Consider the following 144,179-nt stretch of genomic DNA (forward strand, 5'->3'; position numbering starts at 1 on the left):
GGGAAGACTCACTATTATGATGGCGAAATTTCTCAAATTAACCCTACAGAGTCAGTGCAATCCTTGCTGAAATTCTAATTGCCTTTCTTTGCATTAACAAACTGATCCTAAAATTCATATGGAAATGCAAGGGATCTAGAACAGCCAAGACAATCTTGAAAAAGGACAAAGTTAAAGAATTCATAATTCCTGATTTCAAAATCTATCACAAAGCTACATGATGGTATTGTATGAGAACAATACATGAGAACAGACATAAGCATCCCAGGACTAGAACTGAAAAGTCCATAAATAACTGAAAAGTCCACAAATCTGTACATTTATGGTCAACTGGTTTTCAACAGAGTGAGTGACATGACCATTTAATGGAAAAATCAGTTTCAACAATGGTGTTGGAACAACTGAATATTTACACGTAAAAAAATGAATCTGGACTCCTACCTCATAAATTACACAAAAAACAATTAAAAATGGATCAGAGACATAAATGTAAAAGACAAATCTACAAAATTCTTAGACTATGGGTGTAAATTGATGTGAGCCTGGATTAGGCAATATTTTTTTAGATATGACACAAAGAGTACAAGCTGAAAAATAAAAATACATAAATTGGGCTTCATCAGATTTTAAGTTTGTGCATTAAAGGATACTATCAACAAAGGGAAAACACAATTCACAGAACTGGAGAAAGTACTTGTGAATCATGTATTTGATAAAGGTCTAGTTTCCAAAATATATAGAGAACTTCTACAACTCAACAATAAGATGACAAATAATTCATTAAAAAATAGGTAAAGGATTTGAGTAGACATCTCTCCAAAGAAGATAAACACATAGCCAATAAGCACATGAAAAGATGTCCAACATTACTAGTCACTAGGAAAATTCAAATCAAATCCACAATGAGATACCATGCCATACCTATAGGATGGCTATAAGTTAAAAGTAAAAAATAAGTGCTGGTGAGGAAGTGGTGAAATAAGAACCCTCAAATGTTGGTTTGAGGGAAGCAACCAAGGCAGTTTCCTTGGGGGGAGCAGTAGGGAATTATTGTTTAATGGGTATAGAATTTCTGTTTGGGGTGATGAAAATATTCTGGGATTTGACAGTGGTTATAGCTGCAAGCTTCATGAATATATGAAAAACCACTGAATTGAACACTTAAAAAATGATGCTATTGTATGTGAATGACTTCTCAATAAAAAAAAAGACCACATAGTCTAACAAGAAATTCTCTGACAAAGTACATATTATTGCAAAGAAACATTTGAGATATAACACATCTAGTTATGATTTCAAAATGTTGCTTAGTTTAAAAGACAATTATAAATGCACAGTGTGAAAAGCCCTTCTGAAGCTTATATTTACTATCCTTTTATATTTATTATATTTCATAGGTTCTGCTTCACTCTGCTTGGAATTTATTCTGCTTGGAATAAAATCTAAGCAAAGAATGTAACTTTCACTAGCAATGGAACACACTTAAGTCTTAAGTTTCTAACTTCAGAAACTACAGAAAACTACAGTATGGCAGTTTGCTAAATCAACTTACCAAACTTACAGTTACAGAAGGCATCATAATGTAGTTACTTTAAGTCTGAAGTCAAATGGTAACAGTAGATGTCCTAGCTCTATCGCTTAGCTCTTTTCCACTTCTTCATCTGTGACTGAGATAGGTGGAATTGAAGTTCCTTCTAGCTTTAAAATTTTAAACTTACTCCATCTAATTGTGGCTTTACAGTCAAAAGAATTTTGGAATTGTTTTCCTTGCTTGGACTATATTAAAGCGTTCACATTTTAAAATTTAACATATAATTATTGTACCATAACATTTGAAAGGGATTAAATCAATCAGACCAACTTATCTCATTCTGCTGAGAACTGGCCTGAGGCAATACCTCCATCTGGTGGTTTCTCTTCAAACATAACATTCTAGAAGACGGTTTGGCCTCTCATCAAATTAGGACAGGTAGTTTAGGTATGCCTATTTTAGGAAACAAATTTAATAATGTTGCATATGTTTAAGTTAACTAATGCTTATGTAATTGGTCTTAAAAACTTGTAATTCAACACATTTAACAAATATTTGTTTAGTGCCCAAGTATAAGAACAAAAGAGCAAACAAAATAAAAATACGTGTATTCATAGATGTAACAGTCTAGTGAGAGAAAGTAGACAGATAAGCATAATAAGCAAGTAAATTATGTTAACTGGTAAGTTCTATTAAAAATCAGGATAAGGGGGATGTAGGGTAGGTTGCAGTTTTAAATAAAATCTGAGCAAATACTTGAAAGAGGTGACGTCAATTCTACACGCTTGTCTCAAGAGTAAAATTTCACTGACTTACAATCTAAGTATCTAGCTTTAATTCTAGCGTGCTGCTATACTTCTGCTTCCTCAAATGTGCCTTTTTAGTAAGCAGGGACTGCAATACCAGGTCAATATTAACAAGAAGGATATTAACATATTAACAGGATAATAAAATATTAACAAGAAGGACTGCATTTTGAAAAATGACGCTGCCCTAAAGATACACACCTTTCCTAGAGTAATGACTTTAGTATCAGGAAAGGTACAGGTGGAAGAAAGGAGGGGCTCTAACGCTGACCCTACAGACCACGGCGACGCCTAAAATCTCGATAGCGGCTTCAACTGTAAGGCTGCTCCGCAATGGTGGCGCAGGGCTCTTCCTATCATTACTATGTAGTTCTATTTCCTGATCCGAGAAAGGAACGGGGGAAAATCAGATAAACTCCGCAGGGTGCTTCTGGACCAGGAATGTCTGGTACGCCGCAACCTGCGCCCGCACCCAATCAGACAGCCGCATCCAGGCGTGACGCGCATTCCTGGTTGGCGGATTCGTCACTTCTTGGTGTCAGAAGTTAAAATGAAAATTCGAATCTCTATACCTCGGAATCCCTTCTTGTCCAAGAAAACAGAAGCAAGAGCAACCGGAGTCCTTGAATCTTTTTTTCCTCTCGTGACTTCCACAATATCTACACCCTGTTTGCCGGGGACTTGCGTCGAAAGCGACGACGCGGACGCTCAGGCCTCGGTTTCCAGCGCGCAGTCGCGGCGGCCCCTCAATCCCGCCCCTGCCGGGAGGTCCGACGTGGAAGTTGCTGGCTGACCAAGCTTCCAAAGAAACTGTCTGGGAGCCAAGAGTCCGAGCGGGAGCCGGAGCGCAGGCCTAGGCGAGGGGAGGTGGCGGCGCCGAGACTCGAATAGGAGTCGCTGCCGAGGTCGGGGCCAGTCTCTGACAGTGGACGAGGGCGGACAGGCGGTTCATCATGGGTGAGAGATCTGAGAAGGGAGCCTGGGCGCACCGAGAGGCCGAGGCCGAGGGGACTGATTGGGGAGAGGAGGAACAGAGGGGCAGGCCTGGGGAGCCCAGCCAGCGTCTCAGGGAGCTGGTTGCTGAGGACTTCAGTCATCTTGGCTCTTCACTAGTGTGCGTGGACTCTGCCTCGAACCTTCGCTTCCTGTCTCCCCGCGGCGTCAGGGGTGGGTCACCGTGGGTCGGTGAACTTTTCCCTTACCTCCTCGGACCCAGCGCCGCTTGCTGGGCGGAGCTGGTATGCGAAGCTTGGCAACATGTCAGTCGCAAGTTCGCTAAGGTTTCTTGGGTGAAAGATGAGCTCTGACCTTGTAGTGGCAGCTTGATACTCTCCCTGGTCGCTGAGACAGCGTCAGTTTAAAATCCAAAAGGTGTTGCTCGTAATGTTTTATTGCCAACACGGCATTTATCTGCTTGCCTGTAACTTTTTCTGTAAGAGAGGAATAGGGAGGGGGAAGTGGGCAGGGAAGATATTACTGGTCAGTGATGACGTTTTAAACTCAATTTTTGGAGTGCTAATTGAGAGAGCTACATTGTCGTCAAGCATCAGGTAGAGCTTCGCTCCCCACTGGAGCCCAAATGAAGGTGCAGATTTTTTAACTTGGTCACAACTCTCCAAGTGATGCAAATTCTTTGGGTTATTTAAAAACCTCAGCTATTTTCTGGGGAGTTTCCATCTTGCTCTGAAACATCAGAAGCGCCTTCTTGTCTTTTTGCATAACCCTTTCAGTTTTTTCCTACTGCCTCTTTTTAACCTGTAAAAAAGGATTTTGTCAAGTCACACTCCTTATGTTACAAACTTTCAAAGTTCTCTAGCCCATGGTGGATTCATTTTTCCAGACTTGTAGTTTTTAATTTTTTCATTTCTTTGTAAAGTAACCAGGTGGTGTTTGTGAGCATCGTTTCTGTTGTCAACTTTTTTATATTGTTAGTGTAACTTTTTTCTAATCTTTTCAAATGTCTTTTGGTAAGAAAGGGCCAGAGTGCTTTTATTGGGTGGGGAAGGGTAATCATTAAAAAAGAACTTATTTTAAAAGAGCTTCTTGTTTGATTGTAGAAATAATAAAGATTCTGAATTTCCACCTCCGTCACTCTTAGGGGTTATTTTATTTAAACACACATCAACAATTTAATCTGTTACTGGGAGGCCCTGCTGACACAGAGGATAATTTTAAATTTTAACATTTTTTCAGCTGTATTGAGGTATGAATGACAAAAATTGTATATATTTAAAGTGTACAGCATGATATTTTGATATATGTATACACTGTGAAATGATTACCACATTCAAGCAGATTAACACGTTCATCACCTTACAGTTACCCTTTTTGTGTGTGTGATGAGAACACTTTGAGATCTGCTGTCTTAGCAAATTTCAAGTGTACAATATGTTATTAATTAAATATAGTTACCATGATGTTCATTGGATCTCCAGAACGTATCTTCTAATGAAAGTGTATACCCTTTGACTAACACTGTCTCATTTTCCCCACTCTCCCAGCATCTGGTAACCACCATTCTATTCTCTGTTCACAAGTGCTTTTGTATTACACAATACCTTGTGTATAGGAAGCTTTCTGGGAATAGTTCATGATATGTTGAATGTTGCTTTATTAGTATTTTTTAAAATGTTTTCATCAGAAATAATTTTTGTTATTTTTGGCTTCTGTCTCAATTTCTTTGCAAGTTACATTCCTTACGGAGAATTCTCAGTGATTGAAGGTACTTATGGTACTGCTGTTGGACAACAATAATAATTGCTTTTAATGTTCAAGGACTTCATTGTCCCACTATCATTCTAATTTGCCCTCTAATTTCTAGGGGTAATGAGGATATCACGTTAAGCTATCCATATTCTCTTGTTTAGAAAGTGAGCTCCATGAGGGGAGTCATATTTCTCTTATTTTTGAGTATATCTTCTGAGCCTGCCTAACATAGTATCCAGGACATGGTAACAATCAGTAATTACTAGTTTGATGTTGAATGATGTGTTTCATTGGAAGCAATGTTCCTATGAATGGAGGAAAATACTACAATGTTATTGAATTTAGTATAGCTTTTAAAGATCAAGATTAAATGTTTTGTGGATCTAGTTCTTGAAGTGATATTGAAATACATTTTTGTTATTTTCTAAGGTGGCTTTTTCTCAAGCATTTTTTCCAGTCTGTTTGGAACTCGGGAAATGAGGATTTTAATTTTGGGATTAGATGGAGCAGGAAAAACTACAATTTTGTACAGATTACAGGTTGGAGAAGTCGTGACTACTATTCCTAGTAAGTGTTGGTATGATAAACTAATCATAGGATAGGAGCTTTTGTTTTCCATTGGAAAAACAACTTTATTTCTGAATACATATGTAATGTAATTAATAAGATTTGTAGACTTCTATGAGCATAATATTGATAACATCTTTTTCATAAATTTACAGACAGTTTGGTGTAATTTATGAACCCCTGTCCATGGCTGGGTTCTGCTGTTCAGAGTTGTTTTAAAAGTTGGGTAGAGTTAAGCCACAGAATATCATTGAGAGCCAGTATCTTTATTGATAAAATGAAGATAATAAATATTCATCCGCTTTGAAAATAAAGCCAATGAATAAGGAAAATGAATCAAGTATATAAAATACTTTGTAAATCTGAGTAAAGAATTATCAGTATGTCGATACTAAGTTATATATATATATATATACAGACACACACATACATGTACAGTGTTTTTTTTCCTGTACTTGTTATTATTTGATTAAGATTAGTTTTTTTTTTTTTTTTTTTTTTTAGTAATCCTATTGATTATTTTTAAAGATCTGAGTTGAAGAGACTGAGTGTTGAATTAATCTGGAACTTAAAAATATCAAGAAAAGTAACACCTTTAAATCAATTGATACCTTAGAAAAATATTCTTCAATAGTACTAATTTACTACATAAGAAGACTGTTTTGTTACTTATACTATTTTCATTTTTTTGCTCTGAAGATTAGTATACTTAAACTAAGTTTAATAGTTTGTAGAGTTTGCTCAAGAATGTCTTTAAGTTACTCCGTCACTCAAGGTATTTCTATTTAGTACTATTTAAACTTGCAGATTAAAAAAGAAAAGTCTAGCTTTTACAAAAGAACTTTTTGAACCATGTCATCTGTTACTTCTTGCTACCACCTTCAAGCAATTTCAGTTTCTTTGGTTTTTGGTTCTCAAATCTCCCATCTGTGCTGCAGTTGAGTCATGGTGGCCGCTGTGGTGCCCATAGCTCAGTGGATTGCGTTTTAGCAAATGTGGTTTATACCACGTTCTTCTCTGCAAATAAACAACATTTGTAATTGAGGTTGAAGATGATGATTACACTGCTACCTAATTCTGAGGGAGACATCATGAACTTGCTTTTTACTTTTTCACTCAGATTTGCTATAGTAATTTTTTTATACTTGCCATATATACTCTTAAGCATCGTTTACCAGTATAAACTTAAATCTAAAAAATTAATTGTCCAATTGTAGCTGTAAGTTACATTTTACTTTGATTTTTTTTAAGTTTGTAAAATCTTAGCAATTTTTATATGTATAGCTCCTAAGTTTTTTCAGCATCCTCTCCAGCTGCTCTGGATTCCTTTCATTGAAAGTAATAGTATCTTGCCTTAGGCATGTAATGCCAAGCTCCACCTAAGAAGGATGGCAGGGAAAGGGGTTGAGACTCTTCCGCTTTGACCATCTAGCTGTGACCTTATTGTGGATGAGCTCTTGAGGAAGTCTTCAGAGGGTCTGTGAGAGTCCCTGTGTTAGTGAACTCAGCCTCCATAAAGAGGTATACAGCCATTGCTGTCCCTTACTGAAGTTTAGAATCTAGGCTTTTATCCTATTTGCTACCTACCAAAATTCCATTTTTTGTAATACGTTTACAACTGTCCTTTCTAAGTATAACTTTCTGAACGCTTTTGTATGCCAGCGTTTAACATAATAGGATTTCCACTGAGCTAAGAATTATCTAATTGCAGAGGTGGCTGGGGCTTCTTATATACCCTGATTGGGGTATACCCTGTGGGGTTGATCTTGCTTATTGTGGGGGGGTGTGTGTGTATATGTATAGCACAGCATACTATCATAAATGGAATAATATTTGAACTAATAATGTGATTCAACAATTACCACTAATTGCTGAAACTCAGACTGGACACTTTGAAGACAGAATGTATTAGTCTTCATATACTCTTAATTTGCTTTCTCTTCCAGCCATTGGATTTAATGTTGAGACAGTAACATACAAGAACCTTAAATTCCAAGTCTGGGATTTGGGAGGACAGACAAGCATCAGGTATGGTACAAAGGCCAGACCATTTTGTAGTATTGGGATCTTTATTGTTCTTTTAGGGTTAACAGCAGTAAATCAAAATATGTCTTCTTTTGTAATGTAATGGGAGCCACCTAGTTTAAAATGAGGTAAAACCACCTTATTCTCGCAATTAAAATCTGAGAATTAAAGATTTTTAACTGAAAATAATTAAAATCTACGGAAGTCAGTTTTTCCAATATCACTTAGATGAAAATTTTTTCCATGAAAGTCTCAAGACCTGATTACTTCAGTAGTATTTAAATAAAAAGAATCCTCTAGTTAATTCTTGTCAGTCCCTTCCTCTGTGAGACAGACTGTTTTGGATTTCATGAAAATACCTTTTCGGCCCACCATTTAGGACTAGATGCATTCCCCAAGCATTTTGCTGCCTTTTAACTCATTTTATTTCTTGAACCACTTTGGAGTCATTTGTTAATTTTAGCCATTTCTACTTCTTGTCTTCAGTGATCAATTTAAATCTGTTACTAAAATTATTTTTAAAGAACCCATTTCTCTTAAGGAGTTTCTAGTTAAAGATTTATAGGATACAGTGATCAGGTCTGTATGAAACATTTTTTCATCAGTACATTTAGTGATTTTATAGATTCTTCTCTCAGCCTGTAGTCTAAACTCATTCTTAAGCTCCTTGATCCTATGTTTTATCAATATTCTTTCTACCCATTCCCATCTGAAGGATATGATATATGTCCATCAGAAACAATCATTATGGCATTGATACTGATACGGGTGCGAAAGGATTGGCAAGTAACACACTTCACCCCACCATAGCCAAGTCGTAGCATATAAATTAACTTATCAGTTTCATCTTTCAAATAATAATGTATTCTCCCTTTCTGAATTTTCTTTAGGCCATACTGGAGATGTTATTATTCAAACACAGATGCAGTCATTTATGTAGTAGATAGTTGTGACCGAGACCGAATTGGCATTTCCAAATCAGAATTAGTTGCCATGTTAGAGGTAAGAAAACTTTATTAAAATGTGGGTAAATCATTTATATTTGCTTGCTCTTTTTATTATTTATTGTCACATGCAGAAATAATTAAAAGGGAAACAGGGGTCTCCCCCATACCCATGTCTTTAGTATCATTTTCTTTTATGCAGATTACTTTCTATTCCAAAAATACTGTTGGGGAGTGTTGAAGACAAAAAAAAAAAAAAAAAAAATTCCAGTCCTGTAACTTCCTTTAAATTAAATTCCTTAATTTCCAGAAAATTCAGAGCTAAACCCTTTCTAAACTGAAGTGACTATTCTAAGTCACTTCTGTGAAGTGATTGTTTTTTTAATGTCTTTATTTCTGGTTGTATAATTTAGCATATGGGAGCAGATTTATTGTATAAGTATATAAATAATAAAGTATATTTGTTTTAGGAACATTGAAGTTCAGAATGGATTTCTGGCACAATTCTGGCCCCTGTTTACCTCACCCAGCTTTATCATTTTTTTACTCTTCCCTGTGTTTACAGTACCTCAACCATACCGGTATTTCTTTTCTTTGCTCACTGAATTTGTGTACCTGACACCTGGTTTAGGGTTTGTACTTGCTTCTCTTGCTTGGAATTTTCTTTCCCCAAATCTTTATGTGGCTGTCTTCTTGACATGTTTTATCTCACATGTTTCTTCCTCATAGAGGAGGTCTCAGTTATCTTCTAACCCTTTATCTTACTTTATTTTTTGTAACTACTTACCATTTCTTTCCATTATTTTAAACATATTTGTTTACTTATGTATGCTTCCCACCCTAAAGTGTAAAGTTCTTTCGTTTACCTTGTACCCCTGATGTGTGGAACAGTGTATAATAGCTCTTAACTAAGAACCCAATACATTATATTCACTGAGGTTTGAAAGATACTGATAAGCTAACTGAATTTAGAGGGTGCATTAAGTAGTCATCTAAAAGATTTTAAAATTGTTAAATAAGCTTCTGAAATGTACTAATGATTAACTTAATAATGAAATTGCCTTTGCTTGAGAAAATTAGATGTATAGGTTTCCTTTTCCCACTAAAACTATGATTCTGAATTATCCAATTATTGAATGTTTAAGTTCCAGGCAACTTGATTGCTAGTTAGAAGCAAAACTTAGACTATTTCGGACTTCTGAGTTCTTGGATGATTAACTTCCTAGTAGCTTCCAATTTATAAATTTCAACCTAAAGTTTTAAAGTTTTGCCTAAATTTTTTTTTAAACAACATAGCGTCACATTTATCATAAGAGCTTCTTAGACCAAATTCAAAGCATAAGGAATTTTAAGGGACTGGTTAATTGCCTCGGCTATAACATATTTTTAAAATATAAGCTTTCAGTTCAGTTCAGTTCAGTCGCTCAGTAATATCTGACTCTTTGCGACCCCATGAACTGCAGCATGCCAGGCCTCCCTGTCCATCACCAATTCCCAGAGTTCTCTCAAACTCAGTCCATCGAGTCAGTGATGCCATCCAGCCATCTCATCCTCTGTCGTCCCCTTCTCCTCCTGCCCCCAATCCCTCCCAGCATCAGAGTCTTTTCCAGTGAGTCAGCTCTTCGCATGAGGTGGCCAAAGTACTGGAGTTTCAGCTTTAGCATCATTCCCTCCAAAGAAATCCCAGGGCTGATCTCCTTCAGAATGGACTGGTTGGATCTCCTTGGAGTCCAAGGGACTCTCAAGAGTCTTCTCCAACACCACAGTTCAAAAGCATCAATTCTTCGGCGCTCAGCCTTCTTCCCAGTCCAACTCTCACATCCATACATGACCGCAGGAAAAACCATAGCCTTGACTAGACGGACCTTTGTTGGCAAAGTAATGTCTCTGCTTTTCAATATGCTATCTAGGTTGGTCATAACTTTCCTTTCAAGGAGTAAGCGTCTTTTAATTTCATGGCTGCAGTCACCATCTGCAGTGATCCTGGAGCCCCCCAAAAAATAAAGTCTGACACTGTTTCCCCATCTATTTCCCATGAAGTGATGGGACCACATGCCATGATCTTCATTTTCTGAATGTTGAGCTTTAAGCCAACTTTTTCACTCTCCACTTTCACTTTCATCAAGAGGCTTTTGAGTTCCTCTTGACTTTCTGCCATAAGGGTGGTGTCATCTGCATATCTGAGGTTATTGATATTTCTCCCAGCAATCTTGATTCCAGCTTGTGTTTCTTCCAGCCCAGCATTTCTCATGATGTACTCTGCATATAAGTTAAATAAGCTGGGTGACAATATACAGCTTTATTTAGCTGTAATTCACATGGTATAATAAATTTTTATTGTATAAAGTATGGCATAAAAGAAATGGATTATTAACTTCAGTTCCCAATTCTCAAATTGTATTGGATTGTTGTTAGGTTTTTTCTAGTATTTGGATTTGACTTGTGTAATCTTTCTCCATAGAAAACTAAAAATTGTATTCATTCTTTAGGAATTAACTTTTAATTCAATCAATATTTATTTATTAGTGACATAAAGTACATGTGGAGGTTGAATCAGGACTATTATATTAAAACTTACAGACACAAAACCAATTTGTTTTACCTTTGTACACAAAACTTCTCAATGGAGTAAAGAAATATAAAAAGGAGTTAGGAAATATGCTTTTAAAATAATAGATTTTTTTTTTTGGCATTTCTTCCTAAACTCAGGAGCAAATTGATTAGAGAGTATTTTTTTTTTATTTTATTTAGGAAGAAGAGCTGAGAAAAGCCATTTTAGTGGTGTTTGCAAATAAGCAGGACATGGAACAGGCAATGACTCCCTCAGAAATGGCAAATTCACTTGGGTTACCTGCCTTGAAGGACCGAAAATGGCAAATATTCAAAACTTCAGCAACCAAAGGCACTGGCCTTGATGAGGCAATGGAATGGTAAGTATCATGTTTCCAGAAGCCATTTGAGGATTTGTGTGTATATGCATTTGTAATTTCCCTTTGGTCTTAAGGATGAAATCAGATTACTTTGCATTTTATCATATTAAGTTCCTCTACCCTTTTCTTCCACTGGTTTTCATGTATATCTGCTTTTGTTTTAGCCACACGTACTAATTATAGTTAGGTAAACCACCTCTCGGCTATATTTCTAGCTTTTTCCCTTATTCAGCTCACCCTCCAGTTCCTTATCCTTCAGGACTTAGGTTGAGGCTCTCTGCTTCTCAAGAGCCTTCCTACCTCCAGGCCCACTGCCTTACCACACACACAGATGTCCTTGTCCAAGATCAGTGATATAATAGTAATTGTTACACTGTATTGTAGTTGGTTTGTGCATCTGCTCATTAAATTATCATCTCCTTGAGAACTGAGGCTAGTTTTCATCTCTGAATTATCTACATCTGGCCTGGCTATAGTAGCAGCCTGGAAAGTGGCTATTTGGTTGTTTTTGATTTTTCATTCAAAGCATAGACAGAGTGAGAGCTAAAATACACCCTTGTGGAAATTGAGTCCATAACCTTATTCTTCTAATATAACCATCTTAACCTTCATCATTTAAAGTGCTTTGGAATTCATCTTCAGTATGAAATTTATATTATAAACGGTCATTCTCTATACCTGAAAATTTGAAGTTAATTTTATGAAACTGTTCATTTTCTCTTCACAGGTTAGTTGAAACATTAAAGAGCAGACAGTAATTCAGTCACTTTTGCTCCTCTGAAACGAAGACCACATCACATATCCCTTTGGAAACAGTTAAGTGTGCTCCACACTACTAAATGTTAAAGCTGTCTGTTGGCAAATACAGAACTGACTGGAACATTTGTAATACATATTAAAACTAAGTATTTGGTTGGAAGGGTAACTCATTGTGATTGAACCAACTGAATGTCTGCCCTATATAATGTAAAATATTCCTTCCTTGTTATCTTGTGTTAAGGTATATATTCTATTTGTATGCAGTTCTTATTCAGATACAGTCCTATTAAAGAATGTACTCTTAATGAGGAAAAAAACCCTCCGATTTTTAAATTAGTGGTTGCATCTTGTTTGTATTAACACTAATGAATATCTTAACTCAGATTTTTCCCTCTAAAATGAATTAGGTTTTTCCAAAGATTAGGCTCAATAGAGTAGGCCAAGAACCTAGCGTGGGTAATTGTAGTCTTCATTTGCTTAATGACCACTTTATCTAAGCTGTTTCATTTAAAAGCTTTTGGTTATAGGCATGAAATAATTAATTTGGTGGCTAACTTCACTGACTTATCTGTAATTATTATTTTATACTATTTATAGTTGTTTGGAAATTTTTTTCAGATTTGGACCTACTCAGTCAATTGGTACAGGAATCTTGCCATGTAGCTAGGACATTATTTTTACATCTTCATTTTTATGGACATGGACTCAAAATGCTGATAGACTGGCTTGACTAAAGTCACCTACAAGGGAATCTTACAGTGAGATTTCAGGGTCAGACAGAAGCTTGTCCCATGAACTATAAGTTCCTGGAAGTGCTAACATTGACAACACAACTTAATTCCTTATGTAAAATTAAGCTAATAGAAGTAGACATAGTACATTCAAAATAATGTCTGTAAATTTTTCCATACTAGTAGAGGTAGTAGAAATAGTCCTAAATGGTTATATTTGATTGAATTCACAACACATTAAACAAAATTTCATATTAAAGGAAATTTTTTGAAAACAAGACTTATTTTAAGAAGCATTGTAAAGGATGTTTTTTACTGCCTTTGGTTCTTTCTATCTGCCTGTAATTGAACATGTGACTTTGGTGAAAAGTCAAAATCTTACTGATTCTAGAGGGAGAAAGTATTCCTGATTTTAAAAATTAGACTTAACTGCTGCTAGACTATCAAAAACAATTATTTCCTAATGGACTTTTAAAAGGAACTTTACAAACAACCCAGTCTACAGTGAGACAGAAATAGAGACCTTGTAATTACTAAAATTGGGAGCAATTTTTTTCAGGCCTTCTTCCAGGAGCATGTGTTCCCAGTGTACCCCAAAGTACTAACAGTATATAACTGACATTGTGTCATAGTTGCAAGGCACTCCTGATGGGCAAACTGTCTTTTTCATATTCATATCCCTAATGTCCAGTATAGTGCCTGGCACATTATGGCACCTCAGAATATGTTCATGGTTAAAAATGGTAGGCTGTATATTTGTCAGCTAGAAAAATAGTAAACCAGCACTTTATACTTGGGTCCCTTTCTGGTCAGTGGCACATATCTCGTGTTAGACTTGTACCTAAATGGATAAGCACTCCCCAGTGGTTCACGAACACTGTGAAGATAGAAGTATGGGGAGGTGCAACCCTGGCAGGCAAATGCTGCCTGACAAATAGCCTTGGTAGCAAAGGCCTGCACTTGGATGATCCTGATCCCTCTGGTTTGCCACAAAGAATAGGATGGGATAAATAGAGCATACATTGACATTAACCTGGTATAAATGAGAAGGTCCTTGTCTAGCAGGAAACAGCTGTACAAGTATGTTACAGGAGGTTGAATGTTTATATTTATAAAAATCTACTGAGTCTTGTTTCATGAGAAGCCTGAAAAGGACCAAACTTGAAATCAGAGCATATGAGTTCTAGGTGCAAAGGGCCACTCCATCAGTTTCTGTTTGGTTTTTCTTTTTGTACAGATAATATCAAAGGTTTCTTTTAGCGCTAACATTCTATTTTATAATTCTGTTTGGTAGTTGTGCTGTGTCATGTGATCAAATTTAAAAAGAGAAATTGAGAGTGGAATTCTATTATCAGAATACCTGAGATGCACTTTAAATTGTGGAAATGTAAGCTCCTTGAGGGCAGGGACCATACCTTATTTACTGTCAGAATCCCTTGCATCTAGTGTGGTGCACCTGGCTGGTACATACTTGGTACTGGGCTCTCAATAAATATTTACTGGAATAAATATTGATTACATACTGATTAAAATGATTAAATATTAAAACAAAGCCGTGCTCAATATACTTGAGATATTTATTTTTCCTGACTTTGCTTTTAGTATTAATAACTTTTGATTTATAAATTTTTTATAAAAGCAAATACCTGCACTTTAAATCACTTAGAATTGGGTCTGCTTTCCAGGATGCCCTATGTTTATCCTTTTGGGATATTACAAACACCTTGCAAGTGTGAGAACTCCTGTTTGAGATACAGACTACATCACAACACAATTGTGAAGCTCATGAATGTTTGAACATTTGATTCCTATGCCATATGCTGTAATATTCTAACCCTGTCACCATAAAGAGCATGGGCTTTCAAGTCCCAGGTTTAATCTTGACTCTGCCACATTCAACCTGTGTCACCTTTAGCTAGATTATTTAACCTGAGATGAGATTCCTTATCTGTAAAATAATGAGTTTTAGGAAGCTGTCAGAAAGACTTAAATGAGTTAAATGAAATGTAAAGTGTAGGATGATTTTTCCTCCCCCTACCCTTCCAAATGTATTGGATACTAAAGAATATTGCTTCTGTTTAGTACATCAAGTGTAGAGAGGCAAAAGATACCACATGGTTGAACAACATGCCAGACTGTTTTCCATAGTATTTTATAAAAAAAAGTTCCCTTTCTTCCACCACGCTTGCCAACATTTGGTATTGTCAGCCTTGTTAATCTGAAGGGTTCAAAATGGAGTTTCATTCACATGTTAATCTGCATTTCCCCAATTATTAACAAGGTTAATACAGGAGTGACTCAAAAAAAGGACATAGCTGATACTAAAACCCTACTAGCACAGGTTTTAGTCCTTTAATTTCTGGCGTGGGGAGACAATGGTGTCTAGGGACTCCTACAGCCAAAGTGGCGGTTTTGAAGTTCATGAGTGCCACCACAAGGTGGTCTCAAGATAATGACTTACTAACCAATACACAACTACTTTAATATTCAAGACCTGTTATAGCCTGTTATTTGGTAAGGGCCTGTTATTTGGTAACTGGGTTAAGGGCCACTTATATTTCCTTTGCAATGCCTGTTTCTATCTTTCGCCACTTTTTCAACTGTATCATCTTCATTGGTTTTTGGTATTTGTTATATAGCCTGGGTGCTATTAATCATCTATCAGTATAAGGTACATACCACGTCCCGGGTATGTCACCTTATAAGTAGAAGTTCTTAATCTTTATCACATCATCCCTCTCTAGATAGCACTTTTTGTCTTATTTTTCAGTATCTGACAGGGCAAGCCCCTTACGCTCTTCTAAGAGTATCATAGCTATTTTCGACTTAACTATCTTCCATATAAATTTTAGAATCAGCTTGTTGGGATAATATGAAGAACTCCTTTGGGATTTTGCTCAGATTTGTATTTAACCACAGGTTTCCAACTGGAGACAAACTAGCAACTTATGATACTAAATCTTCCTACCCATGAATGTAAAACTCCAAATTCTTTGGCACTCAGCTTTTATAGTCCAACTCTCACATCCATACCTGACTACTAGAAAAACCATAGCTTTGACAAGACGGACCTCTGTTGGCAAAGTAATGTCTCTGCTTTTTAATATGCTGTCTAGGTTGGTCATAGCTTTTCTTCCAAGGGGCAAGTAAATATCTTTTAATTTCATGGCTGCAGTCACCAACTGCAGTGATTTTCAGATCAGATCAGATCAGTTGCTCAGTCGTGTCCGACTCTTTTCGACCCCATGAATCGCAGCACACCAGGCCTCCCTGTCCATCACCAACTCCCGGACTTCACTCAGACTCAGGTACATCGAGTCAGTGATGCCATCCAGCCATCTCATCCTCTGTTGTCCCCTTCTCTTCCTGCCCCCAATCCCTCCCAGCATCAGAGTCTTTTCCAATGAGTCAACTCTTCGCATGAGGTGGCCAAAGTACTGGAGTTTCAGCTTTAGCATCATTCCTTCCAAAGAAATCCCAGGGCTGATCTCCTTCAGAATGGACTGCTTGGATCTCCTTGCAGTCCAAGGGACTCTCAAGAATATTCTCCACCACCACAGTTCAAAAGCATCAATTCTTCGGCGCTCAGCCTTCTTCACAGTTCAACTCTCACATCCATACATGACCACGGGAAAAACCATAGCCTTGACTAGACGGACCTTTGCTGGCAAAGTAATGTCTCTGCTTTTGAATATGCTATCTAGGTTGGTCAGTGATTTTGGAGCCCCCCAAAATAGTCTGTCACTGTTTCTGTTCTTTCACCATCTATTTGTCATGAAGTGATGGGACAAGATGCCATGATCTTGATTTTTTTTAATGTTGACTTTTAAGCCAGCTTTTTCACTCTCCCTTTCACTTTGATTAAGAGGCTCTTCAGTTCCTCTTTGCTTTCTGCCATAAGAGTCGTGTCATCTACATATCTGAGGTTATTGATATTCCTCCCGGCAGTCTTGATTCCAGCTTGTGCTTCATCCAGCCCAGCATTTCGCATGATGTACTCTGTATATCAATTAAATAAGCAGGGTGACAATACACAGCCTTGACATACTCCTTGCCCAATTTTGAACCAGTCTGTTGTTCCATGTCTGGTCCTAACTGTTGCTTCTCTACCTGCATACACATTTCTCAAGGGGCAGTTCAGGTGGTCTGGTATTCCCATCTCTTGAAGAATTTTCCAGTTTGTTGTGATCTACAAAGTCAAAGGCTTTGGATTAATCAATAAAGCAGATGTTTACCTCTTGCTTTTTCTATGATCCAATGGATGTTGGCTATTTTATCTCTGGTTCCTCTGCTTTTTCTAAATCCAACTTGAACATCTGGAAGTTCATGGTTCACATACTGTTGAAGCCTGGCTTGGAGGATTTTCAACATTACTTTGCTAGCATGCGAGATGAGTGCAATTGTGCGGTAGTTTGAGCATTCTTTGGCATTGCTCTTCTTTGGGATTGGAATGAAAACTGACCTTTTCCAGTCCTGTGGCCACTGCTGAGTTTTCCAAATTTGCTGGCGTGTTGAGTGCAGGACTTTCACTAGCATCAACTTTTAGGATTCGAACTAGCTCAGCTGGAATTCCATCACCTCCACTAGCTTTGTTCCTAGTGATGCTTCCTAAGGCCCACTTGACTTTGCATTCCAGGAAGTCTGGCTCTAGGTGAGTGATCACACCATCATGGTTATCTGGGTCATGAAGATCTTTTTTGTATAGTTCTTCTGTGTATTCTTGCCAGCTCTTCTTAATAGCTTCTGCTTCTGTTAGGTCCATACCATTTCTGCCCTTTATTGTGCCTATCTTTGCATGAAATGTTCCCTTGGTATCTCGAATTTTCTTGAAGAGAGCTCTAGTCTTGTCTCCTTGCTATTCTTTGGAACTCTGCATTCAAATGGGTACATGGAGCTTTATAAATATCTATATAAAATTTTGTAATTTTGCAAATCATCTGCTTGATTTACTCCTAACTTCTTCTGTTGTCTTGCTATTTTAATGTGTTTTTTTAAAAAGAAAAGTACATTTTAAACTCTTTATCATTAGTGTCAAATGCTTTTTAGACAGTGAAGATACAGTAGTATTATGAAATATTTTAATTAAAAACAAACATGAATTATATTAAACTGTATAATATTATACAATCTATGCCAAAGTTTAAATTAAATAATAAAACCTGCTATGATTTTGGACCAGCAGGTACACCAGAAAGTTCATGTTTCAGGGTAAGTTCGGACACTGCACAGGGAGCACTTTATTCCACCATTGCTAAATCTTTCAGGCTGTGGCTCTTTTGTCTCTTGGCCTTATAGCCTGGACGCAGGAACTCAATCTTTCTCTTCTTTGCTTCACTTTTATTTTTGTGTTTCTTCAGCTTTTTCTTGGCGGCAATATCAGGATTAGTTACAAACTTGAAAAAAGAAGAGAAATTTTGTATTACTTTTAAAGTAAATGTTAAACCAATAAAAATCAAATGCAGAAATGGACCATTTTTGAACATCACAAAATCTGGAGCCCCAGCTATAAAGTCCCACCTCTCAAACACAGCCAATTCCTCTTTCCTCCCTGGGTAAGTATGATACACACACGCACACATGCCTGGTTAAAAATAGTTAAGCCCAATGAACAGGTCAATTTCAAGCAGCAAGCCTACCTCCAAAGCCTTTCTCTTTTTCCGGAGTGCCCTTTTCTCAGTAGCCTGTTTCTGTACAGAGGCAAAGGCTAATGAGAAGCTCTCGAGCCCGACCAGCTTTTTCAGTAATTCTATGATTTCCTGGGATAGATTCTTCAGTGAAGGATCTAATGACACACAGAGTAACAATCAGGAATGCACAGGAAAAAACATATTTGAGTATGTACAAAATTAACATGCAAAATTTAAATTCCCAAGGCATGATCACTTTTATTACTTCAACATTAAACACTGATCTAAAAACTAGTCGCTTTGTTTCTGAGTTCCTGAGGTAAGAGAATAAGCAGAAGTGTTGGACACAGCATTCCATGGCACCTCCTCATCAAGGATGCTGCCAGAAATCAGAGACCGTGAAGCACTTTCCCACAGGGATCCTGGCTCAGAAGACATTAAAGTAATTTGAGAACTGGACAAATGTTTTGTGTTACCTTTATTAACCTGCTCAGGTCTGTGCAGATGGGGGCAAAGAAAGGTAAGCATGTATCTCTAGGTCCTCTAATTCATGGGTCACAGAGGCTTGGCTCTGGCTGTAACCTCTTTTTTTTGGGGGGGGGGGTGGTGGGAGGGGCAGATCAAAGACTTTTAACCACCAGTGCCTGGCAAATATTCAGTGCTCAATAAATGTTGGTTGACAGCCAAAGCCAACCTGAGCTACTCTAAGGAAACTCAAGGTTGTAGGAATAGATAGCTCCTGTTTTGACATTTACTTCATTTATTAATATTTTAAAACTCTTTTAACATTCACTTTTTTTTTTTTAACATTATTCCCTGGCTTTCCAATCCCTAATTTCCACTAGTCCTGTTACCAAAAGAGAGAACATAAGGATCACTGAGGGAAAGGTACCAAATGAACCAGGCAAGAAAATATACTGGGAAAAATGAGAACATCTGAAGTAAAAACTATTTGATAGTTTTGCCTTATAATTCTTAACTGACTTATAGTGACATTTGTTCTTTATTGTTCACAGCACTGTGAGGTTTAGAACCACTCCAAATTAGTTTTCTTTTAATATTTAATCTACACTTAGGAGTTAAAAAACATCATCCTTTAGGAAAGAAACCTTCACTCTTAGACACAAGAAAGCATACAGAAGATAGTAAAAAATAACACAAATATGCCTTATTTGTTTGCTGTTGCCTTGATACCTAGCAAGTTTTCTTTCTTAAACTCTGGCAGAAAGGGAGGACAGAAAAGAAGAAGGAAGCATTCAGGAGAGAAGATAGGTATTTTAACATGTAGAAGAGGATGCAGAATTACCCTGCTCTGAATAGGTGCTGTTCAGTTCCCGGAACAAAGGCGCTATGATCACTGGGAGGTACGGCTTCACCTTGTCTATTCCAAGGTCCATTGCTATGGCTCCGAGAAATTTAAAGATGCATGTTCTCTGAAAGTACAGATCATTTTTCATTTGTACTTGTAGCTACAGAGTTAACTTAGAAAACAAGGTCTATTTAGGGGCAGATATTATGCTACAGTTGTGGGTTCAAAAGGTTCTAGGGACTTGGGAGGATAGCTAGTATCATTAAAAAAAAAAAAAAAAAAAAAGACTACTTTTCAGCCATTTTGCATATGCACCACACCTTTAAGGGGTTTCTAGGTGAATACGCAGCTTCCACTTTTGCGATCCGGGACAATTTCTGGATCAGCCAGAGCAGTGTGGCTGGCCTGCTGTGCTCTTCTTTCTCATCTGCACACGCCTTGTGTTCTTCCACACCCTCTCCGGCCATGCCATCACCTAAAACTTCCTGTTCTTCCGTGTCTTCTTTTATGTCCCCTTGCTTGTCCCCAGAATCAGGTTCCAGTAAATATAAGACTTTGGCTACAAACAACAAGTTCTTAACAACCTTAAAAAAAAGGGATGTGGGGAACGGGGGAGGGGGAAAGGTAAGAATTAGATTCTGATTTTGCAATAAATATGGCTTGGTAAAGCAGAAGCTAAAACAGGTATCCTATAATTAGACAATAAAAAACTGGTATTCCAATATTCATGAGCAGTCCCTTTTTGTAAAAATTCAGTTTACCCAACAGTGTGTCCAAATCTATTTCCATGTAACTTTTATCCATTTGGCCTACTTCTGTTCTTTAAGGTCCCACTGAGTAATTTCATTCTTGACCATCCATTTATATTTTTCAAGAGAGCTTTCATCCTCATTGCATTAAATTCCTTCATCTAGTCCTCACAGAAATAACAATTTTCATTTTTTGAGCACTGACTAGTTGCTTTGTATACATTCCAATTCACCTTTAAAATATCCCTATCAGGTACTACTGGGCTTCCTGGGTGGCATTAGAATCCGCCTGCCAACATGGAGATGCAAGAGACATGGGTTTTATCCCTGGGTCAGGAAGATCCCCTGGAGCAGGAAATACAACCCACTCTAGTATTCTTGCCTGGAGAATCTATGGGCAGAGGAACTTTGCAGGCTACAGTCCATGGGGTTGTGAAAAGTCAGACACAACTGAGCACATGAAGTACTATTATCAGCAGAAAAAACCAAGGCAGGCTCAGAATTGTTGAATCTCACCCAAAGACAAAGTGGTCAACCAGAAGTCAAGGTCTTTAGAATTCAAGCCCAAGTTCTTATATACTGAGCCTCTTCTTTCCCACATATCCCATTAAATTAAACTGCCCAGGGGTGGTTTTTTCAGTCTTGTAATAATGGACCCATTTATCGAATCCTAATCTTGGGACATCTATGAAATCTCTGCTGTGGGTATTTCACACCTATTGTGTGAAGGAGGAAATCAAGTTGGTTTTGCACTCCTTCATCATCCTGGCTACTCCAAGGCTACTGTGTGCCTAAGGTTCCTCCAAATGTGGTACTCAGAGTACTACACGCTGTCCAAGGCCAGCCTGGCCATCAAGAGTTAATGCCAAGAGGATCACTTCCTTCTGGAAGCTGGGCCTTTGTGAGGACAGTACCAGATTTGGAGGCCTTTCCCCCCTTAACAGCCACTTCACATTGTTAACTCCAAGATTAAGGTGAACTAAAATCCATAGTTTCATTCATCCTGGGTCAGTATAGTCAATCTCTTCCTACCTGTGCTGAGTATGTATGGTTTATCAGCCTCTACTAAAATATATTGTGTGAGACCCCACCCACTGTCCACCCTGGCATGACTGCTTTGGCCTCACTTTGCCATCCATTCCCCCTGCACTGGGAGCATAGTCTTAACCACTTACCACCAGCAAAGCCCCCAAATGTACCATTTTTATTGGTAATTTTAAACAGAGCCAGGAGTAATCCCAGTACGGACTCCAGAGTCGATTAGATACGTGTGCCTAATTGATCATGTATATAAATGTTTGTTTATATTTCATTTAATTCCCCAAGACTTAACTAGGAAAAACAAAAACCAAATGTGAGCTTGCTCCTATACTGTTGGTAGCATAGGTCCCTTATATTTAACTGGAAGGATTATAATACCTGTTCTCCTAGAGACTGGTCCAAGAATTTGGAGTGCAACTGATGGCAAGAGGCTAGGGAGATACTTTTCATCTGTGAAAAGAAAATGGACATTGGCAGACACAACACAGGGTATTCCTGATTGTTTTCAAAAACTTCAAGTAACTATAATAATGCAACTAAGGTAGTAGATTTTTCTCTGAATGAGCACCTGCATAGATCTGGAGAAGGAAGGTTCATGAGCAGAAATTAAATGTTCCCCTCTATCTGTCATAAGCGTTTTAACTAAAGGACATGGGGAGATATAAATCATAATCTTTAGATTACTGGTAGACAACTTTACAACCTTCAAATACTTTCCCTCCCTCTTTTCTTTTCTTCCATCCTCCACTCTATCTCCCCAGAGAAAAATCCACTACCTTAGTTGCACTATTATAGTTACCTGAAATGTACCAAGGGAACATTTCATGCAAAGATGGGCACAATAAAGGACAGAAACGGTATGGACCTAACAGAAGCAGAAGATATTAAGAAGAAGTGGCAAGAATACACAAAAGAACTGTACAAAAAATACCTTCACAACCCACATAATCATGATGGTGTGATCACTCACCTAAAGCCAGACATCCTGGAATGCAAAGTCAAGTGGGCTTTAGAAAGCATCACTATGAACAAAGCTAGTGGAGGTGATGGAATTCCAGTTGAGCTATTTCAAATCCTAAAAGATGATGCTGTTAAAGTGCTGCGCTCAACATGCCAGCAAATTTGGAAAACTCAGCAGTTGCCACGGGACTGGAAAAGGTCAGTTTTCATTCCAATCCCAAAGAAAGGCAATGCCAAAGAATGCTCAAACTACCGCACAATTGTACTCATCTCACATGCTAGCAAAGTAATGCTCAAAATTCTCCAAGCCAGACTTCAACAATACGTGAACCATGAACTTGCAGATGTTCAAGCTGGATTTAGAAAAGGCAGAGGAACCAGAGATCAAATAGCCAACATCCATTGGATCATAGAAAAAGCAACAGAATTCCAGAACACCTATTTCTGCTTTATTGACTATGCCAAAGCCTTTGACTGTGTGGATCACAACACTGTGGAAAATTCAAGAGATGGGAATACCAGACCACCTGACCTCTTGAGAAATCTGTATACAGGTCAAGAAGCAACAGTTAGAACTAGACATGGAACAACAGACTGGTTCCAAATTGGGAAAGGAGCACGTCAAGGCTGTATATTGTCACCCTGCTTATTTAATTGATATAGAGAGTACATTATGCGAAATGCTGGGCTGGATGAAGCACAAGCTGCAATCAACATTGCTGGGAGAAATCTCAGTAACTTCAGATATGCAGATGACACCACCTTTATGGCAGAAAGCGAAGAACTAAAGAGCCTCTTGATGAAAGTGAAAAAGGAGAGTGAAAAGCTGGCTTAAAACTCAACATTCAGAAAACTAAGATCATGGCATCCAGTCCCATCACTTCATGGCAAATAGATGGGGAAACAGTGGCAGACTTTTATTTTTGGGGGCTCCAAAATCACTGCAGATGCTGACTGCAGCCATGAAATTAAAAGGCACTTGCTCCTTGGAAGAAAAACTATGACCAACCTAGACAGCATATTAAAAAGCACAGACATTACTTTGCCAAAAAAGGTCCATCTAGTCAAAGCTATGGTTTTTCCAGTAGTCATGTATGGATGTGAGACTTGGACTATAAAGAAAGCTGAGTGCCGAAGAATTGATGCTTTTGAACTGTGGTGTTGGAAGACTCTTGAGAGTCCCTTGGACTGTAAGGAGATCCAACCAGTCCATCCTAAAGAAAATTGGTTGGTCCTGAATATTCAATGGAAGGACTTATGTTGAAGCTGAAACTCCAGTACTTAGGCCACCTGATGCAAAGAACTGACTCATTTGAAAAGACCCCGATGCTGGGAAAGATTGAAGGTGGGAGGAGAAGGGGATGACAGAGGATGAGATGACTGGATGGCATCACCGACTCAATGGACATGAGTTTGAATAAACTCTGGGAGTTGGTGATAGATAGGGAGGCCTGGTGTGCTGCAGTCCATGGGGTCACGAAGAGTTGGACACGACCGAGCGACTGAACTGAACTGATCCTCCACTCATTCAATATTTATGGTGTTCCCACTATAAGCCAGGTGTGCTAGGCCCTAAGACATGGGAGACAGATATAACATGGTCCCTGCCTAACACTTTCATGTACATGATGATCTCACTGAGGCATCAACAAGGTTATGAAGGAGGCACGACAGACAGTATCTTCCTTTCCAGCATTGATAAAGAACTTAAATATGTAATGGAGGATACATGTGCTAAACAAGCAAATAAAAAATCTGATTAGGGTCTAAAATTTTTCTTCGAAAAACCTTGGCCTTGAGGGTGACCCCTCTCTAGTTACTAATACTCGTGTGGATCCACATGTGCATCAAGTTGTTGACTGGAAGAGTTCCTCCCAAGGGCCAACCCCAAGATAGTAACATGAACCAGAATGAATACCTCATGAAGATGAGGGAAGGAAAAGGTGTTAGAAAAATCTTACCTTTTGCTCAAGGTCATTTGTTAGGAAGCGGATTGCGACAGGTTCCGAGACTTTCATTTTAGTTTTTTTGACATGCTGTTTTCTAATAAGTTCCTCAGGTTGGCAAGAGGCAAAGAGCAATCCAAAAATCTGGGCTGCTGTGAGCCACACCCAGCTGTGCGGATATCTCAAGTGGGAGTGCACGTGACCTGAGGGAGCCAAAACACATTTTCAGACATCTCAAGGCTTTCCTGACTCTATGGTGGTGAGCATGACTAATTAGGCATTTCTTGAATATCTATTATGTGCTTGAATTTAGGAACCAAAGATGAACAAAACAGTCCCTGCTTCTCAGAGGTGAGGTAGAGACTGAAATAACTAGAGAACCAACTCCTACCATGAGAAATGACATGAGATCTGAGTAAGCCTAAAAACAGGCCAGTTTCATAAGAACGTAGCTTCAGATTCAAGGAGGTAAGGTAGCATTAACAACTGCAATTTCAAATTAAAATTAATGTAAATATATATATGAGTACACTCGTTTCTCCTAACTGTTGAAATCAGTGGCACCAGGTAGCTGACTGGAAAGGTATCATTTAATAAGGCATTCTGTGTGCCAGCCATAGGCTAAGTGTATTACACATATTAGCTCATTTAGACCTCACAACAGTTCTGTGAGGTTGGAATTGTCATTCCCAGTTTATAGTTCCAAAGGGGGCTAAGTAATGTGCCAAGCTGTAACAGGCAGAACCAAGCCTGGACCCAAGCTCAACCTGGCCCCAAAGCTCATATCCTTAAATATGACCTCTTAAAGGATCTTCATTATGCGCCCTCAAAGCTCATACTCTTATGCTACTCTCAGAGCCACTCCATATACCACACTTGGGAAGTGCAATAGAAAAGCCTTGTGTTGGGGAACAGGACTAAAATTTTGAACAATCCGTGTCATATCTTAGTTTTAGTCTATGCTATATTTCACGAAGATGGTTTTACTTTTTTTTTTATATGAACCTTTGTAATATCTCAATGGAGCCATACCAGAGTAGGCTATACAGTAACTTAGTAACTGGATGATTTTTCTCATAAAATCATGAGTTCTCTTGAAACAAATAGTTATTTAAAGAATTCATTGCAGTGTCTATTTCCTAGTATTTAGTTTTGATTAATCAAAGCTAAAATGGTAAATTAATAATTCTAGGATCTTATTTTTTATTTAAAGACTGTTACATAACTTAAATATTTCCATAGCAATGAAATGATTTAGTAAATTATGGCACATTTACACACAATGGATTATTTATAGCCAATTAGAAGGATATCTACTAAATATGTTATATATAATATGCTTGCTGCTGCTAAGTCACTTCAGTCATTTCCGACTCTGTGCGACCCCACAGACGGCAGCCCACCAGGCCCCGCCGTCCCTGGGATTCTCCAGGCAAGAACACTGGAGTGGGTTGCCATTTCCTCCTCCAATAATATGCTTGCTGCTGCTGCTGCTAAGTCGCTTCAGTCGTGTCCAACTCTGTGCGACCCCATAGACGGCAGCCCACCAGGCTCCTCTGTCCCTGGGATTCTCCAGGCAAGAACACTGGAGTGGGTTGCCATTTCCTTCTCCAATGCATGAAAGTGAAAAGTGAAAGTGAAGTCGCTCAGTCGTGTCCGACTCCTAGCGACCCCATGGACTGCAGCCCACCAGGCTCCTCCGTCCACGGGATTTTCCAGGCAAGAGTACTGGAGTGGGGTGCCATTGCCTTCTCTGAATAATAATATGCTTACTTAAATATAAACAGGATATAAAAGTTTATATGGAATTAGGCAACCTCAAAAAAACCCTATGGCTATTTGACAAAAGTAAGACTGGATGGAAATGTGTAACAAATAAGTAGCAAGGAGGACTTCGGGAAACTTCTTCCTTTCTTTTACTCCTCCATAATTAACATAATTGGGTTTCCTTGGTGGCCCAGTGGTAAGGAATCCACTTGTGATGCAGGAGACACAGGTTTGATCCCTGGGTCGGGAAGATCCCCTGGAGAAGGAAATGGCAACCCACTCCAGTGTTCTTGCTTGGGAAATCTCATAGACAGAGTAGCAGCTTGGAGGGCTACAGTCCATGGGGTCACAAGAGTCAGACAATACTTAGCAACTAAACAATAATTAACATAATTAATTTTTTATTTATAAATGAAATATATTATTTATGATTATATAATTTGCTTTTCCTCCCAGAAAAACATACTTTCACTGTAATCAATCTGAAAGGCCTATTAAATCTTTTTCTTATGAACCTTCCCCCTGATACTATATATTCCATTTATTTTTAAAGAAAAAGGAAATACTCACTCCAGATTTTACTCAGAGTTTCAGAGGGCTTGGTAAACTGAATGATATTACATTCCTTGATGAGTTTACTTATCAGTGTAAGAAAACTGAACAGAAGGCGATCTGCAGCTTTTTCTTCAGTCTCTTCCATGATCTAAAAGTAGGAAGAATGTTAAATTAATTAAGAAAATAATTTCAAAGTATTCTACGGACATTTTTACTCCAGGATGTACATCTGTAGCAGGGTTTCTCAACCACAATACTGCTGACATTTTGGTCAGGTAATTCTTTGCTTTGGGGGACTGTGCTGTGCATTAGAGGATGTTTAGCAATACTCCTGGCATCTACCCATTAGACAACAGTCACACTCTTCTAACCTCCAGTTGTGACAACCAAAACTGTCTCTAAAAATTGCTAAATGTCCCCTAGGGGCTTATGAAATTTTGATCATATACTATGGAAGATAACTTACTTTAATCTTCATTTCAAAAAAGAATAACTGCACTGCGTTCTTACTTTTATTAATAAAAAAATTTTTTTTGACACAAATATGTAACCTGTTAGCTACACTATCTCAAGTAAAACTACAAAAATAAGCCAATACTTTTACTCCCTAACATATAACTTACATCTGTAAAGTTTTCAGGATCAATCTCCTTTTCAATCACAGGAAGAACAATTCCAAGTCTTCTCTCAAAATTGACTCCTTCACTCTCCGCAAAAAAGCCACAGATCAGGGCAGCTAGTTGTCGATTTAAGCGCTACAGAAAATAAAACCATTACAAGACAATAAACTTGGGAGGCTGTCTCCAAAACTGAAATGAAGGTGCTTATGACTGCCCTTAGTAGTTCTTTATGATACCAGAAGTCAACAGAATGTGGATTTTTGGTAGCTAATATGAAAAATACAAAGAAATCTTCATTTCCCTAGAACAAAAATTTTAAAAAGTGGTATTCATGATTATCCACTGAATAACTCTTTTCTCATTTTTTTATTAAAAAAAAAAAAAAAAAAAAAAAAAAGCATTCCAGGCCCCCTGCCCAAAATCCTATTCTGATTTTAAAGCCAGTGTTACGTTATGATGTGTTGTTTGTATTCTACAAAGATGGGCCAGTGATGATGGGGCTAGATTTAGCAAGTTGATACAATTATTGGCAAAATACATTCTATAAATTGTATAAGCAGATATTCATCAATGAGGATGAATTGGAAACAAAGATATCAATGGAGATTGGTTAAGTAAATTATAATACATTCATGTAGTGGAGTAACTGGGCAACACTGACCTTGTTGTGGGAATACAGGTGATTTTTATGTTATTCTCTATTTGTTGTTACTCTCTATAACTTCTTATATTTTCTAAAATTTTCCTATAAGCATATATTATTACCATAATCAAATAAAAACAATAAAGCTACTTGGGAAAAACTAATTCAACAACGTATAATATGTATTCTTAAAAGTATAAACACCAAAAGCTCAGTATTTTCTTTGCAGTATGACTATAAGCAACCCTGACCTTCTTTGCCCCAAACCAGGTGGTAACCATATCGAAGAGCCAATCTTTTTTCTCAAGGCTGATTTTACTGAGTAAGGATTTGATTGCCATGGATGCCATCTTTTTACACATGGCAGAGTCATCGTTCACCATCATTAGACAAAGAGGAATAAAGAACATTCCACAGTTCTCATGGAGCAGTCCCTAAAAGAAAACAGATACTTATGAGCACACCGAGACCAGAATTCTCACATATGTCCTACCAAAGGAGAACCAGGGGCTCCCAGGAGCCACAGCTAACAGAAAGTCTGTCTCTGTGATTCATAGTACCTGAGGGAATGTGTCAAAGAGATAAGCAATCATTTCCAAGGCGGACTCTCTCCCGGTCTCATGTTCATAACTAGGGTAAGAACATCAGAAGGACTTGTTAGTAACTTTAAAATTGACCAGTAATTATTTTTAAGAATTTAAAATATTGCCTCAAGGTGCCAGTCTATTTCTTAAAAAGTGGGAAAAAACTCCATTTTCCTAACTTTAATACAGGTACTTATCAGGCTACTTTGCAGTTTAAAATATAACTGTTAGATTTTTACTGTTCTCCTAAGCAGACTTTAGGGACAACTGATGATCAGACTGAACTGAAAAGCAGCTTACAGAACTGCTCTATGAAGCCAGGTACAGTGGTTGGCAGTCAAGCCAGTGGTTCATAGGATAGCACCCTGGGAAAATGTGCCTTTATGTTTTGACTTTGCTCTTTTCAAGACAGCCCACACACTGAAAGGAGAAGGAACCTACCCGCCCCCACCCCTGCCTTGTATGGTTTATGACTTCAACTTACGTCAGTTGAGCAAGCATGAATTCCAAGTTTGGTCGCAATTTGTCACCCAGAGGATAGTCAAGAATGTATTTCAGAAAAACCTAGAAATAGAAATCACACAAGAGATTATTGGAGCCTGTCTCTCCAGGATTCCTTTTTCCTGACCTGCTTTCTGGGACACAATGGTAGGCTACAAATAGTAGGGTGATCAGTTAGGTGAAGTCCACCTCCTGAGTCAATAACTGTGCCTCTCCCCTCTCCTCCCACTTCACTTCCTCAGGTCCTGCCTGGTGAAGAGTCAAGTCCTGGCCCACCATGAGCCTGGATGTTTAGAGCTCCAAACCTCAGCTCACACCCTGGCAGCTCATCACTCTGAAAAGAGGCTTTGGTGAACTGAGTATGGACTGTGGTTCAACCCCATATTTCTCCTGAAGTAAGAATAATAGTAGTGATAGTAATAATAACCACTGCATTTACTGAATATCTTCTGTGTGTCAAGCACGGGATGAAGTGTTGCTCAGTTGGTTTTCATACTCCCTTACAAAGTAGACATGACCCCTTTTACAGATGAAGAGAACAGGCACAGAAGCTAAGTAACTTGCTCAGGTGATAGTAGCAGAATTCCATGCCTAGTGTATCTACATCCAAAGGCTCTCCTTTCAGAGCCTTTAAACTGCTGTATTATTCAGCTTCCCTTATTAATAAGCTGTGAGATCTAAGCACATCATTAACCTTTCCAAAGCCTGTTTTTCCGTCAACCATAAAACGGTGGTACTGTTTCCTTTGAAGGGAAGTTACAAATAGAAGCCGTGTATGTAAAGTGCTGAGCGTGCAGCTAGTGCTTAATAAACAGCACCTGGCCCTCCTGCTTCCTAAAAAAGTTAACTTTCTGTGAAGACAGCCTCAGCAGCCCAGCCCTCCTTTAACTCCTGAGTTCATATTTGCAATTCAGAACCTTCTATTTCCTGGGTTGATATGTGGTCATATTATCAGGACAGATTTATGAAAATAAACCTGCTAATGTCATTCCTCTGCCTACTGATTTCAATGACTTTTTGTTATTCTTAGAACAAAGCCCTAAATCTTTAACAAGACTACAAGGTCTTGCCATATCTGGCAGCTTCGACAAGCTAAGCTCTTACCCACCTCAAGGCTCATCTTCCAGCCTGCAAGGCTAAGCCTTATTCTTTCTTCAAATTCTGCTTACATGCCAATCCTCAGGAAACCTTTCCCTCACTGTCCCACTAGGGTGGTCTTCCACTGTGTCATATGTTCTTCCATATTTTGTAGATTTTAAGAAGTACAGTTTTCTACATTTTAACATATGGACTGAAATTGAGATATCTTACAATGAATGGCATCATACCACTATGTCAAAGTTTTTTTCTTTCTCTGAGGTATATAAGTAATGCTGTGTCTTTAAGTGATGAAATAGAAATATGACAGTATTATTTTCCTCATGGCACTTAGGATAATTATAATTAAATAATCATTCATGGGATTTCTTTTTTTTTTTTATTCGTGGGATTTCTGCTTTGTGTGTGTCTGCTATAGGACAGATAGGGACTCTGACTGGACCACCATATGGAAATCTTTCTTGCAGGTTACCATGCTGCAGAGGAAAATGTATTTCTTCATCCACCTGAAATATGCCACATAAGGGCTATACTCAAAATGCTCCTTATACTGAAAAATGGCCCTGTACTTGGTATGTGAATGGGCTCCTGAGTCTCAGAATCAAGCAACAGCATGACACAGTTTTCAGAATTCAAGCAGTGTTGACATCTCTCTACCTAAAAACCAAACAGAGAAGGCAGGGCCCAACCATGGGAAAAAACTTCTCTTCACAAACCTGTCTGCACTGGACTCTGGCAGGTTCGCTTTGTGCAGAGATTGCCAGCTTGGATACTTTCCTCATGACATCATCAATTTCTGGGACCAACAACTTTCTTGATAAAATGGCCTAAATCACAAACGAGAAGACATACTCATTTCATGTTTTACTGCAAATGGCCTCTTGTTTACTAAGCTGACCTGATGTTCAAATAGCCTCAGGCAGTTTTCAAACATAATGAAAGTTATCTCCAAAAGAAAAAAAATATAAACTTAAAAAAAATGGTCAATTTTATGAAATGTATAAGTAAAGTACCTGCCTTAGTACAGAATTCTCTGAAGTTTAATATAGAGCTCACATTCAAACATTTTGGTAAGTAGATATGTTAGCTTATAATTAATCAACCAAAAAATAATAATCTTTTTAAGAACTATCTACAGCTAGTCAGAGCACTATGTTCCATGTAATTCTAAATATCTGACATGAGGCTCGTACACTGCACAACCCAACAATCTGGTGATGCCATACCTTCAGAAGACCAAATGCAGTGGCTTGTCTTGTAGTATCATAGATGTCCTCCTCAGCATACGCTAGTAGAACCTGAAGCTGCTTTTGAGTTATCTGGTATGACTTCACTTTCTTCACAAGTATGGTCACACACTGCAGGTCAACAACAGTGGGTTAACAGAGCATCTCAGAGACCAGGATCCAGGGGAATGATAAGGACTCAATACAACAGCAATGTTTTTTCACACAGTGTACTAACACTCTGGCCTTACCAAATTAATCTGGAAGAAATTTTGACCAAGACCATAAAGGATGATGAGGAAAATTCACTATGTTGCTAGTCCTGGTCCTGGCTTTTTCTAAGTGCAAGTGAAAACACCTCACCTTGAAACAGTTTACCACCAGGTGGAAGTTCTGGCCCCTGGCGGCCCCGAGTTTTGCATAGTCCTTCAGCAAAAGAAAAAGGTGTTTTGTCAGCTGCTCTGCTTTTGTTTCTATAGATGGCAGGGGGAACCTCAAGATCCAGATCAGGCATTGCAAAGCACCTGTGATCACCTGAAAAACAAAAAACAGAAAAAGCCAATCAACTGATGAAGTGACCAAACTCAAGAATCCAGCACCCGAGGCTGTGTAGACTCTGGGCAATCAAGTTGAAGGAATGAAATGCTCTGCCATTCTACTCAGGAAGCACTATGCCCGAAGTGTAAGAATAAGAAAAGGAAGTTTCCTCTTTCCTGTTGGAGCTGCTTCTCCACACGATGGAAGGTACAGCCCAAGCAAGTGAGAAAAGGTGCTCACTTACCACATTCTTAACCTACTATGTGTAAATGATTAGATGGGCTGGCTAATTTTAGCATTTCTTCTTTTTTTTTCCTGAAAATCACATTATAAATGCCTTTCCAATTTTCTAGAATGGTTCTTTCATGTAATCCATTCTTATTGAGCTTATATTATGTCACAAGACACTCTACAGAATGTTAGAAATACGACAATAAAAAGGATGCCATTCTGCCATTTAAAGAGTAGATAGCTGACTCAGAAATTAAGCATGAGAACTATGACCTATAATTTGATATAGTTACGTGGAGTGCCAAAGATACGAGAAATGTGCTGGGATCAAGTGACTACAAAAGGATCCCTGAGCCTTCGAGATTATCTAGATCAGCTGGTTCACTTGGCTCAGCACTAGCCAATAGATGCCTACACTCTGATTGCTAGAATGGCCTTATTGGTCTGGATCAAGATGAAGACAGAGGAAAGAGCTTGCTGCTGCTGCTGCTAAGTCGCTTAGTCGTGTCTGACTCTGTGCGACGCCAGAGACGGCAGCCCACCAGGCTCCCCCGTCCCTGGGATTCTCCAGGCATGAACACTGGAGTGGGTTGCCATTTCCCTCTCCAATGCATGAAAGTGAAAAGTGAAAGTGAAGTTGCTCAGTCGTGTCTGACTCCTAGCGACCCCATGGACTGCAACCTACCAGGCTCCTCCGTCCATGGGATTTTCCAGGCAAGAGGACTGGAGTGGGGTGCCATTGCCTTCTCCGAGGAAAGAGCTTAGGAGTCAGAAAAACCAGGGCTTCAATCCCAGTTCTTCAGCTTATTACCTGTTTGACTGCAGAGACGTTCCTTTACCTCTTGGCACCTTTACTGTAAAACAGGCCATCTGACAAGGTTGGCAAGGTGTGGGCTTTGGAGTCTGACAGACTGAGGCTCATATCCTAGATCTGTCATAGGTGACAAGTCACTTAGCTAAAGGCCTGGATTTCTCATCTTTGAAGTAGAAGCATAAATAATATATGCTTCATGGGCTGTTATGAGGAATCATGGCAGTGAGCAGTAGTGACAAGGAGGAGATGATCACTGCCATGGGGACAGCACCACTTACCCTCACGAAGTTGTGAGGATCAAATGAAACAACTAATGTACCTAGAAGGGCTTTTTTTTTTGGCCTCACTGAGTGGCATGCAGACCTTCCCAACCAGGGATTGAACCTGTGACCCTTGCATTGGAAGCACAGGGTCTTAACTACTGAACCACCACGGAAGTGCTTTAGAAGGGCTTTTATAATTATTAAGGGCTCTCCATTATTATTAAATTGCTGTTAAGGGAGCAATTTAATGCAGGGAACAGAGGTGGTTCATGTTGTTATAAATGTCTTTAAAAACTCAATCACCCTATGAAGCACAAGCCTAGAAATAAGTTTTAGGTATTCTGCACGACACAGGTCCTGTGAAGCAACAGATGCTCACCTTCACGTCCATGGAACCCAGGCAGTCTATGAGGAGAGACACAAAAGGATCCAACATTTCCAGGACATGTTCACTTGAAGACTTGACCTTGGAGGTCTTCAGACTAAGGTGCAATAGCTAGAAGTTTTAAAAAGATACATCATAAGAATGAGGTTAGGCATAAGAATAAGATTAGAATAAGGGCATAAGAATGAGGTTAAGGTGAAATGATTTTAAAAGACTAATGTGAAAAGTTAAGATGCTTCTATTTGAAATCATAAAAAGTGCAAAGAAAAGGGAACCACCTGGGAGAGTCTCAGTAAATGGAGAAGGCAGGAGCTCACCATGCAGCTGAGATTCGAAGTTCATTTACCAAGTGGTTATTGCCCAGCATCTACTTTGATTCTATGCACTGGCCCAGCATGAAGGATGTGGCAATAAACCAAGATGGGCAGGGTCCTTGCCCTGATGGATCTTGGCCAGGAAGACAGACTCTAGGGAATAATTCACTATAAAAGGAGGGTGCTTTGAGAGTTCTGTGGGGACCTGGGCAGAGGGAGGAATAGATGGTGAGGTACTGGGGTGGGAAAAGTGTAGTGACTCTAGAGAACTGAAGGGAAGCCCTGCATCCAGCATGAGGCTGTGGCCCAAATGAAAGACAGGGCTCTCTCCTGGGAAAATGGGAGCTAATGAAGGATGAAAAAATATATACAATAAAATGATCAAACTTGTGTTTTCAAAACCTCACCATCTTTTAAAAAAATTTAAGAGTAGTTCAGAGGTACAAACTCATAGGCAAAGCAACAGTGAAAGCACTGTAAATATTAGGTCAGAATCACTAATTCTGAGAAAGTTCTACCATCAAAATAAGTAATAAATAGTAAATGGACCAATGCACCTTAAAACGAATTCCGTAATTTATGGTAAAAAACATTTCCAGTGGAAATGAGCAGTACTGGAAACTCAGCAGAGGATTAAAAGGCACAGAATCACTGTGGGCCGCAAGTCTTAACGGTTAATTCTTACCCGAAGCCCAGACTCAATAAATATGTGCATGTTGGTTTTCTTGCTCACGACAGCTTTCTGTCCGCCTCGAACTGGAGTTGGGGGGAGCAGAAGACAGCTCTGGGGTGGCAGGCGTGGATCTGGTGCGGGGGTTGCTGGATTTCTGTCAGTCAAATGGAATGAAAACCAGTGGAAACAAACACATTGAGATGCTGCATCCCCAGAAGCCACTGTGTCTCTTTCTGGTGAGGAGCATCCAGCACCAAATAATTGCTCTTGGCTGTGGGGTTTTTCTCCCTTAACCATGAGACACAGAAGGGATGATCAGGTTGCTAATCAAAGTTTCTAGAGCCCCAGAAGCAGAGGTCAGAGGGGTGAACGCACATCTAAGTTAAAATGAACAGCAAGAGGACGCTCCCTTTGATTTCTGAAAACAAATGCCAAGGAGTCTTTCTTAGAACACCCCAGAAGCAAAATCCAAAAGAAGTTCACAAATAGGTATTTAAAAATCTTTGGAGGTCTAAGACTCTGGTCAGAACAAGAAGTATATATTTAAAATCTACCCTAACTTGGATTGAATAAATATCTAAAAAGTGGTGTCAGAGAAATGTTAAAATAATTGGTAACCTTCACAGCTACTTCATTCAGCAGAAAAATAATCTTGTGTTGACATGTATCACTTGGAAGGACCTCAGTCCAAACACAAAGTAGTACCATCTCACACCTCAGATAAATATACCCTTTTTTTTTTTCTTTTACTAAAGCCAGTTATTAAATGAACCCACTTAAGATGCTGAGAACTGAATGGCTTATTTGAAGCAAGTACCTAAAGGAAAGTTGTTTTTTGCAAACTTACTTTTCTTTCTGTGTTAACAGGGGGAGATTTTCGCTGACCAAACCATAACTAAGCAACAGAATGGATTCTGCTGTCATTTCCTGGTTTACAAGTAACCCTGCTATGATTCGGCGTAAGGTTTCGTGAACTTTCCGGGCCAGTTTTAAACTTGTGGTATTTTGCAAGATCTAAAGGCAAACACAAAAGCATGCTGAGGTGACAGAACTGCATTTTGATTTGTTATATATTTGTTTGATTTGTTTTATATATTATTTTTAAAATATGTTTTTTCCTAATTAAAAAACAAACATTCTTAATAAAATTTCAAATGCAAGTATAACATAAAATCAAATTTACCCATGACCTCAACCCCAGAAATAATCACTACCATTAGTGTATGCCTCTGGAGTTTTTGAGCCTCCTCTGTACTCTGTTGTTGAGGTCCGGGCACAGGGTTGGAGATAGGATGTGACACTTGGAAGATGCCAGCCTTCCAAGTGCATTAAATGGGGTGATTTACAGACAAGCACATACACATCAATACAACGCAGTCACTCCTCACAGGAAACCATGCTAATGAAGACGTATGATGGCTAAGCCTCAGGGCTGGATATTAGGTATTGGGCCAAATCAGAGGAACTTAATGGGAGCTTAGCACCATCACCCCAGGAAAGCCCTGTGTGTCACAGCTAGTCCTCTGCACAGGACATGGTATTAGTAACTTTTATTACCTTGGAGGGACTTGATAATTTACATGGAAAACATGTGTGCTTTGTTGATTCTTTCATCTTAAAAACATATCTAACATTCTTAGATCGGGCTCAGATAAGCCAAATGTATTTTAGGAACAATTAGGGAGTGAATCTAGCATCAAAGCACGTAGAATTAGTTAATTTACGTCATTAGATAGGGTTTTTTTGCTCTAGGTTTAGTATGTAAAACTGTAATCAAGTGAATTAATAATGCTTGTTGAATGTTCACCCCTGCAACAGGCACAGCGAGCACTCTGCAGGCAGGTAAATTACAGTCCCTGCCCAATAGGAAGCAGAATGAAAATGGAAAGAATGTGAGCTTTGAAATTCCAGCTTCAGAAAGATCTGGCATGAAATCCTGGCTTTTCTACTTATTCATGTTTCTTTCTACCTTTTTGAGCCTGAATTTTCTCATGTGTCAGATGGAAGTACTGTCAATCTCAGGGATGGCTGTGCAGATTAGAAGACATAATGAAGCACAGTGCTAAGAACACTGACATGTTCAATAAATGCAGTTCTCGTCCTCTTGGCAATCTGGGAGCAGCAGTCTCACTCCAAAGGCTATTCGCAGTTACTGATGGGACTCAGCTGTGTAATTCACCTATAATTCAATTTCTGTTGCCTTTCCTTCTGCATCTCATGGTTTACATCTGACTCCTGGATCAGAATGCCCATCTCAGGGCTGCCAGACACGTGGTACTGGTGTTCTTAGTACTAAAGTGAATCATGACACTCAAGGCTCTTTTCAAGAACTCAAGATACTGAAAGGTGGTGATTCCCTATATTACATTCAAGTCCTTACCTCTTTTAGTGGAAGGATAAGTTTTGTAACCTGATCTTTTCCTACAAACTTGCCCAAGATTTCATAAGAATCGTAACTCTTGCTTCTTCGTGCCTCCATGACCTTGGAGAGGATCTGCTTTACTTCCTTCTCTTCAGCAACAGCACCAAACAACTCATGGTTAAAAATCTTTAAAAGAAAAAAGCTAAATGGTAATTATGTACACTCAAGCAAGATATGCCAACATAAGCAGTCTCTGCTTATGGTTAATTTCTATTAGATTTCACTTGTTTCAATGTAGCTAAGAGACCAATTACAGAAACACTTCAAGGTTTATACCGATGGAAAACAAAAGAATACTACATAGATTTACATATATAACTATATAATACACAAACAGGGATTTTTTTTGATTATTACCAAAAAGTAGCTTCATTTCCCTTTAAGAAAGTCTCATGATATTTGAAATTTAATTATCAAAATTAATGCATTTAAAAATGTAGTATCTAAACTTTTAATGTATAAACAAAAGATTGTGTGCCAAACTTAGAGTCTTTCTAACCCACCCTTCAAATTACTGTATTATCCAATTTTAAAAGTTGAGTGTTATTAATTTTTCACTATTATACATACAGTTCTGGTGAATATACATTTGTACAAACCCCAGATCACACCTGATTATACCAACTCAGGACCTACAGCAGGGCACCCATCTCATGTCACTTGAATCTTAGCTTTTTAAACCTCTGCCATCCTAAGAGGTGAGACAGTACATTATTTTCATGTTTATGTTTTATATTAATATATGTTTGTTTGTAGGCTATTATTGTGTCTTATTTTATGATATAATTTGTGTTCTTTGAACTCTTAAAAAAAAAATCAGAATTCCTTTCTCTAAATCTTACCTCAATCATTATATCCAAACAAGAGTCCAAACTCCCGACTTGTAGCTTGTTGGTAAGGCCTTGCAGCAACATATAGACAGTGAAAGTCAGCACATGGACCTGAAGTGAGATGTATGAGAAGCGCACAGATGGTCAGGAACACCACAGTAGGAAGAACAAGATCAAGGAGGACTGCAAAGGGTACACTCTGATTATATATCTGTCAGCATTGCAGGAAGCTTTGCTAAACAACACATACTTATATCAGGGTCTCAAGTCCTTTAGCCAAATGGTCACTTTGTAGAAAAGATGCTCAGCAACACATCACATGCACAGGGTCTATCACTGTGACTAAATCAGGCCAATCATTTTTAAAGAACAGCATGCATGCTAATTTGCTTCAGTCATGTCTGACTCTTTGTGACCCTATGGAGCCCACTGGGCTCCTCTGTCCATGGGATTCTCCAGGCAAGAATACTGGAGTGGGTTGCCAGGCCCTCCTCCAGGGGATCTTCCCGACCCAGGGACTGAACCCCAGTCTCTAATGTCTCCTGCATTGGCAGGAGGGTTCTTTACTATTAGCGCCACCTGGGAAGTCCATAAAGAACGCACAAATCTTGAACTTTTAAAAACCAACCTCTTAATTAAGGAGCCTACATGAAGAAAACAAGTTTCTGCCCTAAACAGTGATCACACCTAGCATTCCTTAGAGCTTACTATGGGCTAGACACTGTATTACTTCTCACATGTACTATATCTTTTATTCCTCACTCAATCTATGGTGTAGGAGAAATAGCACCAGCGCTTTCACTTGAGGAAGCTGAGACGCAAAAAGGTCAAGCAACTTGCCCAAGGTTACAGGAACAGGAAGTGGTGAAGTCAGGATCTGAAATCAGATGGTGCCAGAGTATACAACAGAGTATGTTCTCTACACTGCTTCCACTGCTGTAAGTTATCAAGGTAAACAGGTAATGACCATGTGCTAAGAAAATACACTTGGCTGTCAATATACAGATTGGATTTTAAAGGAATAATTTCATATATATGCCTTTAAAGGTACTTATGATCTTTAAGTACCTTTATATATTTAAAGTGTTTGCTGAAGACACTGGATGCATGGAACCACTACTGGGGAAGAACACCAGAGTGCAAATACCACCAAACTTCCAGTGAGTTTACCCCTGTTTTCTATATGGCTATCCCCCAGCCAACATGGAAATCATGCTAGGATTCAGAGAAGTCTATGAGAAGTCCTGTGGCTTTAGGAATAGGAGAGAAAACTCAAGAATGTTCCAGGAGAATAAGGAAATCTATTTTGTTTTTCTTTTCTCCATTTCCTACACCCCAAGGATCCTGTGGTGGTGGTGGCAGTGGCCTAGACACAGGGGCTGCTGCAGCCACAACTCTGCAGGGAGACCTTCCTTTCCTTCAGTGGGACTGCAGTTTGGAAAGGGTGGGCCCACAAGCTGCTTTTCTCCTCTCTAACTTGCCACTGCCTAGCCTCTGTGTGGTTACAAGTTGTGGGAAGTGTGTGGCAAAGTAGGAGAAACAGTGCCAGCTTTGTAGCTGGAGATGTGAAACATGGAAAAATAAAGTGTTAACAAAGAATCAAAAGATATAAGGAACTAAGGAAACTTGAGAAGTGAAAAGAAAAATAACTGACATAAGAAAATTTACTGGATGGGTCCAACAGCAGGATGGAGATTAAAGAGGAAGGAGTCGGTGAACTTGAATATGAATCAACAGAAATTATGTAATCTAAACAGAAAGGAAGAAGACTGAAAAATAAATGTGAATCACGAATCAGGGATGGATGCTGCTGCTGCTTAGTCGCTTCAGTTGTGTCCAACTCTGTGTGACCCCACGGAATGTAGCCTGCCAGGCTCCTCTGTTCATGGAAATTCTCAGGCAAGAGTACTAGAGTGGATTGCCATGCCTTCCTCCAGGGGTTCTTCCTGACCCAGGGATAGAATCTGGGTCTCCTGCATTGCAGGCAGTCTTAATCACTGAGCCACCAGTGAAGCCCCCAGGGATGGATGGGACCCTTCAAAAAAGTCTAATATACAGTTCACTGAAGTCCCAGAAGACGAGAAAGAGTGCAGTGCAGAAAAGTATTCGAAGAAATAACAGGTGAAAACTTTCCAAAGTGACCAAGAAGCTCAACAAACCTCAAACAGGGTAAAACCAAAGAAATCTGTGCTCATAATCCAACTGCTGAAAAAGAAAAAGTCTTTAAAGCTGCCAGAGAAAAATAACGTGTTACTCAGAGGGGAAGAACTATTTATCAGAAAGGCCAGAAGAAGTGGCATAACATTTTTACAGTGCTGAAAGGAAAAGAAATAACTGTCAATGCAGAAGTGTGTCCTTCAGGAAGAAGGTGAAACAAAGACAGTAACAAGGGAAAGAAAACAAAGAGGGTCTGCGGCCACTACACATGCTCTACATGCTTGCCCAGACCGAAGGGAAATGATACCAGGAAGAAATCTGGAAATTCAGAAATGAAGAAAAAGCAGTAGAAACGATAAGTGTCTGAGGATTAAAAGCAAAACTCTGCGCTGCACTCGTCATCTGCAGTGGCCCACACTCTAGTCTGCGGAGCATGCCTCTCTCTGAATCTGAGTAAGTCTACTTCTTACCTATCAAAACAAAACAAAGCAAAACAGCTCTAACACTGCCCAATAAGTTTTCAACATATGGTGAAGTAATACATAAACAACTATTAAACAAAGGAAGGGTGAAGGGATCTGTATTTTTACATTCCACTTGAAGTAGGAAAATATTGATTCTAAACAGATTATTAAAAATTAAGTATGGTTATGGTAACATAGAGCAACCACTCTACCAGGAGTCTTGGCTGGTTACTTCAGAAAAACAAGCTGTAGTGTTTCTCAAACTTTCAATCACTTGGGATCTTTAAAAATGCAGATTGTGTAGGTCCAGGGCTAAGGTCCTGATTGTTCTCCTAATAAGTTCCCAGGTGCTGCTGATGCCATGTGTCCAAGGCCCACATTTGGGAGCAGCAAAACAGCCAGGTAACTTCTCAAAGAGCTCTGCATTCCACCTGGTGCTCTTACTAACTTTACGACATATATGTTTCAACTCAAAACAAATTTTTATTGTTCACATTTGTGGCGATACAGTCATCAAGAATTTTATTAAGAACTCACAGAATACAAAACCTGATATCAAGTAATTTGACAGAAAATCACAGATTCTTCCGAAAAATAAAAAGGCTTTTTAAAAACTAGATTTTTAAAAAATATGGATTAGAAATTTTTAAATATTCTTGCCTGCACTCTTAGTAGATTAACTTTGCAAAAGATAGACCCAAAGTACCATGACTTAAGTGTTTAAAGTGCAACTATGTGAACTCCAACCCAATTTTAATATAAAATGTATGATGCAATTTACCTGATAGCCACGCACAAGCGTAGTCTGTAATTCTTTTAAAATATATTGTAGATAATGCACACCCAGATCCTCTATTATTTTTGCGAGGGTACTGCGTGCAATGTCTCTGATTTCCTGTGCTCTGTTCTTGAGGAGGGCACACACTTTCAGCAAAATACTAGAACATGAGTTGAAAAATCTAATTAGCAGAAACAAATAAAAATACAAATATTCTTTTGTTTCTTAATTACTCATAATCCAAATTATTCCAGTTAGGATTCTGAATTATAGCAAACTGTGACAGTGCTTCTAACAAAAAAGAAGAACCAATTTCTGATTTGTCACATAACATACCTTGGCAGATTAGTTTCCATAACTTCTCTTGGAAGGGACTGCATTAGTTTAACCATGGCAAAAGCTAAAGGAACTCGAACCACTTCCTCATCATTCACAACCTTCGATTTTATGAGTTTGTGTTCTTCGTCTCTTTTAGTCTGTAAGAAAATAAATAAATAAACTGAAACAAAAATAAATGCATTAGGGACCTACCAACACTACAACCTTGCAGCTGAAAAATTATCTACTGGTATCAAAATGATCATGAAGAAGGATCATTACTTCCTTAGCTGCAGGAGAGGAATCTGAAGATGAGGAGATAAGAGAAGGAAAGTGAAACGTGAAATGTAGAAAAAAAGAAAATCCAAAAGCTGATGTCAACCCATGCAGTTAGGAGCCTCAGTCTGATAAGGCCCCACAGACACCTGAGTTCAAAAAGACCTGCTGGGTCCCAGACAGAATGATTACCGTAGATGCCAGGCATTTATGGAGCCTGGGCAGGATGTCCCCAGTTATGGTTCCTTGGATATTTTTAATTGTTCTCTCCAATTCTTCCTTATTCCGAGGAAGGAAGGAGATGGACTTTGTGATACACTCAGATTCCTTAGCCGCCGTCCCTTCATAATCAGCTGGGTCAGGGTTTTCTGGCTCTTCATTCTTGTCCGACAAAGTCTTATTACATTCATCCTCCTTCTCGTCCTCATCCATATGCTCTAATTCCATGGCTTCGTGCTCTGGCAACTCAATCACTTCTGTGGTATCTATGTTTAGTAAACAACAAAAGTCAACTTAAATAAAGAAACAACACAGTTGTGTTAAGTAGTCTTTTCTACCAACATCTAATAAAAAAAAAATCACCAACTACAAGGGCACGATAAAGACTGAGGAAACAGAAGTAAATGAGACTGTTATGGCTCTTCACTTTCTTACAGTTTAGTCTAATGAGGAATAGAGACAAGTAAACTGATAATTATAAAAAAGAGTGGAATAGCAAGTACAGGGTACTTGAGGAACACATGGGGAGGCTGGGAAAAAGGAGGTGTCTAAAGCTTCCAAAGTACTGTGGTTCAGTTCAGTTCAGTGGCTCAGTTGTATCCAACTCTTTGCCACCCCATGGACTGTAGCACACCAGGCTTCCCTGTCCAGCACCAACTTCCAGAGCTTACTCAAACTCATGTCCATTGAATCGGTGATGCCATCCAACCATCTCATCCTCCGTTGTCCCCTTCTCCTCCCATCTTCCATCTTTCCCAGCATCAGGGTCTTTTCAAATGAGTCACTTCTTCATACCATGTGCCCAAAGGATTGGAGTTTCAGCTTCAGCATCAGTCCTTCCAATGAATATTCAGGACTGATTTCCTTTAGGATGGACTGGTTGGATGTCCTTGCAGTCCAAGGGACTCTCAAGAGTCTTCTCCAACACCACAGTTCAAAAGCATCCATTCTTCGGTGCTCAGCTTTCTTTATAGTCCAACTCTCACATCCATACATGACTACTGGAAAAACCATAGCTTTGACTAGGCGGACCTTTGTTGGTAAAGTAATGTCTTTGCTTTTTAATATGCTGTCTAGGTTGATCATAGCTTTTCTTCCAAGGAGAAAGCATCTTTTAATTTCATGGCTGCAGTCACCATCTGCTGTGATTTTGGAGCCCCCCAAAATAAAGTCTGTCAGTATTTCCCCATCTACTTGCCATGAAGTGATGGGACCAGATGCCATGATCTTAGTTTTCTGAATGTTGAGTTTTAAGCCAACTTTTTCACTCTCCTTTTTCACTTTCATCAAAAGGCTCTTTAGTTCCTCTTTGCTTCTGCCCTAAGGACGGTGTAATCTGCATATCTGAAGTTATTGATATTTTTCCTGGCAATCTTGATTCCAGCTTGTGCTTGCTTCATCCAGCCCAGCATTTCGCATCATGTACTCTGCATGTAAGTTAAATAAACAGGGTGACAATATATAGCTTTGACACATTCCTTTTCTGATTTGGAACTAGTCTGTTGTTCCATGTCCAGTTCTAACTGTTGCTTCTTGACCTGCATACAGATTTCTCAGGAGGCTGGTCAGGTGGTCTGGTATTCCCATCTCTTGAAGAATTTCCCACAGTTTGTTGTGATCTACACAGTCCAAGGCTTTGGTGTAATCAATAAAGCAGATGTTTTTCTGGAACTCTCTTACTTACTTTTTCGATGATCCAACAGATGTTGGCAAAAACCTACATTCTTGAGCATGAAAATCATAATGGCAGCCAACAGAGCTCATGCAGAAACGTCCCTTATTACAGGATTCAAACTGGGCAGTGTGGTGGGGCAAATCCAGACCTGTCTCTGCTAACAAGCCATGACTACAGTTCATTAATTTAACTCTCGTGTGCTCTGGATTCTTCACCAGTAAACTGGAGATGGATTACTTGCAAGGCTATTATAAGTATTAAATGTGATAAAGTCTCATTTCTGACACTTCACTGACCTTAATAAATGACAGCTATCCATTAGTCTTTGTTTTGTTTATGTGCTGTGCAGCTTTAGGAAAGTTACTTTACATCTGAAATCTCAATTTCTCCTATAAAAAATATGGAGTAACTAACACCTAAGGTTCTAGTAAAATTCTTATGAAGACAAATGAGTATTTCTGTGTAAATAACCCATAGCTCAGATTTTTGCCCCATACATTTTAGACTGGACTTCTCTATTGTTCAACAAGTTTTCAGAATAATACTCAAACCATTCATTTTAACTTCCTCCTGACTCATTCACTGGTCACTGCTACAAGAGCAGAAAAAGGGAGTTAAGCTGAATTTTGCCATCTTTAATTCATAATAATAAATAACAGAAGAATAGGAAGGAAATTTGGTTTAAGAAAGTTTAAAAAACTTACCCTCTTCATTCTGAAGTTTTCTCATTTGTTCTTCAAGAGTTTTGTGGTCAAAGTGGAATGCTTCTAACACTATCACTAGCAAACTGTTAAAAAAATTTCATAGAAACATATATTTGATTAATTAATATATTTGACTCTTAAAAGAAAAGTTAGACTTATAAATATTAAGATTACTTTTTCCTATGTTAGGTAATTTTTTACTTTAACAAATCTTAGTATCACCTCATTGATACAAATTAAAAGTAAACTGGGATTATAGAAAGGTTATTTCAGAAAAGAATCCAAATTTTACATTTTGAAAACAAAAATAACAAGTTTGGCCATACCTGACACCCAACTTTTGATTGATCTGTCCCGCCTGTAAGACATGAATGAAATGTTTCAAGTAGTACACGTATGCTGACCAAGAGAGATGTTTGCAAACAGCTCCAATAACTTCTGTGGCAGCAATGGTTATATTTTCATGCTGTAAAACAAATCAAGAGCATAAGTAAGAATAAATATTTGCAAATAAAATACACATACACAGCTAACTTGGTACAATAAAAATCTTAGATAGCAGGTGATCAGAAATTATAGAAAGGAAAGAATGCCCAAACTATGTTAAATAGTTTTACTCTAGTTCTGGAAAAGCTTCTGTCAATTTCAAATGATATCCTCCTCTCATTAAAGAATTTAACACATTTTAGACTCTATTTCACTCAGACCTCCTTTATAGGTTCAAGCCTACAACTGTGAAGTAAATTCAAGGTATAAACGTTGATAAATGTCAACGTTAACTATAGATTGCACTGTTGAGCACTCAAAAGAACAATGCTTTGGAGACAACCCTTTCAGATCTCATGAAGAAGAGAGGCTGGATTTACTCTCATACCTTAACTAGGAAAGTAGAGAAAAATATCAAACAGTTTTCAGACTTTGGACATCAGTGTAGGATAGTGACCCCTGAGAGAAAGGAAACAAATGAAAAGAGCCTTATAACTACCCTCAGTTGATTGTGTGGGGATAACTGCCAGGCCATAGCACAGGAGAAGAAACCCCAAAAGAGACCTGTATCTCCTTGAGTTAAGGGGTCAGAGTTGATGCTGTGGAGCTCGAGTCCATAGGGCAGAGTACCAGAGAGAAGAGTTCAGAGAGAAAAGCTGCCCAGAGAAAGAGCCCCTTAAGCTTCAGCTGAGTATTGACCAGTACACTCTGAATAAGGAAGAGATGAGGAGAGAACTACCAAAAAGGAAAAGGTGCAACAATCATCAAAGACGATACAGGAATGAGAATAGTTCCTGTTCCTTTCAGCCAGAGTGAAAAACCTCACGATACATGGAGTACTGGGTATTCAGGTACTCAGAAGGTTAGTACCTCAGTGGTAAGTTCAAATGAGCATCACACTAAGAGCTACTCGTGCCTAACAGAGCTTAAAAGTGAGCCTCAAAAGGACCAGACTACTCACAAGTAGCCTAACTGCATCTGAAAACAATTCTCAGAAATACTTAAAGAAATACAAAAATACCCAGCACCTAGCAAAGTCAAATTTATGATGTCTGGCATCTGATAAATAATTACCAGGCATACAAAGAAGCTGAAAAATAAATCTAATAAGAAGAAAAATCAAACAACAGAAGCACAGAAATGACACAGATGACACAGCCCTGAAAACAACTGATATAACTGTATTGCATACGATCAAGAAGGGAGAGGAAAGCACGAGCATGTTATGGAGACACATGTGAGGCATAAAAAAGGCCCAAACTGAACTACGGAGATGGAAAAGACAATTCTGAGGGAAGATATACTAGATGGGATTAACAGTAGATTACACATGACAGAAGGAAACACTAGTGAATGTGAAGACACAGTAGTAGAAAAATGAAACCAAATGAAACCCAGAAGGAAAATAAAAAGCCTCAGTGAGTTATGGGATATGGGACAATTTGGAATAGCCTAATATATGATGTAATCTCCAAAGACAAGCTGCTACTGCTGCTGCTAAGTCATTTCAGTCGTGTCCAACTCTGTGTGACCCCATAGACGGCAGCCCACCAGGCTCCCTCGTCCCTGGATTCTCCAGGCAAGAACACTGGAGTGAGTTGCCAGTTCCCTCTCCAATGCATAAAAGTGAAAGGTGAAAGTGAAGTCGCTCAGTCGTGTCCGACTCTTAGCAACCCCATGGACTGCAGCCCACCAGGCTCCTCTGTCCATGGGATTTTCCAGGCAAGAGTACTGGAGTGGGGTGCCATTGCCTTCTCCGAAAGGCAAGAAGGGGAACCAAAAATATCTTTGAAAAAGTAATGGCAAAAAATTCAAAGTCTGACAAAGACTACAAATCTATAGATCCAAGAAGCTCAACAAACTTCAGTCACAAAACAGTAAGGCTAACTAAGGCACCTGATAATCAAATGGCTTAAAACTAGTGATAAAGAGAAAAATGGGTGGGGGGTGAGAGGGGGAAAGAGATGCTCCACTCAGAACAAAGGATAACTTCTTTTGGAAACAGTATAAACGAGAAGTCAGTTCAAAGTATTCTTAAAGTATTAGGGAAAAAAATCCAAAACCTGTCAAACTAGAACTCCATACCTAGAAACATTATCTTTCAAAAACAAAGATGAGAAAAGACAAACAAGAGCTGAAAGAATTCATTACCAGTAGACCTGCACTACAAAAAATTTAAAAGAAAGTCTTCCTGTCAGTAGTAAAATGATACAGGGTGATTATCTGGACCCACACAAAGGAATGAAGAACACTTGGAATTATAAACATGGAAACAAATACAAAAGATCTTTTCTTTAGTTTTAAAGATCTCTTCGAAAGATAACTGATGGTTTGAAGCAAAAACAACAGTGTATTATGTGGTTTAAAGCTAACATACAGGTAAAACTTATGAAACAAAAACAGTACAAAGATAACTAACAGGCCAACAGAAGTAAAATAAAATCACTAAAAAAAATCCAGTTAACCCAACAGAAGAAGAAAAGGAGGAAAGAGAGAAAAAAATGAGACAAATAGAAAATAAATAACAAGATCATAGATTTAAACCCAACCATATTAATAATCATTAAATGCAAATGGTCTAAAACTAATCAAAACGCAGAGACTCTGAGTAAAAAAGCAAGATACAGCTATATATGCTACCTATAAGAAACCAACTTTAAAAGTAAAAGTAAAAATCACAAATAGGTTAAAAACAACAGAAAGGTATACCAAACCAATACCAACCAAAGCTAAAACAGTTTATTTTTTCCACCTACACTTCCTTCCTGTTTTACTGCCCTCTATCTCTGAGATGCTTACTGGCTCCTTAAACTGGAATTTAGGGACTCATTCTTTTACCTACTTAGGAAATTTTAAAAAATTCTTTAAACATCCTGAAAATACAGAAGAAACCTATCCTTGAACAAAATCATAAAATCAAGTCACAAATCCTGCTATTAGGTCAACTAGACTTAAATATTCATCAAGTCTTTACCATGTGCAGGCACTGTTCTTAGGCACTGTGTCAGCTGCTCAGTTGTGTCCGACTCTTTGCGATCCCATGGACTGTAGCCTGCCCGGCTCCTCTGTCCATGGAATTCTCCAGGCAAGAATATTGGAGTAGGTTGCCATCTCCTTCTCCAGGGGATCTTCCTGACCTGGTTCTCCTGCATTGCAGGCGGATGCTTTACTGTCTGAGCTACTAGGGAAACTCATTCTTAGGCATACGTAGTATAAACCTGAAGACATTCTGAGTTCAAATATAGGTTCTGACTGTATGTCTCTGAGAAAGTTATATAACCTCACTTATTCTCAGTTTATTCTCCTATAAAATAGTGGTAACAGTCCCTACCCCATAGGGTTGAGTTGCTGTGAGGATTAAATCAGAATTGTGCCTGTATCTGGTATAGTGCTAAAGAAAGGTAGCTATTGTTTTATTTCATTTCTTATGAGCCATTTGGGAAAATAATGAGAATTAAGGCCTATGATACAAAAATAAAAGTATGACATCTTGGTGATGTGATCATTTCTGTGAAGGGAAATATTCTGTGGTTAGCCTTTGTGAGCTAATAATAGTGAACATAAAATAATAGCCACCATTTTTAGAGCATGTGCCTGGCACAATTTTAAGGGCTTTTATAAGATCTATTTTTTGAAGAACTATTTTAAGTCTCTAATTATGGTGAACAACATCAGTATGGATGCCACCAACCCCACCTACACTTTGCAGCTCTGTCACGGTACAGGGAAAAATTTACTGGCTTCTACAGCTAAAGCCCTACCTTGAGCATTTTCTCATCAAAAACTGGTGCCATAGCATAAGGCATGATGTAATTCTGAAGAGATTTAGAAGACAGCACGACTTTGCCTTCCATCAGTTGTTTTGCCAGTTTCTTCAAGGCTCTTGCTCTTCTGTGGATCTATGAGTTAAATAAAATATAAATTAGTTACTGAATGAGCTCACCAACAATCAGCTCCATTTCCGTATTATATTCCTCTTCGAAAAAAAGATTAAGAGTGAAATACAATCCATGTGTTACATGAGCAAACACCTGTGCCTTGATTTGTTTACAGAGACATAATGCATATAGCATTTCTTTACCAATAAATCCTAGAGCATTTAAACTTCTTAGCAAATGGCAGGGAAAGGTGACACTATTATTATGGCTTGTGATACCACCAAGCAAACAAGCATGTCCTATGCAAATCTGATGACCACAAAGACCAAGAAATGAGAAGCTCAAAACTTTTTGGAAAATTAAAATATATCTTTTAAAATGAGAACCGCTGAAATGTTTGTTTCAAAGACAAGGGGGAAAAAAAAACAGAATTGTCTTCTACCTGAATGTGCTTCATATTCTCAAAGAAGTCCATTTCTGGATCATGGCAATCTGTAAGCTGAACCAAGTCTTTAAATTCTGGTTGATTTGGAAAGGTTTGAATTAAACAGGAAAGCAGTGTGGTATAATCCTGTTGAATAGTCTGCAAATATCAAGTTAAGAAAAAAAAATTTTTTTAAAGAATTTGATTAAATAATACAAAGAAACACCAAAGAGTCATTAAATTTTTTAAAAAAGTTAAAACACTCCCAATGTAAAAACAAACTACATAAAATCAGAAATGATTGCTCTCTTCTCCGTTCCCACTCCTCTGTTAAGTCTGGTGAGTATTTATACAATCAGGTATTTTAATTAAGTATACTAAGGTTGACTGCTTTTCCACAAATTATAGCAGAAGTGCAGGAAAACAAACAAACAAAAAACCCACAGATAACAAGTACTTAATTGCAAACCTCAATACCTCTGTCTGGCTCTTCAATCCTTTCCTCAGTTTCTCCAGGAGAGAACGATGAATGATTTCTCTATATTCTTTCTCTGTGACATTCAAAGCAGCAAGCTTTTTGATGATACTCATCAAGCACATGCTTGCATTATCACTTAAAGACATGTCTCCTAACTGGACACAGGAAAAAGCCCAAATTATACTGTGCAATACCTGTGATATGGACTATTATTTCCCAATGAAAGAGCTTGTAACATTTAGCCACTCTTCTGTATAAAACTCTCTACTAAGAAATGTCCCACAGGCCACTTCACACTTAAGGAAGAACAAATACAGGGGTGTGAGGAACACAGTAAGTGACTTGGAAAAATCATGCTTACTGAGAAGGGCTGGTTGTTTGAGAAAATACTATGGTATGTACTTTTGTAAAATTACTGATTTTGTCTTTTGAAATTTGGTATTTTATACATCATGGGTTGTTTTTCTTTCTCCCCCCAATTTTAATTGAAATATGAGATACAGTTTTTAATTAGCTTTATTTCTCGAAGCAAAGAGAATAAAAGGTTCCCTAAAGCCAGTTTCAATATTCAAAATCAGCCGTTTACTTAGAATGACAGAGTAGGCTGGTATAATTCTGGTTAGCTGCTCCAGAGCTCCTCGTTTATAAAGAAGGTAGGTTGTAAGTGTAGAAAAATATTCTCAACTACGCTAACCAGGCAGTGATTCAGAATCCCTTATGTTGAACTTTGATATATGAAGAATGAGCCCCAAATGGTGAGACTTTTTCCTCTATTACTTAATCCTTAATATTTGACAAATAACTATAAAATACCACAAAAGATTACTGATACCACTACATAGTTAACTATTAAGCAAGGGTTTCATTTTCCCTATTTTTGAAATTTAATTCATTTTAGCAACATGGCACTTAATATATAGCTCCAAACCTTTTTATTTCTACTGTATCAATAAAACAGGGAAACTGTCAAATAATATTGCTATTTAACTTAAAAAAATTGATATTTAACTGACACACCATGAAATTTACCCTTTTAAGTTGTATAATTCATGGTTTTCAGTATATTCCAAAGGTTTTATAACCATGACCACTAGCTAATTATAGAAAATTTTTACCATCCCCAAAGGAAATCTTGCACCCATTATAATATAATCACTCATTCCTCATTTCTTTCTCCCCTCACAGCTCCTGATAACCACTAATTTATTTTCTGTCTTTGTGAATTTTCCCATTCTAATATACAGCTTTTGACTTTTCAAAGTGCTTCCACATACATTATTTTTTTCAAAATATCTGCCTTTCATATCATGAGAATAACAGTATGGTCTTTGCTAAACTAAATATTGTGCAACTAAAAGAAATTTTATACTAAAAATCCCATCCCCCTCAAAAACCAAATTAAGAAATTAGTATATATGGTTGTACTGTCAAAACAATAAAAAATAATCCATAAATTTTTACTATAAAAAACCTACCTCCATGTTATAGAAACAATTATGCATAACTGGGATTAGGTAGTTAATGTCTACAGTTTGCATCTCTTTAATGTAAGAGGTAATGGTCTGGAACGCCGAGAAGCGAACATCAAAGTTGATATCATCAAGATGTCTTTGATCAAAGGAGTTAAGCTACAAGAAATGCCAGTGAAACCATATAAATGAAGGTATATAAATCTTAAATAAGGAAAACAATAATAGTTTTGAAGCAAAAGAGACTTAAGATTTTCTTTCTTACCTTGACAACATCAGTAATATATGTTAATCCACTCTCAAAATCAGAAAGGGTCTAAAAGGAATGAAAGCAGTGTATTATTAGTGAATACAACCTTAACTTTTTGATTCCCTGCCTGCACTCAAAAATACATGGAAACATCATATTGGCACTAAGAAAGCTGCTAATATACATTCCATGTCATAGTGATCTTTTGAAAAAGGAGTGATTTAGGATAAAAATGAGTATTACAGACCTGGAAAACTGTACAAAGTAACTGTCTTGACAACTTGTTCTTAATAACTGAGAAGAGTTTTGCTAGAGGCTTGAGGAAGCTTGTAGGCTCCAGACAATGTTCCAACAGGTTTTGTATTGTCACCAGAATGTCAATTTCTGTATCCTTAAGAAATAATAACATTGAGAGAAATCATATTTCAGTAATTCAGAAAACTGGTCATGTTGTTTTTAATATATTACAGCACAGAAAACAAATAAATATGTGTAACAAGTAAAAGTAGTAGTAATTAGAAAAGTTATTTTATGGTCTTTTAAAGTTCTTAACATTTTAACTTGATCAAAACACCATAATAGTGCCCATCAACAGTTTCTTCCTTTAGTTCTAATAGAAAATATACATGGTTTTAAATCATAATTTCTTCTATTTTCTAGTCAAAAAAGAAACAAAGAAAATGAACTTGCTGACAAAAAACACACACTTTCGGTTGTGCGGAAATGCGTGGTCTTCTAAAACTCAATTACTACATGCTAAGAGTCATTTAGCACAACTACTAAGGCTTTATAAATGAGTGTTAGAAATGGGGAAACTCTTTTAAAAAATAAAGTCTAAACTAGGGTTTGAAAATCATACCAGAGACTCTCAGCAATGTGTGAATATATGTGAATATAAAACCAGTTTGACTTTTCATTCAGTTTGCCATTCATATTTAAGATCACTATCATTCACATTTAAGATCAATGCACACCTCAGGTTCCAGATTTGTTACTGATCAAAGCCAGAGAGGGGGGGAAAAAACTCTGAAACGAATAAGAAGCTAAACAAAGGAAAACAAAGAGGTGAGACTTTTACTGTAATAGTAGATGATGAAGTCTTCACTTTCTTACCTGCCCTCATTTCTTTCTGTCCCAATTTTTCTCCCCTGTTTTCAGTTTTATATTTCTTTATGAAGTCTTCTCACAAATACTCTGAGACAAATATCTCACAGACTCTAGCCAATAAAATTATTTTTCACAAATAAACCTAATAATAAACTGTCACTTCAAAGATAAATAACTGCTGTGAATTCATACCTGAGCAACACTGCCACGGTAGAGGAATGGTAGGAGCAGTGTAATGAGCAGAGAACTTTGTTCTTTTTCTTTCACAAACTTGCTGATCCTGGAGAAGGAAAAACAAATGGGATAGGTAAGGAAGATACGTAAGATAAGAATATTTCCCAAGAAGTTAAAGTTTTTGTAGAAAAACATCAGCGAGGAAAGACCCAGATTAGCTTGTAACTATGTGAACACGTGTAAAAAGTTTAATTCAGTTTTTGAACAGTGCCCACTCTCCTTCCATCTTCAGGTTGGTGGCTACCGTTCCATTGTTCTTGTTACATCTGATTGTGCGTTGCTGCTGCTGCTGCTAAGTTGCTTCAGTCGTGTCTGACTCTGTGTGACCCCATAGACCGCCTCCCACCAGGCTCCCCCGTCCCTGGGACTCTCCAGGCAAGAACACTGGAGTGGGTTGCCATTGCTTTCTCCAATGCATGAAAGTGAAAAGTGAAAGTGAAGTCGCTCAGTCGTGTCAACTCTTAGCGACCCCATGGACTGCAGCCCACCAGGCTCCTCTGTCCATGGGATTTTCCAGGCAAGAGTACTGGAGTGGGGTGCCATTGCCTTCTCCGGATTATGCATTGGTAATTGCTTATTTTGCAAGAAAATAACATTTTTAAGTGTCGAGATTCGTTTTAGGCTTTATATACATTTCAATTTAACTTCCACAAAAGCCATATAATATAGGAATTATTAATCCCACTTTGCCCATAGAAAACTGAGGCTCAGAGAGACTGATGTCACACAGAAAGGAAGTGGCAGAGCAGGGTTTGAAAGACCCTGGTCTTTCTGGTGCTAATCATCATCATCATCTCACTACCACATAGCCTATGATAAAATGTAATAAATATATTTGGTATGGTTTCCCATTCTGCGTAAGTTAGAAATACACTAGTATAAACAAAACATTTAAAAGAAGTTCCTGGAAGATTTAACACATCATTTTCTGTTGTTGCTGAAAGTAACAGAAAAAATAAACTTTCAACAACTAAATCCTGTAACAATTTAGGGTTTAAGATATAACCATTCTGGGGGAATTGCCTGGCGGTCTAATGGTTATGACTCCGTGCCTCCACTGCCGGGGGCAAAGGTTTGCTCCCTGGTCAGGGAACTACAATCCACATGGCATGGTCCATCCCCCCACAAAAAAGACACAATCATTCTGTGCATTCAGATTTACCAACCAGACACTTTATAGAAATCACAGTTACCTACTACCAGGTCTAGCAGTATATAGAGAATTTTTAAGAAAATCTTTAAAAATCCTTATAAGATCTTGACTCTTAAAAAAAACAAACATAGCAACCTGCTCTTTTAAGTTAGTTATTTTTATCAATCCCCCTAAAAAACTACAACTTTATGATCTCACAAAATGCAAAATCCTAATTGAACAAAATATGCAAAGGCTAATAAAGAAAATCTATTAGTCTACCTTAGAATTTTGAAAACTCTGTTATCTTTTATAATAAAGACAGATGCCATAAAAAGTCTATTCCAGCAAAGAAAAAGAATTCTACATAAACTGAAAACTGGAGGACATTTAAAATACTGAAACCTTTTTAGGTTTAACCTAAAACCTTTAACCTAAACCTTTAACCTTTACCTTACCAAAGCAAATGAAAAACCAAATATAATTAAAAAAAAATTAAAATCACAAGTTGTAACATTACCTTTTAAGAACCAATAGACCACTTACTTTGAAAGAATGCCAAGTTCCTTACTGACTTGTGCTCTATTCTTCTTCTTTTTTAGCTTTTCTGCACTTATTGTGGTTTTGCTGAGATACTGGAGAATAGCAGGTACATGAGGTAGAATTAATCGTCCTCCTATTGTGATAGACTCTGAAATATAGATAAATGAACTGATTTTAATTAACTACACTCTTAAAAGATAACTATACAATATCTTCTCAATGCCAGAAAAGGCAGGCACTCAATTATCATGAAAATTTCATACATTTCAACCTCCAAGATTAACTAAATTTCTTCTTAGTTAAAACATCTATACTGTTGTTTAGTCACTAACTCATGTCTGACCCTTTGCAACCCTATGGACTGTGGCATGCCAGGCTTCCTTTATCATTATCTAAATTGAAAATCCGTATGAGACCCTTGAAGTTTTATTCAAACCACTTTCAGTAGCACTAAAAGACTGTTAGGATAATATGGTAAGAAGAATTCAGAGACATGACAGTGGAAATCATTCGATAATGTCCTAGAGGACAGTTGAGCTTTCTGGAGAGTAAATAATCTGAATTTCTAACTACTGCAAAGAAAATTCAGTTTATATAAACTGAATTATTAAGTATTTAATTAATCTAGGTATTAATTCCTATAGAAGAGAAACTCTCTTAATAGCTTAGATTATCTGAAGAATCAGATTCTATTGACTTTTTCACTCTGAGGGTACAAATGATACCTCAAAAGTAGAAGAACCCTTTGCTCTGTACAGCTTACGTACCATCTGCACTTTCTGTGTATACACAGCCTGTCACCGGCAAGCTCAAAACTGCTTCTGAGGGTTCAAAATCTGGAAGGCTAAGAAGGTCGTCGGCTATTTCCATCACAAGACTAGCTGTGGCTTCAGAGAGGTTTTTTGCTGAGAGAATCGCAAAAACATTGGTCAGGATATCACATTCTGGGTGCCCAGGTTTCTGTTTAGCCAGGAAACAGAAATATCTGCAAGAGGAAACATTGAAACAGTCACCTTCTTTCTCAATATGTTTATTTCTAAAAACATGTTCCTTATGGATTTTCAGTTTAATGAAGATATATGTGTATGTGTGCAGATGAATGCTAGCTAATAAGCTCAGAAGGGAAATTACTTTAAAATTTGATGGATTATAATTCTAGGCACCATACATTGTATTATCTCGACACTTTATGTATATTTCTCATATTATCTTGGCACTTTATGTATATTTCTCTTTTTATGTATATGTTAATCTTCGTAACATCTCTGTTATGGTGGTATGCTTATCTCTACATTATAGATGCAAAAACAGAATTGTCCAAAGCCACTAAGCTAATAAGGGGTAAAACTGAGCTCTGAACTGCTAGTTCTAAGAGAAATGTACTAAAGACAGGCTATTTTTCAACTATAAGCCTTCTAGAATGTGAATGTTTATGCTGCTCCTGCTAAGTTGCTTCAGTCGTGTTCGACTCTGTGCGACCCCATAGACGGCAGCCCACCAGGCTCCCCCGTCCCTGGGATTCTCCAGGCAAGAACACTGGAGTGGGTTGCCATTTCCCTCTCCAATGCATAAAAGTGAAAAGTAAAAGTGAAGTCACTCAGTCGTGTCCAACTCCTAGCGACCCCATGGACTGCAGCCCACCAGGCTCCTCCGTCCGTGGGATTTTCCAGGCAAGAGTACTGGAGTGGGGTGCCATTGCCTTCTCCGGTGAATGTTTATACACTCACATAAAAACCAATGTACTACAACATGAAAATTAGGAATACAGACCACAGGTCAAATAAACACTTGCTGATCTAGGATATGCAACATTGAGACTAGGATCATTTGTGAAAGGAAAGGTGATAAACCCATCCCCAATAATGAAAGCCTCAAACAATGTTCCAAAGAGCAGAGAACACAAAAGCTTTCTAGCTACACATAAACCAGCAACTGTTTTACAGCAAGAGATGCTATCCTAACAATCAGTAGGAAGGTCAAACTGAAAAAATTCAAATAGTTTGGCTTTACCAGTTCATCATCAATGGAAAAAGAGCTCAAGCACTTGAACATGTTTAGTCCTGACAAACTCAAAGAAAAGTCCTAAGAGGTTATGTTCATACAAGTTTGTCCAGTAGATACTGGGGACAGTGTGGGCAGGCACCAAACAAGACAGTTTACATATTATCATCTCTATTGCCAACGAGAGGGAAACTGTAGAAGAGAATGAAATGGTATCCAGTGATGTGGCTCTATCCTTGATGAGGACCTAATTCACATAAAAACGGAATCACTATTGTAAAGTCTTTTTCGGTGAAAGTTCTTCATACCTTATTTGTGTAACAATGATACAACTACAAAACGTTTCTCAAGTATGCCTATGAAGTGCGGCTTATAAACGTCCAATAAAAAAACAAGATATGAAATTGCTTTATCCAACTGGGAATTAAAAGAGCCCTTCTGACAGTAAAGACAAAATAGGCTTTCCCGAGGAAGACAATGTCAAGGTATTCAGTTTGTTTTTGAAGACTATTTAATGACATGGGGAAATGTTCATGACAAAATATACATGAAAAAACAAAATCAAAAGATAGCTATATGGTATGATCCCAATTTTGTAAACTGATGCCAAGATTTTAACTTTTCCTTTATTCTATCTTTTATTCTTCAAACTGGATAGGACAAACTTAAGTCTGCTTCCATCATTCTTCAGTAAATACGCATTTAATTTTTGTAACATAGCATCTCTGAACCATCAGTCGATGAAGGTTCTGTTAATGGCTCATAATGTCCATAAAGGGATACTGATTTGTGACCATGAGTGCTGCATGCAAATTTAGATGGCGTTTTATAAAGAATAGAAGAAAATGACCTAGAAAATCCAGGAAACCTATGAAATTTTTTAAGTGGGAACTGAGAAAAAGACTAGAATGCCAATTACAAATCAGCTTTTACTGATTTTCTATTTCATTTTATATTTATACATAGATACATATGTAAAAGCATTTATCCTGGATCACACTACACCTATGATTTGGCCAATTGCACTTTTCTTTAAACTATGGATTTTGAGATTCAATGACTTTATTCTCTTTAACTGCACTAAACATAGTTCACTATGTGTAAAGAGCATAAATGACACTATTAGTTCCCTTTATTAGTTTTGACTAGATTAGTCTAAAACACTGACGTTTTTAAAGGTACAAAAAAAAAAAATTTTACCTTGCATTTCTGCACCAGATACTAATTAGTTTCAGTAGAGGAGTAGGAGAATACTGACTTTCAGATCCAAGCCTGCTGATCTAGATACAAAATAAAAACAATACAAGATAAGAACATAATACAGACTTGAAGGAAAAAATCAAACAACTGAAAAGCAGAACAAGAACAGAAGCCACACGAGGATATAAGAGCCAAGAGATAGAGATTAATATTTAAAGGATAAACTGAACAGTGAGCAACTGTGCCTAAGATCAAGTCTCTGCTACAGTCTTAGCTATAACTACACCAGTTATCATCACCAAGTGGGGACAACCAGAGAAATCAAACAAGGAAACATGCAACAACAATCCCAGTGTATTTTTTCTCACGCTTGTCAAAATCCAGAGGCATACCATGTGAGGTGCTACAAAAGTTACATGGCATTTGCTTAAGAGACACAGTCATATTCAAATTAGCCTTAAGTATAAATGCTACTATACCACAGAAACTAGCTCTTGAGCTTTTGGTGGTAGTGGAAGCAAAGAAAAGTGTTCTAAAACTTCCAGAAACAAAAAAAGGCTTGACATGACAGAAAAGACCAGGATAAGCATTTGTGCCTGGGTGTAGACTGTGCAGGTAAAGTAGTAATAAAGGAAAAAGCAGACAATATCTGGGCAGAATGTGGGAATCAAGTTTACCTGGGGCCAAACTACACCATGAAATACTGCATCAATTTCTTCTGTTCTGAATTGATAGGACTCCCAATCCAAAAAGATATCAGTTACCATTTTGATTCCAAGACGTCTTAAATTTTTCAGTGGGTTAATAAACCTCAGCTGTATCTGTAAAATAAAGATCTTCTATTATAAGAAAATACTGTCTTTAGCTTTGATTCCTCAGGGAGGCACTTCTGCTCAGACAGCTAAGAATCAAGCTGGAAATCCTGCTAAGTCTGTTGACTCTGGTTCTGATTCACATGGAAACATCAGTAAGTCATATCGCTTTTCTCACTGAACAAGAAGGGAATACAGACTTCAAAAAAAAAAAAATCAAGTGGTGAGATGTGTTCTATTATCAATGTCCAGCAAAATCACACTAAGTGTCCTCAAGGCAAAACAAAATCTCAGTGGGAACATCTGTTTTGTGTTCCACAGTGTTTTACTTTTTTATTTAAGCAATTGTCTCAAGTAAAATTCTGATTTCTTTTCACAAATATAACACTCTGCCATTATAATGCTTCAGATTAGGAAAAATAAAATCTAAATGTTCATTTCAAATGAAAGCCACTTTTCTATTTTTTATATTTGTATTATTATTTTTACTTTTTTTTTTTTTAAAGACTATGAGTTTTTGGTTATTGTTAAAATTAGTCCACAGGACTGAAGAATTTATAGTTTCTTCAAACAGTGAAATACCTTGTGCAGTAAAGGAGAATGAAGTGACTGAATTAAGGCCTGCAAAGATCTCAAAATATACAGCTCAAAGGAAAATACAATTTGGAGAAAAATAAGATTTGTCTGTCTAGAGGCATAGAAGCTAGAGTCAGTAGATGTTTAAATTAACAGCAAATTTCTTTTATTAACAGGTGTTGCTACTTCCACTGGCATCTCCTTTCCTACAAGTTATAAAATATAAATAATGCAGCCAATTTTTTTAGGCTCAGAGTAGAAAAATATACTCAACCTATACTAAGGAGTCCAATGGTATGCTAGCCATAGTCCTGACCTCAACTTATAATCTTCCTGAACATTTATTAAACTACAAGAGAGATGAAAAATACCAAAGATATTTGACTTAGGACAAGAATTACTATAAATTAGAGAAAGGTTAAATTTCAGGGAGAATTTCCACTGCATCTTAAAAGATGAAGAGATTTAGGTCAGGCAGAGAGAAAAAAAGGCCTCAGAGAGATTTCTCCCAAGTACAGAATGTTGTAAAACCAAACAAATGGGAGAAGATTCAAAACCTAATTGTTTTTCCACTTGATTAACATATTGTGAGCTCTGGATATATAAGTGGCAACTTATTTTCTACACTTGACTTTAATTAGTGACATTTAAAGCACACTAAAATGTATGAAGACAGCACAAGTGCTCTAACATAATGAACATCAGGTCTTGTGGCCACGATAACATGGAGAAAACTCTCAAGTTACTTGTCATAAGAATCTGATAATATGATGAATGGAGGTATCTGAATATGAAACTGAACATTTTAAATTCAAGAGAGTATGAAGATGCCATTAATTTGCTATGTAAATCTAAGGAATCATGATGGCTGACATAACCCATCAAGTTTCTGCCATTCACTTTTAATTAACTATTATACAAGTTACAAAGAGAGGAAATGACAGACAAGCACAAGACAGTGACACTGTTACAAGTCGTTCTGTTTTGCCTCAGTTCCACTGACAGTATTTCCATTATTCTCTGGATCACATCTGGCGAAAGATAAAAACTATTACTGATATTTGAAGAAGCATGGTATCACGATCCCCTGGAGCAGTAAGAAACTAACCTTGGCAAACATGACACCAAATCAGAGGCCCCACTTTCCCCACCTCCATCAGCCCCGCAAGGCCCCCATCAAGTAGAATCTGCATGTTCTATTCTCTTTTGTTACTACAGGGCCAACTGCCCAGTCCTCTCAGTAATTGTTGAGAAATTAAACTGGAGAAAAATCCTAAGAAAGAGCAACTGCAGACTTTAATTCCTAGAGGAATACTCCATATGACGGAGTTTATGGACATTTACAAGTTACTTCCTTGCTTAAATATACCAAAACAAAAAAACACAAAAAACTAAAACCAAATCAAAACAACCTTCAAGACACCATTTCAGTGTCAGTCAATGCCCTGAAGGATCTGAAAGCTACAAAAAAGTCAACGTTTGACTTCACTCAAATACACAAGGGCAGAATTTTAACTCACTTGAGCATATTACTGTGTGATAATTCATTACAGAAACTCAAGGAATTCCCTGGATTTGTCCAAGAATTAACAAGAAAGAAGAAAAGTAGGCTCTTATGTGTCAGGAAGGCTAGCACCTCACTGTCTAATGAACTGTGAAACTGTATAAATGAGCCTTTGAATTACTGATTGTTGACTCAGGAGTAAGGCTGCATTACTGAGTAACATCTTCTAAGTTAACCAGAAAGTCAGAGGACTTTCATGATTTAACATGTCCACATATAGGCAGTCACTGTCACTCACTATAAGACAAAAACTAAAATTCTGTTTCTTCTTGGGATATGTCAATACTGTTCCGCCCCAGGACTTTGTGCTACTAGTCATTTTCTCTGCCTGAAATGTTCTTCCAGCGGCTGGGTAGGTATAAGCTCAAATATCAGCTCTTGAGAGGTGACCCTGAACACCCTACTAAAAGCAGCACACATCTACCTCTAGTTATTTTAAATTCTTTACATCTTCATGTCTTTCCCTAACACGCTCATGCCTTCCTTTCCTTTTGTGAATGTATGGCACGTATTTCTTAATGTCCTTGTCTAATTCTATCACCTGTATCATTTCTGGGTCTGATTCTATCCATTGTTCCAAAAGGTTCTGAGCTTTATTCTGGGATGCGGTTGATTTACTCAGAAAAGTTCGGTCTTTTTAGGCTGTGTTAGATGGAGCCACAGTAGCTGTTATGCCTGGGCTACTCTGGCTCCACTAGAGACAATCCCCTTCCTAGGACACTCCTTGATGCCACATCTCATGAGGTTTCTGCTCTGGCTGTCGGGAACATGAGCTGCTTCCAGCCCTGTGTTAGCTGCAGGGCTGCTCTGCCTGCTCTCTTCAGGTGGTTGTACTGTTTCTAGACATGATAAAATAACAGGGACCAGATTTATCCTCCCGTCTCAAGGCACTGAAGAATATATGAAACAATGATTTTTTGGACACTGGACAGCAGGCAACAGAGGACAGTCATCCCCGAGAGAGGAGAAACAGTCAAGATGAGTCCTACACATTCCCTCGCTTCCTGCCTGCAGACTTTGACCTTGGTATGGGAAGGAAAATGAGGGGACAATGGTGCAGCTCAGGGAGGCCAAGGTGGCTAGAAGTCACGAACAGAGGACTGGAGAGAAAACAGGGACACAGAGAATGACTTACGGATGTCTGCAGAGGCACCTCCTGAGTTTATTTTTCCTCTTAGAACTTATCAACTGATGTTCTTCTATCATTTGGCTATTTATCTATAACCTCCCCAAGATACTGAGTCCTTACTATTTCATTTTCCATCTACAACAATGTCTGGCAGATAGCAGGTGTGAAGTAAGTATTTACTGAATAATTAAACGGACAGGAACTTTTGTTTGATCCTTCACCCCAGTGCTTAGTACAGTGTCTGACACACAGTAGGGGCTCGATGAATAAGGCAGCATAAAATTCTGGCTGTATCTAAGAGGCAGTTCACCAGGCACATCAATAAAACAAATGAGTTTTAGCCAAATTAAAACTGCCTATTTGTCATTAACAACAACAGCAGAATCTGAGTTAAGAATCAACAGCAGAAACCTGAATGTGGATTTTCACTTCAGGTCCTATCTCCAAGAAGTCTTTAGTCCATAAAAACATTTTAAGTTCCCCTAAACTCCACAGAGTAAACTTATGTTCACACACCTGTTTCAACAGAACATAAATATATCATCTTCAAAATCATTCAGAAAACATTTCCTAAGCACCGTCTCATGAAGCCTCCTGGCAGTTAGCTAGTTGGCTTGTCATGCCCAATCTTGCTACTTACCTTCACTTAAAACATTGCATTTAGAGTAGGTAAGCATTTATTTTTACAAGAGCTCTGGGCAACTCTACTTCAACAAGGACAATGCCAACAGTGTTGTTGTCTTCATTCTCCAAATACTCTGAATAAATGAGAGTTAGAAGACGTGTTTCATACTTTCAGGCTTCTGAAATTAAAAATCTAAGAAACATCAGTTCAACTATACCAGACTTTGGTCTCTGAGACATAGACAGAACTAAATGCCTCCCTACCGTTTCACCTCCTTTTTAAATAGACACTTGATACAATCTGCATTTTCTAGCTATTCATAAGTATTTATAACAGTGAAGATTCCCAATAATAGGAAAGGTCATTTTAAAGAGACACCTTACATAAGAAAGATTTAACCTAGAACGATGTTAGCTATGGGTGCCAACCAATTTTCCAAGTAAAACACCGACCAGTATTAGCCCAAGAAGAAAGTGATAAAAGTCGCTCAGTCATGTTTGACTCTTTGTGTCCCCGTGGACTGTAGCCTGCCAGGCTCCTCTGTCCGTGGAATTCTCCAGGCAAGAATACTGGAGTGGGTAGCCGTTCCCTTCTCCAGGAGCTCTTCCCGACCCAGGAATCGAGCCAGGATCTTCTGGATTGCAGACAGATTCTTTACCAGCTGACCTACCAGGGAAGTCCTATTTGCCCAAGAAGAAAGCTAAAGTTTAAAGTGAATCTCGCTCACCTTTTCTCGTTGGTCAAGGACGTGTGATATAGTTGCAGTCATGCAGAGCAGTAGCTGCAGAATCTTTGGTAAATATGCACTGATCAGGTGACTAATGTTCTTCAAAACTATCTCAAGGCTATTTAATATGCCATGCTGACGACCCAAAGGAAGAACTTTAGACAAATCTAAATCTTCTACTGCTTGAATGACAGCGGTATGGCATTCTCCTGGTGAAACACAGAGGAGCAGAGATAGCATGTGAAGTGAAATATTAGCTCATTCCTATTTACAATTATAGCTTCCTTTCAATTTCTCCCAATACAGCATTTTCTATTGTTATAATTTACAGATGATAATATATTTTACTTATTTTTCTCCTTTTGATTCTTACCAAACATTAAATGAGCTAGATATAGTAGGTTTTACTATTACCACTTTAAAGATGAGGAAACTGAGGAATAAGAGAGAGTAAGAAACCTGTGAAAGAACTAAGTCTATAAGCCCAATTCTTCCCCTATTTACACAATCCCTCAAAACCTGAGGAATTCCATTTTATTAATATTCTGTCTATCAACTTTCCACATTTTTCCCTCTGAGCTTTGATGGACTATGCTAATTTCAGCAGTTTCAAAGAAAATACCTTGCTATGTGATAAACTCTTTTAAGGCTGAGAATCAAATGTTTTATTTCTCTTGCAGTCGCTTGTAAATAAATAAAACAATAGTCCTTTATAAATGGGTGCCAAACTGATTTCATAATTTACTTAAAAGACCTGAATTGTTATTGTTTGAGCTTTACTTCAGACCAACTGGTATGAGATCATGAGCTTGCTGATTCATACACCTAAGTGGTTTATCCATGAGGGTATCATTTATAGCTACCCTCTTACAACAGAGGCCACTGCACTGAACAAAAACTTTTGTATTCCTTAACAGCCAACTTTCTTCACAGGGCAATATCATACTGAATGAAAACTTTTTAAAAAGCTATAACAATAACCCTGTGTACGAGACAGCAAAAGAGACACTGATGTATAGAACAGTCTTATGGACTCTGTGAGAGAGGGAGAGGGTGGAAAGATTTGGGAGAATGGAATTGAAACATGTAAAATATCATGTATGAAACGAGTTGCCAGTCCAGGTTCGATGCACGATACTGGATGCTTGGGGCTGGTGCACTGGGACGACCCAGAGGGATGGAATGGGGAGGGAGAAGGGAGGAGGGTTCAGGATGGGGAACACATGTATACCTGTGGTGGATTCATTTTGATATTTGGCAAAACTAATACAATTATGTAAAGTTTAAAAATAAAATAAAATTAAAAAAAATAAATAAATTTAAAAAAAAAGAAAAAAAAAAAAAAAAAGCTATACCTATCATTAAAAAAAAACAAAAAGCAACACATGACCCTACAAATAAATCTATGTTTGCCTAAAGCAAAGCAATTATAAAACTGAAACACAGGTATTGTAGTCAAGAAGATCTGGGTTTGAATCCCAGCTTCATCTGGGTTCAAATTCCAGGGCAAAGTACTTACCTCTCTAAGCCTGTTTCCTACTTGTAAAATGGCAACAAATAAATACTGAACCCTACTGTGGCTGTTTTAAGGGTCAACTGAGTTGTAGGTAAAGGAGCCTGTCATTAATTCTGGCAGGAAGCAGATGAACCTCACATACTGGAGAACATATGACAGAACATCACATTGTATACAGTTACTAATCCATTTTGTTTAGACTGTGAGGTTAAGAGCAGAGGTTATAAATGCTCAGTTTTCTATTTTCAACAGTGTCCAGGGCACAGGAGGTATTTGACAAATCATTATTTAGTAGGTGAATGACTCAGTGAAAGAATACATGCCAGGACAATTAAGATTTATTTTGCAGCATGCTTTAAGTTTCTAAGGAAAAACCTATTCATCGTATATGGAGAAGCACCACTTTTCAAGGGCTTCCCTGGTGGCTCGGGTTGGTAAAGAATATGCTTGCAATGTGGCAGACCTGGGTTCGATCCCTGGGTTGGGAAGATCCTCTGGAGAAGGAAATGGCAACCCACTCCAGTATCTGTGCTTGGAGAATTCCCAGGGAGAGAGGAGCCTGGCAGGCTACAGTCAGTGGGGTCACAAAGAGTCGGATACGATTGAGCGACTAAGCGCTTGGCACATGCTCTACAACTTGGCACCACTTTTCAAATGGCCAAAATGTACAAGAGAAGCAGAAAACACATTTTCTAATCAGGGGCTTATTAGCACAAGGCTGATGATAATCCCAAGATCATCTGTGAGGTCTACCTAATTCAATCAAAATTTAAATGAATTACATGTTAGCAAAAAGACCACCACTGAGACTGGGAGGAGCAACCAACCCCCTGAGAAAGACGCCCAAGAGCGTGGGGGAACAGCCTGAGACAGCAAAGGTCTGAGCAGAGAATATGCATTCACAGCGCGGCAGGCAGTTGATACCTACCGTTCCTGAAGTGCTTCACAGGCTCAAATAGAAGGTCTAAGAATATCTCGATCTCTTCTGGCTGGGTCCCAGCCAGGAACCTCAGGACGATGGACATGCGGGTACCAGAAGCAGATTTCCCCTGAGTTTTACTTCCAGTCTTATTCTTCATTCGACCATACAAAATTCTAAAATGTCCAAAGAAGGTTATTTGTTTGCACATTAACCCTAAAACAGTATTTTCTTGCACATTAATCCTAAAACACAGTTGTTTTGTTTTCCTAGAAGGCTGGAATAGCAGCTCAACAGATTTAAATGAATGCATTCTAAAACAGGGAAGAATGAAATAAAAATCAAATTTTTAACATGGAGATTTTAAAACAACAACAACAAACAAGGCAAAGGGAAGCAGGAAGAAGAAAATATAAAGACAATGACTGGAAGCTGGTTCTTTGGAGGAGGGAAAAAAAGAAATAAAACAGGCAGGCCAGAGATAAGTCTCAACAAGGAAAAATGAAAACAGGAATATATAGATTAAAACGAAATAAAATAAGAGAGTACAACTATAAGTAAAACAAGGAAACTGGAAAGATTTCAATTAAATGGGTAATCTTCTGGAAAAGACCGACATCTATAAATAGTCAAAAGGAACCTAACAAAACCTGAAGAGATCAGTAATCATGAGTAAATTTGGAGTCAACACAGTTTTACAGATGAATTGTTGAAACTTTCAAGGAGAAACAATCCCCATGATATAGTTCCACAGCAGGGAGAAAGAAGGAAATAGTCCTTTTTCAGGGATGGATCTAGAGATTATTATACTAAAGTGAAGTTAAGTCAAAGACAAATATGATATCAATTATATATGGAATCTAAAAAATAATACAAATGAATCTATATACAAAAACTGACTCACAGGCATAGAAAACCAACTATGATTACCAAAGGGGAAAGAGATGGGGAAAGGGATAAATTAGAACTATGGGATTAACAGATACAAACTACTATGCATAAAATAGATAAGCAATAAGGATCTACTGTATAGCACAGGGAACAACGATATTCGATATCTCATAATAACCTAAAATGTAAAATAATATGAAAAATATATACAAATAATAATCACTTTGCTGTACACTTGAAAGTAACACAATATTGTAAATACTTCAATAATAATAAATACATAATGAGGAGGGTGGGGGAAGTCCACAACATTTCTGAAAACAGTACCCAGTGCTGCATTAAAACAGTATTAAAGCTGAATAAGGATTATTCCAAGAATGCAAGAAAGAATCACCAGTAAAATCTATTAATACAGATCCATGGCTTGTAGAAAAAAGTTAATACGATCATTTAAATACATGTCAATAGGCAGTCTAATAAAATTCAACATCCATTTAGTAAAAAAACTAAATAACATAGCAATAAAAGCTACCTTCTTAGCATGACAGAACTACTGACTTAACATTCAAAATTTAAGGACAATGGTTTTCAAACTTTTTGATATTAGGATCCCTTTTTACTCCTAAAAATTACTTTAGAGCTTTTGTATATGTGACTTTTATCTATTAGTATTTGTCATAGTACAAGCTAAAACAAGTTAGCATAACTAACATTTTTAATAAAAATTGTATTTTCCAAACCTGGCCCTCTCCAAATTAGAGAGACCAGAGGCATTGTTGTACATTTTTTTCCTCTCCAAATTTCTTTATTGCCTGGCTTATTAGAAGATAAATGAATCCTCGTATCAGCTTCTACATTCAATCTGTTGCAATATACTGTGGTTGAAAATCCAGCCTTACACAGATATGCAACTGGAGAAGGGGAATATGTTTTGTAAACTTTCAGATAATTCTTCTCAGATAATTGTGAATATTCCACTTTGATTCTGCACCAAAGCTCAAGAAGAGGCAGTTTCTTAAAGGCTAGTTGCAAGGTGGAATCTAAAAGCATTATCAGTGAATTTTGTAAACTCTGTTACATTAAAATCCATCTGTCTACTTTGCACTTTGAACAGATCTTTACCCATGAATGATTCTGTAATATGCATCAGTTACTTGGAAAATTTGAAAAAAAATTCCATGGAAACTAGTGAGCTGAAGAAGTATTTTATGCATACCTCTTAATTCATACAGAATAATAAAAAGACAAGTACTCAAGGCTCAAGACTCAATAAGGGCAGTGAGTGAAACCAGCTTTTAATTTTTTTTTTAAACTCTAGGTCTGTGGCAATGAAGAATGACCAACACAGTTTGGAGCCACTGTCCTGATTCATGCTAAGCACCTGGAGTTTTATACGTCACTGCTTTTGCCTGGTCAGCACAAATAGGAGCACAGTGAGGAAAGGGAATGTCTTTATGAAGAAAGTTTTAACCTCGTGGATGTCCTAAAAGCATCTCTGGGAAAGCCCCCACCAAGAAGGAGCAGACCACACTTTAAGACAAGCACAACTGTTCTAGAAACATTACTGTTAAATACAGTAGCAAGACAAGGGTAACTACAACTACCACCACGCCAAGTAATTCATGTAGGCTCTGTGGGGAATACACAGATCAAACGACACAACAGTGAAGGGGGTATTTATATCAGAAAAGAGAAGACAAACTTCATCTGACCACTACTGACTAAGAGGCATGGAGTCTGTCTTCTGGTAGAGAAAATGGATAATAAGAGGCCATGTTGGATGATTAAGTACTGTAAAGAAAGACTGTGGTGTGGGCTCTGAGAGGGGTGGTAAATGAAAGAGATGCTAGAGAAGCAGGTCTAGGCTAGGTCATACCATGCCCTTAAAGGAGTAGTAAGGACTCCATTTGTTGTTCTCAGTAAAATGGGACCTCAAAAGGTTTTTAAACAGGGACTAACAAGCTGACTGATGATTATTATTTACAATTATTTTTGACCCAGAAAAATCCAATGAAAACTATAAAAACTATAATAAAGTTTTATACATGGTTAGTTTTTATCTCTCATAATTAGTTACCTATCAAACAAATACATTATTTTTACTATTTCTCAATGGTTTAAACCTTAGAGAAATACTGGATTTAATTTTAATAACAATTAAAAAAACATAATGTCAAGATCTTTCCTCCTATTAGGGACAAAATATTTAAAATAAGTCTCTATAACAATTTGACTTTCCCCAAAGAATCAATTATAAAAATAAATAAAATTCAAGATGAAATATTCCATTATAATTGCTGAAAGAATCATAATACTATATTCACAACTGTTTTTGTGATCAATACTTAAAATATCAGTTTTGAAAGAGTATAAATTACCTCATCAGAATAGGAAACAGTTCTGCTCGGTGGGCTGCTTTCACCACTGTATTATCTTCAGAAATGCTAAAATGCACTATCTCTTCCTTAAAGTTTCTGTCTTCAAGCAATCTTTGTAGGTTTTCCCTTTAAAAATAGAATTTAGCATAAATCATCACTTAATCAAAAATACTTTTTAAAAATATAATAGAGTAATAAATATATACATAAAAGAAACAGGCATTAAGAATATTTTACATTGTGGCTGACATCCATAAAAGAAAGTCTTCACACAAATACCTTCCAAAATGGCAAGTTTCAAATTTTAAAACGTAAGAGGGATCATAGTGAAAGTAAAAGTGGCTCAGTGGCCTGGAATTCTCCAGGCCAGAATACTGGAGAGGGTAGCCTTTCCCTTCTCCAGGGGATCTTCCCACCCAGGGATCAAACCCAGGTCTCCCGCATTGCACGCGGGTTCTTTACCAGCCGAGCTACAAAGGAAGCCCAAGAGGGATCATAAGGGGTTAGTCAATAATACAGCTGTTTAAAAAAGCATAATATGAAAGCTTTCTTCAGTTCTTGGAGCATAATTAAGATGATTCCTTAAGTAATCACCAAGATTTTAATGCCATTATATAAGCAAGAAGAAATGACATAACCTCAACACATATTTTTCAATTAATATTCTCTCTCCTACCTTATTATCTATGAAGAAGCACTCTTAACAAACAAATACACTTCTAGTTTTCATTGCTTACCTGAAAATAGCATTATGATTACCTTAGAAAAGAGAGCAATTTCCTGGGGCCTTTAAAAAATTATAAGAGGCTCTCTGGTAAAAAGAGTAAAAATAGCCCCCTAAACAGCATTTCTTTAGCTTCAAATAACTTACCTGTAAGGGAGAATATGTGGATGTTTATATGTCAGTATGCAATCCAGTGTTATTTTTTGTACCATCTGATCCTGATGTAGCAACAACTAGGAATGATATTTTATAAAATAAATGAATGAAGTCAGATATACACATGCCATCAGATAGTAATTTACTTTTACTAATTTGCTAAATTAAAATTCTTAGAATCTAAATTTTTAGATGTGGGTTAAAGATGATTCATGACAATAGCTTTACATTGTCCTGGAGGTAACAGAAAATAAAGAGAATGTATGTAGAGAACAAAACAAAAACACAACTCTGACACCTGCATCCCACATGGCAGACTCTCAGGTCTGTCTTTTGGCCAAGGCCAATTCCCTACATGACTTTAGGTTTACACCAACTGGATTGGTCCTGTAGTCAGGGAAAGCTCTTATACCATGAAGGTAACCACAGTCAGTAAGATGCCAGGAAAGACCCAGCTCTGAGGCCTCTCTGATCAGTCCAGATTTTTGCTTCCTGTCGACAACTGAGAGTTTTGACTTCTGATTTTATAAACAAGTTATATCTGAATTATACACAAAATAAGGATAAATTCTGCCAAAATAATGTTTCATTTAAAAAACCTCCAAGTGAAAAGAGAAAATCTTATTTCCTCAGATAGCTTAGAATGACATCCCATGCTTTACTCTGCTTCTGACACCATTTTTTTTTTCTTCTGCAACCTTTTCTGGAATTCAAGGTCATATACTATAACTGCAACGGACTACTACTCCACCTACTTTCATTCAGTCTACCGGATCCTGAAACGCTAGGGCTCCATAAGGCTAACTCGCCTAGCAGTGAAAAGTAGCAGCTCTCTTGGTACAAACCCCTACTCCCTTCTAAAACCTAAATCTTATGAGACAACTAACACTTTGCTAAACCCACTGTTAACACAGCCAATCAATGTTTCAGTTCAGTTCAGTCGTTCAGTTGTGTTTGACTCTTTGCGACCCCATGAATCACAGCATGCCAGGCCTCCCTGTCCATCACCAACTCCTGGAGTTTACTCAAACTCACGTTCATCGAGTCAGTGATACCATCCAGCCATCTCATCCTCTGTCGTCCCCTTCTCCTCCTGCCCCCAATCCCTCCCAGCATCAGTCTTTTCCAATGAGTCAACTCTTCACATGAGGTGGCCAAAGTACTGGAGTTTCAGCTTTAGCAGCATTCCTTCCAAAGAAATCCCAGGGCTGATCTCCTTCAGAATGGACTGGTTGGATCTCCTTGCATGCCAAGGGACTCTCAAGAGTCTTCTCCAACACCACAGTTCAAAAGCATCAATTCTTCGGCGCTCAGCCTTCTTCACACTCCAACTCTCACATCCATACATGACCACAGGAAAAACCATAGCCTTGACTAGACGGACCTTTGTTGGCAAAGTAATGTCTCTGCTTTTCAATATGCTATCTAGGTTGGTCATAACTTTCCTTTCAAGGAGTAAGCGTCTTTTAATTTCATGGCTGCAATCACCATCTGCAGTGATTTTGGAGCCCAGAAAAATAAAGTCTGACACTGTTTCCACTGTTTCCCCACCTATTTCCCATGAAGTCATGGGATCGGATGCCATGATGTTCATTTTCTGAATGTTGAGCTTTAAGCCAACTTTTTCACTTTCCACTTTCACTTTCATCAAGAGGCTTTTGAGTTCCTCTTGACTTTCTGCCATAAGGGTGGTGTCATCTGCATATCTGAGGTGATTGATATTTCTCCCGGCAATCTTGATTCCAGCTTGTGTTTCTTCCAGTCCAGTGTTTCTCATGATGTACTCTGCATATAAGTTAAATAAGCAGGGTGACAATATACAGCCTTGATGTACTCCTTTTCCTATCTGGAACTAGTCTGTTGTTTAGTCACCCTCAATTTCTTTAAAATCCACTAAATCAGTACTGTCTAAAACTGTTTCTCAAGGTATAGACAGTATCTGTTAGTTAAAAAATATATACTTAAAATGTAGAAATCAGCCCTAGTCAACAATTACTGAAAATCTAGAAGTTATTTGGGTAAAGAAAATGGTAGAGAAAAGTTCACAACTAACTACAGTGACAAGAATTAATTTTACTTACCTGAAGATACAGCTCATATAATTTCGATTCCAGATATAAGGCTCGTGGATTTGAAAACTTAGAGAAAACTTGCAAATGAGCAATTAGCTGCCTAAAATGCACAAAACAAACAAACAAAAGATACAGAGAGAAAAACAGAAAAAAGAAAAACCAGAAACAAAAACAGACATTATTTTCGTAAGATGATAGTATCTACCAGTTTTCTCTGACAAGTACTCTAAACATTTCAAATACAGTTTCACTGTTAATTACACTAGCAAGTTTTAATTACTTGAATTTAGGAAATCATTCTCCAGAAATTCCAAATCTCAGGCAGGGCTTTCCCTGAAATTCAGGCTCCCAACCTCAGAAAATCATTCAGGATGTGCTTAGAATGGTTTAAGTGAAACCAAATATAGAAAGAAAGTAATCAAAACACTAACATATTCCAAAATTGAACACAGATGATTTTTGGAATGATCCTTTTTTTTTCTGTCTAGTTTTTATGCAGTAGACAGGAAAGTGGAACATACTACGCTTCCTCACTTTCATATAACATAAAAACTGATGTCAGGCAACAGAGGTCCAAGTTTGGATAACTATGGCTCTTCCTTACCAAGAAACAGAAAGACAGAACAATGTTCTGCAGTTGGAATCTAAATTTGAAGACGGGGTTGCCTTCAAATAAATGGTACCATCAAAACAGAATGAGCAGAGAGCTTCTACTACATTTACATATTCTACTTCCTAATACTTAAGATTCTGTGAGGCTTTAAAAACACTTGAGAAAACTGTTTTCTCCCTGTGTATAATTTAAAAGAGGTATTAAAACTTAAAAAAAAAAAAAAAACCCTGAATGAATAAATTACAATCTTGAGAAATGTTATTTGCCTATTTCAAGAACCTAAGCAGGGAGAAGTGAAGAGAGGTGGAAACAAAGCCACATGTGTGGTTCTGCCATTCTGAGCTGCTGACTTTGGGAAAAGTCACAGAATGTCTCAGCGTCTCATTTCTCATCTCAATAAAGAACAAGACTTTCAGCTTTTCTGCAGGACTGAACTAAAGAAAACAAGCTGTGGTACTTCAGTTCCTAAGAGCTTAGGGAACAACACATTTCTTTGCCTAAGAATAGGCAAAAAAAAAAAAGCAAAACTGAAAGTCTTACTAGTTAACATAGAGAAAAACAGTTGGAAATTACGACCTCTTTAGATATAGTAGAAAAACAGGGGTAAGGGAAGCACTATTATTATATTTAGCCTAAATGCCTGTGATGATTAGTCTTATGTGTCAATCTAAGTTACCATCCCAGCTATATAACAAAACACTAATCTAGGTGTTGTGATGAAAATATTCTTGTACATGTGGTTAACATCCACAACCAGTGGACTTTAAATAAAGGAGATGACCCTTAATAATGTGGGTGGGCCTTATCAAGTCAACTGAAAGCTGGAAGAACAAAAACTGATGTTTCCCAGAAAAGGAATTCTGCCATAAGGCTGTCACACTGAAATACTACCCTATGAATTTCACATTTAAGACTACAGCATCAAATCCTGCCCCGGTTTCCAACCTGCCCAACAAATTTTCTGGTAAGCTCTGACTGATACAATGTCTCTGTAATTACTTATCACTGAGCCTTTGCAGTTTTACAAAACACAATTTTAAAATCTACGGAAACATACATTCCTTTCCTCAACATTTACTAAGTATTTTTTATGTGCCATGTAGCCTTCAAGAGACAAACAGAAGTTAATTTACAGATTCTCATTAAATACCTACCAGTAAGGGGTGTGTTCCACGGGTTAATAAAATTGGACTATGAATATACTGAGATGGCCTCCAGAAGAATGTGTTTATCCATTTACTTATACTTTCAATGATGGTGAATGCTAGCAACATTCTAGGTTTGGCTACAGAGGGCAGGGAAATTAATCAAGACATGGAACTTGTCTTTAAAGAGCTTTAAATTTACATGGAAGATTTATTAAAAAAAAAAAATAATATCCATGGCAAGGAACAGCATCTGACCAGAGGAGCTGTTATCAAAGTTTGAAGGTGGGTAGATAACTAGATAATTTCCAGTTTAAAAGACAGGAAGAGCTTCACTGAAGAGGCAGTGTGAGAACTCGGCCTTGAAGTTATGACTAGAATTTCCCTTGGCAACAATGAGGCAAGGGCACTGCAAAAAGAATGCTATAGCAAAGGTCCGAGGATAAGAACAAAAGATGTATGAGTGCCTGAGTAGCTTATTCATTCACTCAGCAAACAGGTATGAGGACAAACCTTTGGCCAGCTGTTATGCTGAAGCACACAAAGACAAATGCAGCAATCTCTGTCTTAGGGGAAGTAGTAGGCGACAGAACACTCAGAGCTGTGGAAAGGCAGGAGCAGGGAGGCTGGGCTGTGATCTTTCTCACCCCTGTGCTTTATACACTATTTCCATCAGCCAGCAAGTCCCGTGCCTGGTAAACTTGTTTTTCAGCTCCAAAGGTGATCTCCTCTTTGTAAAAGTCTTCCCTTTGTGGTAGAATTATTATTATTATTTTTTACTGTGCTCCTGTAACTTCTTTAAAAACATTTCTTCTATTAAAATATTTCACCAGGCATTAGACTACTTCCAGCTCTGCAGAGGCTAAAGACCGTTCATCTCTGTAGCTCTGCATTTAGCAGAAGAACCTCAATACAGCTGCTGAATGCTAGGCAAATAGATGACTCACGGGAAAGACTCAACAAGTGGGCATGTGAGATTGAGATGCAAAGTGTTACAGTAACACAGCAGCACCAATCTGGTGAATCCCTGGCACTTCAATTCAGACAATCTTTAAGTAAGCTGAAAGCACAGTCCCTTCTTTTTTCTAAGATTTCTAACAATTTAGGTAAATGAATAATCCAGAGAGCCGGAAAGAGAATATAACAGCATGAAAAAGTGAAGAAAGCCAAAAGTAATCAAGACAGAAGTGCTGACACCCTTATTTATAAAAGAAAAGATGTTCCATTCTGTGTTCCCCTAGCACACAAACGTAACGTCCCAGTGCTATGGAAGAGAACGGCAAAGGTCAAGGCCATTTAACTGCTACAGGCCCCAGGGCTCTCATCTATAAAAAGGTGCTATGAGCAGATGATTCCAAAGTCCCTCAACTCTGACACACTGCAGCTAAACAAGAAAAAATAAAAAATAAGCAAGCAAAGGAAAAAAACTCAAAACACTAGCAGTTTTCTTAGGCTATAAAAGAAAATCCTGGGAAGGTGCAACAGTCTGATAAATAATTATCTGAGTAATTTAATCTCATTCCTGGCTACTTCACAGGCCGTCACACGAGGTTTCTTCCTGCCCTTCCCTAACCCTAACCCTGGACCGGAGCCCTGGACTTTTCAGCAATGCTGAACCTACTTTGCCGCAGCTCTTCTTGTCTTTTTCTTCTGTGCGGGTTCCTCTTGGGGCCCCAGCTCTTCCTCCAGCTCGTCATCGTCTCTGGCGGCAGTTTCCTCTTCTACTTCCTCTATCGCCAGCCCTCTGCCTTTTCTTCGCAGATCCTGGGTTGGTGCAATCTGCAGATCTGCTGGGTAATACTCATTGCTACAGTGGAAAGAGTGATATGAGACAGATATCCTAAATGCTTGTGACAAATGTGTGCCCCCAGTTCATAGACTCACACACAGAAGAAATGCCAGAGGCCCCTTAGTGGAGGTCTTCTACAACATTTAAATTCAGCCTCTCTTAAGGACCTTATTTGACAAGTCAATCACTAACTGCAAAAGAGAGCCTGCTTCATTGTTACACTGTTGAGAATAACTGAAATGTCTATTTTGGACTAAGCTGAAATTGGCCTCCCTGTCTCTGGAACCACAACTTGGGGAGGAGTGCGTAGGGGTAGATTATATTACAGTGTTTAGACCATGCTGTATGTGTATCCCAGATACATTGTTTTGAGGATGTCCTTTCAAAAAGGGGGCCACAACAAATTCTAGTCCTCCAGGTATGGCCTAGTAAGACTGGGGGGACTATCAATTCTGTTGCTTTTGAGGGAAGTCACAATATGACAGACTCGAATGGAAAGTCCAGGCAATGAAAATCAGTAATGCTTCATGTTTTGGCTCCTCTAAGCTTGTGCAGTTGGTATTCATATGTGTTACTGAATTCCATAACTTAAATTTTGGTCCACTGTTGTAGGTAACTAATACTACCTTGAAGGCTATTGTTCAGTGCATTACTTTTGTGTCACTTTGGTTCATTAATCTAACAATTATAAATATGTTGTCTACTCTGTGTATAACACTGGGTTATAGATGTGAGGAAACTGATCAGACTGTCTAAGTCCTCACTCAAAAATATACTGACACATGTTTGAGGATAGCATCCTACAAACACACCTTAAAGAAATATACTACAGGTTAATATACTACACCACACCTGGAGGCCTGAGACACTACCATGCTCAACGCTGTATTCTTAGCTAGCAGGATCTTCCCCTTAATAAATTAAAAAAAAAAAAGAATGAATGAATGACATGAACAAAGTTGCTCTGTCCTTTACAAATTGTACCATCACTATTTAAAAACATCTGTATTATACTCTCAACGCTCAATTAACCAAATGACATATTTTTAACCTTTACCTCCGAGCATAGCATGCTCATTCATTCATTTACTAAATAAGATAGTTCATACAAAGCACTTATAAGAGGGTCTGTAAGACACAGCAAGTAGTCATTAAATGTCACCTATTATTAAGATACTGTTTCTATTGTTAGTCATTCATTCCTGCTGCTGGTTTGGGGCTTCTTAGAAAATGTTTACAAGGGATTCACAGTTAGTACTAATATCAAATTATTTGAAAAATATTTAAAAGTATAAATGTATAACCCCCCAAAAGTAAAAGCCCATTATGTATTTCAAAGCCAGACTTAAAGGTGACTCTTGGGTTTTCCATTAGTTTGGATCATCTATCAAGATATTGGTTACAGGTAGTAAGTGCCAATTAATCTTAAACATTTTTTAAAAATTATATCTTTTCAGTTGTTATCTTTTTAAACTCAAGAGACTCACTTCCTGTTACAGCCTCCTGTCTCCATTCCCACCCCCACAGTACCTAGTCCTACTAGAGATAGACGTTTACATGAGGCTAAGAAGTAATTTATTTCTTTATGGAAAAACTTAAAAAATCAACATGACAGGAACTTCATATCCTACTAACACTTTTAATACCAGCTTACATAGGTACAGCTCCTTGAAATTCACAAAACAAATGATAAACATTACTTTACATGATCTTCAAAACAAGGAAAGGAAGCTAAATGTCACTGTTCTCTTTCTAGAAATAAATTAAAGCCCAAAGAGTGAAAAAGAGAAAATCATTACACTACTACCACCATATCTATTGACCTGTGTGTATCTTTGCTTGTAACCTTTCCCAGAAAGAATTATTCATGCAAACCTTTTTATTTATGCATGGGATCCTTTCTCCTCTTACCTATTCAAAGACAGGGCTGTAGCGATTTTACCCCCTCTGGCGTGACTAATTTCCCCTCCCTTTTGGATCACTCACACCAGCATTACATACATAGAGACTGTTTAAGTTAAACAGCAACACCACCAAAGGCCCTCTTTCCGTTCCCACACTTCCTTCCACCTATGTCTGCTTCCTTTCCACAAGAACTGTCCATACTTGCTGTTTCCATTTTTCTTCTCCATATTCTCTTAAGCCCATTTTAATCATACTTTCATCCCTATCAGATTAACCAAAACAACTCTTGTTAAGGTCAATTCTAAAGCCAAAAGTCAATTCTTATTCTTCATCTAACTGACGTCTTAAAGATCTGATTCCACTGATTACTTTAAGAAATACTGAGTGGTCTTAATTCTCCTATTACTCTTTCCTGGACTCCTTTGCTGGTTCCTTAACCTCTGAATATTGCAGTTGGTCCTTGGAAATCTTTTCTCCCTACATTTACACCGCAGGTGTGACTTCACGCCCTATAATTTTAAAATCCACCCATATACTGATGAGTCTCAAATTTATTATCTTAAAAAGCAAACCTTTCCTTTGAACTTTAAACTCCACATTCACCTGTCTACTTGAAATCTCTACTTAGATGTCTGTTTAGTATCCCAAACTTAATATGTCTTTAAACAAAACAAAACAAAACAACTCTTGATTGTCCCCACAAATCGGCAAACGTTTGCATTTCTTCCAATCTCAGCCAATGGTTAACTTTCTTCTTCCAGTTGTTCAGGCCCAAAAAAACCTTATAGATATCCTTAATTTCTCCCTTTTTTTCCTTCCTGCATACCCCCCACCACTCACAACCCCTATCCTACATGTAATGTTAGCAAATGCCTCAGGTTAACCTAGTTGCAATTCTTCAAAAACGTATCTTTTTAAATTGAAATCTGAAAAGTGTCCAGAATTCAACTACTTCTCACCATCTGCATTACTCCCACCATGGTCAAGTCACCATCATTTCTTGCACAGATTTTTGCCATCTCCTCCCAACTCCCCCTCCCCAGTCCCTCTGCCCTCACCACTTCTGTCCCACAGTCCATTCTCAAAACAGAAGCCAGAAAAATCCTCGAGAAAACATTAGTTGTGTAATCCTTGTTTAACCTTCCCAAAGGCTTTCTATTCCACTGACGATAAAAACCAAAGTCTTTACTGTCACTTCAAAGCCCCTACACAAATTCATTCTCCTGTTAAATCTTTTGCTCTCACCTCCAACTACTTTCTTCCTGGATCACCCTGCTGTTCCTTGAAAAGGCTGGCAGGCTGTGGTCTGTGGCCTGCCTAACCCAACCCTATACCATTTTCCCATGTAACAAAATGATAACGGAAAATTTACCTTTGATTGACTAGTACTGTTCTATATTCTGCACCCCTTATCTTTAGCATTTTAAAGCAATCTGACTCTTCACAGAGCATATCTAGTCAAACTAAAACAGTACTCCAGAAAGTTCTTGTTATTCTTTGAGATCACATTCCTCAGCATCATGAGAAACATTCAAGAGGTTCAAAACAGAGTGGCTGGGGTTGAGTTACCTGAAAGTACTTTTAAGCTCTAGGCAGGCAAAACAACAATGAACAATAGGGCAAGAAATAACAAGGCCACTGTGCATTGATCTAAGTCAGTACAGCCTTTCTCACTTTGCAACCTGGAATTTTTTATTAACACCATTTATGAGCTGGTTAGATTTTGATTCATGTAAGAACAAGTGAACTAAACTAGTTTATTTGTTATTCATAGAGCCAGTGCTTTAGAGATGTGCTAGTGATTTGAAAAGATGATAGATGTAAGGACTCAGCCAATCTGGGAATTTCACTTTGTACCTTCTCTTCCTCACACCCTACTAGGGACATATTCCTAGGAAAGAACACTTACTTGATAAATCTCAAGAAAAGTGGGGAAAGCTCCCTGGACCGTGGCTCTACCCTTTCTGGGAATTTTGCCAGAGCTCGCCAGAGCAAAAAACGGAAATTGGTGTGGTCCAGTCTTTCCTGAAGGTCAGTTTTCAATGTCAACTGCTTGTGATAAAGAGCTCCAACGTTTCCTTCCTGAGTCTGCTCCCAATTTGCATCTCCAATAGACTTCTCCTCATCTCTTGTGTCATTCTGCAGTTCTTTCTCTGAAAGAAAAAAGGTCATCATAACCAGTAGAGAAATGTTACTAATAACATCTATGTATGTCTTCCAGTGGGGAAATTTCCTTCTCTAGTAATACAAGCAAACAATAAACCGTATCCAAAGGTTATTAAAGATAATTTATTTCTCATTTCTGTTTCCCAATTTCATGAGTAATTAAGCAACATAAATTAGGGAATTCCCTGGCTGTCTAGTGGTCAGGACTCTGCCCTTCCACTGCAGGTAGAACAGGTTCAACCCCTGGTTCAAGAACTAAGATCTTGCAAGCCTTACAGTGTGGCCAAAAAATAATTAATAAACAATCATTCCCCCCACTCCTCAGTTCTCTTCCTTAAATTCCTTTACATACCAGCATGTGTAGCTGCTTTTTCTAGATGCTCATAGTAGACTTTCCAAAACTGCTTATTTTCCATTTCATGTGCATAAGAACTAAGAGTAAAGATCATAAAACAAATATGTGATATAGGTCTTATTTTGAGAGATCTCATAGGGGAAAAAAAAGTAAAAAAGGATATAATTAAAATATTAAGTTATCCCTGAATGTGAGTCATAAGCAACTTTTATACTTATTTTTCAAAATGCTTGCACTACTTAGAACTAATAGTTAGGCTTTTGAGAGGGCACACATAACATATTTCCAATCTGACAAATAGGGTAGACCACCTGAAGACAAATGCCTACAAAAGAATAGATTTCTACAAATGAGACACAACATATGCATTTTTCATATGATTATGACAGTTCTTTAGAATTAAAGGGTTTTGGATACTTGATAGCGAAGGTTTTAAGAAGTCCTTATTTTTAAATTAAAGTTTGGCTCAATGATTTTATATATAAATAAAATTATATATTATAATTTTTACTTTTATTATTATATTACTGTTACTATAAAAAATTCAATAATATAGACATGCAACATAAAGTAAAAAGAGAAAGTTCCTCAAAGTGATTTCAAAGCACAGAGAAACATATATAAAACACCTGACTTGTCAAACACTTGGTATCAGACAGAATAATTAATGTTTATCTTTTCTTCACCTTGTCCCACAATGTCTTTAAGGTAACTATAAATACTATACACATCCAGTCATTTAAATCATGCCCTGGAGGACAATACTGGCTCCATCATTCTGCAGTAATGAAAGCACAACAGCTTCATCCATTTCACCCAGGCTTACCTTATGAGTTCAATAACAGGATCCCAGAGAGCACTGAAGTTTACATACAACATGCCTAATAAATAACGAAGTGGCACCTGCAATCATAGAGAACTAGTTCAGATCAGCATCAAAATGCAAATATCCTGACTTAGGACAACCTGAGGTTTGGAAGGAAGCTTGTGTTTTAAGAAAAAAAACTTCTAGGTACCAATTCAGATTTCAGTTACAGTAATTTTCCTCCTCTCCCCAAAATGTCACTGGCTATTCAACAGAAAAGAATCACTAAAGCAAACATAGTATTCAAACCCACTCCAGATGTTTATGCAGGAAGAATGTATCTGAATAAACAGATTTGACTCATGATTAAACTCATTCCTAACAAACATTGCCATCACCTGACAAGACAAAATGTGAACAGTAATCAGCAAAGTACAGGTGCCTAAGAACCCAGCACAGTACTCTGTGAGTGGCAGCTGAGGCTTCATGAACAGATATGAGCTCTTAAGACTATACATCAAGAATTTAGTTCAGAGGATCTAAAGTCTTCTCAGTCCCTTTTGGAATGACAACCACTGTCACCAGCATCCCCGTGTGCTCAGGAAGCATCATGTAACACAGTAGTTTCACTGTTATTGGGGGGTGCTGCTTGTATCTACTTTAGCAGCAGAACCCTTTTCCAAGTGAAACATAACATAGGACATACAAACAAGTTAGGAACAGAACTGCTCTGACAGAAAGGGGAATGCCTCCACTGGCCTTCTTCCCAAAGGGATCATGATGTATCATCAAGGGTCATGGACAGAAAATGCCTCGTAGAAAAGGTAGAGGGCTAACATCCTGCTGCATTGAAAAAATCTGGAGGTGAGTTGCTATTCAGTTGCTAAGTTGTGTCCAACTCTCTGCAACCCCATGAACTGCAGCACACCAGGCTTCCCTGTCCTTCACTATCTCTTGGAGTTTACTCAAACTCATGACCATTGAGTTGGTGATGCCATCCAACCAAGAGACTCTCAAGAGTCTTCTCCAGCACCACAATTTGAAAGCCTCAATTCTTTGTATCTGGCTGTTAATTGGACATTGCTCCTCCTGCTGCCACCTACTTACTATTTATCCTCACACGTGTGTGTGCTTAGTCGCTCAGTTGTGTCCGACTCTTTCAGACCTCATGGACTGTAGCCCACCAGGCTCCTCTGTCTATGGGGATTCTCCAGGCAAGAATACTGGAGTGGGTTGCCATGCCCTCCTCCAGGGGATCTTCCCAACCCAGGGATCAAACCCAGGTCTCCTGCATTGCATGTGGATTCTTTACCATCTGAGCCACCAGGGAAGCTCCCTTATTCCCACATACTATACACACTCAGGAGAAGGGAGGATAATAGAGTATTGTTGCTATTGAAAAGGCTGCAGAGTCATTTATCTCAGAACACTGAACAGAGCTGGGAATTTATTTAAATTCTTTTTTAAAAATTCTTTTTTTAAAAAAATTCTCTCCACTTTTCTACTTGGTATACTTCCCTTTTATAAAAAAAGCTAGTGAGGCAGATCTTAAAGTATAAATTAAATAATAAAAAGAAAGTGTTTTACCTCCTGTAACGGCCCATCAGGGACTGCAGACTGCACTACATCATGCCTGAGTTTTCTCAAATGAAGAAGCTTCTCTCTGAAATCGTTCACAGTGGCTGGCACGAGTTCTGCCTGGCGCAGTATAGCAAAGACAGACTGATGCTCTGAGAGCCCATCATCCTGAACAACCACAGGAAACCAAGAGGAACGTCAGTGTTTTTATTTTCCAAAAAGAGTATCAAATGTGCACAGAAGTCTAAAAGATAAAAACTGGCATATATTAATGTTTTAAATTAAATAAGTAACACATTTTTGGAGTAAATGATTCTTTCTTCTTCACACTACTTACTTTTTGGTCAGTAATTTATGTTTAAGGTCTAGCACAGGCATGAAAAGTAAAAAAAAAAATCTCTAGACTGGCAACATTTGTCAAAATAAAGCAAATGTATATATATACTTTCACTATACAATTCTAAGTAGAAGTAATTTCTACTTCTGGAAGCAATCATTTGTGTTACTGTACAGATACCTGTGTAAGGATGTATACAGCAGTATTATTGGAAATGATGAAGACTACCAATAACCCACCTAAACATCTACCGAGAGAGAATTGGTTAAATACAACATTTTAAACTGTGGGGCAGTATTCAAACTTCAAAAGAAATGAGGTAGGGCTGGAGGAACTGATATGGAAAACCCTGTGTGACACCATTTGTTTAAATTATCTAAGTATGTACTAAATTATATACGTATGTACAAAAGTCTAACAGTCACCAAGTAACTGGATTTTCAGTGATGGCCTTACTGAAGGGGTGGGAAAAAGAATTACAATTTTTTTTTCTTCAAATTTTGTGATAGATATTTACATAGTATTTGAATTTTCTGCAAAATTATCATTTTAGGAAAAATAATATCATATTACTTTTTTTTAAAGTTATCCAAAATGAACAGTTAAAATACCTCCATTAATTCCGGAAGCTGAACCTCAAAGTGGTTTAGGATCCTTATTGTCAAAAGTCGAATCTACAGGAATTAAAAAGCATGTTTCAAACTCCAAAGTTGAAATGCAAGAAGAAACTGATCGAGTCAATGAGAGCTCGAGTTAAGTTTCATGGAATTATAAACGATACACCTACCACTTGTCAGAGTAATACATGTTTATTCTATTTCTTATTTCATATTCTAACACCAACCAACACCTTACTCAAATGGTCCATGGGACAATTAATGACCAGACTAGACTGAGAAGATAACGAAACCATAAAACCATGCTCATAAAACCACGTTGTTCCTTTGAACTATGACACTATAAGCATCTCTATAAATAAGTGCAAAGATTCTGACTGAACTTCTAATTCCATTGAAATTAGTGATCCTTATTTACAAATAACGTGTTCCGGTATTTCTATATACCTTAATGAGCAGCAGAATCACCTAGAAGTCTTTGAAAAATCATGTAGATATTTTACTTCCACCCTATGCCTGCTGAATCAGAACTTGGGGCTGTGGGGAGCCAGAATCTATATCTTTAGAAAGCTCCCTAATTAATCCTGCTGTAATCAGCTTGTAGGTCAGTGTTTAGGAATCACGGCTTTAAACAGAAACCACCTCAAAGCAGCATTTTCTGATTAAGGAGCTCGACAACCCCTGGCAATACAAATAAAAACAAAAGATGAGAGGCAGAGAATACACCACAAAACCACAGTACCTTGGATATACCAGTCGAAATGTTTGCTTGTAACTTGGGAAATAACTCCATTAAAGCCTCCTCTGAAAGTGGCCCCCTGCAGCCACATAAGGATAATCTCTGATAATAGAGATCAGCCAACAGCAACACAGACGGCTCCAAAGGAAACGTTCTGCAACAAGATATTTATTAGACCCCAAGTGTGCCACACACCCCAAAGAAGTCAGGCTATACTAGAAACCACAGAAGATTATCACTGATGGAAATATAAGACAGAACAGGTAAAAATTATATGTGGACATTTAGCATCACTTAAGACATGAAGAATCTGAGGCTCAGCAATAGTGAGTCACAAGCTCAAGGACACACAGCCAAGTGGAGGCAGAGACAGGATTATAATACTGTATTGTGACTAAAGTCCAGTGCTGTCTTTTCAGCAATAAATGACAATGACATACGAGAGGATATGTTATATTTGTGGGGTGTTTTCCATGTGCCAGGCACTGAGTTATGAGGGAAGAGGTACAGAGCAGGGGCCGCCACACCAGCTCTGGGGTAGGGTAGTCAGCCCATCTGCATCAGAGATGGAACCCTGAATAAGCCACTTAACCACTGTGTACTATCCTCCAACAAATATGTATTGAGTGTCTACCATGTACCAGTGACTTTTCCTAGATATAACAGGAAACCATGGAAAAAGTCCCTTTTTCTAATAGCAGAATGTAGCCCACAAGTAAATAATTAATGACAGTGGTGAGGATGGTGGACAAAAACAAACTGGGGAAAGGAGGCTGGACTGAGAAGACTGGTGTGGGGGAGAGGGGGAGGGTGAGGGGTGGTCACGGAAGGCAGAAACTGAAGGACGTCAAAAAGTGAGCTGCAGGACACCTGGAAGAAAAGCATTCCACAGGGAACAGCAATGCCAATGCCCAGACAAGTGTGCCTGCCTCTGTGAGCAGAATTGAGGCAGCCACTCCAGCTGGAACAGACAGAACGAGGAGTGATGGGGGATGAGGTCAGAAGCCAGGGCTAAGATTACAGAGCCCCAAGGAACACCGTGAGGACTGTGGACTTCATCCCGCGGGAGCTGGATACCATGAGAGCAGGGTTTCTCAACAGTGGCTCCACTGTCGTGTGGACCAGGGACTTCGTTGTGGGCCCGTCCTGTGCACTGCAGGACGCTCCTCTACCCACCAGACCCCACTGGCAGCCCCCAGTTGTGACAATCAAAACGTCTCCAGAATCGCCCCTGGCTAATATTCAGTGCCAGAGGGTTGTTGGCAAAAGAGTGACATGTACTCTTCCAACTGAAAAGAACTGCTGTTGATGGGTACAAAACGGACAGCAGCAGGGCCAGGATGGAAGCAAGGAACCTTGTTAGGAAGCTACTGTTGTCGTCAGATGAGAGACGGTGGTCCCAACAGGGCAGCAGTGGGTACTGAGCACCTAGGAGTCTGGACTTACTTAAGAACGTTTTTTGGGTTGTGCTGGGTCTTCACTATTGCACGGACTTTTCTCTAGTTGTGGAGAATGGGCTACCCTAGCTGTGGTGCGCAGGCTTCTCATTACGGTGGTTTCTCTTGTGGAGCAATAGGCTCTAGGGCATGTGGGCTTCAGTAATCGCAGTTTCCGGGCTCCAGAGCACAGGCTCAGTAGCTGTGGCTCACCGGCTTAGTTGCTCCACAGCATTTGGGACATCCCCATATCAGGGGATCAAACCCGTGTCTCCTGTATTGGCAGGCGCATTCTTTATCGCTGATCCACCAGGGAAGCCCCTGAATTTATTTAAGAGCTTTAATTCTCCCATATTATAATGTGAACAGTACCTCCAGTTCAGGGGGTTGTGAAGATTGCATTAATTAACATACAGAAAGTACTCAGAAGAAAGACCAGCACAAAATAAAAATACAATAAATGCAATTTGCATAGTTATCACTGCACTCAGGGTTTGATTCAATCTCTAAAAGGGAAATACTGCTATTCCCTTTTGAGAATAAAGTGGAGATGAACTAACTCAAGGCTATCGAGCTGGTAAGTAGTAGAGACAAGGTTCAAATCCAGATTGTCGTGGCTGTGAAACCTCTGGCTTAACCAACAACCAGCCCACATCCAGCACAGAGGCCTCCACCTACAACTTTTACAACTGGAGTTTTCACCGCCACCCTCCAAGCTGATCCATTCCTGTTAGAGGTTTCCAGACCTCCAAGGCTAAGAGCACCTGCCTGGGAGACCAGCTGGCCTTCTGAAGGGGACAGACAAACCCTACTCTGTTATGAGTGCCTTTCTGTTTCAAAACCTCCACAGATGCCTTAAATTTTTCCCACTAAAGAACACAGTGTGAGAAGTTTGATGATTTTAAAGAAACAGTGGTTAGGGGGCAACATATGTAATATGATAAGTAGGATGACAGCAAATTCTCTCCTTAAAGGAATTTAAGGCAATTCAATTAACAGTAGAGACAGGGCTGCCTTGCCCAGATTGTATTATTGCAGTAAGTCTCCAAACTGGTCTCTTTTATCCTCCTTCAGTCTCTTCTCAATATAGCAGCTGGAGTGATCCTGCTTCAGCCTGAGTCACTCCCCTATCAAAAAAAAAAAAAAAAAAAAAAAAAACAAACCCAGGGCTTTCCCTTTCACTCCCGAGTAAAAGCCCAGGCCCTGCGATGGCCAGAGGTCAAGCTCTGCCCGCCACCTCCACCTCGCCTACCACCACTCCTAGCTCCGCTCAGGGACAGTGGCTCCCTGATGCTCTAGTCAGGCACTTGCATGGAGCCCCAGCACTCACATCTCCCCCAGGCCCCTGACATCCCCATGGCTTACTCCCTCACTGCTTCTGTGATTCTGCTCAAATGTCCCCTTCTTCGTAAGGACTTCCCTAGTTAAAAATCCTATTGTTCCCAACCTCCAGACTCGCCCTATCCCCAACTTTACTACTGTCCAACAGGCTACATATTTTAAAATATGTAGTTGACTAGTGTGTTAGCACCATGACGGCAGGGAATTTTGTGTTTCATACACTGTGTCTCCCAGTGCCTAGAATAGGGTCTGGTATATGAGAAAAGCAATAACTATTTATTGAATGAAGTAAATGAACAAATATATTTTTAAAAGCATGGAGATAAATTGGATTAGACTCTGGAAATGGAAGCAAACTACAAGAATTTCAAACAGCCTGATCTTTAGAAGGAGTGCTAAGCTGAATGGCTCCCAGTAACGGCCCTGTGTTACGACTCAAATCAAAATAAACTTAAGAGACCAAAAACTGAATTGTTTGGTATATAGTGAAGGACCACAGGGGAGTTTGTGAAATGTGTCAAGCTGAGAAAGATGGTGAAAGAAGCAGAAATGTAAACGCTGGAACCACTGTGCAATGTCATGTGACTGACATTATATACCCACAACACTCTGTGACACTATAAATTTACATGCACAATACAATACCTTTTACAAAGATGAATCATCTTCAAAGACTGTATCTGAAATGTTCTTATTTTAACTGAAGTATTTAAATTGATAATAAATTTGCTATGTGAATACAGCTCAGGTAAAAAACAGATTCAAGATTTCACAAACACAGAAGCCTTTATATCTGATTCATTAGGCTGAATGGAAGGTATGTCTACTCACAGTACTAAGTTCTTCACACGTTCCACAGGAACCAAACGAAGAAGTTCAGAAGATTCTTCCAAACCTAGCAGAGTATTTACAGCTTGACAAAGAACAAATAAGTTTCCTAAAGGCAGAAAAACAGGAGAGATCACATTATTTATTTCTTTGATACAATAACTATCAGACCTCTCATTTATCTACCACTTGGTATTTATACAGAGTTCCTAAATTAAAGTGAATCTGTGCCTTCTAAAGGATTTTCTGTCAAATGTCAGAATATAACAGAAAGGAACTGAAAGAGGTTTCAAGTCTTTAACTTTCTTAAGAGAAAAATATATTCAGAAATAGAGAGTAAAAATATATGTTCCCTTCAACTGAGATGAGAAAATTCAATGGTTCTACTGACTGGCATTATCAAAATTAGAATTTTTGAGGAGAACAGACTTAGACTTTCTAAAAGCTAAGAAATTATCTTTGTATAAAACTCAAGTTGATTTTATGACTCCAATTTATAAGAAAACACATATCTAATGGCTACCATCTATAATCCACTCAATTTATGTTAGTTAATCATCTAAATCTAGATCAAAGGTTGGCAAACTATGACCCCCACGTCAGATTGTGTAGGTAGTCTGATTTTATATGGAGAAGGCAATGGCAACCCTGGTTTTGTATGGGCAACAAAATGAGAATGCTTTTCCCATTTTTAAAGGGTTGTTTAAAACAACAAATAAACAGAATATGCCACAAAGACTGAAGACTGAATGTGGCCCACAAAAGCTAAAATCTTTACTGTGTGGTCCTTTACACAAAAAAATTGCTGACCTCTGCTCTAGCCTTAGAACAAGGCTATCCAGTAGAACCTTCCACAATGGTAGAAATGCTCTATACATGTGCTGATGTGTAGCCACAATCCAATATGGCAGTCACTAGCCACACGTGGCTACTGAGCACTGGAAATTCTCTAAACATGTCTGTTTAGTATCTAAATAGATACTAAACACAGAACATAGTACATTAATATTTAAATGAGTGACTACCATATATACAGATTAGGAAAAAAATACTGAGCTAGAATAAAACAAAATACCTATTTTTATTTATTTTTTAATTGTAGCAAAATTTTAATACTTACCTTCTTTTGATCAAAATGCCTACTTTTAAACTGCTGTTATCAGGGAGTAGGGAGAGATGGACATGTATACAACAGGAATGGTGTTTGGGACAGGGCAATCTAATTCTGCCTGGATGAGTTGAAGGCCTTCCTAGAGATACTGTGCTGGTGTTGTTTTGAAAGCTAAGTAAGAGTTCACTGAATGATGACAGACCTAGAAAGGACTCCAGGCGGAAGGGACACATATGTAAGGGTAGCTGGAGCGGGTACAAGAGAGTGTCTTGCTCAGAATAAGTAAATGCTGAAGGACAAGTGTACTGGGGCTGGCCTGGGCATAGAAAATGCGAATAAGACACAAGCTGGTACTCGAAGTTCTATCTCATTTCTTTGACAGTAGCATTACTGAATTTACTCAGGCAAATATTCAGACCATCCTGACCTGATTACGAGGTGGAGCCCTCGTAATTACATCTCAGCCTCTTTCTTCCCTATTTATACTCGGGGGGGTTCTGCCAGAATACAACGACGGTACTATTCTCTGGTACCCATGTGTTTACAGTTCCTCTGGGTGCGCCAGGAAAGACAGACAAGAGAACAAATGGTGATTGTAACTGACCTTTTCCAAAGCTCCCTCTGTCAACAGTCATGAAGAGTGACTCGATGAAGTAGGTGACTAGTGGTATCACCTTCTCTTTCTCCAGGGGCCTGTCCAAGAAGTGGAGAGAAAAACGGAAACGCTCAAACTGGCATTCAACAACTTTTTCATGAAATAGCAAAAAAATGACTATTAAATATTTTCATCAGTTTGCTAAAATACTTTTCACAATTAAACACAGTTGATTTTCTCACCTAATATGAGGTAACACAACAAGGGCCGCCCAAGAACATGAAAGGTAAGTAGTATCTTGATTCGGGGGTGACTGAATTATAGATAAAAGATGTTCCAACACCGAGATCTGTTCCTTTCCTTCCTTGGATTTCGTCGTCTTCTGCCTTATATAGGATCTGAAAGAAGAAAAGATAAATATTTAAAATAAGAAAGGAGATAATTGCTTTTGCCCTCTGAAATTCAAAATAAAATTGGTTCCTCCACTGATACTATGTATAAAATAGACAACTAGTGAGAACCTACTGTATAGCATAAGGAACTCTACTCAGTGCTCCGTGGTGACCTAATTAGGAAGGAAATCCAAAAAAGAGGGAATATATGTATACATACAGCTGATTCACTTTGCTGTACAATAGAAACTAACAACATTGTGAAACAACTATACTTCAATTAAATTAATTTTTAAAACTTGGTTCCTTTCCATGTGTGGAGAATAGCAGGGAGGAGGGAATTGGTGCTGATGGTTGAATACAAATAACTAAACAAATGTGACTCATTTACTGATTTTCAGTGACAAGGTTTTTTTCAAACCTGTTGGTTCTGCTTTCTTTTTCTATTTTAATTTGCTTCATAACTTGCAAAGCAAGTCTCTTCCAGTTTTAGGTATTACTTCTGAATTTGAACTACTGATGGACAAGTGTTTAAGGTAATTTATTGGTATGAACTGACTTCTTCCATCGCCCCCTTTCCTTTTTAACATGATAAAATGATTAAGGGGCTTCCCTGGTGGCTCAGACAGTATTAGAAGTTACTTCCTCTGCTGCTTTAATCTGGTAACTGTTTACTCAATGATATTTTCTGACTTGACACTCAGTTTTAGGTACCTGTTACTTTGGCAGTATTTTTGTTTACCAATGAACTCTACCTCAGTCTTATTTCAAAGACAGAATCTAACAGAAAGGAAAGTCAAAGAAACAATAAATAAAATGATCTGCTATTATAATTTATCCTTCCATGACCAGTCTGGTAAACTTGTTATGAAATTGAAGTAGAATATCAGGTTTCTATTCCTACACCTTTTTATCATTAAAGTTAATGAAAAAGTTGCACTCTGTTTTGTTTCATACTTATCAGGATACTGAATGCTTGGAAACTACGATAGATAAAAACCAAGTTAATTTTATTGGTAATTTCTAAAAGTTGTTTTAGAACTTGTTTATACAGTCTTTCTAGTACTAACCATGACTCAATAATCTGCAAAAAATCTTACAAATAAAAAAAAAATGAGATGCTTTATAAAGGTAAGTCATTAGTTGCTATGTCATCCCCCTGCTTTATCACACCTGCCAATGAGCTCCTCCAATAAAATCCATAATTCTTACCTCATCCTGTAAGGCCTTGGATGATCTGACCCTTGTCTCCTTCTCTCATTTCCTCTAATTCCACTCTCTTCCTTTCTCGATGCTCTTTACCTGCACAGGCTTTCCTTTAGTTCCTCAAACATACAGGCTTATTCCCATCCTACAGTCTTTGCAGGAACTCTCTTCTCTGTCTGGAAAACCTTTCACCCAGCCTTTCTCTGCCAGGCTGGATCCTTTTACCATTACAATTGGACCAAAGGTCCCCTCTCCAGACAGGACGAGTGCTGTTCTCTATCAACTCTCTCTCGACACCCTGTTTTATTTTTTCTTTTATCACTATCTAAAATTATCCTGTTTATTTACCTGTCTCACAAGCTTACCCCACTGAGAGTCTCATCTCCTCCAAAGAAGCCCTTTTTCATTATTATATCCCAGTGCCTCAAACAGTACCTGATATGATAAGTATTTGTCAAATGACAGAATACATTTATCTTCTGAAGACTCTTTTCACATCTATTATCCTCTCTAATTTCCACTATAAATTTGTGGATGAAGTGTGACCAGGAATATTCAGACAAAGACAAGTTATTCTACAGGGTGACAGAAATTTTCCTAGTGATGGAAGTTTTCTTACAGAAAGAAAACACAGAACCTGTGGCACTTGCTTTAAGTTAATATGCTTCCATTTATTAGGAATGATAATTTCTATTTGAAAAAAGAGTAAGCAGAATCCTTTCAAATAACTAAACTTTGCTTTAACTTCCAAAGAGTATCTATCATTTTTAATAAAACCGAAAAAGTAATCCACAGCCTTTTTAACAATTCAAACAATGCAAAAGTGTATAATCTAAAAGCTAATAATCACTTCTTTCTTCCTCTTACCATCCTTCTGATGTAAATAAAGTTAACAGTTTTGTGTATCTTTAGGGAGTTGTCAAATCTCCCCAAACTGACCTTTAGATTTAATATAATTCAAAACAAAATCCCAGCAAGGATTTTTTTGTAGACAAGTTTCTTCTAAAATTTATACAAAAGAAGAAAGGACCAGGAATAGATGAAGCAATTTTGAAAACAAAGAACACAGTGGAAGGATTTAAGATTTCCTGATTCATTTTATTGTAGTAATAAGACAGTGTGGCATCAGAGGAGAAGAGACACATAGATCAATGGAACAGAAGAGACAGCCAGAAAGTCCCACACATTAATGTCCAGCTGATTTTTGACACAGATGCAAAAGAGGTTCAATGAGAAAGAAGAGCCTTTTCAACAAATGCTGCCAGAGCAGTGGACATTTAGAGGCAAAAAAGGAAACTTGATCTAAACTTCACACCTTATATAAAAACTAACTCAAAATGGATCATGGACTTAAATGTAAAACATAAAATGATAAGATTTTAAGAAAAATAGGAGGAAGTACTTAAGAACTACAGCTAGGAAAAAAGTTCTTAGACTCAACATCAAAAGCATTATCCATAAAAGGAAAAGCTGATAAACTGGACCTCGTCAAAATATAAAACATCTGATCTGTGAAAAATCTTAAGTGAAGGAAGATAAGCTACAGACTGGGAGAAAATACTTGCAAAGCAGGTGAAAGGATTTATATCCAAATATATAAAGCATTCTTGAAACTCAACAATAAAGAAACAATCACAATCAAGTTAGAAGATGGATCAAGGAAATGAACATATATGTCACTAAAGATGATATGCAGATGGCAAATAAGCATATCAATATCCTTAGCCACTAGGGAAATGCAAATTAAAATCACCATGTAGATATCACTACATCCTATCGAACTGGAAAAACCAAAAAATCAGTGATAATATCAAACGTTGGTGAGGATGCAGAGACACTGGATCACCTATACTTGTGGGAATGTAAAACGGCACTCAGTTCAGTTCAGTCGCTCAGTCGTGTCCAACTCTTTGCGACCCCATGAACTGCAGCATGCCAGGCCTCCCTGTCCATCACCAACTCCCAGAGTTCACTCAAACTCACAAAATGGCACTACCACTCTGCAAAACTATTTGACAGCTTATCAACCTGAACATGCCCGTATCATATAATCCAACAAGTCTGCTTTTAGGCATTTACCTCAGAGAAATGGAAAGCTATGTACATGAATGTTAATAAGAGCATTATTCATAATATCCAAAAACTAGGAATAGCATAAATATCTTTCAACAAGTGAATGACTAAACAGACTGCTCCATCCATTACCTTGGAATACTACTCAGGAGCAACACAAAGAAATATATTCAAAATAAAAAAGAATGGGTTACTGATGCACACAACTCAGATGGGTCTCAAGGGAATTATGTTGTGTGAAAAAGTCAATCTCCAACGCTGTACAGTATAATTTCATGTATATAATATTCTTGAAATGACAAAAGTGTAAAAACAGAGTGTAAGATTAGTAGTTGCCAAGAGTTAGGGTTGGAATGCAGAGCCGCAGGGTGACTATGGCTACTGAAAGTAGCACCAGAGATCCTTGCAGTGATGGAATAGCTCTGTATCTTGACTCTGGTGATTGTTGTGAATAGACATGAGATAAAAATGCACAGAACTATATATCCATATACATTTACACACAGAGATGAGTGATGTAAAACTGGTAAATCTGAATAAGATTGGTAGATTGTACTGATGTCAATTATCTAGTTGTGATATTGAAATAAGTTTATATAAGATGTTGCCACCAGGGGGAAAACTGCAGGAAAGGTATATGGAACCTCTCTGTTCTGTTTATTATGACCACATGTGAATATACAATTGTTTTAAAATAAAAGGTTAAGAAAATTAATAGTGACTTCTTTCTTCCACTTACCACCTTCCTGAAGTTAACATCTTAACCTGTTTTTGTACCATTCCACGTGTTCCTATGCTTATATATACTTTCGATTTTAACTTTGCAAAATGTGATGGTATTAGATGTACTTACTCTCCTACAACTTATTTTTTTCATGTAACAATATATCACAGACATTTTTCCAATTAATACATGTAGATCTTCAGTTTTTACAATATTCTGAATGCATTATTTTTAAATGTAACCCTACCAAGAATATAGGAAATTAGGACTTTAGAACTTACCCCACCGTCTGCTGGGAGAAAAGCAGAGGGTACTTCTCAATCGCCATGGAGCCAGCAGTGGGAGGTGCTGCTTTGTTAAGAATGAGCTTGGCCAAAATGGCCAGAGCTTCATCTCTGACTGCAGCATCATTCGTCAGGAAGCAATTCTCAATATACAAGAGAAAGCTGGGTAGGAAAAGCTAAAAATAAACAAGAAAATCATACTTATTAACAGATGTAAATTTCAGAACACTTAATGAAGAGAATATTCTAACACTTCCACAAAGAAAAAAAGATCATAAACAAAGATACCAGACCTCTCCAGAGGAGCAAAGGATGCAAGAAGACAATGGAGCAAGGCCTGAAAAACTGAGGAAGAATGAAAGAATCTAAAATGATACACCTGGGGTACTGGAGGTATAGAGTGAGGAGACAAGACACTTTCAGATGTACTAAAGCTCAAAATTTTACTACTGTTCACCTTTTCTCAGGAACCTCTGGAGAATGTGTTTCATCAAAATAAGAAAGTAAACTACAATGTAAGAAAGCAAGCTATAGCAAGAGAAAGACATGGGACCCAGGAAACAGGGCAAGTCCCAGTATGGCATCTGTGCAGTGGGCAGAGAAAGCAACCCGTTCAGAGTTAAATGGTTCTGGCAAGACTGTCTCCAGAAGAGAAAAGATCTGTTAAATGATGTGCTAATTCGCTGTGTGGAAGGCATTATACGAGGCTGCTGGAAGGCTGGTTGATGAACAATTTTAAAGAAGCAATTTCCAGTTTTTAAAGAATGAGGCAATTGGAAAAAATGAAGGGGTACACAAAAAAAGAAATGTAACTATAAAATATTCCTTGCTTATAAGGAGTACTGAGTATGATCTCAGCCAAAATTTGTGATGTTAACTCTCTATTGAGAAAAGTAGTATAAAAGAATAGAATCCACCTACTCAGGAGGAAGCCTACAGATGTGGACTAAAATTAATGTGTCAAGAAAAAGCAGTATATTCAGATGATTTAAAAATATAAAGTAAATACTAGAAAAAAAAATAGCTAAAAAAAAAAATCATTAGGTGTGCTTGTTCCTGGTGAGGAAGATGGGGGTGGGAATATTTAGCCCTGTGTGACCTTTCAAACTACATGCATAGGATACTCTGATAAAAATAAGTTATTAAAAAGAAGACCAAAAGGAACAGGGGAGAAGGAAAAGATGCCGCTGCCAAGAAAATCAGAGGGCTATAAAGGGTCCTCACTGGGCAGGAGAACAAAGCTAGGACATGTCTAAAGAAGAGGGGGTTTTTTTTTTGGAGACAACCAAAAATATATATATTATTAAAGACTAAAGGGGAAAATGAGAGAAGAGATAGATTTCTATGAAGTACATAGTAGGATCACCAGTTTTAAGGAGTGGCAAATGTTTGATGCGGATGAGGGGAAGAGATAAGTTCAGGATTTGATGACACAGTGTTTTATAACTTCCTAAGTGAAAAGTGTGAAAGTGTTTGCCAGTCAGTTGTGTCCAACTCTTTGCGACCCCAAGGACTATAGCAAGCCAGGCTCTTCTGCCCATGGGATTCTCCAGGCTACTAGAGTGGGTAGCCATTCCCTTCTCCAGGGGATCTTCCCAACCCAGGGACTGAACACAGGCCTTCCACATTGCAGGTAGATTCTTTACCTTCTGGGCCACCACTACAGGCTATAACTTCCTAAAAGATTACTAAAACCAAATTGGTTACCTATTATAATTTAAAATGCTTAGCATGTGGAATAAAGTTTCACATGTGACTTAGAACTGGAATATAATTGTTTCAAAAAAAAAAGAATTAAAAACATCAAATCCTTTCCTATTCCTTTCAAAAAACAAAAATCACAGGATTTTTAAAATTGATTATTTCATCATGACAGAGTCAAATCCAAGACTTAATAATCTCACTCACCTGCTCAAACTGCTTCATAGCAAACATGACTTCTGAAAAATCCAAAATTAAGCGTCTTTCAAAGTTGCTTTCAAAAACCTGTGGCAAAGAATACTAATGTAAGTACAAAGAGAGTACTCTCCCATTCCTGAAAATAAAAACATCCCAAATCTTCAAGGTCCTCCAGCTTGCAAGTAGGAAGTAGTGGGATGCTCAATACAAGTTAAAGTAGTCATGGGAAGCAAAAAGAACTGGACTGTTGAATCTGCCACTGCCAGGGGTGAGCCCAGGCACTGGGCCCCCCTCCACAGAAAAGAAACTACTGAAGTAGAGGAATGGTGGGCACACTCCCACCAGCATTCTAAGTGCTCGGCCTTCTCCAAAGGGACTTACAGATTCGAAGGGCACTGTACTTCCAGTGATTAACACAGGTGCTCTGCCTAAGACCTGCTCATTCTTTCCCAGCTACACAGCAACATAAAAGGACAAGCAACACTTTATACCTTCTTTGTAACTTTCCACTGCTGCCCTACAAAGAACCTAACTGATTTTTACTTTCAGTCCCATCTCCCTCCAATTCATCTTAACTCACCAAGATACCAATCTCATTCAATTATTTCCCTGCTTATCATTTTTCCAGGACCCTCCACTACTTGCAGAGGAAAAAAATCCAACCTGATTTTTCAAAGCCAAGCAGAGCTTTACTGATATATATCACACTTCCTGTGCCCACAGCCCAGATGGCATAGATTTTTGAACACATCTCTGTTCTTCTCTCTCCTAGAGTTTTTAATCCTTCCTCTGACCGGCAGACTGATATTTAACCTTCAAGGACTATTCAAAATATAAGTCCGTTGAAAAGCATTCTGTTCCACAATCCCAGACAGAATTAACCTTTACGTTTCAGTTCAGTTCAGTTGCTGTCGTGTCCGACTCTTTGCGACCCCATGAATTGCAGCACACCAGGCCTCCCTGTCCATCACCAACTCCCGGAGTTCAGTGTGACACAAATGTTGACAGACTGATTCAACAGATTTAAACTATATACTACCAGGACCCCACCTCCCTAAAAAAAAAAATCACAGGGGGAAAAAAACCCAAAAACTGTCCATCCTACCATATCTAGTCCATAGCCTGCACTTGGTTAAGTAAATATTTGTTCAGGTGAATATTTGCTGAGCAGATTTAGCTTTTAGCACATTTGTTTTATTTCCAATACAGCATGTGATTCACATCTCCTTAACAAGATTATAAATTCCCTGAAGGCAGAGCCTTTGCCAGGCGTCACTGGTATTCCCCTGAAGGCTTACTCAATGCTAACATATTAACTACTTGATTAATATTTGCTGAAGTAAATTACTTTTTCTATGGTTTCTCTGATGAGGGTCTCTGGCAAGGAAACATTTTCGCCTAGGATCAAAGCAGAAACTACACCCAAGAGTGTCTCCCGGCAAGATGTAGAGAGATGGGCTGTTTGTAGTGTTTGAGACAAGACCTGTAAAACAAAAGGGAAAACAATGCACACTTAGCAGTCAGCTTCTAACAAACATGCTCTAAGCAAACTAAGTTGGGAACTTACTTTACAAACATCAATGGGTTTGGTTATCTTTGATCCATTTCCATGTTTTACAAGTATCAGGTATGTTTCTAACAACCTTTTAATCTGTTCAGAACTTTCACCACAATTAGTTTCTGTTACTTTTGTATGTAGATCCAGGAGTGATTCCTGCAAACAAAGAATTTAAGAGAGAAAAACTATCAACTATCAAACTCATCTGTTAATGAAAATATTATGTGAAGCCACTCAAATTTTCACATTCTTTTGCTTTGAAATAAGAAGACACCTTTACTGGGAGTCACTAATGATAACTACAAACGTTACTCCCATCCAAGTACTAACCAGGGCTGATCCTGCTTAGCTTCTGAGATCAGATGAGACTGGGTGAGTTCAGGGTGGTGTGGCCATAGACATAGGTGAGTTCAGGGTGGTGTGGCCGTAGACATAACCACAAACGTTTCTGAGTGCACTGTTTCAAGTTCTTAACAAGTATTTCCTCACCATCCTCACAGGTAGAGAATACTATACTCTTAGTTACCAGATGAAAAGACTGAGGACTAGACACTTAAATAAGTTTCCTAAGTCACAGGAGCAGTAAGTGACAAAGCCACTATGCAAAGAGGCCATCTGGCTCCAAAGCCTTTGCTCTTATCCACTATGCTGTACTGCATGCATCTCAAGATACCGAAAGCAAGTAAAAATATTAGTACAAGGGGTAGATGGAAGGAAAATCCTAGTTAGTGTGTAAAATTATAACAACAATTATAAAATATAATCTCCAGCAGAAGAAGGAGATTCTAAGCTAAGAACAACAGCAATCAACTCTTGGACTCCTAGTTACACACAAATACTTAAAAACCACAACTCACTTGCAAACATTCAAAGAATATTCCAAAATGTTCCTTGTAGATATAGAGTGCAGTGGATTTGACCATGTTTTTGAGTGTTTCTCCAACTAAAATCCATGGAAGTTGAGCTTCTGTTTCTGTAACTGGTCCAAGCTTTTGCAAAATTAGCTTTATTGCCTGTGGAAATCCAAGAGTCATGAAAATGAATATGTACACTCTTAGTCTCAAGTATTTCACTGTTATTTCCACTCTTGATTATTCTCCACTCTGATCAAGCTATCTTAAAATCTGATTCAGGATAATCAAGGATATGACAGTTTTGGTGGTTAACTATGTGTCCCAAAAGAATTTCAAAACTAGGATTAGGAATTTTATCATACAACTGCCCACCCCCATCACCCTCGCTCACTGATCAATTTATGTTACCTTCCAGCATGCAGGATGAAAAAGAGAGCAGTGATTTTTTACATGAGAAATACCTAATAACCCAGGGCCTATATTAAGTAAGCACTGCTTTTAAAGCCCTAATGCTCCCCAAATGTTTTCTATTTACTCTACGTAATCCTCTCTCTGAATCACCTGTGTATATCTCATTCATTTCCTTTTTAATCCTTTTCACAAAGACTCAAGGAACTCCTCTAGCTCATTTACCTTCTCTGTGCAAGAGTGAAACATATTTCTAACTCCTTTGCACATTTCAAAGAGCAACTGTCCAACGCCTTCTACTTTTTCTGGATGTTCATCAAGATCAAGAAACATTAAATTGAAAAGTGCATTTTTATCAGAAACCTAAAACACAAAATGCAAATAGAAAACTGCATTTACAACATAAACATATCCAAAAGAAGAATTATTATTTGCTATTCTAAAGATTTATATTTAAATGTAATAAGGAAAAAAATTCTGAAAAGAAGAGACACTTGCCAATGATTTCAAACTACTGCGAGAGTACCGTAACATTTGTAATGTTACACAGGAGTGATTAATTCATGGGTATAATATGAAGGTATGTACCAAGAAAAACTATGTAAGGCAACATTCTATCTTTTATGAGTATAAAAGAAATTTAATAGCAATGATTTTATTATAAAAACTCTTATAAAAACAAAAACAAATGACACTATAAAATCAGTTGCTTATAGGAAACTATTATAAAAATCCCTGTTAATCTCACTGTTCATGTATAGACTGACATGAATTAGAGAATGTATATACACCAAATAACAAGAAAAGAAACAACCAAATTATTTCACATTAGTAAGCAAAAACAACCTTATGATGAGATAACCTCAAAACACTAACAGGTTTCCATTTATATATATATATATATGTCAGTCCATAATAACCATATTGTAAACGATATTGCCTTCTGTTCATCAGATTCTTGAGGATTAATGAGCAATAAACATACAATTATCAAACTAACCTTTCTCATCAAAAAAGTAAAGCTTTCAGCAGCAAAATTTCTTATATGTAGCTTTTTATGAGCCAGAAGTGTACTATACATGCTATAAATGAGAAAATAAGATATTTAATTAATCATTTTAATAAAGATGTATTAATAGTACATGTCAATTATGTTCTTAATACTATGCAAGGAATGCAAGGAAGGTATAATAAAATAAGCAGTTTAAAAATCTCATTCGATTACATGACACTCACATGTCAAATGGAGACTGAAGTTAACAGACATTAAAAGTTCTAGGATTGGTTGTTGTCAGTATCAATAAAAACTGCCTGGACTTCCCTGGTGGTGTAGTGGATAAAGAATCTGCCTGCCAAAGTAGGGGACATGGGTTCCATTTCCGATCCAGGAAGATTCCATGTGCTATGGAGCAACTTAGCCCCTGTGCTGCAACTACTGAAGCCCATGCACCTAGAGCCTGTGCTCCCACGCACTGAAGCTAGAGAGCAGCGCCTGTTTGCCACAACTGGAGAAAGCCTGTGTGCAGTAACAAAGGTCCAGTGTGGCCAAAAACTAAAAAAGTAAAAACTTCCCTTGACCAAAAGACAAAAACTTAACACAACTTAAATGCTAAAAACTATCACTGTAGAAGAGGATCACTCTTCTGAGGGGCTTCGAGCACCCAGTTGTTTCCACAGAGGAAATCTTGTGTTCGACAAGTGCCTATTGCTTTTGCTCTCAAAGCTGATACAGATGGGGAACAGGACTTACCGTAGAAGGGCATGAGAAATCTTTTTGAGATGATGGAAACATTCTTAAACCGGATTGTGGTGATCGTTGCATAACTTTATAAATTTACTAAATAGCACTGAATTATATACAAAATAAAATTTTAAAGCAAAAAAAAAAAAAAAAAAGAAGAAAAACCTATATGAGAGAAAAGGGTTACCTGTATATATTGGACATGTCTTTCACCATCAGTCTCCAAAGGTACTTGTACAGATATGACAGAGAGGTGAAAGCCCATTCTAACAACTCCGTGTCCTGAGTCTCCAGGATTGAGGTGATGGTCAGAAAAAAATCCTGAAAATGGGGATAGAAGTCTGTCTGCAGATCTCGTGCCAACTGTACAACCAAACTGGATGAAAAAAATAAAGGAGGTAACTGATTCTGAGACATGAAGATCAAAAACTGAACACTACAAATCTAGTTCACAAATGATAACCAATCGCCTATGATGAAAGGATTAATTGAACCTTCTAAACCAAGTCTCAAGAGAAGTATAAAATTTTTCATGTTTTAAGAGTTGAGCAAAGAAATCAGGCTACAGCAAGAAGATACATTCTATCACAAGTTATGGTCAATCATTCCAAAACTGTAAAAAATCAGGTTCTTATAAAAGTAGAGAAAGCAAAAATCCCTAAGATTCTGCTTTACAGTAATGTATCAATATTTTAATCTAACAACAATAAAAAAAGGTAAATTCTTGCTTCTACATTACAAACACCAGATCTAAAGCACATGTAGCTTTAAAGCAACCTTTCTTAAAATTCAGATAAATGTTGTCACTTTTCTCTCAACATGCTACTTACTCCAAAAGGGGTTGATAGGCATAACTGTTCTTGATTTGCAGGTGAGTCTTCAAACTCTGAACTATCTCATTTTGATGATACACCAGCTGATTGAATGACTGGCATTTGTCAATAACTTCTTTGTAAAACTTCCCTGGGTAGGGGGAAAAAAAAAAGTTCTACTTTTCTATCACACCACCACTCTTTAGCTGTTTTGACCATATTCAGTGCAAATGTCAGGTGAATAAAATAGAAACAAAACAGAAAATACCAAAGTGTTCCGTCAGGTTCAATTCTCTCCACTTCAGCAGACCCTCAAAAAAGTAGGTTTCAACTTCCTGCCAAGATTAAAGCAGTCCATCAATCAGACAACTCAAAGAAAAACTATAATCAAGGTAAATAAGAATAAAGATACATTAATATTTTAAGACAAGCATGATAGACAAGAGTTGAAAAACTCTTCTTAGTTTTTTTTTTAGCAAAGGGCATTAACTAACACACCTTAAAAAGCAATTGGGTATACAATATGGGCAGCAGATTTAAACATATGCAATAGTCACATTTAAAAAAAAACTTTTTATTTTTCTCACAATTTTAGGCCAAGAAAAATGTTGACTCTTACAGTTCTTTCATTCTGCTTTTGGAAATATGAATTGCTACACTCTTACAGAGAAGTAATCTGGCATTTCTATTAAAATTAAAAACAGGTATGTCCTTTGACCCAGCGCTTCCATTTTTGGAGATATTCTTATAAAATTTGTGAATATATAAGGATAAAGATGCTCATTCAGCTTTATTGTGTGTGTGGGGGGGAATATAAAAAAGCCTAAATATCCAACAATAGGAAAATGGTTGGCATATACCTTATGGTCTACACATAAGATGATATACCATGTGTCTATCAAAAAAAATTATATCTATTACTGAATTAGAAGGATGTTGACAGTATTCTTTCAAAGTGAGAAAAGCAGGTTTTATAGTGAGGAATTTGGTAGGAACCAATTTTTCTTAAGAGAAAAAAAAAAAAAACCTCTTTAAGTGTTTGCACATATTTATATGAAACTAAAGTTCTTACTTAGATGACTACCAAATCATCAAAAATGGTTGCCCTGACTCCAGTCATGCTCCTTCCTCCACATTAAAGCCAAAGAGATCTAAAACTTACACTTGGATCATGTCACACACTCCCCTGTCTTATAATCCTAGAATGATTTCCCACAGCTTCAGGATAAATTCAAACTTAGCTGGATATGAAGTTTTTCATGGTCCTTGATTATCTCTTCAGCATTATCTTTCACCAGCTACCCCTTTCACCCATTCACAGTTACCATCAACACAAACATCCCACATCCAATTATAAGCGCGCCAAAATGCTTTGCAGGTTCTTGAATGTGACATGCTCTCTTTAGCCTCTATTCCTTTACAAACGTTTCTTCGTCAGCCTGAATCAGCCTTTCCCGCTTTCTTTGCCATGCTAAAACCCACAGAAACAAGACTCAATTCACATAACACTTTGCCTACTTAACCTTTTTTGACACCTCACTTTACACCCCCAACGAATCTTGGTTAGGCTCCCTTCATTGTGAGCTCCCAAAGCATTATGTGCCTACCTAGATAACATCACTTAGCTGAACTCACATATTGGTAACACTGAATTCACATATTAGAGACACGGCATTCAAAGTGACAGTGAGCAGAGCCTGCCTCGAGTCAAGTGAAAAACTGTAAAAACTGAGGTTGAATCCCAAATTGATGGCATGTTATAAAAATATTGGTAGAGAAATGATGCAGTGATTTTTGAATACAGTTATGGCTGAATTACAGCATGGTCAGAAACAGAAAAAAGTTATATGGTCAAGGCCCCCTTTTTTTAAATAAAGGAGGAAACTAAGCCCCAGTAAAGTAACTTGCTCAAAATCTCTTTATTTATTTATTTTTTAAATTTTATTTTATTTTTAAACTTTACAATATTGTTATTAGTTTTGCCAAATATCGAAATGAATCCGCCACAGGTATACATGTGTTCCCCATCTTGAACCCTCCTCCCCATACCATCCCTCTGGGTCGTCCTAGTGCACCAGCCCCAAGCATCCAGTATCGTGCATGGAACCTGGACTGGCAACTCATAAAATCTCTTTAAAACTGTAGTTTCAGGAATACAGATCTGCAGCAGGGCTCAGAATGCATAAGGGAAGGGAGAGACTGGAGTCAGAGGCCACCTGAGAATCCAGTCAATTTTCTAACATCATCCAATAGAACTTTTGCAATGATGGAAAATGTTCCATATCTGCATTTGGTCAACATGGTAGCAACTAGCCACATACAGCTACTGAGCACTAGAATTTTTTATTTAATTCTATCTAATCTGTCAAGTGTGGCTACTGTTTGAGACAGCAAAGGTCTAATGCATTTCACGTTCATAAAAGAATGGCTTGAGAAATAATTCACATCTCAGACTGAAAAACCAACTATGAGTACTTGAAGATCAGCTAATTTAACATTCTCTTACCTCGTCGTAGCTTGCAGTTCTATCAATCCGGTGAATAATGTCGATATTCACATTCCCCAGTCGCTCAGCAAATGTAAGAAACTGAAGAGGAGGAGTATATTTAAAATACATTATCATTTTATACGTTTCATATCTTGAATATCTGTTTTAGTGCTATATAATCATATGTTGACAATTTCCTTGTGAAAGTATAAAGTTTAAAGCTTCCATATGCCGCCTCATGTTCTATCATTAGAAATGATGATATGCTTCACTTTCAATTTCAGACTTGTATTTTCAATCAATCATAAAATGTATAACTGAGTTTTACAACTAGAAGTAGACATCACTGATGAATCACAAAAGACAACTTTAAACAAACTGAACGGGCGTTAAACAAATGTACTGCAGTACTATAGGAAGAAAATGAAATATTCTATGAGTGTATTTGCAAAATGTTTAAAATCAAATTTCCAGGCTAGACTGTGTTAAAAGACAGCAATATAGCCTCGCTAGATCTACTGCTAGGTTTCATTCATACCCTGCTGCAAGCACAGAATCTGGCGAAGTCGTTTCACCAACTGTATTTTTAAATATACATAGACCTACGGTTGTGGAGTAACAAAGAAACCCTCAAGAAACAAACAGAAAGCGGTGTTATCAGCCAGAAGCTTTAAGTCCCTTACCTCCTCCACCGACCCGCCTCCCCAATTCGGTCTTCAAGGATAAAAGAGCAAAAATAAATTCCTAACCGGTTAGTCTGTGATACTGAATTTAATTCCGATCTGAAAGGACCTCTCAAGCAGGCCAGACCCCACAAACCATAGCGGAAATCTGGAGTTCGGGTTTCCTTCCCCATCCCATTATTTACTACGCCAGGAGAGAGGAAGGCTCGTTTGCCAGAGCCTCCGGACAAGAGACTCCCGCTCGGTCCGGAGCACGGTACTCCTAGAATCCCGCTCAGAATCAGGCCCACCGGCAAGTTCCCTCGCTCACCCGATACGTGTTCTCGGTCTTGTGGGAAACCGGCTTTGGCTTCATGGCTGCAGAGGGGCAGCGGCCCGCGAAGATCTCGGGAAGGGTCGAAGGGATGCTACAGGCTGTAGAGAAGGAAAACTGGTTCACACACTTGCACTCCCACGTACTTAGACTATCTCACGTGCGGCTTGAGTTACTGGGGGCCGCCATATTGGAGACGGGGAGGAGGCTGGGCGGATCACATGAACGGAAGTAGCGGACGGAGCAGGCGCGCCAGTCCCCAGAGCCTTCTGGGAACGGCGGAGTGTCTGCGGAGGTGTGTATGGAAGTTTATCAGCTGTCTTGAGCGAAGGCTTATAAGAAAAAGGTGCGTTTTTATCATAAAAGAAAATACGTCGTCATTAACAGCTGACCATCACTAACCCTCACTATGTACCCTACACCAAGCAAAGTTCTTTACATTCATGGTTTGACAGTAAAGCGCATTGTGAACGTTCAGTTCAGTCGCTCAGTCGCGTCCGACTCCTCGCGACCTCATGATGATTCGAAATGTACATATTTTTAAGTCTCTTTAGCCTACGAAGAAAGCAAGGATTAGCAACCGGTAAGTGGCAGTCTGGCAGAGGTCACTCGGCTTCAAAGTCTGATATTCTTAACACGCCTGCCAACGCAGGAGATGTAAGAGACGCGGCTTCAATCCCTGGGTTGGGAAGATCTGGAGAAGGGCATGGCAACCTACCCCAGTATTCTCGCCTTAAGAATGCGATGGACAGAGAATGCTGATTCAGGCTGACGAAGAAACCTTTGTAAAGGAATAGAGGCTAAAAAGAGCATGTCACATTCAAGAACCTGCTATTGCCCTCTATGCCAACATCTTCAATATCTCCATGCCATCCTCTGTTCCCTTTTACCACAATGGTTCTGCCTGCCCCATCCCTTCCAGCCAGTTCACTTAGACAAATTCTTTCATTTCTTCCTTCATAAGCTCGATTGGGAAGTCTTGGCAATTTTGCTCTTTAATCTTTGTTTCCTCAGTGCCCTCTAATTTAAACCCCAGGGATTACAAGAATGCAAGGAGTTTGCCTAGCTACGTGAACCTCAGTTTACTCATCCACAATTTAGGGGTAATACTAGTGCCCCTCATGGAGTTGTTCTGAAGAGTCAGTAACCTAATACTTTGGTTATCGAATTGTGGTCCCCAACCAGCAACATCAACACTGTATGGGAACTTGTTAGGTGTGAATTCTGAGGCTTCACCCCAAACCTGTCGAATCAGAAACTGGGGATGAGATATTTTTATTACATATTTGCTATTGTCATTATTTTATTCTCCTATCCATATCACCAGGGTAGGTTGTATTATCCTCACTTTAAAGATAAGGGATCTGAAGCTCAGAGGACTTCTAAGCAGTGGAAGCATTTGTATTTGGGTCTTCCAGTGTTTTTGTTTTTTTTTTTTACTGCCCCACTTTTTTTTTTTTTAACTTTTTACTTTATATTGGAATATAGTTGATTAACAATGCTGTGTTAGTTTCTGTACAGCAGAGTGATTGAGCTGTACCTGTACATGTAGCTATTCTTTTTCGAATTCTTTTGCCATTTACCTTGTTGTGTAGTATTGAGCAGGGTTCCCTGTGCTATACAGTAGGTTCTTGTTTTCTATTTTAAATATAGCAGTGTTGCCCCACATCTTAAGACTGTGAACTAGGAGGGACAGACTTAGAGAAATAAATGCATGGATGTTGTGGTGGACATTTGTAGAGTTCTTGACAGTGTGTGTTCTCTCTTCTTGAAACAGCATCCTGATTTTCTTTTCAGGACTCACTCTTCCCTCATTCTCAGTATCTGAAGTTCAGATTAGACACCTAGGAGGGCATGTGTCCTAAGAAGCATTTCTTTGACCAACTAACTGGTTCAGAGGTGAGTATGTGTCCTAAACTGGACCAAGGGCCCTATCTGGAAGTTTTGTTAGAGCTGTTGGGAAAGAGGTGCTTCTTTTTCCTGGATTTTGCAAGATGATAGTAGCCTTAAGCTGTTGGTGGCCATTGTGTGACTTCATGGAGAAGTCCGCCTGAGAATGAGCTCTGTGCAAAGTAAATGAGAGAGAGAGAGACAGGGAGAAGGGGTGAGGGAGGGAAGGAGATGAAGATGAGCTTACGTGAGCCAATGGATCCCTCCATCCAGTTCTTGGTCTTTTCAGTTGCCCTAGTTAACAGATTCCCCCTTTGTGTGCTTAGGTCAATTTTAATTGGGTTCTGTCACTTTCACCCAAAATGATACTTAACACATCTGATTTAAACTTTTTGTGTTGCTGATAAATAAGACTGGAAACTTAAGCCTTCCTTTCAATGCAAATGTTTATATGGTGAGTCAGAGTCAAAAAAAAAAAAAAAAATCAAAGACAAAATCTTGATAATAGGAGTCAGTGATAGACTGGAAAGAATATCAGACCAGGAGTCATAAAACCTGGTTTCTAATCCTGGGAGGTTCACTCAGCTGTGTGACTTTGTAAAATTAATGCTGCTCTGAAAGAAATAATGTATACATATGTGCTTTAAATATTCCATTGAAGTCAAATAATTATTAGAGTTTCTCCTTAAACTTCTTACATGTATAGAATGGTACATTTTCAGTTAATTTAGTGGTGGAGGTAGAGAAGGAGATGCTTCTTGGTTTCTTATGTATTGCTCTTTGATCTGGGTGATAGAATACTTTAAAGATACATTTAAAAATACATCTTAAGAGAATGGAAAGGCAAGTCACAGACTGGGAAAAATATTTTAAAAACATATATCTGATAAAATATGTGTATCCAAAATGCACAGAGAACTCTTACAATTCAGAAATAAAAAGAACTGAGTTAAAAATGGGTAAAAGATGTTAACAGACACCTCACCAAAGAAGATATACAGATAGAAAATAGGTGAATGAAAGATGTTCAACATCGTATGTTATTAGACAGTTGCCTATGTGTTAGATTGACTAAATTGTAAAACGGGTCTCTAGCCCCCATACCACAGACTGTACCAGTCTGTAGCCTGTTAGGAATGGGGCCACACAACAGGAAGTGAGTGGTTGTCTTCCATGAAACCAGTCCCTGGTGTCAAAAAGGTTGGGGACTAGACTACTGCTCTAAAATATTGGCAACACTAAATCCTGGAGAGGAGCAAAACAAACTCTCATTCATTGCTGGTGGGAATGCACAATGGTACAGCCACTTTGGGAGACAGTTACCTACTTTTTGTAAAGCTAAACATAGGCTTATCATATGATCCCCCTGTCACTCTCCTAGGTATTTAACTAAATGAATTGGAAATTTATGTCCACACAGAAACCTGCATATGGATGTTTATAACAGCTTTACTCATAATTGCCAAAATTTGGATGCATTCAAGATGTCCTTCAATAGGTGAATGGATGAACAAACTATGGTACATCCTTAAATATAGTATTGTTCATTGATGAAATGAATCTGAAAAAGAATGGATATATGTATATATATGACTGAAGCACTTTGCTATACACCTGAAAATAACACAACATTGTGAATCAACTATACCCCAATATAAAATAAAAATTCAATTAAAAAAATGAGCTATCTGGTTTCAAAAAAAATGAAAGAAGCTTAAATACATATTGCTAAGTTTAAAAAGCCCATTTGAAAAAGCTGCATACTGTGTGACTCCAACTTCATGACATTCTAGAAAAGGGAAAATTATAGAAACAATAAAAAGATTGGCGGTTGCCAGGGGCTGGGAGGAGGGGGCAAATAGGTGAAGCACAGCGGGGTTTAGGGCAGTGAATCTATTCTGTATCATACCATAATGGTGGATACATGACTTTATGCATTTGAGAGTACTCACAGAATAGTAGAACACAAAGAGTGAACCCTCAGTTAAATACAGACTTTAGTTAGTAACAGTGTATCATTATGGGCTCATCCATTGTAACAAGCATGCCACAGTAATGCAATGCAGTTAATACTCAGGGACAGACTTCCCTGATGGTCCAGTAGCTAAGACTCTTCACTGCCAGTGCAGGAGGCCCAGGTTTGATCCCTGGTCAGGGAACTAGATCCCACATACTGCAACTAAGAGTTTGCATGCTGCAGCTATTAATAAAAAATACCACGTGCCACAACTAAAAAAGAAAAAGAACCTGCATGCTGCAACAAAAACCAAAGATTTTGCATGCCTGCAAAGAAGACCCAGTGTAGCCAATTAAATAAATAAAAATTAAAAAAAAAATGGGGGAAATTGTATGGGAAGGGAAAGTTGGCATACAGGAGTTCTCTACGCTTTCTGTTCAAGTTTTCTGTAAACTTAAAGCTGCTCCGAAAATAAAGACCATTAACTTAAAAAAAGTTGCATCTCCTCCTAACTCCTTCTTGTAAACCCAGAGTTCTTTGGAGAACATCATGACTACTTGAGATGGGATCTGGAAAGACAACATCCTGCTCTTGAATCCTGGGAGCTCCAAGAGGAAGTCGGATCAGAATCTCATTAACACTGGAAACGAAGAAAATTTGGATCTGTGTGATTCAGAGTGAAAGAGAAGCAAGTGACTCAGAATGCCAGATAGGGAAAAAAGTCTATTTACATACTCAATGAATTTCTATTGAGTGCCAGCTATATGTCAGAAACTGATCTAAAGGCTTAAGAGACAAGAGTAAACATATGAATTCCCTGTCTTCGTGGGGCTCATGTTCCAGTGTGGGAAAATAAAAAATCTATAGTAGATCATCAGATGGCAATAAATGCTATGGAGATGAGTATACTAAGTGGAGAGTGTGGCAGAAACTTTTAACTATTCCACAGAATTCATTCCCCTTTTCATTTTTTAGAAAAAGAACCCCTCTCTCAGCTTTTAACTGATAACATGGCTACGGCATTAGAGTCTGCATTCCCCCTGCCTTCATTTTGCACCTGGATATATAGTTCTGTGACAAGTTCAGTTCAGTGGGGTATGAGTGGAAGGGTTTTGTGTAACTTTCAGGTCATTAACTGAAGGATAAAGCCACTTTCCTTGTATCCTCTCTTTCTCCTTCCAGCTGGCTAGGAGATGGCACTGACTGGAGCATCCTTGGAAGCCAAGTATGGAAGATGACAGAGCCCCCAAATTTAGAGTGCTCAATTACTGAGTATTACACAAGAAGGAAGTAAACTAACATAAGCCATTTTGGGTTTGGATCTAATTTCTGGGTCAGGAAGATCTGCTGGAGAAGGGACAGGACAGGCTACTTACTCCAGTACTCTTGCTCTTCCCTGGTGGCTCAGCTGGTAAAGAATCCACCTGCAGTGTGGGAGACCTGGGTTCATTCCCTGGTTGGGAAAATCCCCTGGAGAAGTAAATGGCTACCCACTACAGTATTCTGGCCTGGAGAATTCCATAGACTGCCTAGTCCATGGAGTCGCAAAGAGTCGGAGATGACTGAGCAACTTTCACTTTCATTGCACCTTAGCTGGTACTTAATTTGGAGAGCACCAGAGCAAAGTGGGGGAGGATTTGCAATGTTGTATAAGGTAATCAGGGAAACAGAAGCATGAAGGAAGAGAGGGAGGGAACCATGAACATGAAGATAATTCCAGGCAGAAGAACAACAAGTGCAAAGGCCCTGAGGCAGTATTGAGCTTCAGTCTGGTCCAGGAATAGCCAGAGGTCTAGCATGTCAGGAACACAGCAAGTAGGAGAGGAAGTCAGAGGGTTGAAGAGCAGATCACATATAGCGGGTTATAGATCATACTAGGAGATTGCTGAAATGGCCTCTTAGAAAGGGTGGCCAAGGTCCCAGGGCACGGACAATGAAAGAAGGTCCATGGAAGAGGAAATCACCAGATTCCTTATAGGAGCAGTGAAAGAAGACTGCTATGTATTTCTCAATCATCTGTAAGTTGATTTATGCTTATATTCATGGGGAATTATAGAGACAAAGACATTATGATTTCACTATATACTCTTGGATGTATTCTATTAAACAGATACTGTATTTGTAATCAAATGCTGTCTGGGCAGGTGCGTTTTCCAGAGATTCAGTGGGGATTTAATCTAAAGGATGAGTAATCTTCCACCAAGAATGACCACAACCCAATGCCCAGGAATATCTTTGTCACAAGAGCTATGCAGTCACAATGTTACAAGCATTCCCCATTTTACAGGCTAGGGTAACCCAGAGAAATCAAATGACTCACTTGAGATGACACAGGAAATTAATGGCAGAATTGGGAACTAGAATTCAGGTGTCCTGATCCCCAATTTAATACGCTTCCCATTACAATGAACTTTACTTCATGTTAACTACAAAAGATGATGGTGGATATTTCAAATCACAAAACAATCCTAATGACATTTGCCACTGGATTTGGCAGTATTCTTGCTTGGAAAATCCCATGGCTGGAGGAGCTTGGTGGGCTTGGTGGGCTACAGTCCATAGGGCTGCAAAGACTCAGACACGACTGAACGACTTAACAATGCTTTGGTTGAGGGATCCATTCTTTTGTCAGCAGCAGATTTTCTTCCTCTAATGATTCTTTGTCTAAAGCACTGTGGAATGAAAAACTGCCTTGATTGCACACAGTCAGATAATCTTGATGGAGATAGTGTTAATAAGGCCTTTTATCTATAAAGGACTTGAAGATTTGTAAGGAATTTAACGTCTGTCAACTCCTCTGATCCTTACAGCATCCCTGCAAGGTAAACAGGGTAGATATAAGTTCTGTCACATTACAGATGAAATTAGGTAATCCCAGAGATGAGAAGTGACTCAGCTGAGGTCACGCATCTCTGACTGATGATGCCAGATTTTCTCGCTCCAGGTTCAAAAGACTTCTTGCAACATGTATCCACCCAGATGATTAATAGCTGATACTTTATAGCTCTTGCTATGAATCAGGTACTCTTCTGTGTTTTGCATATTATGACTCGTTTACTTGTCTTACAAGGTAAATTCTATTGTTATTCCCATTAGTGTTGGGAAAACTGAGACTGAGTTACTTACCCAAAGTCAGTTTCATAAAGCAGTCAGAGCTGGAACCCAAATATATGTAGACTGTATCCAGAACCTGTGCTTCTGGCCACTGCACTGTGCTACCTCTCCAGTTACGACTCTGAAGCCATTTTATGATTCAGGTAGCTCATGGGCACACATCAGGAGTCTGTGAGATGAAATTAAGATACCTCATAGTTCCAGTGACTGTCCTAAGCCCGTCTTTAATGTGAACAGCCTCTTGATCATTATCTACTTATATGATAGATGTAATCAAGATTTGACTTGTAGACCCATCTTCTGGGTGGGATGGAAGAAAACTTGTGCATAACAATAGCTATTTTGGCATCAGTGTTGAAAAGTTTATACAGATAGTGAACCACGTATGTTCTGCAAAAGAATCAGTGCTGAGAAGTCATTGCTTCACTCTCTTTTTCTTTAATTCATTAGTAATATCAAGGAGTAGAGAAGAATATAGACAAGTATAGAAGCCTATTCAATAGAATACAGTGCAAGTAGCATGTGACAGTTCTGAACCTAGATCTTGCACTCTTCCAGGCTCTGTTAGGCCTTTACCAGGGCAATCAAAAAGCCCAAGCTAGCCTTTTGGGTGATGAGAGACTACATGAAGAAAGCCTTGTAGCCAAGTCATCTAAAGCCAAGGCCATGCATGCATACATGCTAAGTCACTTCAGTCGTGTCTGACTCTTTGCAACTCTGTGGACTGTAATCTGTCAGGCTCCTTTGTCCATTGGCTTCTCCAGGCAAGAATACTACAGTGGGTTGCCATGTCTTACTCTAGGGATCTTCCTGATCCAGGGATTACACCTACATCTTTTACTTCTCCTGTATTGGCAGGTGGGTTCCTTACCATTAGTGCCACCTGGGAAGCCAAGGTCATGCATAGTATTCATCTGTTCTTTTGATAGCACTACTTTAATTTTCTTTTAGGGAACCCTCTCTTTATTTATTCTTAGTCCATGTGTTTTTATCACCAACCCATCTCCTATCTCTGGGTTGGATGAAAGTGATCCAGACCCAGGCACAGTGTATTGCCCTAAAAAAACAAAGTGGTTGATCAGGGATAGGTGTGTGATCCTAGTCAGTCCAGTGAAAGTTGTCCCTCATATGTTTACCTGAACTATTAGAATACAGGTGTCCTTGGTGGCTCAAGTAAAGAGTTTGTCTGCACTGCAGGAGACCTGGGTTTGATCCCTGGATCAGGAAGATCCTCTGGAGAAGGAAATGGCAACCCTCTCCAGTATTCTTGTCTGGAAAATCCCATGGACTGAGGAGCCTGGTGAGCTATACCCCTTGGAGTCACAAAGAGTCACACATGACTAACACACACACCAACGTTAGAAAACAGAAACTCTCTTTCTACTTAACTAATAGAATATAACCTAGAGGCTGCTGGTGGCCATCCTGACCCATGAGGGAATATTTGCATGAAAATGAAACTAAGATAAAAGTAGAGCCAAGAGATGGGGAGAATCAAGTTCCCAATGACAAATTAGGGCATCTAGATCTAGCTGTGTCTACTCTTGGACTTTTAAATAATGTGTGTGCATGCTCAGTCATGTCTTACTCTTTGCGACCTGACCCCATTGACTGCAGCTCGTCAGGCTTCTCTGTCCATGGGATTTTCCAGGCAAGAATACTGGGGTGGGTTACCATTTCCTTCTCCAGGGGATCTTCCTGACACAGGGATTGAACCCATGTCTCCTGTGTCTCCTGCATTGGGAGGTGGATTCTTTACCACTGAACCACTTGGGAAGCCCATATGAACCAATAAATTCCCTTATGTGTTTAAGCAAATCTTAGATTTCTGTCACTTGCAACCTAGATTAATTTTCCTGATTAATTGTTCTGGTTAATACTGGCATAATTCATACATTAGACTTTCTTGCTTTGCCTGAAAGCAAACTGTATCAGTTAACTATTGACACAAGAAAGCTGCATAAAAAAACAGCCACAGTGGCATGCAACAAGCCTATGGCTGGATGGTTCTCATGTTCTGGGTTGGTCGTGGCTGATCTTGGCTGGGCTTGTTGGTGCTGGTGGTCTGCTGACCAACTAGGGGATGGCTAATCTAGCATGGCCTTGGCTTGGATGACTTGGCTACATACCTCTGCGTCATGTGGTCTCTCTTCATCAAGCAAGCCAGCTAGCTTGGGCTTGACTCATGGTCAAGAAGAGGCCTGAGAGAGCCTGAAAGAATGCAAGACCTAGGCTCAGAACTTCACACACCACTGTCACCTTACTCTGTTTGGCAAAGCAAGTCGCAAGAATAGCTCATATTCAGTGGGTGGGGAAATAGTCCATCTCTTGATGGGAACAGCTACAAATTCCCATTGCAAAGGGCAAAGCTACAGGGAGGAGCCAAGGATTAGAGCCATTTTTGCAGTCAGTCACCACACTCATCCTTGTTACATTTGATACAATGGTAGTAAAGAGATAGGGAGAAGGCAATGGCAACCCACTCCAGTCCTCTTGCCTGGAAAATCCCATGGGCAGAGGAGCCTGGTAGGGTGCAGTCCATGGGGTTGCTAAGAGTTGGACACGACTGAGCGACTTCACTTTCACTTTTCACTTTCCTGCATTGGAGAAGGAAATGGCAACCCACTCCAGTGTTCTTGCCTGGAGAATTCCAGGGACAGGGGAGCCTGGTGGGCTGCTGTCTATGGGGTCGCACAGAGTTGGACACGACTGAAGCGACTTAGCAGCAGCAGCAGCAGTAAAGGGATAAGTAAATGGGGACTGGCACTTACCAGTTGCTCACCAAAGGTAGCATGTTCTTTCAGTGCAGGAGATGATGCTCCCCTGGGAAGACCATAGCCTTGACTACACGGACCTTTGTGGGCAGAGTGATGCCTGCTTTTCAACACACTGTCTAGGTTTGTCGTAGCTTTCCTGCCAAGATGGTAGCAGATCTCTGGCTCTGCGGCAATGAAGTTGAAAGTTAGGATCCCCCTGAATTTTGCTTCTCAGGTCTTTCTGCCAGTTTCGTGAGCGCCCAATTGCCTGTGTTAAATACCCTTCTGCTTGAAATATCTAGAGTGGTATCTGTTTTCCCTATAGGTATCTACATGATACAGATTTCAAATTCTGGACTCTAAACTGTCGTCTCTCACATTTGTTAACCTTATTATTATCCACTTTTTTCATGTTCCCAGCCTGCTGCCTCACAGCCTACCCTCTTGCCCACACACCTAGCATACCCTTAGGAAGGGAGCTCTGCTTCTTATTGCTGAGAAAAAAGAATGTGTTACATATGACCTCCCTCAGCTATTCTGTCTCTCCACTTGGAACTGTAGCTACCCTTTTTGTTTCCTTCTGCTCCATCTGTACTTCTGGGGTAGAAAAAGGATAAGACTTTTATGTGGTGCATGGCACCTTTTATTTACCATTTTAACCTAATTTTCTGCCATTTTTCATATGTGCCTGTACTAATTATGGTAGACTGACAGCACTGAAAAATAAAAAAAGATGGAATTGTTGCTGTAACAAAAGACCCCAAAATCTGTAGTAGCTCAAACACAGTGAAAGTTTATTTCCTGCTCAAATAACAGTGCTGGGCACATGTATAATCAATGGGATAAGCCCTCCTCTATTTAGGGACCCAAATTGATGGAAACCCAACCGTTTTGAAGATGTGCTTTTCAATGTGACCTTTCCAGACATCCAGGAGGGGAAAAGCATATGAGGGATATATATACAGAGTTTTTTGTGGGTCAGGTCTAGAAATGTCTTTTTTATTCCCATTCCATTAGCTAGAATTCAGTCACATGGCTATACCTAACTGCAAAGGAGGTTGGGAAATGTAGTCCAGCTATATGAAAGCTGAGTGCCGAATAGTTGATGCTTTTGAACTGTGGTGTTGGAGAAGACTCTTGAAAGTCCCTTGGACTGCAAGGAGATCAAACCAGTCAATACTAAAGGAAATCAATCCTGAATATTCATTGAAAGGGCTGATGTTGAAGCTCCAGTACTTTGGCCATCTGATATGAAGAACTGACTCACTGGAAAAGACCCTGATGCTGGGAAAGATTGAGGGCAGGAGGAGAAGGGTACAACAGAGAATGAGATGGTTGGATGGCATCACCGATTTGATGGACATGAGTTTGAGCAGGCTCCCGGAGTTAGTGATGGACAGGGAAGCCTGGCATGCTTCAGTCCATAGGGTCACAAAGAATCAGACATGACTGAATGAATGAACTATGTGTCCAAGAGGAAGGAAAAAAATGGATTTTGGTGAATATCAGTCTGTGCCATTATGCCTTAAACGTTGGAAAACTTAATTTTTCAACTGTTCAACTTTGTCTCTTCTAAATTAAGGATAATAAAAGCATCTCTGTAGGGCTGTTGTAAGGATTAAATGTATTATACTATAATTCTTAGAATAGGGCCTGGCACATAGGCAGGTCCATCCATAACCATCAGTGTTACCTGTTGTCATTGTTATCATTATCATCATCATCATCCTTAGAGACTCAGCTTAAATATTACTTCCTAAGTAAAGTCTTGGTTCTCCCCTTTTTCTGCTGCCCATTTCTTGCCCAGAGTTACATTGTATTATAACTGTTTTATGATTGGTGCCTCCCGTAACATGCTTCTTGAGGGCAAGAATTGTGTTTGCTGCTGCTGCTAAGTCGCTTCAGTCCTGTCTGACTCTGTGCGACCCCATGGACTGCAGCCTACCAGGCTTCTCTGTCCATGGGATTCTCCAGGCGAGAACACTGGAGTGGGTTGCCATTTCCTTCTCCAATGCATGAAAGTGGAAAGTGTGTTTAGTTCTTTTTATATCTCAAGTATCTAGCATAGTCCCTGGGGTATGATAGATATTCACTAATATTTATTGAAGGAGGAAAAGGGGAAGGGGAGGAAGGGAAAAAAGGGAGAAGGAGGGAGAAAGGGAAGGAGGGAGGGAGTAACAAAGGAAGAAAGGAAGGAAAACAATGCAAGGGTCAACATCTTGCCAAAGGTAGATTCATGAAAGGGCAGCCTGATACACTGCATAGCGGCTTTAGTTGCTACCATATCCCAGATCCCAGAGGCTCTGAGCTACTGCCAGCTCAGGGTCCAAGCTTCAAACCCTGTGCTGGCTGCCCAATGCACCACCTCTCATCCTCTCAGCCCAGCTTTACTCCAGCCGTTGCTACAACACTCAGGCCGCCAGAGGTATAAGCCTACCATCCCTTGCCTCAGATGTTTGCATCTCATTCTGCCCTGGGCTTGCTGTCCATTTCTTTCTTGGACACCTGCAGAAATGTGTTTTGACTTTCACATATGCAAACAATGCAAGTGTGAGGGAGGTGGCATGTTGTGGGGCAACTTAACCATTGAAGGACAGGAGGTAGTGGATAAATGTTCCTTTTTTCCAGCTCTTGGGCAGTTGATTCTGGTAGGGTGACCAACTTGTCCTGGTTTCCTTAGCACTTTTCTGGTTTTTCCTCTGAGAGTCCCACATGGCAGGAACCCCCTAATTCTGAAAGGAATTCTACAAGACTCTTCATGAGGTTCCGGTGGGGGTCAAGTCCCAGGTGCGCAGAGCTCAGTAACACACCTGGACTGCCTTTCCCTACTTACTTCGATGCAAGCCGTGTCTCAGGCTCTGCTTTCTGTTGGTGTTTGAATTGGGCAGCCCTGAGCTATTTCAAATCCTGAAAGATGATGCTGTGAAAGTGCTGCACTCAATATGCCAGCAAATTTGGAAAACTCAGCAGTGGCCACAGGACTGGAAAAGGTCAGTTTTCATTCCAATCCCAAAGAAAGGCAATGCCAAAGAATGCTCAAACTACCACACAATTGCACTTATCTCACATGCTAGTAAAATAATGCTCAAAATTCTCCAAGCCAGGCTTCAGCAATATGTGAACCGTGAACCTCCTGATGTTCAAGCTGGTTTTAGAAAAGGCAGAGGAACCAGAGATCAAATTGCCAACATCCGCTGGATCATGGAAAAAGCAAGAGAGTTCCAGAAAAACATCTATTTCTGCTTTATTGACTATGCCAAAGCCTTTGACTGTGTGGATCACAATAAACTGTGGAAAATTCTGAAAGAGATGGGAAATACCAGACCACCTGATCTGCCTCTTGAGAAATCTGTATGCAGGTCAGGAAGCAACAGTTAGAACTGGACATGGAACAACAGACTGGTTCCAAATAGGAAAAGGAGTTCATCAAGGCTGTATATTGTCACCCTGTTTATTTAACTTATATGCAGAGTACATCATGAGAAACGCTGGACTGGAAGAAACACAAGCTGGAATCAAGATTGCCGGGAGAAATATCAATCACCTCAGATATGCAGATGACACCACCCTTATGGCAGAAAGTGAAGAGGAACTCAAAAGCCTCTTGATGGAAGTGAAAGTGGAGAGTGAAAAAGTGGGCTTAAAGCTCAACATTCAGAAAACGAAGATCATGGCATCTAGTCCCATCACTTCATGGGAAATAGATGGGGAAACAGTGGAAACAGTGTCAGACTTTATTTTTGGGGGCTCCAAAATCACTGCAGATGGTGACTGCAGCCATGAAATTAAAAGACGCTTACTCCTTGGAAGGAAAGTTATGACCAACCTAGATAGCATATTCAAAAGCAGAGACATTACTTTGCCAACAAAGGTTTGTCTAGTCAAGGCTATGGTTTTTCCTGTGGTCATGTATGGATGTGAGAGTTGGACTGGGAAGAAGGCTGAGCGCTGAAGAATTGATGCTTTTGAACTGTGGTGTTGGAGAAGACTCTTGAGAGTCCTTTGGGCTGCAAGGAGATCCAACCAGTCCATTCTGAAGGAGATCAACCCTGGGATTTCTTTGGAAGGAATGATGCTAAAGCTGACACTCCAGTACTTTGGCCACCTCATGGGAAGAGTTGACTCATTGGAAAAGACTGTGATGCTGGGAGGGATTGAGGGCAGGAGGAGAAGGGGACGACAGAGGATGAGATGGCTGGATGGCATCACTGACTCGATGGACGTGAGTCTGAGTGAACTCCGGGAGTTGGTGATGGACAGGGAGTCCTGGTGTGCTGCGATTCATGGGGTCGAAAAGAGTCGGACATGACTGAGCGACGGAACTGAACTGAGCTTCCCTGTGTAGTGATGTGTTCCCAGCTCTAGAAAAGTAAACAGGGCAGGGCCAGAGGAAATGAGTCAGGGCTCCAAACAGCCAAATTAACACTTTCCTGATGTTGCTACAAAATTAATCTGGAAGAGATGATATCATTTAAAGATATCCTGAAACAAAAACAAAAAAACCTATCCATTCAGTAAAAAAAAGAAAAGAAAAATGATATTATCATGAAATGTTTATTAAATGTGCAAACAGCAGGGTGTTGGAGAGAATATCAATCAGAAGACTTAGCTTTCCTTTTTTTAATATTTTTTATTTATTGGGCTGCATTGGATCTTAGTTGCAGCCTGCTAGATATTTGTTTCATCATTCAGGACCTTTTTTTGTGGCACATGGTCATGATTGCCCTGCAGCATGTGGGATCTTAATTCACCAGCCAGGGGATCCAACCTGCATCCCCTGCACTGCAAGGCAGATTCTTAATCACCAGAACACCAGTGAAGTCCTGGGAGACTTAGCTTTTAGCCCCACTTGAAGCTACCTTGTGGTTCAGACGGTAAAGAGTCTGCCTGCAATGAAGGAGACCCAGGTTCGATCCCTGGGTTGGGAAGATACCCTGGAGAAGGAAATGGCAACCTACTCGAGTAATCTTGCCTGAAAAATCCCATGGATGGAGGAGCCTGGCAGGTACAGTCCATGGGGGTGCAAAAAGTTGGACACAACTGAGCGACTTCACTTTCACTTTCTAGCATCATAATCCTACATGACCTTTGTCATTTTTCTTCTCCTTGGGCCTCAGTTCCTCATCTATAAAATGAGGACGCTGGACTTGTCCCTTTTTGCTTTTACCAGTTGTCCTGTTGTACAGGAGACAGGGATCAAGACCATTCCCATAGAAAAGAAATGCAAAAAAGCAAAATGGCTGTCTGGGGAGGCCTTACAAATAGCTGTGAAAAGAAGAGAAGCGAAAAGCAAAGGAGAAAAGGAAAGATATAAACATCTGAATGCAGAGTTCCAAAGAATAGCAAGGAGAGATAAGAAAGCCTTCTTCAGTGATCAATGCAAAGAAATAGAGGAAAACAACAGAATGGGAAAGACTAGGGATCTCTTCAAGAAAATCAGAGATACCAAAGGAACATTTCATGCAAAGATGAGCTCGATAAAGGACAGAAACGGTATGGACCTAACAGAAGCAGAAGATATTAAGAAGAGATGGCAAGAATACACAGAAGAACTGTACAAAAAAGATCTTCACGACCCAGGTAATCACGATGGTGTGATCACTGACCTAGAGCCAGACATCCTGGAATGTGAAATCAAGCAGGCCTTAGAAAGTATCACTACAAACAAAGCTAGTGGAGGTGATAGAATTCCAGTTGAGCTATTCCAAATCCTGAAAGATGATGCTGTGAAAGTGCTGCACTCAATATGCCAGCAAATTTGGAAAACTCAGCAGTGGCCACAGGACTGGAAAAGGTCAGTTTTCATTCCAATCCCAAAGAAAGGCAATGCCAAAGAATGCTCAAACTACCGCACAATTGCACGCATCTCACACGCTAGTAAAGTAATGCTCAAAATTCTCCAAGCCAGGCTTCAGCAATATGTGAACCGTGAACTTCCTGATGTTCAAGCTGGTTTTAGAGAAGGCAGAGGAACCAGAGATCAAATTGCCAACATCCGCTGGATCATGGAAAAAGCAAGAGAGTTCCAGAAAAACATCTATTTCTGCTTTATTGATTATGCCAAAGCCTTTGACTGTGTGGATCACAATAAACTGTGGAAAACTCTGAAAGAGATGGGAATACCAGGCCACCTGATCTGCCTCTTGAGAAATCTGTATGCAGGTCAGGAAGCAACAGTTAGAACTGGACATGGAACAACAGACTGGTTCCAAATAGGAAAAGGAGTTCATCAAGGCTGTATATTGTCACCCTGTTTATTTAACTTATATGCAGAGTACATCATGAGAAACGCTGGACTGGAGGAAACACAAGCTGGAATCAAGATTGCCGGGAGAAATATCAATCACCTCAGATATGCAGATGACACCACCCTTATGGCAGAAAGTGAAGAGGAACTCAAAAGCCTCTTGATGGAAGTGAAAGTGGAGAGTGAAAAAGTGGGCTTAAAGCTCAACGTTCAAAAAATGAAGATCATAGCATCCGGTCCCACCACCTCATGGGAAATAGATGGGGAAACAGTGTCAGACTTTATTTTTGGGGGCTCCAAAATCACTGCAGATGGTGACTGCAGCCATGAAATTAAAAGACGCTTACTCCTTGGAAGGAAAGTTATGACCAACCTAGATAGCATATTCAAAAGCAGAGACATTACTTTGCCAACAAAGGTTTGTCTAGTCAAGGCTATGGTTTTTCCTGTGGTCATGTATGGATGTGAGAGTTGGACTGGGAAGAAGGCTGAGCGCCGAAGAATTGATGCTTTTGAACTGTGGTGTTGGAGAAGACTCTTGAGAGTCCCTTGGACTGCAAGGAGGTCCAACCAGTCCATTCTGAAGGAGATCAGCCCTGGGATTTCTTTGGAAGGAATGATGCTGAAGCTGACACTCCAATACTTTGGCCACCTGATGAGAAGAGTTGACTCATTGGAAAAGACTGTGATGCTGGGAGGGATTGAGGGCAGGAGGAGAAGGGGACGACAGAGAATGAGATGGCTGGATGGCATCACTGACTCGATGGACGTGAGTCTGAGTGAACTCCGAGAGTTGGTGAGGGACAGGGAGGCCTGGTGTGCTGCGATTCATGGGGTTGCAAAGAGTCGGACACGACTGAGCGACTGATCTGATCTGATCTGGCTGTTGCAGTTACTTGTGGGGTACTGTGGGGAGGACAGAGGCTCCAGGGGTGTCAATAGGTCAAGCAAATAGGGGAGGGGACAGGAGCCGAGGTTCATACCTGCATCAGTAGTTGAGTACATGTTGCAAAAAGATTATATAAATGGATCATGGTGGATGGTGAAGAACCCCTAATGAGTGTCCCTAATGTTCTTAAGATTTATCAATGAATCAAAAACCCTCTGCCTACCTAGACGAGATTTCAGGGCCAAGCAGATTTGCCTTTAACTTTTTTTTTTTTTGACCATATGTCTTAGCACGCGGGATCTTAAGTTCCCCAACCAGGGATGGAGCCCATGTCCCCTGCAGTGGGAGTGCAGAGTATTAGCAACTGGACCACCCAGGGAACTCCCTTCCTTTAACTTTTAAGAAAGATCTTCGTAAAAACTGAACAGCTTGAGGCCATGACCTTGACAGCTAGATGGAAAACCCAGCCAGTGGTGTGCTAGAGTACTTTGTACCTACTTGTAAGAGGTGATTGTGAAATATTCAGGAATTTTGTGAGCCTAACAACCATTGGTAGCTTGAAACCAGTCTTGGGGAGAGCACTGACACCATAGAAATTGGCCAATGCTAAAACTGGGGCTCTCTCTGCCCCCTGAGTTGTTTTACCAGCCCTTCACTGCATCCAGCTTTGATCACTGTTAGCTTCTTATCCAGGATTGTGGCTAAATTATATGTGTGTGTCTTAAAAATATTTTTTTTTTCCTCCTGTGTTTTTTTTTTTTTGGGATTGTGGATACAGTGATCAGAGTCATTAAAACATGTCTTTCTCTCTCCCTTCACAGAGGTTTTCTTTATAGATGCTATGAATTTGAAAGATGCAAATCCCTGCAGAGCTATCTGGCAGGAGTCCATACCCCCAAGTCCTGCAGGTCCTGGCAGGGCCCAGCTCTGCCTGTATTCCTCAGAACCACGTCAGGGTGTCATGGTGCTGCTTCAAGAGTGTTTGTCCTCATGAATTGCCTCTTTGGGGGCTTTGGGCAATTCTTGAAGGATTTTGAAAGCTTGGTTGGAATCCTGGTTGTGCCACTTGGTAACTCTGTGACTGGGCAAGTTACCTAACCTGACTGAACAGTTTAACTTCTGGGCTTAACTAGAACCTAAGGAAGTTTAAGCGTTAAGGTACCACACTTGTGTGAGTCTCTCACGGGGGAGCCTTAGGCATGATGTAATTTGTTTAATGTTTATTTGTTTGGCTGCACCTGGTCTTAGTTGCAGCACGAAGGATCTTCTACCTCCAATGTGGCGAGCAGGTTCTTTGGTTGCCACATGTAGATATTTTAGCTGCAGCATGTGAACTCTTAGATGCGGCCTGCGGGATCTAGTTCTCTGACTAGGGATCGGACCCAGGCCCTCTGCATTGGGAGCACAGAGTATTAACCACTGGACCTCCAGGGAAGTGCCTGCATTTTCTATTTTAATCTCGTCATCTAAACCCAACCCCTCACCCCTACCACAAAGTACATCATCTTCAGAGATTCACACAACTTGGATCAGCTACTACTTGGGGAAAGGAATCATGCAACACATGTAAAAGGCTTAACCCAGGGTCTGACCCATTGGAAGAGCTTCATTAAAGTCCCTGCTGTAATGCAGATGCTTTCCCTCTATCACCACACATCCCATGTCATTTTTCTCCTGTCCCGAAATGTCAGCACTCGTCCACATTCTGTTCGTAGTTTGCTTCTCCTCCGCCCACCACACTGGCTTCTTGCCAATCACTTGCCACTCGGCCAAACTTACTCCAAGAGGTGCAACATGCAGCGCCTCACTGCCGTGATTGTAATGGTGAGAAAACAATTTTTAGCAATCACGTTCTTCATCTCCTTGCAACGTGACAGCAAGGAGAAACCATAAGTGAATTGCCCGAGGCTCCTTGGTGTGATGGGGAATCAAAGACATATTAATACTTAACAAAACATCTAACAGGACAGGAAAACAAAGGGCAATTGAGGCAAGGCTCTGATGCTCTGCCAATTGTTAAAATAAGAGGCTGATTGTCAGTCCACCATGAGGTAGAGAGCTTCCCTTAAGAGCATAAGTATCTCAGAATTATCAAAAGCCTCTAAGTCCCCTTAGTGATGGGCTTTTACCACCGGTAGAGGGGAGGTAAACCACATTTAGTGCATTTGGCACTACAGGTGTAGCAAGAATTTCAGAGCCATATGCCTTTACTCATGGTGAGTTAGGGAGTGGTTGGTGTGCCTGTGAGCCCGACGTGCACTCCTTCCCTGAGCTGGAAGAAGGGACCTTGAGTCAGATGAAACTTAGGTGCAGTCATTACTAACAGACTGTTGTATGCACGGCACCTGGAGTGGTGCTTTCTATTACACAGTGTTGAAAGCTGTCCAGTCAGGCGGAGAGAGTGAGGCCATTGGGATCAGATGAATCTCATTTAATCCCGGCACTGCTTTGTGTTGTTATATGATTTAGACTGTGTCTGCAACCTCTGATCCTCAAGTTTCCTCATCTGTAAAATGGGAAAAATACCACTCACATTGCAAAATTGCTAAGTTTGTAATAAATGTTCATTTTTTTAACCCTCTTCTGAAAGCATAGAATCCAAGTGCAGTTTTGGTATTCTCAGAAACTGTTCATGTAGCTTTTCTGAGTCTTGTAGTTATGTTAGTAGTTGAAACATTTTGTCCTGTTATATTTTTGTGGCACAAGAATTAGAATATTTAGATGAGTATGATAAAGAATCCACCTGCATGCAGGAGACCCGGGTTTGATCCCTAGGTTGGAAGATCCTTTGAAAGAGGAAATGGCAACGCACTACAGTATTCTTGCCTGGGAAGTCCCATGGACAGAGGAGCCTGGCAGGCGACAGCCAATGGGGTTGCAAAGAGTCAGACACGACTGAGCAACTAACACTTTCACTCTTTCAAAAAAGATTACACATAATTCCAACATGTAGTTACAGCTTCTGTTAAAACCCTTGGAGGTAACCTTCCAGAATATATTTATGCATATAAATACTTGTATTATTGAAATATAATTATATGATTCATATTATTCTATAACCTGCTTTTTTAAAAAGATGATAGATCTTATTTATAGGAATCCTTGGGAAAAATCTCTTCCCTGACAAGCCAGGTAACAACTCTTCCTTGTCATAGGAAACAGTTGAGATTAACACACTATTACAATTGTCTATCGTTATTAAATAAGTTATAGTAAAACTTCAGTGCATTTTTCCCAGAGAAAGGCCATACAGCCGCTATAATGAAAGAAAACAAGTGACATTTACAAATCCCATTGCTGAAACTCCTTTGTTTAGAAATCATGTTGGTTTTGGTTTTTTTTTTAACAATTTTATAAAAACTATAAAGAAACTTGTCCCTTTGCATTCAAAACAAGGCAAAAAGAGATTTGTAATTGGATATTGTCCTTGATCAAGCTGCTATATCAAAATACCATGGACTGGGAAGCTTAAACAATGGACATTTATTTTCTCACACTTCTGGAGAATGGAGGTCTGAGATTAGGGGACCAGCAGATCTGGTTCCTAATAAGAATGTCATTCCTGTCTTGCAGATGCCCAGCTGCCTTCCAGCTGCAACCCTGCATGGTGGAGAGAGAGTGTGCTCTGGTGTATTCTTCTGCTTATAAGGACATTAATCTTAACTGTGGGGCTCTACTCTCATGACACTCTCATGACCTCATCTAAACCTAATTACTTCCAAAAGCCTGCCTCCCAATACCATCACACTGAGAGTGAGGGCTTCAACATGTGGATGATGGGTAAGGGTAGAAACATCTAGAACAGAACAAATATTGTTATAGGCCCATAACACCTTCACTAAAGAAGATAATGGACTTCTCTGGTGGCTCAGATGGTAAAAGAATCTGCCTGCAATGCACGAGACTTAGGTTCGATACCTGGTTCAGGAAGATACCCAGGAGGAGGGAATGGCAATCCAATCCAGTATTCTTGCCTGGAGAATTCCATGGACAGAGGAGCCTGGCAGGCTAAGTCCATGGAGTCAGAGTCACACGTGACTGAGCAACTAACACTTTCACTTTTCTGTAGAGAAAATAATAAAAGGGAGCAAATTACCTCTACCCTAACACGGTACTGGCACTTAGAAAATGCTCCATGTTTGTTAGATTCCTGTTCTGCCCTCATTCCTCACGACAGTGATACGAAACATCCACAGGCTTTGGAATCAGACCAGGGTTTGAACACTGGCTTATTATCATTGAATACTGGCTTTATTTATCATTATCACTGGCTTATTTGAACACTGGCTTATCATTTGGTGGAGCATCTCGAAGCCTCATTTTATATTTGAGGATGTCCCTTCCTGGGATAGGGTGACTGTCCACTCTTCTTTTAGGGCTCTGGCCCATACGTCAAGGATTTATCTCTGTGTAAATTTCACATTTCCTGGGCAATAGAAATTTCTTAGACATGTAGTTATCTGCAGCTGCTGCAGGTGCTAAGTCGCTTCAGTTGTGTCTGACTGTGCAACCCCGTAGATGGCAGCCCACCAGGGTCCCCTGGGATTCTCCAGGCAAGAACACTGGAGTGGGTTGCCATTTCCTTCTCCAATGCACGAAAATGAAAAGTGAAAATGAAGTCGCTCAGTCGTGTCTGACTCTTAGCGACCCCATGGACTGAAGCCTACTAGGCTCCTTCATCCATGGGATTTTCCAGGCAAAAGAGTACTGGAGTTGGGTGACATTGCCTTCCTCAGTTATCTGCAGAAAAAATTTTAAATATGCAAAAAACTGAGTTTGCATATTTTGTTATTTCGACCTCTGTAAAGCTAGTGGAGGTGATGGAATTCCAGTTGAGCTATTTCAAATCCTAAAAGAGGATGCTGTGAAAGTGCTGTACTCAATGTGCCAGTAAATTTGGAAAACTTAGCAGTGGCCACAGAACTGGAAAAGATTGGTTTTCATTCCAATACCAAAGAAAGGCAATGCCAAAGAGTGCTCAAACTACCACACAATTGCACTCATCTCACACGCTAGTAAAGTAATGCTCAAAATTCTCCAAGCCAGGCTTCAACAATACCTGAACCGTGAACTTCCAGATGTTCAAGGCTGGTTTTAGAAAAGGTAGAGGAACCAGAGATCAAATTGCCAACATCCGCTGGATCATGGAAAAAGCAAGAGAGTTCCAGAAAAACATCTATTTCTGCTTTATTGACTATGCCAAAGCCTTTGACTGTATGGATCACAACAAACTGTGGCAAAATCTTCAAGAGATGGGAATACCAGACCACCTGACCTGCCTCCTGAGAAATTTGTATGCAGGTCAAGAAGCAACAGTTAGAACTGGACATGGAACAACAGACTGGTTCCAAATAGGAAAAGGAGTACGTCAAGGCTGTATATTGTCACCCTGCTTATTTAACTTCTATGCAGAGTACATCATGAGAAATGCTGGGCTGAAAGAAGCGCAAGCTGGAATCAAGATTGCCGGGAGAAATATCAATAACCTCATATATGCAGATGACACCACCCTTATGGCAGAAAGTGAAGAAGAACTAAAGAGCCTCTCAATGAAAGTGAAAGAGGAGAGTGAAAAAGTTGGCTTAAAGCTCAACATTTGGAAAACTAAGATCATGGCATCTGGCCCCATCACTTCATGGCAAATAGATGGGGAAACAGTGGGAACATTGTCTCCAAAATACTGCAGATGGTGATTGCAGCCATGAAATTAAAAGACGCTTACTCCTTGGAAGGAAAGTTAAGACCAACCTAGATAGCATATTGAAAAGCAGAGACATGACTTTGCCAACATAGGTGCATCTCATCAAGGCTATGGTTTTTCCAGCTAGTCATGTATGGATGTGAGAGATGGACTGTGAAGAAAGCTGAGTGCCAAAGAATTGATGCTTTTGAACTGTGGTGTTGGAGAAGACTCTTGAGAGTCCCTTGGATTGCAAGGAGATCCAACCAGTCCATCCTAAAGGAGATCAGTCCTGAGTATTCATTGGAAGGACTGATGTTGAAGCTGAAACTCCAATTCTTTGGCCAGTTCTTTGACGTGAAGAGCTGACTCATTGGAAAAGACCCTGATGCTGGGAAAGATCGAAGGCGGGAGGAGACAGGGATGACAGTGGATGAGGTGGTTGGATGGTATCACTGACTCAATGGACAGGAGTTTGAGTAAACTCCAGGAGTTTGTGATGGACAGAGAGGCCTAGTGTGCTTCAGTCCATGGGGTTGCAAAGAGTCGGACATGACCAGGCAATGGAACTGAACTGAATTGAACTGAAAGTGTCAAGAGATCCTAGACTAGGATCCCTTTCCTACCCCTGGCCCTGAAAGTAATTTCTAAAGTCCTGCCTGAACAGCAAGCAGCCTCTCCTTCATTGGCATGTTCAATAGTTTGAAAATCATTGATACCTGAAATAGTGGTAAAATCAAATAGGGTGACCTAACAAAGTCAAACTTTGTGAGCTGAAAAATGTGGCCTCAGAGTCTGAGTGGGTATTTGGAGAGCACTGACGTTTCACTGGGCAGTGAGAGAAGCAGAGGGGATTAAACCAAGTTTCTGTGCTTAAGTCTTTAGTAAAATTAGAGTTGGCACAGTTTTCTTTGGCCCTGAATCCCAGCCATATCCTGAAAACAAGGTGGAAGCCACTGCCAAAAATAACATGCTTTTTATTTGACCATTGCACATAAAGTAACATAATACATTTTTGCAAATGTCACAGGACTTCTCATCTCATATGGATCTCCTACTGTTTTGGGCTGAATGTGTCCCTTAAAAATGTATATGTTGAGTATGTTGAAGTCCCAGTCCTCAGTATCTCAGAATGTGACTTCATATGGAGAAAGGGTATTTACAGAGGTGACTGAGTCAAAGTGACATCATTAGGACAGCCCCTAATCCAATATGACTGATGTTTTTATAAAAAGTTTGAAAATTTGGGACTTCCCTGGTGCTCCAGTGGTTAAGAATCTGCCTGCCAGTGCAGGAGACACAGGTTGGAACCCTGGTCCAGGAAGATTCCACATGCCACAGAACAACTAAGCCCAGGTGCCACAACTACTGAGCCCATGTGTCCTATAGCCTGTGTTCCACAACAAGAGAAGCCTCCACAGTGAGAATCCTTCACACTGCAGCAAGAGAGTAGCCCCCTCTGGCTGTATCTAGAGAAAGCCCATGCTCAGCACTGAAGACCAAGCACAGTTTAAAAAAAAGAAGGGCCATCCTTGCCAACACTTAGATTTTGGACTGCAGCCTCATGCGTTGTTTTATTTTGTTACAGCAGCCCTAACAGACTAGTATGTCTGCCTAGATGGACTCTTACCCATTCCCCACAGAGGAAATTATAGACTGTATGGGAGGGGTCTTCTGGTAGCAGGCAATAGAATTGAAGTGAAAAGTGAGAGTCTATTGTAATGGCAGATGGTCATCTTAGAAAAGCAAGGGCAGAGGTATGGGATGGGCCTCAGCCAGGGACAAATTGGAACCAGGGACTCATTTGCTATCAGGGCTGGTCACATCTCTGCCAATGGACTGATTTTGAGTCTCCAGACCTTATAGTAGGACAGACAGATTCCCATACATAGTTGAGGTCCAGTTACTTAAGAACCTCCAAAACGATCTGGGGGAAGGGACGTTGGCTCAGCTGTCATTGCTGGTTTAATTTCTGGTGTCCCTGTCTCAGAGCAATCATATATCTAAAACTTTTCCAGAAGCATCCTCTGTAACCATGGAGGTTTTGGAGGGAAAGAGTTAGACCAATTAGTTTACTATGGTGTAGTCTCCCAGGGCTGCTGTAACATATGACCACAGACAGAAATTTATTCTTTGACAGTTCTAGAGGCTGGAAGTCCAAGATTAAGGTGTCAGAGGGATCATGCTCCCTCTAATAGCTCTAGAGAAGAATTCTTCATTACCTTTTCCTAGTTTCTGCTGGTGGCCATCAGTGCTGGCATTCTTTGATTTGTAGCTGCAGCACTCTAATCTTTGCCCACATCTTTACATGGCATTCTCCTCTCTGTGTTCAAATTTCCTTCTCCTTATGAGAATACCAGCCACTGGATTAGGGCTGGTATTAACTTGGTTACATCTGTAACAACCATATTTCCAAATACAGTCACATTCACAGGGACTGAGGCTTAGGACTGGAACAGATATTTGCAGGGGATGGGTGATGGGTGGGACACAATTCAACCCACAACCAATCAGAATTCACTACACAAACTGTTAACAATTTTACTAGTTCTCTTCCTGCTTTGACTTTTTTTATCCCTGAAGGTTCACCAGGGACCTTCCTGAGTCAACAGCCTAACTTTTTCTACCGCAGATGTGCTGTGCAGCATGTGGGATCTTAGTTACCCTACTAAGGACTGAAACTGTTCCCCAGGCAGTAGAAGCATGGAGTCTTAACCACTTGACCACCAGGGAAGTCCCATATAGTCAAACTTTTCAACTCCTCTGTCTGTATTGTCAGGCATCTCTACCTTCCTCCTTTTTATCTTGGAAGAAGTGTATGAATTAGGGTTGTCAGATAAAATACAGAACACTTGATTAAATTTGAATTTCAGATAAACAGTAAATTTTTAGTGTAAGTATTTCCCAAATATTGCATTATATCTTGAATTTTTATTTGCTAAATCTTGCAGTCCAAGTTATGCTCCTACTAAAAAGATCTTAAAGTTCTTTAGATAAAGTATGGATTTTCCATTTGACCACCACACCAAAATATCTACACCTGACCTACTTTATTTAATTAAGTTATGTACTTGGCACCAGTGGATGTTTCAGTTTGCAACCCCTATTCTGGAGTTAGTGGTCAGTTAGAGGGTTGAAAGTCAGGTGAAAGATGACCCGAGTATGAACTAAGGCAAAAACACAGAGGTGAAGAGGAGAAGGATGGATTTTAGAGCTGGTAGGATGCAGAATAAAGAATTTTGATATCTGTCTGAATGACTTTAGCATTATAACCCGGGCTACCAAATGAAACTAGTAATTGAAATAGGAATACAGGAAGAAAGGGAATTGTAAGGCAAAGTGGTAGCTTTGTAGTTGGACATGCTGGGTTTGGGATATCCTTTAGATGGTTGGCTGTGGGGCACTCAGGAAAGAGGTAGGAACTGAAATGTAAATTGAGAGGTGTAAGCATGTGGGTAGTAACTGAGATGTGAAAGTAGTTGAGATTTCCTATAGAGAAACAATAGTATTAGAAAAAAAATAAAACCCTGTGGAAGACCAAATTTTAAAGTGCACAGAGGAAGGAATCCAGGAAGGAAATAGACATGGTTAGGAAGTAAGTGATTTAGAGTCAGCAGTTTGGGCTGGGTTCTGTGGGGTGGTTCTTCTGCTGGCCTCACCTGGGCTTACTGCATCTGCAGACAGATGCCATTCCATTAGGTGCTCTGTTTCCACAAGTGCTCTACAAGCATCTGTCACATTTGATGTTGTGTCACACTTGCCAATGGTGCATTGGCCAAAGAAAGTCACAGAGCCAACCCAGACTCAAGGGATGGAGAAACAGATTCCACATCTATGCAGATGCAGGGATGGAGGGAGGTGAAGAATTTGTGGTCATCTTAACAATCTACAAGATGGTCTTACTGCCTCCATTTTATAGAGGGGAAAACTGAAGCACAGAGAATTTAAATAACTTGCTTATGCTCACAGGGCTCCAAAGTAGCAGATCCAGAATTTGAACCCAGATAGTCTATCTCCAGTCTATACTCTTAACTGTGTGACACTACCTGACATAATAAATACCTTGCAATAATAGGCACTCAACAAAAGTTGGCTCTTCTTTTCATAACATAAAAGGCAGCATAAAGAACGACCTCAGAAACCCTTATTAATAGAAATGTTTGTGGAAAAATACTGTGCATCCCTGTCAATGGTGGTTGTCATTGACTGATACTGATGTTTTTAAAGAAACAGCATTAACTGTTCTACACTTGATTTGGCCAAAGGCATAGAGCAACAAATGTTGCTCTCAGACTGCAAGAGATGTATTAAAATATAGAAATTAAAACCAATGCTAAATTGAGGAAAACAAAACAAGTAGCACTTTGAAGATAAGTTGGTTATTTATTTATCCAGTAATCATTTGTGAATATTCCTCATACATTAACTTGGAACTTGCAAGCTGACTCAATCATAAATCAGTTAGTTCAGTTCGGTTCAGTCACTCAGACCAGTCTGACTTTTTGTGACCCCCATGGACTACAGCACGCCAGGCCTCCCTGTCCATCACCAACTCCCAGAGTTTACTCAAACTCATGTCCATTGAGTCAGTGATTCCATCCAACCATCTCATCCTCTGTCATCCCCTTCTCCTCCCACATCTTTCCCAGCATCAGGGCCTTTTCAAATGAGTCAGCTCTTCGCATCAGGTGGCCAAAGTATTGGAGTTTCAGCTTCAACATCAGTCCTTCCAATGAACACTCAGGACTGATCTCCTTTAAGGTGGACTGGTTGGATATCCTTGCAGTCCAAGGGACTCTCAAGAGTCTTCTCCAACACCACAGTTCAAAAGCATCAATTCTTTGGCGCTCAGCCTTCTTCACAGTCCAACTCTCACATCCATACATGACTACTGGAAAAACCATAGCCTTGACTAGATGGACCTTTGTTGGCAAAGTAATAGCTCTGCTTTTTAATATGCTATCGAGGTTGGTCATTGGAGAAGGAAATGGCAACCCACTCCAGTACTCTTGCCTGGAGAATCTCATGGATGGAGGAGCCTGGTGGGCTACAGTCCATGGTGTTGCAAAGAGTCAGACACAACTGAGCGACTTCACTTTTCACTTAGGTTGGTCATAACTTTTCTTTCAAGGAGTAAGTGTCTTTTAATTTCATGACTGCAATCACCATCTGCAGTGATTTTGGAGCCCCCAAAATAAAGTCTGCTACTGTTGCCACTATTTCCTCATCTATTTGCCGTGAAGTGATGGGACCGGATGCCATGATCTTCATTTTCTGAATGTTGAGCTTTAAGCCAACTTTTTCACTCTCCTCTTTCACTTTCATCAAGAGGCTCTTTAGTTCTTCTTCACTTTCTGCCATAAGGGTGGTGTCATCTGCATATCTGAGATTATTGATATTTCTGCCTGCAATCTTGATTCCAGCTTGTGTTTCATCCAGCCCAGCATTTCTCATGATGTACTCTGCATATAAGTTAAATAAGCAGGGTGACAATATACAGCCTTGACATACTCCTTTTCCTATTTGGAACCAGTCTGTTGTTCCATGTCCAGTTCTAACTGTTACTTCTTGACCTGCATACAGATTTCTCAGGAGGCAGGTCAGGTGGTCTGGTATTCCCATCTCTTGAAGATTTTTCCACAGTTTGTGGTGATCCACATAGTCAAGGCTTTGGCATAGTCAATAAAGCAAAGGTAGATGTTTTTCTGGAACTCTCTTGCTTTTTTGATGATCCAATGGATGATGACACATTGATTTCTGGTTCCTCTGCCTTTTCCAAATCCAGCTTGAACATCTGGTTCACTGTTCGAGTATTGTTGAAGCTTGGCTTGGAGAATTTTGAGCATCACTCTGCTAGCGTGTGAGATGAGTGCAATTGTGTGGTAGTTTGTGCATTCTTTGGCATTTTAGATTTTTCACGTTTACGAATGTACTGATTTTACATTTTAGTGTGAAATTAAAACCTTAAGTAAAGACCACATCCTAAGACTTGCAGAATACAACTTAGAGTTCAGCTGTGCATTTCTCTTCTAAGTCACAGAAAAACAGTGAGAGGGAAGTCAGTGCTCTAAGTGAATTTACAGAAGACAAGCAGCATTCAGGGATTCAGAGGAGGGCACTTGTGCCCTTGAAGGGGCTTCAAGGACACAGGTAGTATTAGCCACAGTGGGGACTTTGTGTACATATGAATTATGACTCGAGGAGGAGGTAATTGTCTAAAATACAGGTTCCCAGGCCCCATCCTTACATATCTTGATTCATCAGGTCTGGAATGGGCTCCAGCATGCCAGATTTTCTCATCCTCATTCCCACGTGATCCTGATACAGATAAGCCACAGAGCAGGTTTTTTTGTTTTTGTCTTTTTTAAGAGCCACAGTATTTTTTAAAATTAAATTATTTATTTATTTATGGCTGTACTGCTTTTTGTTTTTGGCTCCACTTGTTTCAGCACTCGGGCAGGCTTCAGTAGCTGTGGTACACAGGCTTAATTTCCTCATGACATGCATGTGCAGTCTTCCCAGACCAGGGGTCAAACCTGTGTTCCTTGCATTGGCAGGCAGATTCTTAACAACTGGACCACCAGGTGAGTCTATCACAGAGGATATTTTAAGAATAAGTGACAGTAGACACAGCCTTGGGGGAGTTGAACAACAGAAAGGAGGGTAGAAAAGGATAAGGCCATTGTAGACGGGTACTTGATTACAAAGTTCTTTTAGTTGGGTTATATTTCCTACATTATCAAAGATAATTTCATGTTTTGAATGGGGGGGTCTTTGTTTATTCAGTTTAGTTCAGTCCCTCAGTTGTGTCCAACTCTTTGTGACCCCATGAATCGCAGCACGCCAGGCCTCCCTGTCCATCACCAACTCCCGGAGTTCACTCAGACTCACGTCCATCGAGTCAGTGATGCCATCCAGCCATCTCATCCTCTGTCGTCCCCTTCTCCTCCTGCCCCCAATCCCTCCCAGCATCAGAGTCTTTTCCAATGAGTCAACTCTTCCCATGAGGTGGCCAAAGAACTGGAGTGTCAGCTTTAGCATCATTCCTTCCAAAGAAATCCCAGGGCTCATCTCCTTCAGAATGGACTGGTTGGATCTCCTTGCAGTCCAAGGGACTCTCAAGAGTCTTTTCCAACACCACAGTTCAAAAGCATCAATTCCTCGGTGCTCAGCTTTCTTCACAGTCCAACTCTCACATCCATACGTGACCACTGGAAAAACCATAGCCTTGACTAGATGGACCTTTGTTGGCAAAGTAATGTCTCTGCTTTTGAATATGCTATCTAGGTTGGTCATAACTTTCCTTCCAAGGAGTAAGTGTCTTTTAATTTCATGGCTGCAGTCATCATCTGCAGTGATCCTGGAGCCCAAAAAAATCAAGTCTGACACTGTTTCCACTGTTTCCCCATCTATTTCCCATGAAGTGATGGGACTAGATGCCATGATCTTCGTTTTCTGAATTTTGAGTTTTAATCCAAATTCTTCACTCTCCTCTTTCACCTTCATCAAGAGGCTTTTGAGTTCCTCTTCACTTTCTGCCATTTGTTTATTAGCTTCCAAGAAAGGCAATGCCAGAGAATGCTCAAACTACTGCACAATTGCACTCATCTCACATGCTAGTAAAGTAATGCTCAAAATTCCCCAACCAGGCTTCAACAATACCTGAACTGTGAACTTCCAGATGTTCAAGGCTGGTTTTAGAAAAGGCAGAGGAACCAGAGATCAAATTGCCAACATCTGCTGGATCATGGAAAAAGCAAGAGAGTTCCAGAAAAATATCTATTTCTGCCTTATTGACTATGCCAAAGCCTTTGACAAAGCCTTTGAAATAGATGGGGAAACAGTGGAAACAATGTCAGACTTTATTTTTTGGGGCTCCAAAATCACTGCAGATCATGACTGCAGGCATGAAATTAAAAGACGCTTACTCCTCGGAAGGAAGGTTATGACCAACCTAGATAGCATATTCAAAAGCAGAGACATTACTTTGCCAACAAAGGTCCGTCTAGTCAAGGCTATGATTTTTCCAGTGGTCATGTATGGATGTGAGAGTTGGACTGTGAAGAAGGCTGAGCACGGAAGAATTGATGCTTTTGAACTGTGGTGTTGGAGAAGACTTTTGAGAGGCCCTTGGACTGCAAGGAGATCCAGCCAGTCCATCCTAAAGGAGATCAGTCCTGGGTGTTCATTGGAAGGACTGATGCTGAAGCTGAAACTCCTGTACTTTGGCCACCTCATGCGAAGAGTTGACTCATTGGAAAAGACTGTGATGCTGGGAGGGATTGGGGGCACGAGGAGAAGGGGACGACAGAGGATGAGGTGGCTGGATGGCATCACTGACTCGATGGAAATGAATCTGAGTAAACTCTGGAAATTGGTGACGGACAGGGAGGCCTGGCATGCTGTGATTCATGGGGTCGCAAAAAGTTGGACACGACTGAGCGATTGAATTGAACTGAATGTTCTTCAATAAGTTTTCCTTACACAAGTAAATGGATGGATGGCATATTTGTACATTGTAATATTGTAGGAAATGATAAAATTATGGGAAGACAAATATTCATCAATAGGGCACTGGCAAAATGGGTTTTGCAACATGCATACAATGAATATTTTGCAGCTATGCAAAGAATAAGGAAGCTTTTTATGTACTGATATGGAGGAAATTCAAAGACATAATGTTTTTTGTTTCTTGTTTTGGCTGTGCTGGGTCTTTGTTGCTGTGCAAGGTCTTTCTCTTGTTGCAGAGCACACATTCCAGAGCACTCAGGCTTCAGTATTTGTGGCACACAAGCTTCGTTGCCCTGTGGCATGTGGAATCTTCCTGGACCAGGGATCAAACCTGTGTCCCTTGCATTGGCAGATGGATTCTTAGCCACTGGTCCATCAGAGAAGTCCAAAGACATACTGTTACCTGAAGAAAGCAACATTGAGGGATGTCTATAGAATGCTGTAAATTTAGGTATAAGGAGGGGAGATATATATTGGTATTCACTTGTATATACAGAAAAACAATTTCTAGAATATTCCTCAAAGAACTAGTGAGAGTGATCATTTATTGGAGGAAGGTGGGAACTGGCTGGATACGGGGACAGAGGTGGGAGAGAGAATTTTGACTGTAATTGCTTTTAGATTTTTTTTTGTTCAGGTGAGCACATAATCATATAATCTCTTTGAAATGTTGTATGAGCAGAAGGAAGGAAGAGAGTGCCATGTGTAGATTCCAGTAGGATCTACTACAAGGTTCTGGGAAGGCCATTTGGTTCAGGGCATGACATTCAAAAACAATCTCAAAATTCTACCTCCAAATGAGATTTTATGCACATTCACAAAGACTGAATTTACCAACAACTGACAACTTTAAACTGTGTCTCATTATCGAGTCACATCATCTATTGTGCATCTTGAACTAATATTTTTATAAACTCTACCCTTAACAAAAATTAGTTATTTGGCTCTGCTGGGTCTTAGTTGTGGCACTCAGGATCTTGATCTTCGTTGTGGCATGCAGGTTCTTTCATTGTGGCATGTGGGATCTAGTTCCCTGACTAGGGATCGAACCCAGCCCCCTGCATTGGGAACATGGAGTCTTAGCCACTGGACCACTAGGTAAGTCCCAAACTCTATCTTTTAAATAACATGATTTGTACTCCATATTACATTCTATTTAGAAATTAACTTGTTAAATTATTAACTTGTAAATATTTAAGATCAAGTGGGGCTTCCCAGGTGGCCTAGTGATAAAGAATCCGCCTGCCAATACAGAAGATGCAAAAGACGTGGGTTCAATTCCTGCATGAGGAAGATCCCCTGGAATAGGAAATGGCAACCTGCTGCAGCGTTCTTTCCTGGAGAATTCTATGGGCAGAGAAGCCTGGAGAGCTACAGTCCATGGGGCCATAAAGGGTCAGACATGACTGAGCAACTGAATGCACACACATAGACATCAAGTGACCACGTGTTTGCCTTTCTTTACTTTTTTACACTGTTGAGAGCTTCAAGATGTAGTAGTAACCTGGACTTCTTTCTATATGGCTCTGTATCAGCCCACAACTGTTTGGAGTTAATGATTTCAGTCAGGAAGGCAGTCTAGGGTCTTCCATACATTACATTTATGATTATTCTTCATAGTAGGTTCTCAAGCCAAAGTCTGGTTCATGAATTTCTATGTGTGGTTAGTATATAAAGGTGTGTCTATTACTTAGTTTGGACTGTGAGGTTTTGTTCTCCCTAATCCAATTGAAAGAGGCTGTATATTGGGTTGGTCAAAAACTTTGTTTGGGTTTTTCCATAACATGAGTGAACTTTTTGGCCAACTCAATATTTGTAAATTCTGTGGTCCTCACTGTATTAAAGTGAGTTCAGGATTTCAGACTGGGCCACCTTCACAGAATGTGGGTGTGTGTTTACCAGAACACACATGGCCATACATATGTTCAGGTGTCTCTTTGAAAGCAGGGTACAATATAAGCAGAAATTTTGTTTCTGCTATTCTTGTGAGACTGTGTAGTCTAGTGATTATGAGTGCTCATTCCAGAACCTGACTGCCTAGGCTTGAATTCAGCTTCACCAAGTGTTAGCTGGGCAGTCTTGGGCAAGTTAGTTAATTGTTTTGAGTCTGTATTTTCTCATCTGTAGAGTGAGTATAATAATTGTTCCTATTAATAATTATATCTACCTCATAAGGTTGCTGCAAGGATATATATATATACACATACATACATTTCTATATATATATATACATTTCTATATATATGCATTTTATGTATATATGTATATGTAGAAATAAAACAACTTCAAGCACTTAGAACAGTGTCTAGCATATAATAGAAAATAAGTGTTAGTTATTATCATTCTCTTAGTGTTCTAACAGGTCTGTCAAACAGAACTGGCAGTTTTCCAAGTGACACTTTTAGTTCATTCATTATTCAGACAACACACAACATCCTGATGCCTGGATATGTCAGGTATTATGATGGGCTCTGGGCAATGTCCATTTTTCCATTTCCTTTAAAAAGAAAAGCTGACTCTCCCTGTTTTCTCAAGAAAACGCCTTTGTGACTTGGCATTCCTGGAACTAGAGCGGGAATCCTGGGAGTGTGACAATGCACCGTGGCTTACCAGCAGAGACCTCTGTCCCTGAGCAAGAATCACTCGTGTGGGGAGTGGACTGAGATTGCCCAATGCCAGCTCTTCCTAAATCCACATCTACAGCAGCCCTGCAGTGGTCAGAACTGCCTGTTCTGGCAGCGTACGGTGACATCAGGCTGGGGCTTGGTGTGTGGGGACACACCGTTCCTGGCGTTTGTCCTGATGGTCTTCCACAAGGTGGCATCTGTCCTACTTTCCAAACCCTTTCCTTCAGGTAATCCAAAGCCAGGATAAGGAGGTTACAGATTATTTACTCTGAAAATTCCGACTCTCTTCCAGCTTCATACATGTTAAATGGCTTGCATTACGAGAAGAGCCAAGGGACTCTAGCAGTGCATTTCTTTTCATTTTATTTAAAGAGAAATTCATGAGGCCCTTTCACTTCACATTAAGGATGAAAAGGTGGAAAGGGGAGAATGGGTAAGAGAACTAGCATTTATTTAACACTCGCTCTGTGCCAGGAAGTTTATATATGTTGGCGTTTGGGGAACCTGGACTTGACTAAGGTCTGCGAGGTCAGGGGCCATGGATGCCTTTATTTATCTGTTAGCATAGTGCCTTATCTCATGTTACTAAATGAAATAAATAAATAAATAAATATATATATATATATATATATTATGAGCCCATGTCTGTCTGTCTATCTGTTTAATCTTTGCCAAAGCTCACATCATTTAAAAATTACATTGACCTTTGTCAACCGGAAAAAAAAAAATGCACATGACATTTGTGAGTTCAGTTCTATTTGGGGCTTACTGTGTACTATAGTCCAAGAGATAGCCTTTCCGGTAGCTCTGAGAACTGCCGCACAAAGAGGAGTGGAGAGGGGGAGGTCAGTATATAGACATGATTTGGCCAAGGGGCAGGGGGAGGTCTGTGCAAACAAGCATCAATCTTATTGGAAGGTTGCTGCCAGTCATGAGAAGGTTGCTGCTAGTCACAAGGAGCAGATGATTTTAGTGCCTTTATCTAGGAATGAGAAGATGCAAGAAATTGGATTCATAGAATTTTCTCCTGAAAATATCTGAGTATCTGAAGACCATTCTGTCTATTTTTCCCAAAGCACAGAGAGCCTCATTCCTGATCCTTGCCCTGAACTCTTTTCAGGGTGCCTTAAAAGTCAGCAACTGCAGGGTGAGTGACTTCAATTCTTTTAAAAACCAGATGGCAAGTGACATTCTTTAGTTTACACTTTGGTCTGAGTTGAAGACCATCTCATCATTTCTATATCCAATATTTGGTTTTATATTTCTTATCATATAATATAAGCTAATTAACTTATTGTTATAGTCTTTTGAATCTGAAGATATTTTCAGAAGTGTAAATTGAATACATCTATGGGTTTGATGAAACTGTTACTTTTTAATTAAAATGGTTACATTCATCTTATTTTCACTTGGCTTCCCAGGTGGCACTAGTGGTAAAGAACTTGCCTGCCAATGCAGGAGATGTAAGAGACACAGCTTCGATCCTTGGGTTGAGAGGATTCCCTGGAGGAGGGAATGGCAACCCACCCCAGTATTTTTGTCTGGAGAATCCCATGGACAGAGGAGCCTGGCGAGCTACAGTCCATGGAGTTGCAAAGAATCAGACACAACTGAATCGACAGCACAGACCTAAAACAGAATCCTCCTGTCTTCTTACAGTGACATTTTTGGCATTAAGAGCAGCTTGAAGTTGAATGGGGAGGAAGAGAGAAAGTGGAATGAGAGGAGGGAGCAGATTGGCTTAGCATTCACCCTCCCTACACTTCTAAAGTCAGTATTTAGAATTAAGATGAACTAATTGGAAACATCCTTCTTGGAATTGTTTATGTCTTGTAATACTTTAAATATATTAGGTCAGTGATTCTCAAAGTTTAGTTATTCTGCAGATTTGCTCTAAATTCACAGTGTTTAGTATATTTTTGTATCACCTGTACTTGTATTGATATTTAAATCAACTCACTTTTTTTGAGTGTGTGTAGCAGAGTTTTATTAAAGTGAAAAAGGGACAGAGAAAGCTTCTGACATAGACATCAGAAGGGGGATGGAGAGTGCCCTGCTTACTAGTCTTAGCAAGGGAATTATATACTTTTTAAATTGGTTATTACAATAAATCAAAAGAATGTCTCAAGGTTGTAAAGATTTTACTAGACCCATCCCCCACAATTTACATTTTAAGATGACAGGATAAGAACTAACAATAGAAATATTTTACCAGACCCACTCCTATAATATACATTTTAAGATAACAGGATTAGTCAGGTTTTCAGGAAGGAGAAACTGCCCTCAAGCAAGATACATTGTTGTTATATAATCCTTAGTACAGAGTTTGAACTGAGTTGTTTGTTGTGTAGTTATCAGTTCCAGGCTTAAAGAAAAAAACGTTTATGTGACTAAGACTAAGGAATGTAGGGAAGAGAAAAAAAAAAAAAAAACCTTTTGTCATTTCCTCCTTCTTGAGAACTCCAAACCCCTTTCTCCTCCTTGGTGACACCGGACTTCTTATCAATCTGCCTAGGAACTGACTCTCATTCCCCCTTTTCTTTCAGGAGAATATGGCTGCCAAGGGGAAAAGGGGCATCTCTCTCATTCTGTAGCTACTTCCTGCTGTGATGGGGCACTGTCCCTAAATTGTTGAGGCAACATATTTTCCTAACCCTAATATTGAGGGTCTCTGATCCAGGGGCCCCAGGTAATAGTTGGAAAAAGCTGTGGTACTCGTAGGAGCCTGGACAACCATTCATAACTTAAAAGCTTTCAGACGGTTAGAAACAAACCCATTTATACAGTTACAGATGTAAGGCAAAATAGTCATTAAACCAAGTTAAAACATTATCAAAATTAAGTCACATTATGTCCATAGTTAAGGTACAATATGTTATACCAGTCCATCTTAGGATTGTTAGATGTCATCAGATCAAGAAGAGGTGTCACACATGATTGTTGTTGGTGAAGGTATTCCCAGAGCTGAAGAAAGTCCTTTCCTTGAAGCAGAGAAACCCACCACACAAAGCCTTCAATTGATGACGAGGTTGAAAAGCTAAAAGCTGAGTCACATAGTTAATTTTAAGGCTTCAGGATCTATGACAATGTCAGTCCGTTCAGTTGCTCAGTTGTGTCCGACTCTGAGACCCCATGGACTGCAGTATGCTAGGCTTTCCTGTCCATAACCAACTCCCAGAGCTTACTCAAACTCATGTCCATTGAGTTGGTGATGCCGTCCAACCATCTCATCCTCTGTCTTCCCCTTCTCCTCCCACCTTCAATCTTTCCCAATATCAGGGTCTTTTCCAATGAGTCAGTTTTTTGCATCAGGTGGCCAAAGTGGCACAAAAACAGTCTGCCATAGAGACAGTCCCTTCTTCTTAAGAACAGTTCAAGCTCTCATTAAAGCTATGGGTAAAACTTTAAACCAACTGTCTTGTGTTTCCTGAGTTAGCTTACACAGATATCTTTTAATAATGTCACTAGCCTTTTCAATCTTTCCTGAAGATTGGGGTCTCAAGGAACAGTGTAAATGATATTCTATTCCTAGAACTTTTGACACCCCTGGAGTTATAGTAGATTTAAAGATGGAGCATCGTTGCTCTGAACTTTAGAGTTTAAGATCCCTCTTACATCATGAGAAGTCAGTACAGTAAGATTTTGCCCATTAGTAAACTTGTGAGCTTTAGGCATTAGCAAAACAATAGTAGCAATTACCCTCAAACAATGTGGCCACAGCCTTTTTTCAGTAACAAACTAAACTCTGATCCTGTGGGCAAGCTCAAAGGTGAACCCTACAGGAGAGCAGTTTGAAGAGCTTCAAAAGCCTTTTGAGTCTCTGGGGACCAAACCAGCTTGTCGGTTTGGGCCTGCTGAGTCACAGTTATAAGTTTATATAAAGGCTGGGCAAGTTCCCCATAACCTGGAATCCAAATGTGGCAGTAGCCAGTAATGTCCAAGAATCCTCTTAATTTTCTTAAAGTCATAGGTAGAGTATGATTTATGATAGGTTTAACTCTAGAAAGTATCCTTCAAATCAGTGACTGAAAAATATTTGGCTCCTTTAGGAATTTCAGATAATAAAGTATAAGAATTAGGTACTTGTTATTCATATATCTTGAACAAGTCTCCATTTATCATTTGACTTTTTTTACACCCAAAATAGGAGTGTTACATGAACTATTAGAATTGATAGCCCTTGTTGCTTTAAATTGTCAGTGATGGGTTTTAACTCTTCCTTAACCTCAGGCTTTAGAGGGTACTGCTTTTGATGTGGAAATAGGTGAGGGTCATTGAGCTTGATAACAACAGGAGTAGCATTTTGTGGTCGACCCACAGTTTTTCCATCAGCCCACACTTTAGGTTTTACATTTTGTTCAATTAAAAAAAGCAGGTTCCATATTCATGAAAACAGAAGCCTGGACTTTGCTCAGTATATCCCTCCCCAGAAAGGGTGAGGGAGACTCTGGCACGATTAGAAACTCATGAGAAAACAGCACAGAGTCCTAGTTGCAGCTTAAAGGATGACTGAAATAATAGCGTTTGGCTCATCCTGACAGTCCCATTACAGTAGTGGATCAGGAGGAAAGTGAATTAGGGGCTTCAGTGAGCACAAAGTTGCCCCAGTGTCCAAAAGAAAATTGACTTATTGGCCCCCTCACAGTTATTAATACCTGGGGTTCCTCAGGTGTAATTAGGATGGGGACCCCTGGGCACCTTCAGTCCCAATTATCTTGAGAGTCTGACCCCTGGGGCCTAAACCTCAGAGTGCAGTCTCTTTTCCAGTATGGTCCTTTGCAGACCGGACATGGAGCCTTGGGTGGCTTAGAAGCCTGAGGGCAATCCTGCTTGAGATGCCCCTGCTTTCTACAGTAATAACAAGTCCTTCCATTTTCACCTGGGTCCCTCTGGGCATTTTTCCTCAGGCTGTTTCAGAGTGGATCTAACAGCCATTGTTGGGGCTCTAGTCTTTTGTCTGGTTCTTTTTTTGCCTATTTTCCTCCTCATATTCTCTACCATAATATACCATCTGAGCCAGCTACAACAGTTTTTCTAAAGACTGATTTTGTCCAAACGCCTGTTTTTGTAGCTTGAGGCAGATATCTGGAGCTGACTGAGTGAGAAATCTATCTTTTAAGATCATTCCTCCTCTGCACTTTCTTCTCTCCCTGTTCTATATCAGCCAACTTAGTATAGTCTAAAGTCTCAGCACGCACTTGCTTGAGTCCTTCAAGATTACTTCTAGCAAAGTGGTTCTGATATGGGAACTGCTTGGCTCCCAGTAGGGAGGAGAGCTACTTCATGTTCCCTCTTTCCCCTTATCACATGTTCAAGCCATTCATCTCCAAAAGTAGTAGCTTCCCCCAAAACTCGAGCTCTTGAGTCAGGAGTCAGTCAGTCCCAAGACAAACATCTCTCCAAGTAAGGTCATAAAGTAAAGTTAGTCCTATAAAGTCTTCTGTGTACCTTTGGGATCTTCTTAATAGTCTTGACCACAATTGGGACTGTTTGAATTTCTACCTAGACTGAGGTAACTCCTCCTGGAAGGGTGCCCTGATTATCAGCCTGTTTAGTTGGGAGCCCCAGATACAGGGGCTAAGTAAGTGGACAGGAGGCAGCTGAGGGCTTCACACCCAAATCTGCACCCTTAGGACATAAGTTCTAGCATGTCTGCAGAGAGATAAAGAGCAACATATATGTCACTTCTACCCATTTCTCTTGTTTTCTACAGAACTGGTCTAGTTGTAAACAGTAT

General features: G+C 39.1%; 2 protein-coding genes and 2 long non-coding RNA genes across 11 annotated transcripts; 3 read left to right on the top strand and 1 right to left on the bottom strand.

The window, feature by feature from the left end:
- Positions 1–2,986: 2,986 nt before the first annotated feature.
- On the top strand, positions 2,987–14,562 carry ARL1 (ADP ribosylation factor like GTPase 1). Of its 4 annotated transcripts, none has more exons than XM_055575749.1 (6): positions 2,988–3,294; positions 5,473–5,610; positions 7,557–7,638; positions 8,526–8,637; positions 11,331–11,509; positions 12,237–14,562. In XM_055575749.1, exons 1-6 carry the CDS (start codon positions 3,291–3,293, stop codon positions 12,265–12,267), a joined length of 546 nt encoding a protein of 181 aa, XP_055431724.1. In that variant the 5' UTR covers positions 2,988–3,290; the 3' UTR covers positions 12,268–14,562. The 4 variants fall into 4 exon arrangements, with proteins under 4 accessions (XP_055431741.1, XP_055431724.1, XP_055431747.1 ...); XM_055575772.1 differs by lacking the exon at positions 2,988–3,294 and adding an exon at positions 3,389–3,504; XM_055575758.1 differs by lacking the exon at positions 2,988–3,294 and adding an exon at positions 4,516–4,540.
- A 3,501-nt stretch (positions 14,563–18,063) lies between these two features.
- On the bottom strand, positions 18,064–104,955 carry UTP20 (UTP20 small subunit processome component). Its single transcript, XM_055575735.1, has 62 exons — positions 104,769–104,955; positions 103,794–103,874; positions 101,556–101,622; positions 101,306–101,438; positions 100,663–100,851; positions 99,735–99,816; positions 98,960–99,097; positions 98,330–98,485; positions 97,482–97,628; positions 97,263–97,397; positions 95,924–96,001; positions 94,013–94,191; positions 89,579–89,734; positions 89,346–89,434; positions 87,634–87,739; positions 84,029–84,179; positions 83,281–83,343; positions 82,342–82,500; positions 80,776–80,852; positions 79,947–80,026; positions 79,338–79,581; positions 75,356–75,541; positions 71,986–72,076; positions 69,896–69,981; positions 69,025–69,150; positions 65,765–65,931; positions 63,321–63,529; positions 58,565–58,708; positions 57,888–57,967; positions 55,454–55,671; positions 54,690–54,834; positions 52,970–53,057; positions 51,918–52,061; positions 51,686–51,736; positions 51,427–51,579; positions 49,951–50,106; positions 49,492–49,632; positions 48,933–49,070; positions 45,012–45,151; positions 44,686–44,768; positions 42,280–42,572; positions 41,830–41,969; positions 41,497–41,653; positions 38,107–38,205; positions 37,223–37,390; positions 35,690–35,856; positions 34,855–34,996; positions 33,850–33,966; positions 31,989–32,159; positions 31,626–31,757; positions 31,116–31,226; positions 29,285–29,364; positions 28,777–28,846; positions 28,468–28,650; positions 27,577–27,708; positions 26,969–27,101; positions 24,647–24,834; positions 22,104–22,175; positions 20,256–20,519; positions 19,933–20,059; positions 18,636–18,781; positions 18,064–18,392 (listed from the first exon to the last, which is right to left on the bottom strand). Exons 1-62 carry the CDS (start codon positions 104,811–104,813, stop codon positions 18,237–18,239), a joined length of 8,349 nt encoding a protein of 2,782 aa, XP_055431710.1. The 5' UTR covers positions 104,814–104,955; the 3' UTR covers positions 18,064–18,236.
- LOC129648949 (uncharacterized) lies at positions 32,407–35,847 on the top strand. Of its 2 annotated transcripts, XR_008712925.1 has the most exons (4): positions 32,407–33,271; positions 33,825–33,957; positions 34,908–35,078; positions 35,710–35,846. It is a non-coding gene; the product is annotated as an uncharacterized LOC129648949 (long non-coding RNA). The 2 variants fall into 2 exon arrangements; XR_008712926.1 differs by lacking the exon at positions 34,908–35,078 and having other exon boundaries at positions 35,710–35,847.
- Positions 104,956–104,962: 7 nt separating the features above from the next.
- LOC129648940 (uncharacterized) lies at positions 104,963–109,926 on the top strand. Of its 4 annotated transcripts, none has more exons than XR_008712924.1 (3): positions 104,963–105,117; positions 106,569–106,670; positions 109,150–109,709. It is a non-coding gene; the product is annotated as an uncharacterized LOC129648940 (long non-coding RNA). The 4 variants fall into 4 exon arrangements; XR_008712923.1 differs by lacking the exon at positions 109,150–109,709 and adding an exon at positions 108,082–109,139 and having other exon boundaries at positions 104,964–105,117; XR_008712921.1 differs by lacking the exon at positions 109,150–109,709 and adding an exon at positions 109,801–109,926 and having other exon boundaries at positions 105,008–105,117; positions 106,549–106,670.
- The last annotated feature ends 34,253 nt before the right edge of the window (positions 109,927–144,179 follow it).

The sequence above is a fragment of the Bubalus kerabau genome, chromosome 1 (genome assembly GCF_029407905.1).
Source record: "Bubalus kerabau isolate K-KA32 ecotype Philippines breed swamp buffalo chromosome 1, PCC_UOA_SB_1v2, whole genome shotgun sequence".
NCBI classification, from domain to species: domain Eukaryota; kingdom Metazoa; phylum Chordata; class Mammalia; order Artiodactyla; family Bovidae; genus Bubalus; species Bubalus kerabau.

What these genes read in the sequence shown, in the direction of transcription:
- UTP20 (XM_055575735.1), bottom strand. Translation starts at nt 104,813, where the DNA reads ATGAAGCCAAAGCCGGTTTCCCACAAGACCGAGAACACGTATCGG. An exon ending in CTTTTCTTGAGATTTATCAA is followed by an intron (nt 75,542 to 79,337) that starts GTAAGTGTTCTT and finishes TTTCCACTGTAG; the next exon opens with CAATGAGTATTACCCAGCAG. An exon ending in GTTTGGATATAATGATTGAG is followed by an intron (nt 37,391 to 38,106) that starts GTAAGATTTAGA and finishes TTTCTTTTAAAG; the next exon opens with ATTTTTAACCATGAGTTGTT.
- ARL1 (XM_055575749.1), top strand. An exon ending in AATTAGTTGCCATGTTAGAG is followed by an intron (nt 8,638 to 11,330) that starts GTAAGAAAACTT and finishes TATTTTATTTAG; the next exon opens with GAAGAAGAGCTGAGAAAAGC. An exon ending in CTTGATGAGGCAATGGAATG is followed by an intron (nt 11,510 to 12,236) that starts GTAAGTATCATG and finishes TTCTCTTCACAG; the next exon opens with GTTAGTTGAAACATTAAAGA.